The sequence below is a fragment of the Oculina patagonica genome, chromosome 9 (assembly GCF_052425735.1).
Source record: "Oculina patagonica isolate OP01 chromosome 9, crgOcupat, whole genome shotgun sequence".
Classification (NCBI taxonomy): Eukaryota; Metazoa; Cnidaria; class Anthozoa; order Scleractinia; family Oculinidae; genus Oculina; species Oculina patagonica.
In genome coordinates, this window is record NC_135766.1 from 28,604,014 (window position 1) to 28,724,163 (window position 120,150).

General features: G+C 37.8%; 3 protein-coding genes and 1 long non-coding RNA gene across 7 annotated transcripts; 3 read left to right on the top strand and 1 right to left on the bottom strand.

Annotated features, from left to right (window-relative positions):
- Nucleotides 1–5,571: 5,571 nt before the first annotated feature.
- LOC144664645 (uncharacterized) lies at nucleotides 5,572–28,008 on the top strand. The gene is made up of 17 exons (XM_078525811.1): nucleotides 5,572–5,631; nucleotides 14,892–15,034; nucleotides 15,500–15,751; nucleotides 15,832–15,996; nucleotides 16,929–17,042; nucleotides 17,829–17,954; nucleotides 18,413–18,509; nucleotides 18,796–19,014; nucleotides 19,749–20,125; nucleotides 20,232–20,399; nucleotides 20,979–21,089; nucleotides 21,483–21,602; nucleotides 23,384–23,474; nucleotides 24,053–24,427; nucleotides 24,727–24,855; nucleotides 25,413–25,649; nucleotides 26,767–28,008. The coding sequence occupies exons 1-17, from the start codon at nucleotides 5,574–5,576 to the stop codon at nucleotides 27,105–27,107; spliced, it is 3,123 nt and encodes a 1,040-aa protein (XP_078381937.1). The 5' UTR covers nucleotides 5,572–5,573; the 3' UTR covers nucleotides 27,108–28,008.
- Nucleotides 28,009–32,028: 4,020 nt separating this feature from the next.
- On the top strand, nucleotides 32,029–97,456 carry LOC144664796 (uncharacterized). 3 transcript variants are annotated; one of them, XR_013572849.1, is made up of 6 exons: nucleotides 32,029–32,142; nucleotides 40,463–40,594; nucleotides 43,874–44,083; nucleotides 44,567–44,815; nucleotides 48,044–49,141; nucleotides 97,433–97,456. XR_013572849.1 is itself a non-coding variant. In XM_078526014.1 (5 exons), exons 3-5 carry the CDS (start codon nucleotides 43,876–43,878, stop codon nucleotides 48,379–48,381), a joined length of 795 nt encoding a protein of 264 aa, XP_078382140.1. In that variant the 5' UTR covers nucleotides 32,029–32,142; nucleotides 40,463–40,594; nucleotides 43,874–43,875; the 3' UTR covers nucleotides 48,382–49,175. The 3 variants fall into 3 exon arrangements, 1 of the variants encoding a protein (XP_078382140.1); XR_013572850.1 differs by lacking the exon at nucleotides 97,433–97,456 and adding an exon at nucleotides 81,371–81,384; XM_078526014.1 differs by lacking the exon at nucleotides 97,433–97,456 and having other exon boundaries at nucleotides 48,044–49,175.
- On the top strand, nucleotides 52,700–96,126 carry LOC144664642 (uncharacterized). 2 transcript variants are annotated; one of them, XM_078525808.1, is made up of 17 exons: nucleotides 52,700–52,834; nucleotides 60,209–60,354; nucleotides 62,853–63,104; nucleotides 63,202–63,366; nucleotides 63,857–63,970; nucleotides 65,510–65,635; nucleotides 65,716–65,812; nucleotides 65,989–66,207; nucleotides 67,858–68,234; nucleotides 68,966–69,133; nucleotides 71,097–71,207; nucleotides 73,993–74,112; nucleotides 74,477–74,567; nucleotides 74,932–75,306; nucleotides 75,686–75,814; nucleotides 78,701–78,937; nucleotides 95,766–96,126. In XM_078525808.1, the coding sequence occupies exons 1-17, from the start codon at nucleotides 52,759–52,761 to the stop codon at nucleotides 96,104–96,106; spliced, it is 3,144 nt and encodes a 1,047-aa protein (XP_078381934.1). In that variant the 5' UTR covers nucleotides 52,700–52,758; the 3' UTR covers nucleotides 96,107–96,126. The 2 variants fall into 2 exon arrangements, with proteins under 2 accessions (XP_078381934.1, XP_078381933.1); XM_078525807.1 differs by lacking the exon at nucleotides 95,766–96,126 and adding an exon at nucleotides 80,417–81,391.
- A 7,497-nt stretch (nucleotides 97,457–104,953) lies between the features above and the next one.
- Nucleotides 104,954–107,918, bottom strand: LOC144664859 (uncharacterized). The gene is made up of 3 exons (XR_013572870.1): nucleotides 107,834–107,918; nucleotides 107,171–107,244; nucleotides 104,954–106,026 (listed from the first exon to the last, which is right to left on the bottom strand). It is a non-coding gene; the product is annotated as an uncharacterized LOC144664859 (long non-coding RNA).
- Between the last annotated feature and the right edge of the window lie 12,232 nt (nucleotides 107,919–120,150).

Sequence of the window (120,150 nt, forward strand, 5' to 3'; positions counted from 1 at the left end):
CGTAGAGTAAAAAGTAAAGTCTGTCCGAGCCTAAGTGGCCCATAGAGCCGGAGCTTATCCCGGTTTCCGTAGCATTAAACGACTGAGAGTATTGCTACTCCCCCCTGGATGGGATGCTAGTCCATCGCAGGGTTACCCCCCAGCAGTAAGTTCGCCGGTAAACCTGGGTGGAGAGAGGCACTGTGAAAGTAAAGTGTCTTGCCCAAGATCACAACGCAGCGCCCCGGCCAGGCCTCGAACACGGGCCGTTCGACTCGGAGTCGAGCACGCTAACCATTAGGCCACCGCGTCCCCACACATTTCACGTAGAGAATTAAGAATTATTAATTAATGAACCGAGGGAGCTCAGGCTCGTCCAGTGGGGAGTAGCAATTTCATTTGTAATTTTTTCGTTTAATTTTACTATTGTCAATTTTTGTTTGAAAGAAAACAATTCCCTGGTTATGTTCCAATACAAATTAAATAGAAAGGTTTCCTGTTCGTACATTTATTTTGCAATCGATACCTTGTCCTGTTCAACTGACATGTTGATTTAGTTCTGATTCGAAGTTGGAAACTATACTACAGAATCGTGTTATCGCCTTTAACTAACCATGTGACCTAAAGTTTTTCTTTTCTTGCATGGGCTTTAGTTAAGGGCTTTATCTTTAAAAAAATTACGTAATCGGACTGAGGTACGTGAAAAACTTATGTGATTTTCTTTGCCCTTCAAGGATTCTAACCGCTAATCTGATCAGGTTAAGTTAGCGAAATTCATTTAAGCCACCATTTTTATTTTTAAGCGTTAAAGATTGTTTTTTTATTCAAAGAAATGCTTAGAAAAACGAGCCACTTTATTCATCACTAATTCATAACTCAAGGACTAACTAGTCAAGTCACAATAAACGAACCATGTCACCTCAATAGGTTATGTAAACAGCTACCTGAAAAACAGCTGTGAAACTCATTCATAAAGGCTGGTTCTCATATGATTGCCCCGATCGTCTCTGTCGCTTCTGTCGTTTGCAAATTCTGAAGGCTGGTTGTTGTATGATTGCCCCGATCGTCTCTGTCGCCTAGCTTTAAAAAGTTTGCTTGCGATCGGGGCAATTATATGAGAACATTACTGAGACGTATGCGACGACGGAAGCGACAGAGACGATAGGGAGTAACGATAGGGCGACTGATCATATGAGAACCAGCCTAAAGAAAGCAAGTCATCTTTTAACTTCGCGCATTTTGGCTCGAGTGTGGAAAAAGAAGCAGTTCGACTTTTTGACAACTGAAGCTCTCTTACATCCCTTGGTGACTTAATGGCGCAGTGGTTCTTTCAGTTTACTGTGAGTTTCCTTTTCTTTTCTATTCATGACATCAAGTTCCTATGGTAAGCGGTATTCATCTTAGAAATACTTTAAAGGTTTCTACAAAGTTTATGCTCATAATATTTACTTTCCAATTGATGAAAATTCTGATCAGGGCTTCTCTCAGGAACCAATCTAATTGCGGGTTCTAATTAAGAAATATCGTCCTAATCACTGGCACAAAGGAAGATCTCCTTGCGCTTTGAGAAAGCTCGTCTGACTTTGTATATAGTGGAAAAAATATCAAAACCTAATCGAAAAGCTTTCATTGTGTGGCAGCGTCAGTGAGCCGATTTGCTAAGTAATCTAAAAACTAGCGATTAATGGGTAGTTTTGTTGCTTCACACGGAAGTTCAATAAGTACCGAGGTGGAAGCGTTATTAACTTTGTGTTAACGTTTTAGCTTTCAGTTTTTTCCAATGTTCAAGTTTTATTTTTTTTAGGTTAGTTCGCATAAAAGTAATGTTTTAAGCTTTTGCAGCATTGTAGCCGGTACGGGAAACTTAGTGTGTGGTTATCAATAAAAAAGTTATCCATTTTCATTTTTTCTTTTTTTTAAATATATCGAATGAGTTATGTTGCGAAATGTTTTAAGTAAGTTATCAGTGTACCTCAATTTTTTACTCCAAAATGGTTAAAACCGGTTTCTTTTATGAATTGTCAAAGTCGTGGAAAATCGATCCTGTGAAAACCATGACCGAGACGAAGAACTGGTCAAGTTTAATTGTGATAAAGTTCGCGGTGGTGTATACTGTTCATTCCAGTGAACAAGGTTTCACAGTCAGGTTTGATCGATCCGCGAGTCGTTTTTAGCCGATTGTACGAGTTTCAGAATTTTCGTAGCATTAAATTCTTGCCGATTCAAAATATTATATTTCCTGTGAGCGTTGTTGTTTTGATCTAGAGTATAAGATCATGTTTACAATAACTGAACTGTCCTCATTTCGCAATGCACTTCGCATTTGTCTCAGTTTGTTTACTGGCACTTACTGAACGGTTTGCTCCATGTAAATGAATCCAAGAGAGTCTTGGGGCGCTTTCCATTCAACCAAAAATTCTGAAAATTCCGGGTTGGGAAGCGAATAGTACACACATTTCCCGGAATAAAATTCCGGAATTTTAGGACAACCTTGCGAGGTTGTCCTGACGTTCCGGAAAATCGGAAAAACCGGAAAATTCCGTTCCATTTGTCAATTCCTGCCTGGGCCCTGCTTCTCCGAGCCGGAATCCTCATAGTCGAGATGGCTTCTCAGTGCTCGGCGTGTTTATTTCTTACCAAAAGCTTTCAGCCCTTACTGGAGCACGGATGATTGCTCGTTTAGATCCGTTAAGCTTAGTGGTATCCTTCCTGCGGGCACGACCTGGCAAGTAAACAGCTCGCATGTTTCTATCGTCCTTCGAACGTGGCTCTTGAACTCGTCAGGAAAAATTACTACGCTGGTATCGTATACTCAAAGTGCTCGTCGACTCGATTTAAATTCCTTCGCATGTAAGCTGCACTGAAAAAATATCATCGTCCTTGCTTAAATATCGTCCGTTTTAATTTTAGAGTCGTCGAACACCTCCAAAACAGCTAAAAGAGGCAACGGGTTCGCCATTTGTTTTGCTTTGTCAATGCAGCCAACCGGAAAATACTGTTCCATTCGCCACTCGGAATACCCGGAATTTCAATCCGGAATTTTTGGTCGAATGCAAAGCGCCCTTGGATTACGGATTCTGCACCATCTTTGTAATTTTGTTTTCCCCACCCACCCACCCGCGAGCCGCATCAAGGGGGTAGGCCTTTGGTTTCGTCCCCCCCCCCTTATCGCGGCTTGGCTTTTTCTGGAAAAAAATAAAGTCATTTATCTGCTTATAGTAACCGTTGTCCTTTGTATTAGTGTAAATCAATCATGAAGGATAACACAAAATATACAGAAAACGTTAACTCAAATTAGCTCAATCTTAACTCAAACTCGACTCAAACTCACCTCAACTCATAACTCAGTAAATATCCCATACCAAACATGGTAAACGAAGCTTGAGACCATTGAGGTGTTGAATTACAGTCGTCATTCCTGAGTGACTTTGAGTTTCATTCAAAACGTTTCCCCTTCATAGTCGAGGTTCGCGTATTTATTACCCTTTTGTGGCGAAGAAGTTCGTCCGCGGTTCGGCCGAGAACAACACGAGATGTCCCGAGAATGCGTTCTGTTGATAGCCGCAATGGCGTCCCTTAACTGTCTAGCGAGTGAGTATATACTTTTTAGTTTAATTGTCAAGCTCTCGTGGTGTTTGGCTTGTGAAATACAATTCAAAGGCGGTTTGAAATTTCTTTCAAAAGGACCCTCTTGATAGTTTTCTGAGCTCTTTATAATTAATTGTTTTAAAAGAGAAACGTCGAGTTTGTTGTTCTCTGTAACGAGACATCAGCAAAGGGCGAGAAGTTTTGAATGAGCACGTTTGCTCGTACGGATTCATTCTATGTCGATTCCTTCATATTATTTTATTCAGTCTTTCTGAAGAGCCAGTGCAAAACGTTTTAGAAACCGACGTCGCTAGCCACATAAGCGCTGAAGTCAGTGAATATCTATTGGAAAGGCCTGTTATCCCCTTGGATTTTCTTTAGTGGAATGCCATCTCAAATCTTCATTACCATAATGGGAAATATAACACGTGTTGTTTTCGGAGAGGTAAACATGTTGTTTTCGGTACGGGAACACACCAGCTATGATTTTCGGAAAGGTTTAACAACAGGTCGCATATTGTGAGATTTTGTTACCAAAAAGTTTCTGCCGCTTTAATATTCAGCTAGAGAACGGAAAAGATCTAACTGTGCTAGTTCATACAAATATTCCTTTAAAAGGGCCAAAATGGTACGGAAAACCGTTCAACAAAATTTCAAGACTTTTGGATAATTTTTTCGTTTGGCGATCGTGAGAAAGTGCGTTGTAGCGCCAAAGTTAAACTTTGTAAAGAAGGGTTACGTTACATTAAAACGCGTGCGAGCAAATGGCGTTTTTTCAATTTTGCTTCGAATTTGAACACCGCATATCCCCTCGTCGCCTAAAAATAACCCTTACTTATTTCTATGAAAGTCTCAACAACAAGTTTACAAATTTTTAAAAGGCTTCCCATTTTAAATAAGTTCTCTTCTTGTTTGCGTGTTTGCGTGTTAAAGTGTTTGCGAGTCCATTTAACATAAAAACATCCCGATCAAATATTTACTCGGAGGACTTTCTATTAATTAGAATAGTACTAAGTTTGGAAATAATCAGCGCTTTTGAACATGAAAAAGAGCAGTTCTAACTTCTTATCTATCACGGCCCTCTAAAAAATTCCTTATTTTGCCGTCATAAATTATTTACAACAGATAGGCTGTTCAAATCGTTTGTTGATTGTAACACTGTCACTGAGACCTTTGTAAATTGTGCAAGTTCGCACGACTCGCCTTTTTTAATTTAACGATCATGTAGCTTAAAGCGCGGTTTCACACCATTGGGCGAAGAGTTCCTTTTTATTCGCTACATCGAGAGACTGACTATCAAAGATAACTGTTTTAACATTGTCACCCGACAGTACGTTGTTTTCACAGTCGTTTCATGGTATCATAAACTTTTTAAAAAGCTTTTAGTTATAAAGATAATTGTGGGAGACTGCCAATCAAACATAACTGTTTTAACGTTCACTTTCGACCGTTGTTTTCACAGTTGCTTCGTGGTATCATAAACTTTTAAAAAGCTTTTAGGATAATGTGGATAGACTAACAATCAAATAAAATTGTCACGCGGTCGTTGTTTGTGTCTTCACGGCCTTCACGGTCGCGAGAGGATGTGAAAGTTTTATTTTTGATTGAAGCTATCCCCAGCATCAGTTTGAAAAACCTTCACACAAGAATGGGAATAAATATAGATAGCCACGATTCTAGCCGCCTTGCTGTTATTGAACATATATTTAATATAAAGTATACCGAAAAAGTTAACTAGGTCTACAGTAAACTCAATATTTACTCAGACAACTAACTCATCTCAACTCATAACTCGGTAAATATCCAATCCTAAATATCGTAAACAAAACTTGAGACCCTTGAGGCTTTAAATTACAGTCGTCATTTCTAAGTGACTTGAGACGACGCCTTTCCTTCATAGTTACTAGAATTAACCCAGTGACGCTTCAATCTTCGAGACTCGTGTATTCATTACACTTTTAGTTACGAAGAAAATCTTTTGCGTTTTCGCCCGAGAAGAACTAGAAATGTCCCGTGGTTGCGTTCTGTTGATAGCCGCAATGGCGTCCCTTTGCGGTCTAGCGAGTGAGTATTTCTTTTTAACTTTAAATAGCGAGGTCTCGTGATGTCCCACCTCAGTAATTCAAAACAAAAGCGGAATGAATTATCTTTGAATTAATTATCTTTAATTATTTTTTGAGCTCTCAAAATTGCTTTAAGGGAAAGACTTCACGCATTTTGTTCCGTAAAACGTGCACTTAGCAAAGGGCGGCAGTTTTTGGATTAGCACGTTTGCTCGTACGGATTTCTTCGAAGTGATTTGTCAAACAAATATTTTTTTTTTCGCTGCTCTTATTCTAGTGGGAGTATCCATTATATATAAAGTGTTATTATATATTCTTGCCGAGCAGCCGTTGTTTTGCGACCGTTACGGCGGCGTAACTTATACCGGGTGAGCACCTAACTTTTCACACGCATGGGGCATTCGCTACCAAGAATAGCCTTGAAAGAGGATGTTCCTTTGTTCCATTTTCCTTTCGGAAAAAAAGGATTTCACAGATTCTACTCTTAAGATGGGATAAAATCATTTATTTAAAGAAGAAACTCTCATCGAGTGCATTAGTAAACTGACGCTGTTAGCTACATATGGGCTGAAATGCGTTCGGTTAAGCGCCAACGCTTAAACTTTGTAAAGAAGTGTTACATTAAAACGCTTGCGAAAAAATTACGCTCGCCAGATCGTCACATTCTAAAAGGATATATTGTTCCGGCTACAAATAATTTACACCAAACTTCAACAATTCTTTGTTGCATCTGGCATGTTTAGAATTTAAAAATATGAATTTACAATTGCGATTGCATCCTGCTTCAGAGATGGATATTTAGCTTTAGTTTTTAAGGGCAAAAATAGATCATTTTTTGTGAATTTTTCTTATGTAAAAACGATTTGACTATATCGCTTACTGAAGGCAAAGTCAGTACGTTATTCACAGTTTTAAAAGTTATCTTCGGAACAAATTTTTCACCATTGAACCAAATCTCCAAACATATCGCACTTTCAAATAAAAAGTGTCATGCTTTTTCTACGGTGAACGTATAAGGTAGTCTTTCATTTTACTTCGCCGGAAATAAATCACATATCCCCTCGTCGCCTTAAAATAACCCTTACTTATTTCTAGGGAAAGTCTCAACAACAAGTTGACAATGTTTCAAAAGGCTTCCCATTTTAAATAAGGTTTCTTCTTATTTGCGTGTTTGAGTGTTTGCGAGTCAATTTAACATAAAACATCTCGATCAAATATTTGCACGGAGTGCTTTTAGCTTGGAGCAAACGTGATCAGACAAAAAAGTTTGTTTTTGTTTCCCGCAGAAACTCTTGTTAGGTCTTGCCTTGCTTAACTAATTAACATTAATAAGCTTTTCCTTCCGGAGACTTTTTGAAAAGAAGAGTACTAAGTTTGTAATTAAACAGCGATTCTCAGCATCATAAAGAGCAGTGCTAAGATCTCGTCTATTACCGTTAAAAACAGTTCTTAATTTTCCCTTCATAAATTATTCACAACAGATAAGCTTTTCTGATCGGTTGTGGATTTACAAAACAAAAAACGTTTGCAATAAGAATTATGCTGAAAATTGTTAAGTCAAACGACGTCATTATAACAGACCAATGAAGCTCTTCACTTTGTAAACTGTGCATGTTCGCACGATTCGCCGTTTTTAATTAAACGATTATTTAATGATTTCTATGCTACATCGAAAGTCTGACAAACAAAGAAAACTGTTTTGAAATGACGGTCTTCCAACCCTTATTTGCACAGTTGTTTCATGGTATCATAAAGTTTTTAAAAAGCTTTTAGTTATGAAGATTATTGTGGAGGACTGCCAATCAAACATAACTGTTTAAACATTGACATTCGACCGCTGTTTTCACAGTTGCTTAGTGGTATTATAAACTTTTAAAAAGCTTTTAGATTACGAGGATAATGGTGGGAGATTGAAAATCAAATTAAACATACTTGACACACGGTCGGTTTTTGCCCTCATAATATGCACGGACGCGTGAGAATGGGAACGTTTTTCGGTTCTGCTTGAAAAAACTGCACACAAGAATGGGAATATATAAAAGATAGTCACGATTTTAGCCGCCTTGCTGTTATTGGAAACGTTAACTCAGACTTCAGTAAACTCAATATTTACTTAGACAAATAAGCTCAACTCATAACTTGGTAAATATCCAACTCCAAACTTGGTAAACGAAACGTGAGACCACTGAGGCGTTAAATTACAGTCGTGTTTTCTAAGTAACTTTGCATTTCGAGACGACGCCTTCGCTTCGTAGTGTATTCATTAGACTTTTTTGCGAAGAAAATCGTCCACGCTTTGACCGAGAAGAACTAGAGATGTTCCGAGGTTTCGTTCTGTTGATAGCCGCAATGGCGGGGGGGAGTTCTGTTCTTATTCTAGTAAGAATAGCCAGTATATATTTTTGCTGAACGGCCGTTGTTTTGCGACTGTTACGGCAGAACTTACTCTGTGCTAAACAACGGACTTTCACCCCTACGGGACATTTGCTACTAAGAATAGCTTTGCGAGAGGAAGTTCCTTTGTATAGTGTTTTTTGAACGTAAAGGAATTTCATGGGTTCTTCAAAATATAATCATTTCCCTAAAGAGGAAACTTTCATCGAGTGCAATAAAAAACTGACGTTGGACTGAAATGCGTTGTAGCGCCAAAGCTTAAACTTTGTATCAAGAAGTGCCATCTTACATTAAAACGTGTGCGAGAAAATTACGTTGTTTCAAGTTGGTTTGAAATTTTTAGTTTCTGAATAATTTGGTGCGAACAAAATTTATGCGTAATAAAATTGAAATTCGCGTTAATAACATGTATCGTTTATTTCCTATAATAAGGTAGGATATTGTTCCGGCTTATATAAATTATAACACCAAACATCAACATATCTTTGCGAATTTAATTGCGATTACATACTGCTTCAAAGATGGATATTGAGTTTTCTAAGTGCAAAAATTGATCCTTTTTGAGCATTTCCCTTTCGAAAACACGTCTTGGCTCTGTCGCTGACTGGATCGAAGGCAAATTTAAAACGTTATTCACAGTATAAAAGTTATCTTCAGAACTAATTTTCACCTCCGAACTTGAAGCTCCAAGCACATCGCACTTTTAAATGAAAAATAACATGCCTTTTCTATTTTTTTATGTTTAACGTATATATCAGACAGCTTTCCATTAATATACTCTAAACCAAGGCATAGTTCCCATCTCACAACCACAAGTTTACTTTTTTTCAAAAGGCTTTCCATTTTAAAAAAGTTCTCTTTTTGTTTGCGTGTTTAGGTGTTTGCGTTCCATTAAACATAAAACAACACGATCAAATATTTGCTCGGAGTGCTTTTAGCTTGAGGCAAACGTGATCAGACAAAATAAGCTTGTTTTTGCTTCCCTGTTAGATCTTGCCTTGCTTTTAGTTATGAAGATTATTGTGGAGGACTGCCAATCAAACATAACTGTTTAAACATTGACATTCGACCGCTGTTTTCACAGTTGCTTAGTGGTATTATAAACTTTTAAAAAGCTTTTAGATTATGAGGATAATGGTGGGAGATTGAAAATCAAATTAAACATGCTTGTCACATGGTCGTTGTTTGCCCTCATAATATGCACAGTCGCGAGAGGATGGGAACGTTTTTTGGTTTTTAGTTATCCCCGACATCAGCTTGAAAAACTGCACACAAGAATGGAAATATATAAACGATAGTCACGATTTAAGCTCCTTGCTGTTATTGAAAACGTTAAATCAGACTTCAGTAAACTCTATATTTACTTAGACAATTAAGCTCAACTCATAACTGGGTAAATATCCAACTCCTAACTTGGTAAACGAAACGTAAGACCCTTGAGGCGTTAAATTACAGTCGTCATTTCTGAGTGACTTGAGACAACGCCTTACCTTCATACTAGAATCTTTGAAGCTCGTGTATTCATTTCACTTTTGTTGCGAAGACGATCGTTAACGCTTCGCCCGCAAAGAACTAGAGATGTCCCGAGGTTGCGCTCTGTTGGTTGCCACAATGGCGTCTCTTTGCGGTCTGGCGAGTGAGTACTTGTATATTCTTTTAAATTTGAATAGTGAGCTCTCGTGATGTTCCGCTTGTTTCTTTCAAACGTGGAGTGATTTGCTTTAAGGGAGAAACGTTGTGTAATATGTTCTGTATAACGAGGACTTTAGAAAGGGGCGGCAGTTTTTGGATTAACACGTTTTTTCGTAGTGATTCTTTCAATGTTGAATTGCGTTTTCCTTTATAAGCCTTCTTTTTTTTGCTTCAAAGAGGGATATTGAGTTTTCTTAGGGCAAAAATTGTCTTCTTGTATGCATTTTCTGGTTGAAAAAATGTATTGACTTGATTGGTAAAAGGCAAAGCCCCAAGGACAGTACTAACACTTTAAAAAGTTATTTTCGGATCCAAGTCTTCTCCTTTGAACCAAGATCCAAATTCCAGCGTAGACACTCAAATGAAAATAACACGCTTCTTTCGTGGTTAACAAATAAGTTGTCTCAAATTTTACTTTGTCTAAAAACAGACCCAATATTTCCAACTAAATTTACAAGTGTTGGATATTAGTTTTCTAGGAAATTCGCAACCACAAGTTCATATTTTTTAAAAGATTCCAAGTTCCCCTTCTTGATTGCTTGTTTGCATTCCATTTAAAATAAATAAAGTATCCTGATTAAATATTTCCTCGCCAAAGGCTTTTAACTTAGAGCAAACGTGACCAGACGAAAAGAGCTGGGTTTTGTTTCCTGCATTATAACTATACATGAAAAAATTCTCGAATCTGATTGGCTTAGAGAAATACAGTGTTAAATTAATTAGATACAGAATTAAGATAAGTCAGTGCAGTAGTAAGGAAATTCAGTACTAATAAGAAGAACAAATTTAAACAAAGCATTCTGATTGGTTAGTAAACCAACGCACCCAGAGAGAGCCAATCAAATGCTTCCACGCTATCAGAATGGCGCGAAGTTTTGATCTGTTTCGAGTTGCGAGTGACTCACTGGGAGTAAAAAACAATTGCTGACGTTTTGAGCACAGTAGCGAAGTAAAGAAAGCTCTAAATACCACTACACTGAAAAGCACTGGATTTTGTTTTTTTCTGATTGGAATAAGTGGATTCTCAAGAAGGGAATTGCCGACTGGGTTGACGCTTAAACATGTTAAAGCGAATTTTATTTTGGCGAAGATTATGAACCAGATCGGCACAAGGTAATGATTACATCGCTTGATAGACACTTTACTTAGTGAACAGAACATGTAGGCTTTCTATTATACGGGACAGGTAATCGTTTCATCCAAGGAAGTGTTCAAGGAAAATTGAAACAGCTTCACTTGTTTTCTGAGCTCTTAGCATTGTTTTTTTTAACATTTTGTTATGTGTAACGAGGATTTAGAAAAGGGGGGAGTTTTTAAAGTTTTCTTTTTTCTCCAGTTTTCTCTGTTCGTATTCTAGTGGGAGTAGCCAGTATATATTCTTGCCAAACAGCCGTTGTTTTGCGGCCTCTATGGCTGAACTTAATCTGTGCCGCACAGGGGCGTTTCACCACAACGGGGCATTTGCTATCAAGAATAGCCTTGTAAGGGGATGTTCCTTTATTCCATTTTCCTTTCTAACGTTGGGGATTTTAAAGATTCTACTATCAAAATAGGATAAACTTCTCTCTTCAAAAGGGAAACTCTCATCGTTTTGGAATTTGACGTCATTAGCTAACTACGTATAGGCTGAATTGTGTTGAAGCGCAAAAGCTTAAACTTTGTAAATAAATGCTATGTTACATTGGAACTTGGGTGAAAAAAAAGCCGGCGTTGTTTCAATTTCTTTCAAATTTGAAATGACCTTCGGACAAAATTTTTGAAACTCTTCGGAAATCTTCGGAAGATGGTCGAAAATCTTCGAAAAAACGTCAAACAACTCCTAATTAGTAGGTTTCAAGAAATGCGTTTCGACTTTAATAACAATAGGCTTTGTTTTACAAGCAAAAATGACCCTATATGGCCATTTTTGAACAATGGCGCAACAGCTTAAGAACACACGAGGGATTTGACGAAGTTTCCGATTAGCATACAAGCGGGAAATTGAAACGCTAGGAAATAAAGATACAAATTTTCCCCGGGAGGGTGATACTGGTAAGTTTTGTTTAGTGCAAATAGCGACGGCGCGGGGGACGGTGAAAAAAGTGGATATGAAAAGTTAGAAAGATTTCAAGTTCAAAGCGCATTTCACGTCTTCAAAGTGTGAATAAACGTTAAGCAAGAGTTCGAGTTCAAAACGTGGGTTCGCGTCTTCGCAAGTGTGACCACAGGCTTGCCATCCTATGTTTGTGAGGTCACAGCATGCCCATATGAATATTCAAATTTCTTCACTAATTGCTATTGTAAATATTTCGGACCGGGATCTCCGATGAAAACGTGTCAAGGAAATTTAATTTTTCGACTTCATTCCAGAGGCGGTACCGAATTCTTCGATGTGGAAGTTGCACGCCTTATGTAAATATTTGTATTCAATACACGAGTCAAAAACTTAAACTCCCAAAATAGCTCTCGCGCGCTACAAATCGCCAAGAAATCGGCATAAAAACAAACCTTAACAATGCGAAAATGTTTCTACTTCATTTTATTACAAATAAAAGTCGTAAAAGCCGCTATTAGAAAGTTTAAATATTTACAATAGCAATTAGTGAAGAAATTTGAATATTCATGTGGGCATGCTGTGACCTCACAAAAATAGGATGGTAAACCTGTGGTTTGACTAAAAGTTTCGAGCAAGGTTTCGAGTTTAAAGCGTCGGTTCGTTTTTTCGCAAGCGTGAATAAAATCTTTTTAAGTTCTAGGCGTCGGTTCGTTTCTTAGCAAGTGTGAACAAGAGTTTGAGTTCAAAGCGTGGGTTCGCGTCTTCGCAAGTGTGAATAAAATGTTTAGAAAGGTTTCGAGTTAAAAAAAGTGGGTTCGAGTCTTCGCAAGTTTGAATAAAAGTTAAGCAAGGTTTCGAGTTCTTGGCGTCGCTTCGTGTCTTCACAAGTTTAAACAACAAGTAAAGCGAGAGTTCATATTTAAAGCGTCGGTTCGTATCTTCATAAGTATGAATAAAAAGTTTAATAAGGTCTCATTATGAAGCGTTGGTTCGTGTCTTCATAAGAATGAATAATAAGTTATGCGAGGTTTAATTTCACGTTCATAGCGTTGGTTAGTTTCAGGAGCGGAAACCTGAGCTGACGAGTACAAATTTGACGCAACCTACTCCCCCAATGTAGCTAAATTGTCATACCGACAATGTTCCGATTAGTCACGAGCTTCGACCAAAGTCCCTCTGTGCAACCAAGAACAAAGGGACTATTGTTTAGTGCTTAATGGGAAAAGTTGGGACACAAAAATAGACCATTTCTTGATATAAAAAAAAAATATTGAACACTCGAAGAAAATTTCCATATTTACGCGCGCCCATCTATTATTTACCTACTAGAAGATGGTTTTCCATGTTCTATAAGAAAATAATGCACGCTTGAGGTCTATAAAAGCTGCTAGTGGATGCCCGAGCCGTCAGGCGAGGGCATTCAGCTGCTTTTCTAGACCTCAAAAGTGCATTATTTTTTTATAGGACATAGGAAAACCATCTTCTAGTGGGTTTAGAATATAGCATTAAAAAGAGCACAGAACTTACAAGACTCGCGGCCGCTCACGGCATTTTACAAATGCACGCAACATTGGTAAAAGTGAAAGTTTAGTTTATTCTTTTCTTTGGCGGCTTCTTTATAAATAAACCAAGATACCATTTCATTCATATTTCCTATTTATATAGTCCTTTCTCCAACTACCAAAAGATTCTCACAAAGCCGACAAATCTAGTTGAAATATTTACGCATTCAAGTTTGGTTAAGCCTACTTCAATTTCATTCAAATGAAAAATTTTCATGCGTTCGTTTCGCAGCAAGTTTTTCAAATTCGCCTCTTATTTCGATTTAAAAAGGACAAAAGTGGAGTGTTCTGTCTTCATATTGTGGCTAAAAAAGGTTTCTTACCTCAAAGCGTTTCTAGAGTCCGGCTTGTTTTGCTAAATAATTTCCAATCAATTTCGGCCAGTTCACGGCAAAATAGTGGCGTATACAACTCCAAAGAAAAACAACAAATTTCAACGATTCTTTCTTCATCTGTCGCTTTCTTTGGCACTGTCTTACTTCCATTTAAGCAGGTAAAACGTTTCTGATAAAAACTCGCTGCTTTAAAGCATCATTTAAACAACAAAACAAGAGAATAGAAGCGAAGTCGACGAAGTCGTTCAGCGAAATTCGACAAACAATTCGCACATCCGGGGTACCGGGCTTCTATAGTTTTCAGCTATGTTCTATTAAAAATAATGCCCGCTAGAACTTCCATCGCGCGTATACAGCGGCTATATTCTAATTTCTATTAGACACACTACAGCAATCAGACACAACTCCAGATTACTGGAAGTATCAGCCGTGTTTTAAATAGCAACTTTATTCGCTCTTTGATTCAAACCCCAATCAGTGATTGGTGTGACATGCATACGTTTCTCCCCACTAAGAAAGCCAAAGAGCCGCTGTAAGGCCTCAATGTCTAAGGGTTTCTATATACGTACCACAACTCTCTAAAAACCAACGGCAAATATAAATGCTTTAAAATTACCTATAAACTAAGAATGTCCATCAAGACACGATATAACAATGCTGGTGGAGATTGGATATACAATTAAAAAAATACGTGAACATAGACGTTGAAATGTCTGGAAGTGCCGAGAATCTAAATCGTCTATTCTCATGTAGTCAACGGTGACTCATTGCTCATTTCTAACTACTAAAACTACTCGTTAGTGAAAACAAAAGTGTCAATTTACCGTTCGCAACAAAAAATAAATATATCTCGCCTTTTACATTTGCCTGCAGCAAAAAAGAAAAATAAATAAATAAATTAATTAATTAAAAATAAATAAATAAATGCACTAACTGACTTTAGAACTCTTTTATCAAAATTTTTCTCATTCTTAACGTAAATTTTCATTAAATTGAAAAACGAGAACTGATTTCACGTTCAAGTTGCCACGAAATATCAGGTTCTTTCTTATTAAAGACTCGGTTAAAGAGCGAACCAGTTATTTATATTAACAGCCCCCTCCCCCCCCCCCCCAAAAAAAAAAAAAAAAAAAAAAAAAAACACTCCGTCCTACCACCAGAACACCAATACCCAAAGCCCTCCTCACCCAAGCACTTCGTACACAAATAATGTGATTTGTTGTTTAATTTTTGCTCCCAAAAGGTTCTTCCCCGCTGCAAACTGGCATCTTTAACATGTCACAGACCGCGCAGGACGGGGGCTGCAGCAGTGGCTGCTCTCAACATTGTCGCCTGCCACGTTGTGGAAACGTGGTATTTCCATTTCCATTCAGTGGATCAGGAACGGTACGCCTGTACCTAATAGTGTTGATAAACCCATCTGTATTTGCAGTAAATACCCAGGGAAAGGGGGTCCTCACCCGGGAGTAAATAGTGAAAGTCGTGCTGCTGAGCTATATCTTGCTTCATCTGCCTTATAAAATTTTGCGCTTGTCCTCTTTTACAAAATATTCTTAGTGCGATTCTGAGTGAGATCCATTCCTCCTTGGTGTTCTGATTACAATATATGTATTTGGATGGATATTGTGCGACCGTGTATGGTTTGATTCCTTGTTTTTCTTTGGTCGTCAAAAATACATCACAGGATGTTTTTTTGTCCTAGTCAAGCGTTCAACAAACTTTAGCAAACATTAAGGTCCCCAAGCTCCACCCCTGCCAATACCAAAACCAAATCAATACATCCGTTTTAAAAATTTAACCATGTCAGATGACAAAAAGCAGCAAGAGAATCTTAATTTCTTACTTTATTAGGTTCAAGTTCATGTAACATTGAGTCATGGTGAGCAGTTTTCACGTGTTCACTCGCCTGCTGCTTTGTGGGTCGAATCAATCAGTACACGTGGGTTCAAGGTGTGTGCACGTGAGTCAGGCATTGGAACAAATGGAACTGGAGTCATCAACTGGCTGGCTTTCCAAAATCAACCACAATTGACACATGGAAGAGTTAGTTTAAATGGCATTTGGACAACAGAAACTAAATGCGAGAAAGTTACATTCTCTCAGGTAAGATGATTTGTTACAGGTATTCATCACGAAAATGTCTCTTGAATGTGACGCATTTTATTTCTATGAACACATTGCAGAGCTTTGGTGAAAGACCTTCTGTGTTTGTCTCAGCTAAGTACACACGTGACACAAAGCCTGATGACGCTATGTACGTCTGGCTGGAAAATGTAAAACCCGGAAGTTTCGAAGTGTGCCTCCGAGAGTTCTTGGCGTTTGACGGCAAACATCAAGATACTATTGTGGTGGGTACACGACTTGTAAAATTTCCGATCACTCAAGTTAAAATGTATTAACCGTTTCAAAGATATTGGTGAATGCTTTCAGCAACTGTTTCAAGTTATACACGGAATAATACTTTCGAATAATTAACAAGTATTGCATGAGCGCGTGTTGGATATGAGGTGGTAAATAGCCTTTACTATGTCATATCCAACAAGCGCGAGTGGAATAATAGTTTTATTAAAAACGCTCAAGTAATTATATTATTTCAGCTCCCCATTTCGTTGACCCGTACACCTACCATATTTGCAGTCCATAGTATATGAGCTCATAACCATGGCCTGTGAACTAATCATGTCTCAGGAATTGCAATATACCATAGCTGACAGCTATGTTTATCAGGCACTATACGAGTTCATAATCCTTTGAAACAGTTTCCAAATCTCGTTATTCCGTGCCAACACTTTTAAAATAAACAATATTATTTTACATTGTACTCATCATCTGACTTCTCATTGGCTAAGAGCCTAAAGCCAATTCTAGGAATCCGCCCCTGCGCGCGACCTTCAGTTAATTCGCTAATCTGCTAGCAGATTATTGAATAATCTGTAGGGTTTGCACGCAATGCATGATTTCCGAGAACAAGGTCGAGTTCACTTGTGGTGAGTACATTAAGAGGAGAAGAAAATAACGAATAAGCACAACTTTTGAAATCTTTCGTTGTATTTTTTTTTAAATGTATGATAAAACAATTATTAGATTCGCTTTTTGTGATATCCGAAATAATCAAGGTCTCGGTAAGAATTATAACACTTACATCGACCTTGATTATTCCGAATATCACAAAAACCTCATTCAATAGTTGTTTAAAATTGCTTGTCAATAGAAATAATGGACCCTGGTCTGCCTGAAGTATATCTTTTTAATTTCATATTGCCTATTTTTTTCTTTCCAGGACTGGTTCGCATTCACCGGCAATGGGTCCGAGTTAAATTTTACGAGGTCAGGGGAAGTGTACTTCCCCAACAGCGGCAGCCCCACGGCAGACAATAATTATGGATTCTGTCAAGTAAGTGACTTAATTGATAAGCTTCAATCACATCATCCCAAAACTAAAATGAAGGCCTTTCTGTTCAAATTAAAATATATTCACCCAAATCATGTGTTTGTTTTACTAGACAGTAGAATTCTGAAAACAGATTAGCACTAGGGGTGGACTTGATCGTTATGCCTTTCATGTGTGCTTATATTCCGGAAGGCTTACATAACGAGAAGTTTTATTATAAAACTAAACCTTTTATCAATTTTTTGGTTTTCAATTCAAACGAAGAAATACTGTGACTGACTATTACTTAATGTAGCTCTCTAAACATATCGAATAAAAACCAAAAAAGCATTTCATTCTATAACAACGTGAACGTTGAAAACGTTTTACCTTTTTTTAAGGAGATATTTTTAAAATAAGGTAATTTGCTTATACATGTATCCGAGAGGGCCTATCACAGGTAGACAATCGTCTGTGTTTAAGGCCGCGTGTCGTAACGCTATTTGATCTCATAGGTTTAATGTAAGTTGTAACGATTGTCCTCGGCTTGAGTCATCTGGTCGCGAGAAATGCCTCTTAAAATACTGAATTTTGCATCTTTTGATCCAAAAATTTGGTCTACTGTAAGCCAGATAAATAAAGTTCACTTACCTTGGTGACGGCTAGTGAGGATTCAACGACCTCAAACCCCATAAAATCACAAAAGTTTACACAAACGATAATAGGTAATTGAACTTTATTTACTCAAACACAGAGGATTGTCTGCTTGTGGGCCTATTTAAAAAAAATATATATTTTTTTAATTTTCAGGAAGTTCAGTTTAACACAACTTTTTATGAATCCCCCGCTGTGCTAATCTCTGTCGGTCATCAATATGACCGAAAAGTCAAAAGCCATGTTCTTCCAAAGAATAACATAATAACAGCCTGGGTTGAGGTAAGGTTTCCGAATTTTTAAGTTCAACAGCTACATAACTCTTATTAGTAGAAACTCAGCTGTGTTCTAATGGAAATCCGCGAATCTGATTGGTTCTCCCACTGATTTCTATTCGCCGATAGAAAACAGTCGCGCACTCGCTTAGCTCTTTAAGCGGTAAATTTTCTTGATTTTTGTCTTCAAAGTGCACAATATTGTAGGTTTTGGACTGCAATCCTTTAGAGTTTCTACTAAAACAATTAGACTACTCGCCCTCGTTTTCTATGAGCGATAGTCAACTCGGCTGCGCCTCGTTGACTATTTGCTCATAGAAAACTTGGGCTCGTAGTCTAATTGTTAAATAGAAACGACTTTATTTAATTTTTTTTGCACCTTGGATCTGCCACAGTTTAAGCAGAAAGTTTCAGAATTTTTTTTACTTCACTTAAAAAAAAAAAAGGTTTTCATTTTCTTTACAGGAAGTTCGTCTGAAATCCATGCGAATATGTGTTAAAGATTTAACTGGAACAGGAAGTCTGCACGACCCCCTGACTGTCAGTTATGTTGTGATTGGAGGTTGGTAATAAACCTAATTGGAAATTTGGTCATGATGTTGTCTTTCAATTAAACTGTTTCCAGAGTCGAAAGAAAAAAAAACTATCAGAGAGCGATTGTGCTATCTATGAAGCGAAGGCGAAGTGATTTATTTTGGCTTAGTAGCCAAACCTTGAGATGCTAAATTCACCGTCTAGCGCGGTGAATATATGTGTCATAGTCCGAGCATAGTTCGACCAATCAGAATTGAATTCACCTCTGAAAATTATACTAACAAATGATAATTGCCCTAATTTTCCATTTACAGACTTAAATCCATGCCTTGGTGTAAAATGCCCATCATTTGGGGTGTGCAAGACTTTCAGTGCACATGAAGCTCGCTGTGTGTGTAACGAAGACTGCCCTTCCTATCAGGATCCAGTTTGTACCGCGAATGGTACAACATACGACAACAAATGTCTTTACGAGCTCAGCTTCTGCAGGGGACTTGACAATAATACCATTTATCACCCAGGAAGCTGTGAGGGTAAGTGAGCAGTTATCACGATATAGCTTATGGCATCTAAATTTCTTAAAATTTAACGTGAATGTGAATTGCATACAATGTCCTGTCAGTAAGCTTGTCCTTGTTGTGCTTGGCAACCTTTTTGGCGTTTGGAGCAACTTTTTGCGTTTCTAGCAACCTTGAGCAATGTTTAAGCAAAATGTAAGTTTATCACCCATGACAAAATTCAACGATTGGCATAGAAAATTTAAATTTCTGCGCATTTGTTGAATGTTTGTCAACATTTTGACAAAAAAACCCTGTGACTTGTCAACGTGTTTGTTTTCGTTTCGTTTGCCCATATTTGCGAGCAACTCTTTAGCCCAAGTTTTTAAAGCTTTTTTCTTCCCCAATGTTAGCAATTATTGTGAAGAACGAAAAATAAAGCTTTTAATTAACGTTCATATAAAAATATCAATGAATTTAAGTAGCCTCCATTTGGATTTTGGGCACTATTAGCAACATTTTTGTGTTCCAGAGAGCAAAGTTCCAACTTTTTACGAGCACAATCGGGACAAGCCTATTTGTCAGTGATAAAATTCTTAACGGCCTTGTTAATATGTGGTAAATCTGAATGATGATTGTAACAAATATGACCGTGTTATAGCCGCAGGGCCGCTAAATAGTGCTATGTGTAGCGGATTGGCTGAGATATTGTTAAAATATTTGATGTCGAAGGTATGTAGCTTTTTAACAACTTTTCCGTTCAATAACAGGCTTTCCAATCGCGCATGGCCGTGTAAAGCTTCTCCGAGTTCCCAAATGGTCTGACTCAAGCTGCAAGACAGTGTTATTCCCGCCATACCGGTTCTACCCGGATAAACAAGTTCATGTACAAATAACACTGAATCACATGAACTTGAATGACTCGGTAACAGTTCACCACGCTATCACCTCGTGGACGGAAAATGTGAATACGCGGAATTTTACAGTCTGCGCCATGCAATCTGGGAGGAATGAAAATAACTTTAATCCATTTGCAACTGTGGACTGGATGTCGTATCAAGGAGCAACACCTGAAGTAATGACGGGAATAATCAGCATTAAAAAATGGTGGTCTGGAACGAACTGCGAAGATGTGTCGTTTCCAAAAGTAAGGTTAAATCACGAAGTCGATCTTAAATCTACAGCTAACTGCATGTAGTGTGGTAACCTTAAAAGCAGTTGTGTCATGATTAATTTCTCTTTTTTGATTGCAGGACAAGTTTAAGGAGGCGCCTGTAGTTCTGGTGACGTCAGAGCACCTCAGAACTGGAAAGGAGTATGATGCCGCGCTGATCTGGACAGAGGATGTAACCAAGGACTCATTTAAAGTCTGTCTCCGTGAATTGCAAAACTTCGATGGAAAGCATGAAGATATTAATGTGGTATTTGATCAAATATTTCATTTATTTTTCAAAACGTTTTGGAACGAACAAAATGAATACATAGCCTCTGCTTAAAAATTAATGAAACACCTTTACTTTGCGTGCTAGCCTTATTATATTGCAGCTGCCTTGAGTAGTCATTTTGGTAGTCTGGGTAACCTGTGGTGAAATAAATTATATTCGGTCAGGAGAGGATTAGCGTTGTGAAGCTCTTTCCTCTTTGCATTTATCGTTGATAAATAAGTTTTTCTACGAATACTGAAGGTTAATTACGAGGTAATCAAATCATAAAGCCCTTTTGAACGTAGTGTCGTTAGACCAAAGTAATTACTCTAGCAAACCAAAAAGGGCACGGATAATCTCGGGAACCAATGAAAACTTGTGGCAAATACATGTACCCAACACGATGCGTGGGATGTAAGTAAGTTGTGATTGGTTTTGGTTTATTTCTGATTGGTTGAAAAAGTGCGCGAGATGTTTAAACCAATCCGAAAGCATGGCGATACTTAACCAAAGCAAAAAAGAATACAATCAAGTGATAACTGCTCTGTCATTGCCATTTCCATAATTTATTTGCAGAACTGGATGGCCTTTGCTAAACTACACAAGCCACTCTTCACTGAACATGGCTCTGTGAAGTTTCCAAACACAAACCCACCAACAGATGAAAACAACAACGCTTACTGTGAGGTAAAATTACAAATGTATCTGGGTAATATGACACTTCAAAATACAATACAATTTGTATTTGAATTATTCCTGTCAAAATCGATTAAATTGTACAATTAAAGATTTGAAATTAACGAGGAAAACGGTTCAGATGACTGAACTAAAACTGCTTTAAACAGTTCAATTATTGAGCTCCTCGCGGAGTTATAATCCTTTTCTGCGGAGTGTTGAAGCAATTTTTTTTCTTCTGTTGAATAGGCGGCCGTAGCCTACCGAATTGGAAGGAGGTCGGAGGGTTTAAATAGAAAAATGAGAGGCTATCAGAGAGGCGGCTGGGGGGGGGGGGGGGGGGGTGGCTAAAAAGAGGGCTTGTGGTGCAATAGAGTATTCATCGTATTTCGCTTTATTTTACAGTTTGTTCAGTTTACACGTAGTTATAACATAACACCATCAGTCCTGATATCAGCCAATCACAGCACAAAAGCCAGCGGAAACTTGGCACCAGTTCACAACGGTATTACCACGTGGATTGAGGTAAGTTACCTTATAAAGCAACATTGAAAACTGATTATTAAAAGTGATCACGGTCGACTAAAAAATTTAATATCAAGAAACTAAGTAAAACAACGAAAAGAGCACAATTGTCTTGTTTGTTTCTGATTACAAAACAAATGATTAATGTTAATTTTTCGATGCTGTACGGTTTTAGTTTGGTCCAGTATTATAAAAGCCAGTGCGAAGACATCCTCTATTTCCATTGTTGCAGGCAGGCTACATTATGAAATCGGCTTTGCTATAAGTCTGGCCTCAGCAAGGTTTTTATTTGAATACCAGTTATCAATTATCTTGCAGTTATGGCAGGCGCAGTAGACTTATGGTTAGCGCGCCGGACTCCGGAACGGACGTTCCGGGTTCGAGCCCTGGCCTGGGTCACTGTGTTGTGTTTTTGGGCAAGACACTTTATTCTCATAGTGCCTCCCTCTACCCAGGTGTATAAATGGGTACCGGCGAAATAATGCTGCGATTGGGTACGCGTATATACCATGCGATGCACTAGCATCCCATCCAGGGGGAAGTAGAAATATTCCTAGCTGCTTAATGCTATCGAAAACGGGATAAGCTCCGGCAGTTTGCGCCACTTGGCTCGAGACTTCCTATTTTTATCCATAAAAAAGTCAAGTGTACAGACAATTGAACTGAGAAATGCTGTTTGCATTTTTTGTTCCCTTCAAACAGTATCTGGATTTTGGACGCTAACAGTGATAAGGCTACTGACCTTTTTGGTCGTCTCTCACTTCCAACATTTCTAGTGGCCAAATTGCATAAATCGTGAATTTAATTGTTAAACATCGGACGAACGGGGGAATGGGGAGGTTGTTGTCACCCCCAATTTTCATTACTTTGAAAATAGGGTTTACGTACTATTTAATGGTAAAACTGTTCATTCATCCCTTGCGGCGATTTGGATATAACAACTGTGCAGCAATGTTTTTTTTTTGAGAGTGATAAATGATCGTCGCAGTGAATTTCCAATAAGCAATTGGAATAAAGAAGCCTGAAAAAAATTCAGGGCTTCAACGGGATTCGAACCCGTGACCTCCGCGATACCGGTGCGATGCTCTACCAACTGAGCTATTGAAGCCACACATTGGGAGCGAGGTCAATTGTGAGTTCATATTTTCCCGTGAGAGGAGTGAAATGATGTAATGTATATGAAATGATTCATATATATGAACTGCGGATGTATATGAGAGTGATAAATGATCGTCGCAGTGAATTTCCAATTCCAACATCCGCAGTTCATATATATGAATCATTTCATATACATTACATCATTTCACTCCTCTCACGGGAAAATATGAACTCACAATTGACCTCGCTCCCAATGTGTGGCTTCAATAGCTCAGTTGGTAGAGCATCGCACCGGTATCGCGGAGGTCACGGGTTCGAATCCCGTTGAAGCCCTGAATTTTTTTCAGGCTTCTTTATTCCAATTGCTTATTGGAAATTCACTGCGACGATCATTTATCACTCTCATATACATCCGCAGTTCATATATATGAATCATTTCATATACATTACATCAATGTTTTTTCTATGAAAAAAAAATGGCAGCTATATTGACGACATATGACGTCATATGAGATCTTATCTAGAAAGTTAAGGCCTTTCTATCCAGTGCAAACTAACTTATCTGTGTAGTAATAAAACGAAAATCTTAGGGGCCATCCACCTCTCCCTCACTTGTACCACGGTTAGGATATGAATTTGATTGTACGTCCAAACGTTTGGACGGTATGGCGTTTAATTTGCAGAATATGAACGCGTCTGGATTTAGAGCTTGTGTTAAAGAGTTGTATGAGACAAGATATGACCCTGTATCAGTGAGTTATGCGGTCCTTACAGGTAAGAAAACACTACATAACACGTAGTGATTTCAAAACAGTGTATCAAATATGAATTTATACTGTCGGTAACTTCTTTTTTGAAAACACAAAGCAAGTGAAATAAAAGTTAGTAGCTGAGATTTGTGGACTGTCCCTGGGTATCTGTAGTAGTCAAAATGTATTAAGATGAGTATGTTGTAAGCGAGATATAAACTGAAAATGCCAGAGGAATTAAAAAACATTACTTGCATGGGAGGCATATGGATATTTTCAGAGTATCCCCCCCCCCCGGTTAATACGGTGGACACCGGCTTCTAGCCTTGAGTTGTGTTTTTGGGCAAGACTCAAGACCACTACAACATACACTGGAATACCATAAGTTTGTTGTGCAGTTTGCTTGCGAACTGTTATGAGGAAATGAAACCGTTAACAAGTTTTGCCTTTTATTTTTAGGGATGCTTATAAATTTACTGATAGCCTGAGTGTACAAATATGAACATGTTAAAACACAAAGAAAGAAATAATTTAGGCAATCCTACTGGTACTCTTATCAGAAACAAAAGTACTTACATATGAATATATTTAATATTTGCGCAGATATTTGTGAACCTGGATGGAGTTATTTTAAAGGCTTCTGTTACTTCACGAGCGAAACATGCACAAACTGGACCAATGCGCTATCAAAATGTCGGCAAGCGAACTCCGTTCTTGTTGATGTAAACAGCAATGAGGAAAATGTTTACATCCAACACAGACATAATGGTGAGAAATCGTGGCTGGGATTGAACGACAGATCAACAGAAGGTGACTTTACTTGGGCGGATGTCGGACCGGTGAACTTTACAGCTTGGGCGAGGAACCAGCCTAATAATTTCAGAGGAGAAGATTGTGTTCACGCCCTTGGTTTGAAGATGAACTACGAGTGGAATGACGTGGAATGTAGCGACTGTCATCAGTATACTTGTAAGAAAGGTGGGTAATAAACAAATAAATAAACAAAAACCCTTAGTTAAAGGTGAATAAATAAAGTACCAATGCGGCTAAAGAGTGAAGGAATGATATAGTGAAAGATCAAGTGAGAAATTAAGAAAACAACGGAGTGACTGAGCGAACGCGTGAAAATGATCAAGCAAACAAGCGATCAGAAACTATAAGGTTCTTTCCGGATTAATTATCAGGATTAATTATCAGGAAAAAAAGAATGTGTGCACATACTCGAAGAACGTTGAACCGTGTTATATCTTTTTTTTATTATTTTGTTTAATCAACAGACCTAAATGAGTGCGACAGAAAAATGTGTCATCAGTTTGCCACATGTGTGAATTCGCGTGGTTCACTCTCGTGTACCTGTAACCAAGGATACATTGGAAATGGATTTGAGTGTAGCCTAAATTATGCAGGTCAGTAAGATTACGTGTTTAACCAATAGGAACTTTTAACAACTTTCTGTTCTATTTACCAATTATATTTGCTGTGTATATACAGTGCCTGTAATAAGCACAGTAGTTCTAAATATATTGCCATGTAAATATTAAGGATATTTTATTATTATTATTTCTTATTTCATTTTGAAAACTATCGAAGCGATTAACGGAATTTAAGTTAAAAGTCACTATTTCAGTTACTTACTAATAACATTTTAAAAAAATTATACAGGAGGATTGTCAGACTCAGTCATTGTAGGAAATAACAACAAATACCTGACCTTGTTAAGCGTGTTTAACCAATAGGAACTTTTAACAACTTTCTGTTCTATTTACCAATTATATTTGCTTTGAATATACAGTGTCTGCAATAAGCACAGTAGTTCTAAATATATTGCCATGTAAATATTAAGGATATTTTATTATTATTATTTTTTATTTCATTTTGAAAACTATCGAAGCGATTAACGGAATTTAAGTTAAAAGTCACTATTTCAGTTACTTACTAATAACATTTTAAAAAAATTATACAGGAGGATTGTCAGACTCAGCCATTGTAGGAAATAACAACAAATACCTGACCTTGTTAAGCGACTGGTTAATACCAGTCGCCCAAAGCATATCGTCTCAATGGAAGCGGTGTTGGAGAGCGTCGGTGGATGGCTGGGCTTCAACAACTTTTCATGGACTGTGTGACAGTAAGGGACCAACTGTGACAATTGTACGCGTTGGCCAGTATATCTTTGGCGGGTACACCAGCCTCTCATGGAGTAAGTGGCATGATTATATTGCTTTAATGCATGCGTATAATCAAAAGTTAAATACATCTGGCCACACAAAAAGGTCCAATGCTTTAGCATGCTTCATGAAATGGCGTTTTGGGCACGATTGGAGTAGAATAACGTCGCCCTTTAGAGATATTAATTTTTTTATTAGACACGATAAACTTTTGTTTTCATTTTTTTTTTTTAATTGTTCTCAAAGTTATATTTTCGTCAGTAACTAGGAGGGGTAGAGAGGGGAAAAATCAGAGGTGTGGGTAAAGGGGGACTCTAAATGGCACTAAACATAACTTAAGGGATGCGAACTTTATATCCGACAAGTGTCATCAAATCATTTATTAATAAAATAGTACGGTAAAAATGAACCTGAATTGGGCCAAGCCTCAAAAGTCGATTGTCGCCTTAGGATCAGGAGGGCAGGGAGGGGGTTGTTGTGGATCCCACACATGACGTCATGTGACATATGACGTCACATCCAACACAAATTTAATCATCTTGTAGAGTAACCTAAGAGCTTTCTACTCAGTGCAAAATAATTTCGCTGCGCATAAATAGAACGAAAATCTTAGGGGGTTCATGTTTATTGATTTTAGAAGAATTTTCCTAGCTGCTAAAGAAACTGTTGTGCTGTGTCGGCGTGCAAAAGAAACACTTACTTGATTATCATCTGGAAGTTGATAAAGGTAAATAAACCGCCGTAGGAAATTTAGAAAAGCTAAACTATCAAGCGTTAGGCCTTCTTCGAAGCAAAGTTCAAAAGGACCAACGCTCGAAACATCAGCTTTTCAAAATTTGCTACGGCGCTTTTTTTTTTTAAATTTATCAACTTCCAGCCGATAATCAGTTAAGCATTCCTGGGTAGCCGAGTTTATGAATCTGACACGTGTATCATTTTAGAGCTCTGAAAGAGGTATTGACTTTTTTAAAAAACCTAATCGGATGGTTAACCTTAATTGAAAACTTGAGACAAATTTTAGGGGAACAAGATATCGTACTAGCAGTCTACAGTAACCTTCTGTAATGCGTTCGATGCGAAGCGGTCCAAAGTGTTATTTATGATCATATAAATGTACGACATTTTTTTCCACTTTGTTTTTCTAATTAGGCTCCAGTTGTGGATATCGCTACGATTCAGCAGCTTTTCTTTTCTCTTTGGTTAACAAGCCTGGTTGGAAACCACTAAAAAAATACCAAACAGGAGAGTACAGTTCCCCTAAGGCTCATTCCATCTACAGTTGTTCTTCCTCTGGACCAACGTTTGGGGGAGGGCACGATTTTTACATTGCCAGCTACGCCTCAACTACAACAAACTCGTACGCAAACCTTGGATACACATATGGCCCGCCAGCTGGACACAGCTATGGATCATCCTTCGCCCGGTCATTCCTGGCGGGTAGCTTCAAGTTTCAACCTGATGAAGTGGAAGTCTTTTATGAGACAACCTGAATTTATCGCGTAAATCGGAGTCGTAGCTTTACACGCCCTGCACAATAAAAATAAACTGTGAAAACATATCAGTAGAATAATTATTGTAAACACTTTAAAAGTAAAGAAGCGGGATATTAGAAGACTTCATTTTCTCAATAAGTCAGTCCACATATTAGTATCATTTACACATGATATGCTAAAAACGAATTGAATTATTAAATACAATAATTGTAGTTGTTGGTTCTAAAGGATGATAGGAGCAAAGTGATTACCGGGAATTGAATTAAAATACTTGATTTTATCGTGACGACAGCGTTCTCGAACATTATGTTTACTTAGGTTATCAACAGAAATCGGCTCGGATAACTTTATGGTGTCAGCCTGAACGGCTTAGTATTCAAACTAAGAAAAATCAGGAACAGATCTATCCAGTAATAAAAACGACAAGAAATGAGACCTTAAGCTTGGAGTGGGTGGCATATGGTTTAAAGGGGCGTAACTGGATTTTCTTTTTAACTTAGAATTCTTTCTCGAAAAGTGTATGCCCTGAGTACACAGAGCGGCAAGAAAAATACTAAAAAGAAAACTCATTTTACACTAAACCAACTTTTTTTTAAAATTAAACATAACTTTCGACTGCCCGTTTGAAAGGGAGAGATCTCATTACGAAGTTTTAAATTGAATTTAATTTGATTCTAATTTATCATGCCAAGAATGTAATGTGTAGGTTTCAAGCTGATTTTGCTGGTTTAGATTTTTAAGAAAAAATAGGCCGGGCAGATTATGATAGTTCTTGTGTAGTTGGGTACTGATCAGCATTTGTCATTAAATTGTGCTGTCTCACAAAATAATTACTTGCAGTTGTGTGACACAACGTTGTAAAAGTGTGAAATAATAAAATAGAGCAGGGTGAAAATAACGTGTTTCTTGTGCTTGTTCTTATCCCGTTCTTATCTCTGCTATGTCCCTGATTTAGAGTTGCTGCACGGTATAACAGGGTTGCCACAGGCTAGAAAATGGCCAGGGAAAAAAATTCTTGAAGGTTAGGGGAAGTCAGGAAATTTCAACATTTCGAATTAAGAAAAGTCCGAAAAAAATTACAATTTTAGCAACTTTGATTTTATACCATTGTAGGCTGTAGGTTTGGGAACACTGCTATAACTGTCGGTTTGCTTTTATTTAGTCAGGGAAAACCATTTGCTTTTTCTGTGAAAAGTCAGGGAATTTTGAAAAATGATGTCTTTGGTAGCCAGGTATAAATGAGAACGATGCGGTGCAAGGGAACGTCCAAAACAAAAGCCAAGTAATTGTCCACTTTCAAGTTGCGTCATCTGTGACAAAGCGCCGGTCACGCAATGTCACGCAACATAACAGTTAGCAAACTGCAACCAGTCTTGAGTCGGAACGCATACAATAATGTTGACATTTCTTTGTGACTGCCATGTTCTATAGTAAATGCTGTTAATCCTGGTTAATTTTAAACCCATTTACCTCATATCGTATCAAACCAAAACGCCTCAAAAACCCACACCCTTTGGCGACACAAATACTTGTAGAGCGTATAAAAAGGAGTACTTGTTCAACCCCTGCTCCCCCCCCCGCCACCCCGACTTATGAAAACTGACTACAGAAGAAAAATGAGCTCATGTGGCGTTCTCGGGACGTTAAAAAAAATTAAGCAATATCTACAAAGCACATGTGGCGTTCGGTGCTCGAGCTTCAGCACTGCCTGTGAGATACGTATTCACTTTATGTGAATAGCGACTTAAATAAGGGAGAGACCATGTAATTTTATTTTTCAGCATTGGTATTTGCAAGATTTTTTTACCAACATTACTCCCGGCAAGATTGTTTTGCACCATCCATGTTTATCAGCTGGGGCTTCCTTGATTTTTTTTCTTCCGTGCTCGCTTGTGCACGATTTTTTCTCCTACTTTCATATGCAACCAGTTTTGTTTTTCGTAATTGCCCCCTTGAACAATTAAATGGTCTGTTCCCTAGGCGACATAAGTCACATTAGCCTCAAGCAAAAAAAAAAATATTGTCACAACCGAAATAATTTAAATATTTCGGTCACGCTTTTCCAATTCCTCGGTTCTTGTTTTGCTGAAGCGGATAAATTAAACAACACTAAAACTCCTACTACTTAGTTTCTTCGGGGTCATTTTTCTCTCTTTTTTTTTCAAGGATATGCGAGAAAGACTAGTGCTCTCAGTCTAGCACATTTGCCATTTTGGCTGTCGAGCCCTAGCGAGGCAACAGCCTATTCTTTACAATAGCGAGTAAGAGCCAAATTAAGTCACAAGGAGCCCTCACATCAGCTATAAGGATAAATAAAAATAAATTATACCTTACCAATCGTCGCGTTATGTGCTTAGCAGCCATTTTGAATTTTTAGTACTCGGTCTAGCAGGTGGGAGATCTGGAATCGAGAAAGATGTGGGGTCTGGGACGGTCGAAAACCGTTCGGAAATATTAATTCTCGGGGCGACGTCCGATCACTTTATGAGTGCTATATAGTGTCAAGTATAAATTAAGAGTTCTGAGGGTTTCCGAAGATTTCTCGGTTCAAATCTTCTCGCTCCGGCTGGCCGCCTATAAACTATTCCAGACAACCAACTTGCAGACCGCGTATAAAGAACAAAGTAGCGACAAAAGCAGGTAAACTTTTATTTTCATTTATCCTCTTATCAGATTTGAGAGCCCCTGTTTTTTGTGGGATGTAAGATCGAAGACATGCGCAGTCGATGCGTTTTTTTTATATCCGGGGTAATGTGTATGCCATCCGGGGTAACCACTCTTTTGTGTTTGTGATGACATATCTTAAAATGCAGGTTTAAATAGACATGTGATATATCGATCGATTTCGAGCAGGAATGGAGATCAAAGACACCATAAACCTTGGGAAGTATTCATCAAGGTCATGAACAGTTTAGGGATGAATCACGAGGAAGACAAGATATTTTTATGGGTTTGGCTGCTCTATTATGTGAGCATTTTATGCTGATTCACGAATAGAGGTTCCAAGATATCGATCAAGTCCTACTTAATGGAGATCATTTTTTTCTCAGTGCATTCATCAGCAGTGAAGTACCAGGCAAACATGTTTCCATTCGGAGTAAACTGCCGACTGCTGCTTGCTGGTCTCGGGAGAAACGAGAGGAAGGTCTGAAGCCAACCTGCTTTGTGTCTAAAGCGACTTCAGTACCACAAGCAAATCATTCAAGTTTTGTGGCTTCGGGCTCATGGACGCTGCCAAGATGGTGACCCTAGTAAAGGACTGGAAACCAGAACCTCCCGGGCTAAAAGGCGGCGATGAGAACAAGTAAGCGTTTGTATAGAAGAGGCAATCTTTAGTGAGTATATCTATATGTAGGGTCATCGATTTTAAAGGGACTGTGTCACGGATTTTAGCCACATTTCGGCATGGGAAGTGAGCATCTAGCTCGGCGAAATATAAAAATAACCTTTTAAAACAGTGAAGGAACATTTTAATAACACGGCAAATACAAAAGATGGTACGAATGGCCAAAAGTGACGAAGATTGAAATGGATTGCAATATGGGTTTTTGTCTTTTAACTTTATTGGTGTCAAAATTTAAAATACAATATAATATAAAATAAATAGTGGAATAAAAAAGGACAACATAGGAATTGCGCGAACGGGAAAAGTTACCCATGCGAGGCGCGACCCTAAAAGCTAGTGCAAATTGCGATAAAAATCTAAAATGTAATAAAAATTGCAAAAAAAAATAATTGATTACTTATGGTTAAAAACAAGATGCATATAATATTAGTAACATTAAGGGTGGTGGCTAGGGCAGTAACTGGATAGGAACTAGGTGCAGGGCATCTCATTTTCATAGGTAGTGCCCAGTAAAGTAAAATAAGTGGCGCTCAGAAAAAGTTTGAATAAACTAAGACTAGAAAATTTTTATTGAGGAGGCGAGATTACTGATAGTGTTCCACGGTTTTATAATTCTAATAAAATGTTGTTGGGCTGAACAGTTTTCAAAGTTAATCTTGTTTGCTTGTAACTTTTAATTGTAATGCCCAGGAGACAAATTTGGTTGCAATGAAGCTATGGTCTTACCTAGGGCTTTCCACAAGTTGCTCGAGATTTTCCAAAAAGTTGCCAGTAATTTCTCTAAAAGTTGCTCAAAAGTTGCTCCAAAAAATCCAAAACGCTGCTTCTAATCAACAGAATTTCTCTAAATATATGCTAATTTTTTTTGAGGGTTAGATTTCTAAGCAGTTTTATGCAATTTTACAGCAAAAGAAGTATCTAAGTAACATATTAAGGGGAACAGTTGTTAAATAACAAGGATTTCTTAAACTGAGAAAAATCGTTAAGATATCTATGACGTCATGTTTGCTGACGAGTTTTGTAATGTTGTAAAGCAGAATGAGCCAAAAGTTGAAACGTCTACGGATGTTTCTCGAAAATCTTCGGCAAACTTCGTAAATTTTCGGAAACGTTCATATTGCCTTTGAACAACACTCGGATAATCTTCGGAGATCTTCGGTCTGGAAATTTCTCAAAATGCAGCAAGTTGCTCGAGAGGAAAAATGTTGCCCGAAGGGGAAAAAGTTGCTCAAAACATGAAAAGTTGCTAAAAAATTGCCAAGCAACTTGTGGAAAGCCCTAGTCTTACCTATATTATATGTCATTTAGATCCAGAGAGATCGATTTATATGTCATTCTATACAGGATATAGAAAATCCTCGTTTTAGAAAAGGGAGGGATATTTTTTAAGTGATGCTGTGGGATCGGGACCTCTCCGGGTCCCACAGCGTAATTTGGAGTTAGTGACAATATCCTCATGCCTTCCCCACTAATGTATATTTTGTCTACCCAGCGCCATTTTGTGTGTTGTTTCACCTGTTACATGTAATAAGAAAAGCAAAAATTTGCTTTTTGAAGGATTTTTCTACGCTTCAGTACAGCACTCGGAACCAGAGAGACAACGATAGGAAAGAGAAATTACCGGAGGTTACGGTGGTGAAATTCCGCAGCGACTTTACCAATTTAACGGAAGATATTTCGCTTCGGGTAAGATGCAGTCGTTAATTAATGCTTTCCAGCCTTGGGAATATTTATTTAATAAAGAACACGTGTTCAAAAGCAATAACTCGTCGAATTACTTCAAATTGGCCTGAGAAGCTGGCAAACAAGAACGGACACGACATAGCAGCAGTGTAAGTCAATTTCATTTATAAAACGTTCGAGTTTATATATCGTAAGACAAAATTGTTTCATTCCCATACAAAACCTTATAAATTGAGTCTTAGAGTTATGTGGCTCTTATCGTTAACTTGAGCTCTATGTGGAAAGAACTCAGTTGCGTTGCATAGGTAATATTGATAGCGATAACCTTTTATTTTATGACTTGTAAATTTCGATACAAATTTACGTCTGTTGGGTAAAGTGTTTGGAAAGAAAATGTAATGGTAAACATCAAATTGCGCCATATCCCGTAAAACGAATGGTCTATTACAAGAAGTGTTTTCATGAAACGTCTTGTTAGTTTGACATTATTTAAAGAAGTGTTTACTCATTTGCTCTGTTGTAACAATGGTCGAGTTTTGTGTTTTTGAAACTTGAATGTCAACAAAAGCATTTCCAGTTTAAACAATTATTTTCCGTAAGGTAGCAATTGACAATTCTCTTCTTTATTCCGCTTTATTCCTTCTTCATTATTTATAGTGTTTGTCCTCTTTTATAATAAAATCGTAAAAATATGTATGCTCTATTTTCATACTCAACATAGCTTTGAACTTGAGTTCCGAATTGTAAGAATAATTGTTGCCGGATATTTACGTACGCGCCCTCTGGCTGTTGCACTTTTGTTGAAGCGGCCAGCTATCCCTTACTCTGCTAATGGCCACTGGCTCACAAAGATCATTCCCGTAAGCCGCGGCCAGTCCCGCTTACGGGCACGTTTTTGCTTTCTGTGGTTGTCCACTGTACTTTCGTGGAGCTTTGACAGTATTTCAGTAAAAAACAATGTCTCTAGACAGTGTCTAGTGACGAAACTTCAGTGTGGTTTCCATCATGCATGACCAATACTCAGTCACCGAGAAATACTTTCTTCAAAGAACCATTTTATTGCTTTAGCTAGAACAATTTTATGGAACATAAGCGAGTTTTTAGCGATTTTTTTTTCGCTTCGTGACTCGTATCGGCCAAAAAATTTGCATGCGTTATCTGAGAATCATTTCGATACACATTTACGATAGTTGTGTAAAGAATATGGAAAGTAAAGTAATGGTAAACATCTAATGGCGCCATATCAAAGCCATTCGATACAACGTTTCATCTTTTAGAGAAAGTGTTTTCTTGTGATGTCACTTAATTAATTTAACATTTTAAAAAGTGTTTACCCATTTGCACGTTGCACAATGTTGCACAAGGAAATGGTCAGTAAAAGCATTCTTAACTTAGCATTTATTTTCCTAGGTAACAACTGAAAAATCTGCTTTATTATCCTTCTTCGAATAGTCTTTGTGGTCTTATATTTTAAAACTGTAAAATTTGAGCGCTATTTTACTACTCAAAATTTTTTTAGCCCGCTGTTTTTCTCATTTGCTTGGTGCAAAAATGGTTGAGTTTAGTGTTCTTGAAAGTCGATTATCAATATGATAAGTCTTAACTTAAACAGTGTTCTTAATGCCTTCTTCGTATAGTGGTTGTCGTTTTTATGTAAAAATTATAAAGTTTGAGTGCAATTTCAATGCTCAATTTTTCCCTTGAAAACATTTGATTTCCAAATCGCGAGAATGATTGTTAACATTTACGCGCCATCTGGCTGTTGCTGTTTTGTTGAAGCGGCCACCTATCCCTCACACTGCTAATGGCCGCTTATAAAGATCATACTCGTAAGCGGCCAGCCGCCATTGACACTTTTTTACTTTGTGTGGGTGTCCGCATTCGGGAGCCTCGACAGTATTTTCGAGTATTTTCCTGAAAAAACAATTTCTCTAGTCAGAGTCCTGTTTTTGTCATTTGCTTGGTGCAAACAAAAAATGATTTGGTTGGGTTCTGTGTTCTGGAAATTTGGTTATCGATACAATAAGCCTGAACTTAAACAGTGTTCTTTATTCCGGCATTATTCGTATAGTGTTTGTCGTTTTTCATTTTTAAATTGTAAAGTTTAAATGAAATTTCAATGCTCAACATTTAACTTGAACTTGGGTTCCAAATTGCGAGTATGATTGTTAACATTTACGAGACTTCTTGCTGTTTCACTTTTGTTGAAGCGGCCACCTTTCCTTCATACTGCTAATGGCCGCTTACAAAGATCATTGTCGTAAGCTGCAAGCCCGCACGGACACTTTTGTGCTTCCTGTGGGTGTCCGCATTCGGGAGCTTTGACAGTTTTTTCGAGTATTTTCTAAAAAAACAATATCTCTAGTCAGCGTCTAGTGACGAGAATTCAGTGTGATTTCCATCCTGACCAGAGTATTTACAGTTACCCAAAAGTATTTATTTAAACAAGCAATTTATTGTTTAATGAAACTCAGTTGCGCTACAAAAGTAATATTGATCGCCTTTCTTTTCGTGACTAGTAAATTTCGATACAAATTTTCGTCTGTAAGAAAAGGTATTTGGGAAGTAAATGTAATGGTAAACTTCTAATGGCGCCATATTCAGTAAAACGAACCGTCTATTACAGAAAGTGTTTTCATGAAACGTCTTTTTAGCTTGACATTTTAAAGAATGCTTACTCATTTGCTTGTTGTAACAATGGTCGAGTTTTGTGTTCTTAAAACTTGAATGTCAACAAAAGCTTTCTGAGTTTAAACAATTATCTCCCCTAAGGTAACAATTGATAAACCAGCTTCCTTATTCCTTCTTCGTAATTTTAGTCTTTGTCGACATATATATTAAAATCGTAAAAATATGAACACTATTTTCATACTCAACATAGCTTTGAAATTGAGTTACAAATTGTAAGAATGATTGTTGATATTTACGCGCTTTCTGGCTGTTGCACTTTTGTTGAAGCGGCCAGCTATTCCTTATTCTACTAATGGCCACTCTGGCCACTCACAAAGATCATTCCCGTAAGCGGCCAGTCCCACTTACAGGCACTCTTTTGCTTTCTGTGGGTGTCCACTTTCGTGGAGCTTTGACAGTATTTCAGTAAAAACAATGTCTCTAGACAGTGCCTAGTGAGGAAACTTCAGTGTGGTTTCCATCATGCATGACCAATACTCGGTCACCGAAAAATACTTTCTTTAGACAACTATTTTATTGCTTTAGCTAGAAGACTTTTATGTCAGATTAACAAAAGCGATCGTTTTTTCGTTTTGTGACTCGTAATGCCAAAAAATTTTGCATGCGTTATATGAGAATCATTTCGATACACATTTACGATGGTTGTGTAAAGTATATAGAAAGTAATGGTAAACATTTAATTGCGCCATATCAAAGCCATTCGATACAACGTTTCATCTGTTAGAGAAAGTGTTTTCTTGTAATGTCACTTAATTTTACATTTTAAAAAGCGTTTACTCATTTGCATGTTGCAAAATGTCGCGTTTTGTGTTCTTGAAAAAAGGAAATTTTCAGCAAAAGCATTCTTAACTTAAATAATTATTTTCCTAGGTAACAACTGAAAAATCTGCTTTATTATCCTTCTTCGAATAGTCTTTGTCGTCTTATATTTTAAAACTGTAAATTTTGAGCGATGTTTAACTACTCAAAATTTTTTAGCCTGTTTTTCTCATTTGCTTTGTGCAAAAATGGTTGACTTTAGTGTTCTTGAAACTCGATTATCAATATGATAAGTCTTAACTAAAACAGTGTTCTTAATTCCTTCTTCATATAGTGTTTGACGTTTTTATATAAAAATTATAAAGTTTGAGTGCAATTTCAATGCTCAACATTTCCCTTGAACTTATTTGAGTTCCAAATTGCGAGAATTATTGTTAACATTTACGCGCCATCTGGCTGTTGCTCTTTTGTTGAAGCGGCCACCTCTCCCTCATACTGCTTCTGGCTGCTTACAAAGATCATTCTCGTAAGCGGGCAGCCCCCATGGACCCTTTTTTACTTCCTGTGGGTGTCTGCATTCGGGAGTTTAGACAGTATTTTCGAGTATTTTCCTAGAACAAAACAATATCTCTATTCAGCGTCTAGTGACGAAAATAGCCAGCGTAGCTTGGCGTTCTAGTCGCTTTGCTCGCACGCGCGATTTCTCGCTCTCCCCGACAGACTAGAACGCCAAGCTACGCTGGCTATTACGAGAATTCAGTGTGTTTTTCATCCTTACCAGTATATATTAACAGTTACCAAAAAGTATTTCTTTAAACAAGTAATTTATTGTTAGATATAACTCAGTTGCGTTGCATAACTAATATCAATCGCCATTCATTTCATGAGTAGTAATGGTCAAAATATTGCGTGCGGTATATGAGAATCATTTAGATACAAATGTACGACTGTAACTTAAAGTCTTTTGAAAGTTAATGTAATGGTGAACATCTAATGGCGCCACTCAAAGCCATTTATTAAAATGAATCGTACATAAGAGAGAGTCTTTTCTTTTAACGTCAGTTTTGTTTGACATTTTATAAAGTGTTTACTAATTTGCTTTTTGCACAAATGGTCGCGTTTTGTGCTCTCGAAAAACGGATGTTGTTAGCAAAAGCATTCTAAACTTAACAATTATCTTCCTAGGTAAAAACTGAGAAATGTGCTTCGTTATCCTTCTTCGTATAGTCTGTGTCGTCTTTAATTTTAAAACTGTAAATTTAAGCGCTTTTTTAATACTCAAAATGTTTGAGCCTGTTTTTGTCATTTGCTTGGTGCAAAAATGGTTGCGTTTTTTTTTTCTTGAAACTTGATTATCAATATAATAAGTCTTAAGGTTAGGGTTATTATACCTTCGCGGGTGTCCTTAGCCAAATAAAATTAAGCGCGCTGTTTTAGACCCAGCCACCGTAAGCTATATATCAATACAAAGCTAATAAAATGTACTATCAGATAAAATTTATTTCGCTTCAATTCTGTTTAACTGCACGAAAACAATGGCCCGGAAACCCGAAATGACCTGTTTCGCTTCTTGATCTAGCGAATTTATCGGGTATCGAATTCAAACTTTACAGATACTTGTAACGAGAAAGGCCATAGCGGGAGATCTATTTCGAATCCCTCACATGCTTTTTTTGCTAAATGTTTTGAAAATGTTTGGACCAAATTTTGTGCCAATCCGTAATTTTTTTTTACACCCTATCAATTCATTTAAAGAGGAGACACTCGCATAAACACAAAGTCGCTTTTTTCGCTTCTAAAGGTTTACGAACATTTCACAACTTTGCTGCGCCATGCGTCAACACTGTGGATACTGCAGTCGCCTACTGGGCATAAACCAGCCAGCAGAAAACCAGGAGATTCCAAATGAGTCACTAGAGGCGCTCCGAACAGGAAAACCTTCCGGGATTTGTAGTCGCTTGTTTGTGAGACATGGAAAGAAAATAAGTCTTGGAAGCAGAGCAAAACTGGATGAGAAACAGATTTCAAGCCAAATATCGACAACTTAATTCGCTATGAATTCTTGGGCAACCGCCTAGTGTGCCGCCAGGAGTGCAGGGACGAAACTCGCTTGCGAAATGCATTGTTCGCAGCCGATCGAATTCGTCACAAAGGCGTTTAAAGTCGGGTCGGTTGTCGCTGCTTTATAAATCCCTGACAAAAGGATCGAATATTTTTGTCAAATATTGTGTTGGGTGAATATTTTTGACCGACAAAAAATACGATTCTTGATAAATCGTTGTGATGAAATTGTAGAAAAAAAGAAAGAAAAGTGACATGAAATGCGAGATGAGATCGCTGCGAAAAGTTTCACGTAGAACTCTGCGGTTGACACGCTCTAATTGGCTTTAAACAATTTGCGGACTTTTGACTTGTATTGAAGAAGTACGTTTATGTGGAAAAATCGCTGCGTTTTAAGTTTTTTTTAAATTTTTTTTTTTTGTGGAAAATGGAGATAAATCAATGATTTGGCTTGAAAACAGGTTTTTTGAAAAAATCACCCGTTGAAGGTATACGCAGCAGTGTTCTTATTTCCTTCTTCGTACAGTATTTGACGTTTTTTATTTTACAAATGTAAAGTTGAGCGCTATTTTAATGCTCAACATTACCCTTGATTTTGAGTTCCAAATTGCTAAAATGATTGTTAAGGAAAGACGAAAGGGGATCAACTGCAACGCAAATGAGTTTTATCTAACAATAAATTGCTTGATGTAATGTATATGAAATGATTCATATATGAACTGCGGATGTATATGAAAGTGACAAATGATCGTCGCAGTGTATTTCCAATTTATTCAATTGTAATAAAAAAGCCTGAAAAAATTTTGGGGCCGGGGATAAATTGCTTGTTTAAAGAACTACTTTTGGGTAACTGTGAATACACTGGTCAGGATGGAAAGCACACTGAATTTTTTTGACACTAGATGCCTACTAGAGATATTGTTTTTTTAGGGGAATTCTCCAAAGTACAGTCGAAGCTCTCGAATGCTGACACCCAAGGTAGCACAAAAGGTTCCATACATGGGGGCTGGCGGCTTACGATAATGATCTTTGTAAGCGGCCATAAGCAGTATGAGGGATAGGTAGGCGCTTCAACAAAAGTGCAACAGCCAGAGGGCCGTAAATGTTAACAATCATTCTAGCAATTTGGAACTTAAGTTCAAGGGTAATGTTGAGCATTAAAATAGCGCTTAAACTTTACAATTTAAAAAAAAAAAACGACAAATACTGTACGAAGAAGAAATTAAAAACACTGTTTAAGCACAGACTTATTATATGTCTTATATTGATAATCGGTTTCAAGAGCACAAAACGCATCCAATTTTGCACCAAGCAAATGACAAAAACAGGCTAAAAACATCTTGAGTATTCAAAGAGCGCTCAAATTTTACAATTTTAAAATGAAAGACAACAAAGACTATTCGAAGAAGGATGATAAAGTAGATTTCTCAGATTTCAAAGAAGATTCTGGTGAGCGACCAGCCCCCACGGACACTTGTTTTACTACCTGCGGGTGTTCGCATTCGGGAGCTTCGACAGTATTTTCGAGTACGATATTTCCTTAGATAATTAATATCTCTTTTCAGCGTCTAGTGACGAGAATTCAGTGTAGTTTTCACCCTTACCAGTTTATTCACAGTTACCCAAAAGTATTTCTTAGATAAAACTCAGTTGTGTTGCACAAGTAATATTGATCGCATTTCATTTCGTGACTAGAAATGGGCAAAAAGTTGGCGTGCGTTAAATGAGAATCATTTCGATAAATGTAATGGCAAACATCTAATGGCGCCATATCAACGCCACTTAGTAGAACGATTCGTCTATTAGAGAAAGTGTTTTCTTGTAACGTCATTTTTATTTGACATTTTAAAAACTGTTTACTCAGTTGCTTTTTGCACAAATGGACCCGTTTTGTGTTCTTGAAAACGGATATTGTCAGCAAAAGCATTCTAAACTTAACAATTATCTTCCTAGGTAACAACTGAGAAATGTGCTTCGTCATCCTTGTTCGAATAGTCTGTGTCGTCTTTTATTTTAAAATCGTAAACTTTGAGCGCTATTTTTAATTCAGTATTAGCCTGAATCTTGAGTTTACTGATCTGTAAGAAGATTGTTGCTAGTATTTACGCTCTTTCTGGCTGTTTCACTTTTTTTGAGGTCCTATTCCCTAAGAAACTGCCTCTCGTTACGTCACTTTTAATGGGCGAAACATTGGTGCGTGCTTTATGAAAATCATCTCGATAAATAATTACGTCTCTTAGTTAAAGTATTTGTAAAGTAAATGTATCTTTACACACCTTATTGGCGCCATATAAAACGATAGATAGATAAAACGTTTTGTCAGTTAGAGAGTGTTTTCACGAAACGTCTATTTAGTTTGACACTTACTTTGTTCTCATTTGCTAATTGCTTTTAAATGGTCACGTTCTGTATTATTGAAACACGAAAGTGAAACCTGCTACGTCATCCCTTTTTCGTAGTCTTTGTCATCTTTTGTTGAAAATCGCAAACATTGAGCGCTATTCTTAATTCAGTATTAGCCTGAATCTCGAGTTCCGAGAAAGAAGATTGATGCTAGTATTCACATTATCTGAAAATGTCTTCACTTTTCTTGAAGTTTACAGAATAAGTGTGAATTTTCTTTTTCTTTAATTTTAACTCGGCAAAATTTTACGTTTGAGTAAATAAGAGGCCCACTCAAGGTGAATACAACTGGGCATGCTCTGTCTGCAAACTCTACTGGCGTCAGCAAGTCTCGATAGCTATAAGCAGCACTTAAACACATTTTTCCTACCTGTCAGATGTCAATTTTATATTTTATCGTTGCTAAAAGGGGCTTCATAAAAAGTTGAAAGCCACCGATCACATTCAGTTCTGCACAGAGAGCTAACCAAGACCAACCAACAACCAAGGCCTATCACAGAAGAACGAGGAAAGCTAATATAAACGAAGAACCCACATTGCGGTGAGTCCTTTAAAGCTAGTTTGCAGTATTAAGAGCTGAGTAATATACTTGCTCACTTTTTCGTGGATAAAGCCAAATGGGTACACGAGGAAATTCAACTGTTTATTTTCGTTCTGAAAATATAAATGATAAGGTTACAAAACATATTTCGCTCATAGACGAGCTGCGGGGAAACTAAATTTGATATTAAAATGGTTTATCTTCAAATTCAATGAAAAATGTTTCGTACTAGAATTTATTCCTCTTGGATTCTGTTAGTGAGGAAACCAGGGTATTTTTTTTACGCTTGATGATTTATTAGGTTAGATACGTCCAGAAAAGATGACCAGTTGTTGCCATTTTTAAATGCAATTTTCCCCCTTTTGGGTCCTCTTGAACTCTGTTCGTTAAATAAAACCCTAGTATTCAGAAAGAAGCTTTAACGAAAGTTAAATTCATTGCTGGTATTTCTATATTGTTTCTTTTTTATATGTACCTGAATGGTTAATTGATTCTTTTAGTTATAATTTTCCCTTCTCTCCTAATTAGCGTATGTTCAAATCTTTACTACTTGTTTATATCTTAAATTTTGTTTTTCCCGTTTTGTGTTTCAACCCAGTTAAAATAATTGATCCACTGCGTTAAAAGGCCCGTGTCGTGGTTCGGAAATCATACCACTGGGACCCTTATTCTACGAGAATACGGAAAAATCCGGAGGTGTCGTGCTTCACGACACGCGACGTGTCCACCGCGTGTCAAGAAACGCATTTTTTCCCCGATTCCCCGACTTTTTACGTGGCAAGGAAAATCCGATGTGCAGACACGTTATTAAAACGTGGCGTGTCAAGGCCCGAAAATTTGCTTATTCTTCCAGATTTGTCGAGAATAATGGCGTACCGCATACGAGCACAGTATCTCAAGTTGAATATTTACTTCTCTTTTTATAGAAAATTGCTATACATTATATAAACACCAATGAAATACCAGGATTTTTCCTTTTACTAAAAAATCATATGTTCATCGCGCACAGTGAAGATACTATTTTTCTCCTTCGCACGTGAATATATTGATGTCGTCATGGTAACTTAAATGATAAGCCAATAACAAGAAAGCTTTCCGTTCAAGTTTGCCATGTTTCAATGTTAAATAAGCCAAAGTTAATCGATATTAAGTCGAAAAATCTTCGGATCTCCCTGTACAATCTTCGGAAATTTTTGGAAAAGTTCGGAAGATGTTCGGAGACATTTGTACAACCTTCGGACAACATTTTAAAAATCTTCGGAAATCGTCGGAAATCTTTGGAAAATCGTCAAAATCTTCGTTGTTAGTAGGTTTATATAATATACTAAATAATACATGTTGCTTAACTTGGAGATATGAAAATTCTCTTCTCGTGTTCAAATCGATATCTCACTCGATTTGAACACTCGAAGCTAAATTTCATATCTCCGCGCAACCACGTATAATCCTTTATTTGCTTTTCATTGAAGTGTTCGTTTTCGAGCAAAACTCCACGGTACGAGACTTGTATTTCGAGACTCCGGAACCGGATATTCCACGGTACGGCAAATGTCAAATGTCATTCTGGATTCCGGTACCCGAGAATCCACGGTATGTTATTAGTGCCAAAGAATTTTAGTTGACTGAAATTCCACGGCACTTTGCGTACAAAGAAATTTTCTGTAAGTGAATTTTAATAGATCGTTATTAAAAGGCAATACATTGAAGTCTTCAGTAGAAACCTTTGTATCAAAATTTCCTTCCCAAACACCCGATATATAAACACAAGATTAAACTAATATCCACCTAAAAGAAAACTAAAATAATCAAGACATAGGCATGTAATCTGAAGAAATAATACTTTACTTAAGGTCGCGGGGGACACCTTAGGCTCATCATTATGCATTTATTTAAAGCGTATGCACGAAGTTCAACGACTGACATCGAGATATTTGCATAAAAAATATGAGCACGCGCGCATGATTTGATGTGTTTGCGTCTGGAATTGTTTGTCTCTTTGAAAACGCATTGTTCTCACCATAAAAGCGTGGAATATAATTACCATAATTACCATTTTGAGACCGTGTTTTGATCGGGACACCTTCGGAAATCTCAAAGTTTGGACTTTTCCGACAATTTTGTAGCAGAGAATTCAGCGCGGATATAGAACTTCATGAGCTGCCACTGCAGAGAGGTAAACTAGGAATACTGTAGTGTGTCATAACAGAGGCGGAATTTTAAAAGAGCGCTTTTAGCAAGAGGTAGAAGGCATTCAATTAAAATTTGCGCATTTAAACCGCCATAACTTGCTGGAAAACTTTAAATTAAAAAATCCGCTTCTGTTATGACACTCTAGAGATATTGACTGATTAGTTTTTGACAAGATCACAGTGTGCTGTCTCCTACTCGTTCTACAAATTCTGCCACGAAATCATGTTCTTCCCAATTTGGCAGTATCGTGGCTATAACATTGCCGTTAGGTACAATCTACCAAATAAAAGATAACATACATAATCTTTTATCATTTCTTTATGTCTCTGTAAAATTTGAGCTTAATCACATTCATAACAGCCGAGGAATAAGCGTTTTAAAAGATGCAGGTCAAGCAAAATTTCGCTTCATGAATTTATTCATGCTGTATATATCCCCCGCGACCTTAAACAAATACTAGTTAAAAAAAATTGTCGAAAACTGCCCGATTTTTCCATGTGCTATTAATATTATTATTATTACGATTTTTATTATTAGAATTATAATTATTATTAAAAGAAATAGACGTGAAATGCATGGGACATGAAAATATTCGACACTACAGAATTCGTTTTCTTTGCGTGTATTTTTTGGGACTGTGCGATCCTTTGCACATTTCTCAGCCGTGATCCGCAGTAACTGTAGTTTTGAAATTGTTTCTGTTTTGAATGGATTCACTGCCTTTGCATTTCCTTCAATTAAAAAAGGTTGTATAAACCATAAAGGACTATTCTATTTGACGAGAAAAAAATCTTGTTATTAAATATTACTTATACGGACATTAATTTAGCCTTACCGCAATTCGTTGTGGTCGTATTGTCAATGGTTTAAACTTCTTTTTTGCTGACAACTTATTTTCAGTGTATATCTACGGAAAATCTAACTTTTAAATTCAAAACGTACAATTAGATCGAGTGCCAGACCAACTAAAGTTGAAGTTGTTTTTGTCTTAAAGAAGTGTCACGTTATATTTTCTCGTGCAGTTTAAAACATCTTTTAGCTTGCGGGTTTACTTGTGAGTAATGTTTTTTTTCTTCTTTCTTTTCACAGAGATGGCCACTCATCTGCTGAAGATTGCTTTTGTGACATGTCTGTTGTCATCCATTCCGATACAAGAACTCAAACCTGTTCTGGCAAAGACAGGAGAACGGCTGCAACAAAGGACAACAATAAAAGAAACGATCTTGGAAGAACTAAACAAAATGGAAAAGAGCATGGTAGTACTGAAAGAAAAGATACAAACACTGGAAGAATGCAAAGGTAAATATACACACCCAGCTCGTGTTTAAAGACCCGTCCACACTGATCCGGATAAGTTCGAAGAAGACATCTTTTTGAAGTCATCGTCTTGCGCCTTAAACTGAGCCGCTCGATTTTGTCATGTGAATGCAGAACGAAGTTCATTCTTGAACGAATCTTGTTTCGGGATGAGAGTCATTCCGTTATCATGTAAACAGCCCCTTAGAAAAAATAGCAACAGGTTTTAATATCCTGTACAAATTTACTTCAGACTCTTGATTCAGTAGAAATTCTATTTTTTATATAAGATGTGGTTATTAGGAGCAATGGTTTAAGAGCTTTTATAAACCTCAAGTGTTACTTTATTTGGGGCATGACACACAACCGTACATCAAGCTTCCACTTTAATTTGGCAGAAGGACTTTACCTTTGTTCAAAACATCTAAAGTCTAACATCTAACGGTTCTTTAAAATGCGTTCAATGTGTCCACTTCTCTTTTTCAGCACCTGCAGCAGCCGGTTTAGAGGATTCAGAAATCTTGAAAACGAACGCCAGTTATCTAAAGGTTTTGAGTGAATACTTAAATCCTGTCGTGCAAAGCAACTCTCACTGGAAGCGTTGTTGGCGTGCGTCGCTGGATGGCTGGGCTGCAGCAACTTTTCATGCCAACTGTGACGATAAAGGCCCCACTGTTACGATCATACGTGTCGGAAAGTACATCTTCGGGGGGTACACCAGCGCCTCATGGACTAGTAAGTGACATGATTATGATATTGCTTTAATACATGCGCATACTAGAAGGTAAAACAAATATGTGTACAAAAAATGGCTTCAAACTTTAGCATGCTTTATGAAAGGGAATCTTTAAGGCAAGAGTAGCGTCGCCCTTTAGATAAATGGATAAATATATTTGAGCAGGATAAAAACTTTCTTCAGCCTTAATTTACAATGTTTTCTAAAATGATCTGGAAGTTATATTTTCGTCAGTGACTGTTCGACTCCATCCAGGGAAGACAGAGTTGGGGTAGGGGGGGGGGGGGTGGTGGGGTTGGGAGGAGGACTCTATATGGCACTTAGCGTGACTTAAGGGATGCAACCCTGATATCCGACCAATGTCACTTAATCATTCATTAATACAATAGTAGGGGTAAAAATGTACCTAAATTGAGCCAAGCCTCAAAAAAACGATTTTAACTCACATCCCGTCATTTTTTAAGTGTGAGTCCCCGAACATATTTCATTTGCCGATTTGAAATCAATTTGACTCTACAGTTATTAACAAGGCTGAACTAGACTGCGTGAAGTCGGTCTTTTCCCTCAGATTCTCCGCACGAGTGGAAATGTTAAAAATTTTTCAAATGAGCAATTAGCGTCACAAAGAAGAAAAGGAAAGAGACTGCCTTCAGTCTAAGGCTTAAGATCTAAAATATTCGTTGGCATCAGACTTTGACTATATCTGAAAAAATCCAGAGTTTTTTAATCCTGCTGCTCCAGTAGGAAAAATTGCGATAGCAAAAGGGCTCAAATTCAGTTGCTAAAAAAAGAGTAGCGTAACTGACACTGATGTATGGTACCTAAGAAAGGCATGCATGTAAGATGGTCCGAAATAGAATATGTTTTGTACTTTCTGGAATTGAGTAATAAAGCCGTTTTTTAAATTGCCGTTATTAAATAACTTGAAAATTGAAACTCGCTTCAAATGCTTACGCAAACAGAACTTGACATTCCTGGGTACTAGATAAATGTATTTATTTTAGAAGAAATTTCTTATTTCCTAAAAAACTGTTGTGCAGCGTCAACGATCAAGTGAAACAATAGACCATTTGCATTATGACGTAAATGCGCAAAGACTTCTGGTAGTTGTAGTTAAGTTCGCGGGAAATTTTGAATCGTCATCAAGCTCGCTTGCTCAAGAAAATCGCGATGGAGGTAAAGAAAATTACTCTCACCGAAGAAGACGTCCCTGTGGCTTCATTTAAAGGGCAAAAAGCAACCTCTCAGTATAAAAACAAGTCCGTTAACATGAAAAAAAAGTTATGCAAGAAATTGTATATTTGCTGGGTTGCGTTTTGCAGTGAAGTTTCAACGAGTGTTTCCTCCAGTCGAGTCTTATTTCGCGCGGTTATTTAATTAAATTCCTAAAACTTTTGCTTGCCAGGTATTTTCAAATAATATACGAAGACGCAATATTTTACCCTTACTAAACATGGGGGAGTATAGTACATGATGTCTACACTCGTAAAAATTTTTGAGGCTCACCTTTCGAGGCGCACAAGTAATCGTTCATCAACAAGATTATGGAAATAAAATTATATTTGCTCGCACGGCCCTCGCTCGGATTGAAACAACAACTGCTACTCGACGAGTTGACATTTCCAGTACAAAAACAAGAAAACTTCTTTGTTAAAGAATATTGCAATTACAGTTCTAATTTGACGAAAAAATACAATTTTAAGATAAAAACAAATACCGGTAATCTGTATTCACCTGCACGGGGAAGTTTGGTTGATCAGCTTGAAAATCCTTTATGATTGATCCTTCATGATTCATCGATGAAGCTCGTTTGAACGAGGAAAATTATTTGACTCGTTTCTCTGTCTCACTGTAAAAATAAATTAAACTGACCGTCCCGCCGAGCAATCATGATATATGGTAAAATTTCTAAGCTTTTCAGTGAAGAATTAATTCACCTGCGATCGATGGAAGCGATCGTTTGTTGAACGTCTGAAAATAGATGATAAACAAAGTCAATGGCTTGCCTCGCTTTCACTTGATTCCACACAAATTTAGTTATATCCATGTCTCGTCCTTTCAAGCAATCTGTTTCCAGTGCGCGATTTTTTGAAGCTGTGATATTAGGCTGAAATTATTTACCAAGAGAAGTTGTCGGCCGCAATGAATGAATTTCTACCAAGTCAACTCCTCCACACAACGTACATATTAAACTTACTTGAACACGAACAACATTTGTCTGTCTTGGTTAAAACACAGAACTCAGTCAATTTTCATTCCAAAGTTATCATCCTGTTTTCTTTATTTTTTGACAGGTAACTGAAAAAGTAAATGTATAAACAAATTTCGAAGCGACAAGAGCGTAAACTTTGCAGCTCAACTTCAGATCAAAATAAAAGTCCTGGATGTCCACCTTCACGCTTGGCTGCCCTGAGCCAATCATAAGCCAGAAATGGTGTTTTCCCGCGAACCTAACTACAACTACCAGAATTCCTTGCGCTTTTACGTCATAATGCAAATGGTCTATTAGATGATAATCAGCTGGATGTTGATAAAGTTAAAAAAACCGCCGTATCGAGTATTGAAAAGCTGACGTTTCGCGTGTTGCGTCGGAGCAAAGTTCCCAACGACTAACGCTCGCTAGGGCAGCTAGTTTACCTTTATCAACTTCCATTTGATAATACTGAAATTATGCTTTCTTGGATAGGCGAGCTTATGTACCAGACATTTTAAATAGTTTTAGAGGTCTGAATGAGGTATCGATTTTTTAAACAAATATGAATTCCCAAATTAGGTAAAAGTTGTAAATAGCAAGCCACGCGCACACCAAAATGTCTGGATTATCCCCAAGCCTCAGGCATGTTAATTGGACGGTTAACCTTAATTCAAACCTTGAGACAAATTTCAGGGAACAATGGCCGTACAAAGTCTAGGAATTATAGTGAAATGTTGACCAACAATCTAATAGGCCATTTCCGAGTTACCCTTTGCCTCTGTTTTAAAACGAGTCTACGTGCGAAACCATTCAAATGAAAATGAGTTTGATTTTCATGAAAATGGACCTGTAGGCGAAACATATTATCATATGAATGGTTTTGCACATACATACATACATGTTTTGAAACAAAGGCATAGGGTAACTCGGAAATGGTCTATTAACCTCATATAATGCGTTCGATGTGAAGCAATCCAAAGTGTAGTAAGCATCATAAACGTTTGACATTTTTCCATTGTTTGTTTCCTATTAGGCCGTTGTCAGTGGCCGTACGATTCAGCAGCCTTCCTATTCTCACTTGTTAACGAGCCTGGTTGGCAACCACTGAAACTAAATCAAACAGGAAAGTATAGTTCTTACAGATGTTGCTCCATCTACAGTTGCTCTTCCCATGGACCAACATTTGGAAATGGGTACGATATTTACATTGCTGACCACGCCTCATCGAACACGAATTCCGGCACAAACCTTGGAGTCACCTACGGCCCGCCATCTGGTTACAGCTATGGATCCTCCGACACCCGGCGATTCCTGGCGGGTAGTTTGTTCTTTCAACCTGACGAAGTGGAAGTCTTCTTTGAAACTACCTGAGGGAATCGAGGAGTTCGGATTGTTAGCTTTACACGCCCTGCACAATAAAAATAAACTTTGAAAATTTATTAGTGGAATACTGTAATACAAAACCTTTAAAACTATAAAGGCGGGATATTGGAAAACTTCATTTTCTCAATATATCAGTTCTCATATTCGTATCATTATAATGCAAAAACGAATCAAATTATTATATTAATTACAATAATTATAGTAATTGGTAGTTAGTTCTAAAGGATGATTGCAGCAAAGTAAATACCGGGAATTATACATTGAAATAATTGATTTTTGTCGTGACGACAGCGTTTTCGGAACATCATGTTAGGCAAGAAATGAAACCTTAAGCTCGGAATGGATGACGTGTAGTTTTAAGTGGCGTAACTGGATTTTCTTTTTTAATTTTGAATTCTTTCCCGAAAAGTGCATGCAAAGCGACAAGCAACATGTCAAAAGAAAACACGTTTCACGCTAAACCTACTTACAAAAAAATAACTTTCGACCTGCCCGTTTCAAGAAGGTAGATCTTATTACCAAGTTTTAAACTGAATTCCTGGAAAGCCAAATTATAATTTATCATGCCAAAAATGTAATCAGGTGAAGGTTTCAAGCTGATTTTGCTGTTTTATATTTTTAAGGAAAATAGGGCTAGACAGATTAATATAGTTCTTGTGTAGTTTGGTATTGATCAGCATTTTTTCATTATATTGTGCTATCCCACAGATTAAATATTTCCAGTTGTGAAACACAACGTTGTAAAAGTGTAAAATAATAAAATAGAGCAGGGTGACTGATAACGTGTAATTTTATCTTTACCGTTCTTATACCTGCTATGTCACTTAAGTAGAGTTACTTCACGGTACTACAGGGTTGGCACTGGTCAGAAAATGGCCAGGGAAAAATAAAATTCTTGAAGGTGAGGAAAAGACAGGAAATTTCAACATTTCAAATAAGAAAAGTCCGGAAAATTTACAATTTAAACTACTCTGAATTTATACCATTGAAGGCTGGAGGCTTGGGACTACATTATATCAATCAGTTTGTTTTTATTTAGTCAGAAAATCTTATTTTTTTCTGGGAAAAGTCAGGGAATTTTGAAAACTGATGTCTGTGGTAGCCATGTATAAATGAGAACGATGCAATGCAAGGGAACGTCCAAAATAAAAGCCAACTGAAGTGTACTTTCAAGTTGCACCATTCGTGACAAAGTGCCGGTCACGCAATGTCACGCAAGATAACAGTAATGTCATGGTGACTGCCATGATCTAAAGTAAATGCTGTTAATCGTGGTAAATTTTAAACCCATTCACCTCATACCCCTTTTCACACCAAAGCGCCTTGAAAAACCTTACCCCTTGGCGCCGCACATACCTGTAGGGTTTATATAAGGGAATACCCCTTCACCTTCTGCTCCCCATCCCTTACCATCAAAACGCTTTGCAATATTTTTTTTGCACCTTCCATGTTTACCAGGTGGGGCTAACCTGCAAACGCCTGATTGCAGGTTAAGGTTGGGCCTACTTGGTTTTTTCTACCTTGCTTACATATGCACAATTTGTTTTTCTCCTACTTTTCTTGTGCAACTGATATTTTTTTTCGTAATTGGCCAACTTCCTACATGTACCTCAAAAAAATAAATGGTGTGTTCCCTAGTCGACATTTGTTTACTACTACTCCGCAGTTATTTTTCTTTCTTTCTTTTAAAGATGCGAGAAAAACTAGTGCTCTCAGTCTAGCATTTTTGCCTTTTTAAGGGGTATTTCTTCAGAAAACGATTTACTGATCAGCAGCTACATTGCATATGGAAGTAATCATTCTTGTACGCGGCAGAGCCTGAGGCACAAAGAACAATAAATTGACTCTGAGGGACATTACATCCTTTATTACATATATAGCGAGAATTTTGGGCAATAAACCTTGCAAATAGATTTCTATATGCTATATTTTCACATGTGAGAAAAGCGATACGTCCAATCAGCTTTGCGTATACCTTTCTTCACATGTGAAAAATATAACCAATGAGCATCTAGAGTGGAACGACCCAACCAATCAGAGCGTGCGAACTCAAATGGTTTCCAAAAAGGTTGAACAGCGAGCGGCAAGTTTGCTTCCGGCGGCAGTTTATGCTTGGAAAACATGGCTACACGATTTGCTCCTTAATAAATTAAACCTTGGTCTTTGGAGAACTTTATGGAAAGGCAAGCAAACAGGAACTCGCTAAGCAAAACCGAAAGGATACAGTAATGAGATGATAACGATAAAGCGAAGTGTCGATAAATGAAAGCGAAGCCGGCGGACAAGAATTTCTTTCAAATTGCAACGCATCCGCAGACTTTCTAAGAATATTCAAGCACTCTTGGGAACACCATGGTTAAGTAGATTGTATTTCTGAATGTGGATTTACGTCGCTATTATTGCTTAATTAACCGACTCCTTGTGTTATCACAATTTTGTTCAAAATTCGCCTGCGTGTTTAGTCGATTCGCTTGTAGCGACGCTTATACTCGATGCGATACCAAAAGTTTTGCTTTCAAAAATTAACGCAATGTGTTTAATTAAATGAAGTTTTTTCAGGAGATTTTGTTGGCAGTAATTTTTCGAATTTTAAAAAGTGATTTCGCTTGAAAAGCGATGTGCATTTTGCTGCTCTGTTTTTCCTCCCTCTACGGTCAAACTGTAATATGTCAAAGGTTTATGAATTAACTTAGGAGAAAAATCGCGTCAAGTTTACAATGGTTGAATTCTCGTTATAATAAACAAATTACAGCATAGAAAGTGCTTTGTACGGATTTTTTATTCACTCGTTGCAAAACTTTGGAAAACTTACTCGTTCGCTTCGCTCACTCGTTCGTTTTTCCAAACAAAAGTTGTGCAACTCGTGAATAAAAATCCGTACGTCCCACTTTCTATGAAGTAATCTATATTTATCTAGATTTTAACAAAGAGAATTTAATTCTAACCAATAAAATCAACCGTAGTAAAATCCCCTACAACAAAGGGGTTTTAAAACCGGTTAATTTGATTTGATTTGCTTAATTTCAATTTCTTTGATGAAGTTCTATCTAATCAAATAATGTGCCCCTTGCAGAGACACATGTTTCTCGTGCCCCAGGCTCAACCGGCCAAAAGGGACAAGCGGCTCTGGGGACGAGAATGGTTGGGGCGAGGCGATATTTGCCTCGTCTCCAGTCTACTCTCTCATAAAGGATCCCTGGGAAGTCTCCGAAAAGGTGGAGTGTAGTCTCTAGCCAAGCTGACAGCCGGTGAGTAATATGTGGTTTCACAAAGACTATATTTTCTAAATCTTATTCTTTGAATGTTGTTCGTATATTCTTTTAAAAGTGTAGACCACAAGATTCCTAAAAAAAAAAACCTGAGTGCAAAATGCAAGTCTGATCTTCCTGTCTGATCTGGCTGGGAATTCATTGAAATAAACTTCCCTTTAATTCCTGACCCAATTATCACCGAGTAAACAGTCTAAACCTGCTTCATACCAGTGTAATTTTCGAAACTCGCTGAGCTAAATCTAATTTTTGGTAGGCATGACGTTAGTATGTTTTTAAATGTGTTACCAAGAAGGTTCTCAAAAAACAAAGTGTTGTGATCTGGTGCGAAATTCGTTGCGATAAACTTCCCTTTAATTCCGACCCCAAATAAATACTCTAATTACCATCCCGAAGTAAACAGCCGTAACCTGCTCCATGGTGACTTGTAATTTTCGGCTCTCGCACAGCGCTTTGCTAGCTTGGTGCAAAAAGCAATACTTTGATTTCTTACTACAAAATATGCAAAAGAAAGTCGATGACGAGGATAATCTTGGTTAATTTCTTTTTTAATGGGACGATGTAAAAACTTCCTTAGTCACCTCTGAACATTGTACCTAGAACCGCTGTAGCAGGCTTGGACATGTATTGCTTAAAATATCACATGTTGATTGTTCACGTGCACAGCGCTTAGCTAGCTTGCATGGTGAAAAGAGCCATACTATAATTCCTAACAAATAAAAAAAAAAAAGAAATTCAATGATAATTAATGATAAAGATAAAAAGAGAAGTTAAACTTGGTTTATTTCTTTTTTAATGGGACGATGCCCGAACTTCCTTAGTCATCTCCGATATCTTATTGTACTCTGAACCGCTGTAGCAGGCTTGAACATTCAGTTCTTAAAATATCACATGCTTATTGTTCACGTGCACAGGAAATTTACATTGTTTGTGAAATAATTTCAACAATTTCCTGGTTGTTCTCTTATAACATGATATATCGTTTACGTAGCTAATAGATTTAAATTAATCAGAACTTCGTTGAACTGATACAAGAACCTGGCATTCTCGGAGAACACATCACACAGCGATACAGTGGTCAAAGACGCGCTTCAAAATGAATCCTGCATTTTCTTCACTGTCAGCTTTGCTGATTTTGGTCGTCCTTGGAAATCTCTCTTTTGCAGTGAAAGGTAAGGCGTTGATTATTATCGTCATTGTGAAGAGTTATTTTGCATTTTCCATGTGTTTCTTTATTGAAAATTGAGATGCGTTTATGTTGACTGTATCTTAACAAAATTTGATCAAGATCTTGGAATTTTGCTGTTTGCAAATTTTCCTGCTTCTGAAATCGATTCGCTATCATTTCAAATTGTTTCCTTTTGTCCTTTCAGTTTTTTTCCTTTTGCGATTTATCACCGGGGCCTTTTTTTTACAAGGAAATTGACTAAAAAAATGTAATGGCAGAGATCTCGCTTTCGTAACGCACAACTTTGAAATCGGCATAGACTGGCAGAGTCCTTTCCAAGGAATGAGTTTCTTTCTAATTCTGCGGGTTACTGTGTTCATTTTTTCGGAGTTAAACCGTTATCATTGAGACAACGATTTAAGATTCTTTGAACTCGTCCTCTTATAAGATAACAGAAATCAATAAGTAACATTAGCTGTTGGGATTGAACTTTAAGGCTATTTGCATGTATCAATCTTTCTATTCTTTGTGCTTCATGCTATATGTGGTTCCTATTCATGCATTAACGTCTCCGTCATTATATAGCTCGGTGCAATTGTAAGAATTTCGGCTCTACAATCTCCTTAGCATAAACCAAGCAGAAAATTGTGTACATTGTTGCCGCATTTCGGAGAATGTCCTACGTTGCAAAATTTGTTTCAGTAGCTTAGTCTTGTATGAAAATGCAAACACGCTCCCTTTAAGGATCACATAACCGGAAAAATACACGTAAAAGCGTTAAAATTCTTGGTAATGCTTTACTTTCGGGATTCAAAGCTGCAGTTGCTGTTTGTCGTTTGCTTTTCAATCTCCCTGGGATACAAAAATTAATTTTGATCCATTTCTTTCAAAAGTTGTTACTTGACAATTAAGCTCACTCTTGAGTGCGCGGATTCGAGACAGATTTCCGGGTCCGGTTAAAACAACATTTCAAAAGAAAACTTAAGCGAAGATTTTTAAGTGCCGTTCAGCTTTTCTATTAAAATTCTGTTACCCATTCCTTACGCAAAATTCTTTGTAGTTCTTACCTCAAAGACATAAAGAAACTAACTAAACGCGAGAATATTCTTAACCAAAGGCATATTTCCACTGTCAGGATTCAAGGAGGGTACTGTGTATCTTTCTCTCTCTTCTTCATCCTTTGCATATCTGGTTTCCCGGACTCTCCAATTCAGTTAATAATTTGGCACCTCAGTGTATTCGCATTAGACTGTTTGCTTTGAAAATCCGTTGGCTAAAACCCTGCTAGATCACCTTTTTCTCATGCGCGTCAAAAAGCTTCGATTTATAACTGAACATAATGGTCCATAATGAACTAATACACAATTGTGTCGAGCAGATGTATAATCAATAGGCCTTGAGCATGTGCGGGGATTTTGATGCAAAATAGTTGAAATATTGACCCATAAGGAAGTTTTATTTAACATGTCTGTCACATCAGACAGACTATGCGGAAATTAGAGAAAGCAACATGGCAGCATTTGGTCACGAAGAGCCGTTATCTACGTCACACGACACAAACCGATACAAATTCTACCCAGGTGTCTGAAAAGACTGGAATAATAAATGTCTTCACGCCAGATCCGCACAAAATACCCCTGTTAGAAAATAAGATACATTGAGACGGAAATATTTCTAACTGAAGTTTGCATCTGCGTGACTATGAAGCAATAGCAAAATATAGACTTCACGTTCATGCCATGACACGTTTGTCATTCGATTTTTCATTTGGCTCAATAAGTGTTTATTTAAGATATAATCTTCTTTTTTCGTGATAAATGCTATTTTTGTATAGAAACATGCTTATACAGAGTTGACCTTTGGTTCTGGCTATCATTTGTTCGGATTGTCATCCTCTTGAAAGACCTGAAATAGCCATCTCTAACATATGGGGCTAAGATTACATTTACATACAGACACACAGTCACGGTCACAAATAAGTTTGCTGTGTTGAATTTGTATGCGCAACTATATGCATCGATTTTATATTTTCGGTGGTACGATTTACATCTGTAAATTATTACTTTATTTATTTATTCATGATGATAGGTATCTGCACTTCACTGTATTTACGTGGGACTTTAAAAGGAAACAGAAAAAAAAATAGATGGGTTAAGTGCACAACATGTCCAACCATAAAGTGATACTATAAACTCCACAATGCAAGAAATCGTTTGCACAAGAACTCTTATTCAGTCTCTAATCCACTTACATAACAATTTATTGATTTCAAAGGGTCCTCACCTGACCTGCAAATCTACGCCAAATGTTGTCTGCGTTCAAATCTCTTTTGACTGACATAAATGAAACGGAAACATACCCGGCGATCCAATCACATTAATTGTATCTCACAAAAACCTAATCGTTCGTGATGCTGGTCAATTTTATAAAATGGGATGTAAAATAACTCTTTGTTTAAATTACAGATACAGCCAAAAAAATATTCAATCCTTCGTTTAATTTTAGTATTCCAAGTAAAGCCCAAACAATATTATTCAACGTTCCGTTGAAATTCTTTTTATTTATCGTACCTAAATCTTGTCGACTACAAAAGATAACGCCTCTTATGCAGAATGGCTTCCACCAACTAAGAATTTTACTTCTGGGAACGTATCTTTGTTTACAAAATGCGATTTCGTCACGCCAGAAAAAAACCGTTGTTAATACCTTTTACAAATACTAGCTATGTCTTTAGATTTCTAAGAATAGCCGTAAACGAGTACACAAGCACGTATATGAAAACCTGAGTATTAAAACATTTTTGATGCAAAGAGTCGAAATCATGATTCTCAAAAGTAGCCTTTTTTTTTCGAAAGCGGAAAACGCGCTTTTTCCTGTCACATCTGAGCAAGGCGATGAGAAAATTAGAGAAAGCATCCGAGAGCATTCCGCCGTTAACTACAAAGATCTGTTTTACAACACATAAATTCCATCTAAAACGCGCACGTGACCATGGAGCAACAGCAAAAACAGACTACAATTGATGCCAAAACTCGTTTGTTATTCTGTTGTTAACAAAGACATAATCTTCTCGTTTCGTGATAAATATTGTTTATGGTAAGAAACCTGCTTTTACAAAGGTGACCCTGAGACAGATCTGACTAGCAAATCCCCTTGAAACCCCCTCTTGAAAAAACACAGACAACAAACAGTCACTAATACACCTATCGTTTTCATGATTTTTTTTTAGAAATCACTAAGGTTCTTGAACTGTATTGTTTTACAAATGAGTTTTAGTGTGATTTTTAAGGAACAAAGGAAAAACAGAACAAAAGGAAAAGAAAACAACGCATAAATTAAAGTGCGCATTAAGTCCAACTTCGCATGGCTGCTATGTTTTGTACCTGGAATAAAACTTGTCTGCGCAGGAATTTATAGTCATCCTTGATACACGTTCGAAGTGCACATCTGTCACTGTTTTCAAAGTGATTTCACCTGACCTGCAAATCCACTTGAACAAAAGCGTTAAAATTTAACAGACGTTAAAAACGTTAAGCCTATGTCGCCTGCTTACCACGACTTTAACTCTCTCGCTATGATTCTAAATATTTTTTTCCATTCAAGGAGAGTCTGAATGGGGGGTACCTCGATAACACTAAACACTTAGTTTTTCGGCTCTGTAACATGAAACAGTTAAATTTTAGGCATTTTAACACTTACAGTGAAAAATTCACTGAAACAGTAAATTTTATTCAGATAGAAACAAAAGCTCTCCAAAAAAGACAATATTATTTTGTTTAGTATCACTGAAAATGTTTTCGGCCATTTCCGTTTTCCGATCATTTGGGAAGAATTCCGAAGACTACCGAATATTCCCGAAGACTGCCGAAGATTTCCGAAGAGAAATCCGAAAATTTTCTTTAAGTTCATGAGTGATTTTATCCGATTTTTGAAGAGCAGATAATGATTTACAATGCTAAATTTTTCCCTTCAAACATTTAACAGTATTTTCTCTGGAAGCAGTAAACATTAAAAAAATTGGCCAATGTAACAGCAAACACTAAACATTATGGACAAATAACACTAAACACTTAACCCCATTCAGACCCTTTTGAAGATTTGGTGTAGGAATTGAATTTGCATTATATCTAAAAATTTATCCGGCATACCTTTTATTTCGCAAGTGATGTCGGTATTTAATGTGCGCGCTAGTTTCTGTTGATTGACGTAATTGATGAGGAAACTTATTCGATAGGTCATGAAAACACAGGACCACACGCCCCTTATCAGGGGGGGGGGGGGGAAATCACGTTCAACTTTAGACTGTTTAACATTTCCTGTTATGAAAAAGGACAAAGATTGTTAGGACAAGAAGAGACCGTGAGAGGGGAAGAGGGGGGAAGGGGTGTTTTTCAACGCTCTCATGTTACGCTACATGTCCTTCCAGCATAAAAAATATGTCAGGTAACCTCGTTTTTTTTTCCTTGTAACTCGATTGCAGAAATCCTTTCAGTGTTTCAGCTCAGTCGTAAATCATTTGAAGCTTCTTTGTGTTAGTGAAAATGCCTGGCCACAGATTTAGGAAAATTTCGTTAAAGTTCCTAAAGTATCCAACTTTTAACTTACGCTTGTTTTGTTGTTGTTGTTTTATTTGGCCGGATAAGCATTTTATGCGTGCTTTTTACGTTCACGCAAAAGTCACGATTTTTTAAAAGTTAAGTTGTAGAAAAAAGGTCATAAGTTAAAATTGTCACGTTAACGAAACACAATGTCATGACTCAAGTTTGCCTGTGCTGGAATCTTAGATTACTCTTTGTGGGCTCATCACTCATCATTCGATTGCAAATAAAATGTACTTGTCGTCACGCTGCATTTCGTCTCATTTTCAAAATGTCAGTTTTTACCGCCAATTCTACAACGTTTCTGCTGTCAGTGTATGCCTTTTTCAGGATCAAAGTTTCCAAAAGCAGATAAAATTCTTACCAGCTAAGAGATTTAAGTTAAAACATATTCAATTTACTCTTGTTATTATTCACTATTGAGAATTTGGATGCTGCAGGCATGTCTATCAGAAACGATGACATCAGTCACTTTCATGACCTTGACTACTTGAATTTGTTAATATAATCCGTTCAGTGATTCTAGCGGCCTCGGTGGAAAACCCGCGGTCCACGATAACAATAACAATAACACTTGACTCATCGTAAGAGTCGACTAGATTCGTAATTTTCATCGGCTTAAACCATAACTTGAATACGTGTGATATCACAGTGATATCGTCCTAACACGCGACTCTGAAAGCCCCCGTAGTCTGCAGAACTCTCGATATAGATTGACCATGTGTCCAACAGTCACGAGTTAAGTCGTAGAAAAAAGCTCATAAGTTGAAATCGTCACGTTAAACGAAACAAAATGACGTGACTCTAGTTTGCCTGCGCTGCAATCTAAGACCACTCTTTGTTTATTTTATGGGGGCTAGTCACTCATCACTCGATTTAATTCGATTGCAAATAAAATGTACTTGTCATCACGCCCATTTTCAAAATGGCGGTTTACCGCCAATTTTAGCACGTTTTTGTCCATGAAAGCCTTTTATTTAAGAACAAGAATACCAAAGGCAGTGAAAACTCTCACCATTGAAGCGATTTAAAAAAAAAAAAAAAAAAAACGTCTTGCATTTACTATAATCATTTGCAAACTGGCATACTGTATGCATGTTTTTGACATAAACAATGGGATCAGTCACTTTTAGGACCTTGACTACTTTATATAATCCGTTCAGTGATTCTAGCGATTTCGATGGAAAACCCGCAGTTCACAATAACAAAAGCACTTGACTTACATCAAGCATCGGCTTACCACAACGTAAATAAAGCGATGTTTCTGTGATGTTGTCCTTTACCCTCGAAAATCCTCTGAAAAGACTTCGTATTCTGCAGAACCCTCGAAAACGAGCAAATCGAGGCAAAAATTTGCCGAGGACTGGCCTTGTGTTTATCAGTATATGCTTTGTAGGCCTTTGTTTTGACTGTTTATTTATCGGAGTTTTGTACAAGTTCGATTTGCGTTCAGCAGTTGACGGCTTACAGTTCGAGTGTTCGTCAAATCACTGCAAACCAGTGATAAATAATTCTAGTATTAGTTCCTGAAGGTACAGCAAAACGAAACAAAACAAGACTGAGACACTTACCCCTAATTCCGGATAAATCAACGACGGACGTAAAAAGAGTTCGTTTAACTATACGAAACTATGCGAAACTAGACTGTGCAAAACACTTAACTACAGCTCTTCAAATATAAATAAACAAATGTCGAGGCGTGCCCCTTGGGACTGCACAGGGGCACGCCACATTACGTATTAAAGTTCAGTTCTCGCAGTTTTTTTTGTTAACAGCGTTTCCAGCCTTCGCAAAAATAAAAAAAATTACCTCGCTAAAAAAAAATAAAACCTAGCCCAAACAACCAATGAAAGGCACTTTATAAAATGTAAATAACACCGAGTAGCATACATGAACAGCAAATTTAGAAGAGAAGTTTTTTTTTTAAGGAAAGTCTAGTTTTGACAATAATTTGCCATCCATGACTTCAATTGAATCGGGAATAAGTAATTAAAAACTTCTGAATCAAGTAACACTGCGCATGCATGGTTTCAATTTGGCACTGGCGGCAGAGCAGGCAAAGTGGCAGGGGGGGGGGGGGGGAGCCCCCCAAATCATTTCAGTGCCGAAAATATCGCAAGCGCAGTATTAACGTGGTTTTTAAGACACACATCGTGTTACCAGGATCGTACGCGGGATAAAATGATAAAGAACTCTCAAAGAAAATCATTTCTCCAAAACGCTACTCTGGCCCGCAATCTGTTTAGATTTTATTTGACATTAGCTGTGTCAACGGCGTTTCAAGAGCATACAATTTTTGTCCTACAACATCTAAAGGACAACTCGAAAGAAACACAAAGCAGGTTCGTCTGAGATGCCTAGTTATGCACAAATTGATAACGGAACCACCGGACTCTGTTGGGGAGAATTTGGTAAATTTGAGTTGGGGGATGCACCTCCCGAGGGAAGAGGGGTATGCGCTTGGCTTAAAACGACGATTCCCCCCCCCCCCCCCCCCCCCACGATGACTCCCACGCCACCTTAGTGGCACTTTTCCTACGACCAGGCCACCAGTCCCAACCCAATTTGCTCCAAAAGCCCTTTTTGCAATACATTAACAACACCTATTGTTTTTATACTTTATTTTAATAACTGTCGTGCGCTTTTTACATTAAGCCTCTGGCTCGGCCGATAGGGTGCTCGGAGGGCAATCTCATTTTGTGCCATGACACTAATAAATTGATTGATTGATTGATTGATTGAACACAAACTTTGTTGTTGTTTTTTTTTGCTTCTAAAAGGAATTCCATTGCAAACTGGACACTTAAACATATCTGAAACACTTCAAGAATGGGGCTGCAGCGGTAGCTGCCTTTCTTCACAACATTGTCGATTACCACGTTGTGGGAACGTTGTATTTCCATTTACATTCAGTGGATCAGGAACGGTACGTATATATATCGTTATGAATATAAACGGAGGGGCTGAATGGGGGTACCTCGATATCATTAAACACTTCATTTTTTGGCCCTGTAACATGAAACAGTTAAATTTTGGCATTTAACTTGAACAGTTAAAAGTTCACTATAACAGTAAATTTTATCCAAAAAGAAACAAAAACGGCTCCATAAAGGTCAATATCATTTTGTTTAGTATACCGACGATTTTTTTCTGATCATTTTGGAAGATTTTTTAAGAATACTGAAAATTACCGAATGCGACCGAAGATGTTCGAAGACTACCGAAAATTTCCAAAAAGTAAACCGAAGATGTCCGAAGACTACCGAAAATTCCCAAAGAGAAAACCAACCAACAGACTGGTTGGTGAATTTTGCGTGGCCTCTCTGGTGGAAATTTTAGCTCTCAGGTCATTGTATTTTGTGAAAAAAAATGTAAGGGTTTTATTTCTCCCAAAGACTGGTGCTTTGTTTATGTACTCAAACGACTGCGTTTGGTTTAACTGCCCGGTCTTCAGTTTTTTTAGGTTAGGAAAATGAAACACATTATTAGATGTTTGCTTGCAGGGGCGGATCCAGGGGGGGGGGATGGATTGGGTGGCTTGCCACCCCCTTGATCCACAAGAAAAAATAAAATAAACACATTTAAATGATAAAATCAAGGACAAGGCACTGGGTAAGGTGAAAAAATTGTGTATGATTTTTTTTTTCTCAATACATTCCTTTAGCGTTCAAGAGTTGTTTTAACCTTGGTGGCATGATTTCTTCTCCATTTGCATCTTTTTAGTAAGTTTTCTTATCGTTTTCTTTGCATGAATAAAAATTGAACGAAGCGATTTCACAAGCAAAGCAGCTCAAAGCATTGAATCACCAAGTCGTTACCAGGCCACATTTTTTGCCAGGGGCTAAAAATTCTCCACGCTCGTGGCGGAGTGGCTGATACCTTGGGTGCCAGAGGTTTTTCTTGCGCGGTTTCCGGTGTCGCCAAACAAAGCATATCTGTTATTTCGTGTATGTTCTTGCATGCGGATTGTCGACTTCAAATTTCAATCGCTGTTCATAAAAAAACTAGAGTATCTGTCCCAAATACAATTCAATGTTAAACAAGGTAAGTAGAAGAAAGAATACTGTTTTGTCAAACTATGAAAACAGGGGTTTAATAGCTCAATTAAAAGACGTTTAAAGCTGCTCGGACTCGCAGAAATCACGTCTACGAGGCTCAACTTTTTCAGAATTTTCTGGGGGGCATACCCTCAGATCCCACTAGGGGCATGGTGCTTGCAGCCCCATAAACTATGGACTCAAAATAATTTGGAATCCCACTTTAAAAATCCTGTCTAAAAGCCTGATACCCCTCATAAAAAACTGGAAAATATAGACGGCAAACTGATCCTGACGGCTAAAGCGGTAAAAAATAAACAAAGTGGATAAAAAGAAAAAAACTAGAATATATAGAAAAAACTTTGCCCTATATTTCGGTTGGCAAAACTAACCTTCCTCAGGGACTGGGCGGAGAAAAAAAATGAGAAAAATAAAAGGATCGTTACACTTTCTTCAACACCAACGAGACACGCAAAATAACTGACAACATATTTTGCCGCTCTAAAAACCTTATCTATCTAATCGATTGCAAAAAATGCCACCATCAATACATTGGGGAGACCAAACGTCAACTTAACGAACGCTTCGGACAACACCGCATATCCATTCTCAACCACCATAAACTTGATGACCCTACACCAGTATCTATTCATTTCAACCAACCCAGCCATTCCATAAACGACGTTCACCTCATCCCGCTTGAACTTATACGCAGCAAACGAGACTCAGTCAGGAAGGCTCGTGAAGGCCATTTAATTAACAAGGCAAACACTTTACATCCTCTGGGAATTAACAGACGTGACGAAACACGTCATTGACACTTGTTAGAACCAATCATTGTTTAGTATTTTATTTTAAATTTTTCTATTTGTAACGATCCTTTTATTTTTCTCATTTTTTTTCTCCGCCCAGCCCCTGAGGAAGGTTTGTTTTCCAAACCGAAATATAGGGCAAAGTTTTTTCTATATATTCTAGTTTTTTTCTTTTTATCCACTTTGTTTATTTTTGACCGCTTTAGCCGTCAGGATCAGTTTGCCGTCTATATTTTCCGTTTTAACTTAGTTACTGATCCAGGTCTTCAATAGATCCGGCACCACTCATCGGTTTGTTGCTGTGATATTGCAGTATTTTATTATATTTATAAAAAACTGGGGCTTAAACAAGATAGTAAACAGCCAACCCCCTTTGAAAAATCCTGGATCCGCCCCTGGCTTGCCCTTGTAAAGCTTTCATCTAATTCGTGAGAAACATCCAGAAGATCCCTTCAGCTCCTCCACTCCCAAATGCAGAAACCAAATCAACAAAAACGGGTTAAAAACTCCAAGATGTCAAATGAGAGAGAGAGATAGAGAACTCAGACATTTTTGTATCTTATTTGGATTTTTAGGTTCAAGTACATGTAACATTAAGCCATGGTGAGAAGTTTTCACGTGTTCACTCGCCTGTTGCTGTGTGGGTTGAATCAGTCAGTACACGTGGGTTCAAGGTGTGTGCACGTGAGTCAGGCATTGGAACAAATGGAACTGGAGTCCTTAACTGGCTTGCTTTCCAAGATCAACCACAATTGTCACATGGAAGTGTTAGTTTTAATGGCATTTGGACAACAGAAACTAAATGCGAGAAAGTCACATTCTCTCAGGTAAGATGGCATAATTTGTTATAGATATTAATCTCGAAAATGTCTTTTAATAATGTTTTCTAATTGGCACACATTTATTTCTATGAACACAATGCAGAGCTTTGGTGGAAGACCTTCTATATTTGTGTCAGCTAAGTACACACGTGACACAAAGCCTGATGACGCAATGTACGTCTGGCTGGAGAATGTAAAACCTGGAAGTTTCGAAGTGTGCATCCGGGAGTTCTTGGTGTTTGACGGCAAACACCAAGATACTATTGTGGTAGGTACATGACTTGTAAAAATTGTAATCACGCAAGTTTAAATTTTTATTTAACCGTTTGAAAGATATTGGTTGAATGCGTTATATACGGAATTATAGTTTCGAATAAATAACAACTATTGCATGAGCGCATGTTGGATATGATGTGGTAGTTAGCTGTAACTATGTCATATCCAACATGCGCTAGTGAAAAAATTGATTTATTAGAAACGCTAAAATAATGGCAGTATTTGAGCACCCCAGCTATTTCCGTTGACGCGTAGACTCCTACCATATTTGCAGTTCATAGTATATGAGCTCATATTTCTTGGCCTGTGAACCAATCAAGACACAGGAATTTCAATATACCACAGCGTACAGCTACGTTTATCAGGCACTACATGAATTAATATTCCTCACAACAGTTTCTCAATCTCGTCATTTCTTGCGAACACTTAATGCTTGAAGTGTATACTTTTTAATTTCATCTTGAGTGATTCTTTTTTCCCAGGACTGGTTCGCATTCACCGGAAAAGCGTCCGAGCTAAATTTTACGATAACAGGGGAAGTGTACTTCCCCAACAGCGGCAGTCCTACGGCGGACAATAACTATGGATTCTGTCAAGTAAGTGACATTGATAACCTTCAATGACACCATCCCAAAACTGAAATGGAGGCAGGTTATTACCCACTAAATTAAAAATACATTTTTCCAAATCACGTGGTTTCTTACTACATGAAAATCGTGGAAATAAGCACTAGGTTTAGATTTGCTAAACGCCCTTTTCAGAAGCGCTTATATTCCGGAGGGCGTACATACAAAGAGCTTTATTGTGCAAGTTTACCTTTAACCCTTAAACTACCAACAACGCATATTTGCGTAGAAAATACCAGCAGTGATTAAAAAATCTGCAGCCTTCGCATATCTGGACACATGATAGTAATGATCCCTTGTTATGGCAAAGTGATAATTTTCATAGCTTTAAAAGCCAACTAACTGACTACAGTTCTAGATTTCCGTTGTATATTGCTTTTTTTTTCTGAAGCAAATCCGAAAATGCCCGTTTTTTACTCCAAAGAACAACAGCAAAAACATACATCTTTGCCTCCAGTGTTTTTAATGAAAAAGTAATTCTGAATCAAAAGTGTACATTTGCAGCAAACTTTGAGCCTATTCCTTTCCGTTCACCAAGAAAAATTCTCATCAATCTTTGAGCAGACTGAGCAATCACCATTCGATTACAGCAATGCTTGCAAACCTGCAATTTCCTTATTGGCGACCGAAAGGAATGCCTGGGTAAAACTGCCTTGTCGGCGAAATGCAAGTTCACCTACCTCTATTTCATACGTTTTTTATAAGTTTCGAGCCACCAAATCCTACCGGCAAAACATTGCACCGACTGCATTCTTTAGAAGTCAAAAGTTGTCCAAATTGCCTTGGCAGGTCTCGGAATCCATCCACAGAACGGCCAGAGGGACAATTTCATTCATGAACCGCCATGTTCAAATACAAATAGTTTTGGCGTTCCAATCATCGTCAAATCATCTCTCACCTCTGGTTTCTTTCAGAAGTTTGCCTCTACCCACCATACTAGCTTAATGATGCCAGCCTGGGAGCTTCTGCAATGGAAAATGACTAGGAAAAACACTTATAAACGAAACTTTTGCCAGATTCGATCCCGTGTGCTCGCTTATCAAAGAAGCAACGGATGAATACTGACGTCACAATACAAGTTTGAGCCCTCAGTGTTTTGAAACAGCACATATTAATTACTTAAGCTTCTTATATGCAATCACGAAATTCAAAAGATTGCCTGAGCCCAGAAAACTGCTGAAAAAATCCCAGAAGCGTGGTAATTTAAGGGTTAAAAATGTTCTAGGTTTCAGTTTTAACGGGATACTACGAATGTCTATTATACATTAATGTATCTCTCTAATTAAATCGGATAAAATCCAAAAATGCCTCTCAGTCTTTTCAAACATTCTCTAACAACGTGGGAGGAGAACAAGTTTAATAAGAAAGTAAGCTTATCTGCTTATATTCAGAAGGGCTTATTTCAGAAATGATTTTGAGGGATGGGATTTGGACGATTGGGGGAGGGCATTTCGGGAAGTGTTTTTTTTTTTTTCAAGAATTAACGGTGTTTCTTTTCTTATTTTTCAGGAAGTTCAGTATAACACGACTTTTTATAAGTCCCCGGCTGTGCTAGTCTCTGTCGGTCATCAATATGACCGACAAGTGAAAAGTCATGTTCCGCCGGAGAATAACCTGATAACAGCTTGGGTTGAGGTAGGGTTAAATGACGATTGTTAGAAAAGAGTTATTGAGTCCAAATCAATTGACTAAAAATGTTGACATTTTCTTTGTAGGAAGTTCGTCTGACATCCATGAGAATTTGCGTTAAGGACTTATCTGGAACAGGAAGTCAACACGACCCCCTGACAGTCAGTTATGTTGTGATTGGAGGTTGGTAATAAATTGAATTATGATATCTTTCATTTGAAAAGTTTCCCATGTCCAAAATTAAAAACAGTTAAGAGAAATTGAGTTTCCGTGCTATGGCGAAGGTGACTATTTTAATTTCCTTTCATTAATTTTAAAAGAAAGCTCAAAATGAATATCCCTTTATTTTCCCTCTACAGACTTGAATCCATGTTTGGGCGTAGTGTGTGAGTCGTTTGGTGTCTGTAAGACCTACAGTGCACATGAAGCTCGCTGCGTGTGTAACGAAGACTGCCCTTCCTATCAGGATCCAGTGTGTACCGCCAATGGTACAACATACGACGACAAATGTCTTTATGAGCTTAGTTTCTGTAAGGGATATGACAATAATACCATTTATCACCCAGGAAGCTGTGAGGGTAGGTAATCAGTTATCGTGATATAGCTTACGGGTTCTAAACTCTAAACCCTATCCAGACGGGGGGAGGGGGGGGGGGGAGGGGAGGGCGAAAAGTACCCGCGTCGACTTTGAACGCCTATTCTTGGTTTTCACGTGACGTCATCAAAATTCTAAAATCCAGAATCGTAACACCTTTGATTTTTTTATCCTTCACTGGCTATTAGACGTCCTTAATACATATCTTGTTGAAGGTTTTTAACTCGATAGCATTCGCCGTCTTTAAGGTAGAGCGATTTGAATTTCGGAGTTTCTCGCCACACGAGATCAAATATGGCCGCCAAAAGGCTGTCACGTATGCTTAAAAAAATGCTCCATTTTGTGATTTTAACGATCTGAACATTTGAGATTTTGCAAGAAGTGTTTATCTGAATGTTTACTTGTTCATGATGGTGATCTGACCGCATTTTCTAGCAGAAGTGAATGCCAGATGTTTTTGTTGATTTCCGTCCGCCATGTTGGAGCCCAAGCAGTTGGGCACCAACATGGCGATTCCATACTGTGCTCTCTAAATTTGCGTGAAACACTTTGACGGATAACTCGAGTACGGAATAACGTACAGACCTGAGACTTGGACAAATAGTTTATATAGTAGTTTTCTACAGCTTGAAATATTCTTGATTTTTATGGACTCAATAGTTTTGGATTTATTTGTTGGCGGCGTGACAGTGAAAACCACCTATAACTTTTTCAATATTTAACCAAACGCTGCCAAACTTTGTGACTTTATCTAAAAGCTATATAGGAATGATTTGGTAGGATAGGTTGTTGTGTCAGGAACTTGACGTCACCATGGCAACGGCAATTTGACAGGCATGTTTTCCCAAATTTGAAATTTTCGTCTTTCTTTTCATGAAAAATAGCTTTGATACAATTATTTCACCTATTTAGGGATTTTAAGCACAGTTTTTTTTTATTTTCAGTACTTTGCAGTAATTTTGGGCGGTTTTCTAGAAAAATTTTGAAATCCAAGATGGCGGATCCCAGACCGCGGTTCTTATGACATTATGATGTCATTGTCACGTGTTGTGATGTCATCATCCCTCGCGACGTATACCAAAAGATAGATTTTTGTACATACTATGTATCATCTAAGTTTCGTTGTGATTGCTAAAATATTCTGAAAGTTACTTCGTATGAAACAATCCAAAAAAAGCCCGGTTTGAATAGGGTTAAAGAAGAATACTTAAACTTATATAAAGGGTAAAATGTTCACGTGAGTGTCAATTGCATTAACAGTCTTGTCGGTGATCAAATTCTCTTATCTTCTTATTTATGACTTTAGTAAATTTTTTAAGCCAACTTGGATTATTTGTGTGTGTTGTGAAGTTGTTATCCCAATCTTTAGTACACCTGACCCTTTTATAAATTTTTGTAATAAACACTAAGTATCGCTGCCCAATCTTGTTAGCCAATGGTGGTTATTTTGGGCAGCCATGCACTTTACTTTATTATTTTTATTCTTATTTATATTGTAAATTTAATTTAATTAATGGGTTGTTTTTTAGTAGGACCGAGAAATAAATGTAATACAATTCAGCTGCTAAAATGGTGTGGTGGGCGGATGTGATAAGGTTTGCAGATTAATAAAAACTTTACCATTCAACAATAGGCTTTCCAATTGCGCATGGCCGTGTAAAGCTTCTCCGAGTTCCCAATTGGTGTGATTCAAGCTGCAAGACAGTGGAATTCCCACCATACCGGTTCTACCCGGATAAACAGGTTCATGTTCAAATAACACTGAATCACATGAACTTGAATGACTCAGTAACAGTTCACCACGCTATCACCTCGTGGACGGAAAATTTGAATACACAAAATTTTACAGTCTGTGCCATGCAATCTGGGAGGAATGGAAACAACTTTAATCCAATCGCGACTGTGGAGTGGATGGCGTATCAAGGAGCAACGCCCGAAGTAATGACGGGAATAATTAGCATTAAAAAATGGTGGTCTGGAACGAACTGCGAAGATATGACATTTCCAAAGGTAAGCTTGAATTCAGGGGGGGGGGGGGGGGGAAGAAACTTCCTTTGTTACACGATTCAAAAAGTGATCATAGCGGTGCCGGGCAACCGAGACTGCGCAGTAGCTATCGAATGGTTACTAAGGGTGTAGTGAATAGCTTGACAAAATTCATTGTTTAATTCGCATGATTTGGTCTTAATCGTGCACAAAACACAATAGCTATTTGCATTTTGATTGCTCCTTTGAAGTCAACCGTGAACAGTAATAACGGTGACCAGTCTGGCAAAAGAAGGCTAGTGAATTATACTAATTAAAAATAACTCCAATGGTTCCGAAATTATTTCCCATTTTTTGGTTGTTAAATTTCAACCGTGAGAAATTTTTCGGTTATTACTCCACGCCGCCAAAACATTCTCAGTGACGTGAGACATTAGGCGTAAAACATCAAACGCAAACACCGCGACTATTCGCATTTCACACGCACGCAGTCATTGATATTTAAATCTTTCCGAGAAAACAAAACCTTGGTTTGACGTCTTTCTTAGCAACGGCTTGATTGACATAGACTCGCACCGTTTCCAGGCACTGCTATGTATTCAAAGAAAAGTGCCGACTTTCTTCCCCCCCCCCCCCCTGCTTGAATTACATCTTTATTAGAATTTCAACACACTTTACAGCTAACTGCATGCAACGTGGCGTAATTATCTTATCAGAAGTCATCTTATGATTATTTTCTCTGTTTTTCATCGCAGGACAAGTTTAAGGAGGCGCCTGTAGTTTTGGTGACGTCAGAGCACCTTAGGACTGGTAAGGAGCATGATGCCGCACTGATCTGGACAGAGGATGTAACCAAGGACTCATTTAAAGTCTGTCTCCGTGAATTGCAAAACTTTGATGGAAAACATGAATATATTAATGTGGTATGTGATCAAATGATTTATTTTTCGAAACGTTTTGGAATGAACGAAATGAACAAATATCCTCTCCTTAAAAATTAATGAAACACTTGCTTTGATCTGACGTGTTAGGCTTATTGTATTCCAGTTGAGTAGTCCTTTTGGTAGTCTGGTACCCCGCGGGAGTACTCCATATAATGTCCTATACGGGGAGGTTCCGCCCGAAAAGTAGCCTCCCACGCAGTCGTTCTTAGGGGCGATCGTGTTTCACTCCTCCCCACGAACGCCTTCTTAACCGAGGCCAACATTCCTTTCCGCCGCTCATCAGAGCTGTTAGCACCGTGTGGTTCCAAGTTTAGGATGTTTCGCCTAAATTCATTCAGATGAAAGCAATTTCTTAATTTGCTGGATACGGTTAATCGCTCGCTTAATTTGGTGCGTGGTTAATTTATCGTTTTAAATGCGTTTCCTCGAAGGAAAAATATTTGTCGCAACCCTACTGATCGAAGGACCGACAAACTATCGACGGGAAAAATACAAAGCTAGCTTTTTAACACAACATTCAAAGTTGAGAATCGTCCAAGGGCAAGTATTTATACCGAATGGAAAAATACTTCACTGGCCGCGCGGTGAATTATATATATATATATATTGTGGTCACTATTTCTAAGCTCCAGGCGTTCGTCAACTTGGTCGTTTCATTGTTGTTTTACCCTTCGATTTATTGACTTGGAAATACTAGAGATCTCTTCTTTGAAGCAGTGCGGATCCACTGTGTTGATATTTTGTTGATGTTCTCACAGATAGTCGATTGGACCAGGCGAGTCAACTGCACTTTTCCCATAACTTCTAACCCTTCCAGCAGATGACTTAATCAAAGCGTTGCACAAAAAGCACTTGAATTATTCCAATCAATGATTTTTCTGGTGTTTTAGCCATCGTAACATGCATAACTAAAGTGAAATATTCAAGCCCGCATGCCGTATCTCAACGACGGAATTCGCAGGAAATTTTATAACAATCATTTTGACTGTTCACCGACAGACAATACCTCAATGGTGATTGGTAGGTTGTCTGGCGAGTAAAACAATGGGAAAGGAATGTTGGCCTCGGTTAAGCAGGCGTTCGTGGGGAGGAGTGAAACACGATCGCCCCAAAGAACGACTGCGTGAGAGGCTACCCGAAAAGGGGACTTTTTTCAGGCTTCAGGTATATAAAAGGGTAGAGATTTCACAAGTTTAGGTATATGAAAGGGTATGTAAATCCGTGTTTTAGGGTTTTAAAAGGGCCTTGAATTAAAATATTTCGAACAGACGCACTTCATGACTGTATTATTTTAATTTATAAAGCGCAACATAAAAATGATAAGAAAACGTCCTGTTTTAAGTCTATGCCATGTCTTTTAGGTATATGAAAGGGGTACATTTTTTTGGTAAAAGGTATACGAAAGGGGTACCATTTTTGTAAAAATGGTATATAAAAGGGTAAGGGGTAAGACCTTGGGGCGGAGCCTCCCCGTGCAAAACTTTTTTGTGTCCCCCCCCCCCCGGGTCTGGTACCGTGTAGTGACATAAATTATATTCGGTCACGAAAGGATAAACGTTAATTTGTGAAGCTCTTTGCTCTTTGTACTTATCGTTAATTTATTGATCAGTTTATCTACAGTTGAAGGTTACGAGGTAACAAAAACATAAAGTTCTTTTTTTGGCTTATAACCAAGGTAATAACTCTAGACAATCACAAGGGCAAGGTGATTCAGTGAACCGATGAACTCGAAGCAACTATTTGTAGCCAGCACGAAGCGCGGGAAAAGTGTGTTAGGAAGCCATGATTGGGTTTGGTTTACTTCTGATTGCTTGAAAAAGTGCCGCGAGATTTTTAAACCAATCAGAAAGCGTAGCAATGCTAAATCAAAGCAAAAGCGAAAACGTTTCAACAATCAAGTGATAACTACTCTATCATTGTCATTTCCACATTTTACTTGCAGAACTGGATGGCGTTTTCTAAACTACACAAACCGCTCTTCACTGAACATGGCTCTGTGAAGTTTCCAAACACAAACCCACCAACAGATGAAAACAACAACGCTTACTGTGAGGTAATATTACAAATGTGCTTTGGGTAACAAGAGACTTCAAGATACAGAAACATTTCTTTATATTTGAATTATTCCCGCCATAATAAGCAGAAATGAGGAAATTCGGTGCAAAAAAGAGAAACAAACAGAGCATTCTGATTGGTTAATAAACAAAGACATCCACAGAGGGCCAATAAAACGGCGCGAAGTTTGGATATGCTTCGAGAGGCGAGTAAAAAAATAAATGGCTGGCGTTTTGAGCACAGTAGAGGACCAGAAGACAACTCTAAACACCAAAGCACTGAAAAGCACGGTTTTTGGTTCTCTCGCAGGCGGTGTTGGACACGACTCGCAAAGCATGGCGGTAGAAATTTTCAATTCTACTCATTATCGTCTGATCGCCGATCTGTAAACATCTCCTCGATGCAAGAAGGAATTCCTTTGCTGAAAGAAATATCGGACGAAATCTTTCGCGAGCCAAGTAGCACCTATAGATGATCATAGATACATATTGCTGGATTCATAAAGGCACCATTTTACGACGGAACAGCTCATATTTGCAGTGGAAACATCGCGGTTCGTCGACTATTGGAAATTATATTCGATTCTGATCGAAGTAAACGGGCTAAAATCGAACTTATCTTTGGCGCTTTCTTTTTCAGAAATGTCGAGTTATGTATGAAGTACGTCGATGTATTACAGGCCAACGCAGTTCGCCCTTTCATGGGTTTTGATGGATTTTCGCTGGGTTATAATTGTACATTTATTGGAGTGTTTTCACTCGCATTGTTGAACATGTTGCGCGAAGGATAAGTGGAATACATGTACATTTCTCGTTCTTAAAGCGTGTTGCGCGAAGGATAAGTGTTAATACATGTGTATTTCTCGTTCATAAAGTATGTTGGGTGAAGGATAATTATTCCTCGACTGCGGGAGCAATAGTTCAACTGCCTGTGGCCGGGATTCTTGTCAATCAATCCGATAATCGGACATGCCGAATATCGCCCCAAAAAGAATAATATTTAAAACACTACAAAAACAAAAATAGAGAGTAAACATTAAAATATAAACACAACCAACAGGAGTACCAATTCAGGCCATTTTCCTGTTAAAACATCGACAGAGATCACAACATCAACTCCCGCGAAGTGCGGCGAAATGGAAGAGAGCGGAGAGACATATCACGAAAAAACCCCAACTTTAAGTCCAAATTTGACCGGTAAAACGGCGGGGTTTTGCAATGCACAAATAATCTACAGTACTGATACTTGTTTGTCAAGGAATGAGCAAATGTTCATGGATGTCGAACGCGTGAGCTAACCAAACCTTTACAATATACCATGATTTCAATCGACTAGTTTTGAGAGCAAAATCGCTTCCCTTAATTCAAAACTTGACAGATGACTGGCCTAGGTATTATTCTTCCAGCTCCAAGAAAACGTTCCGTATAGACGTTTAAGTTTCGCCAGAATTGCACGAAGAAGATTAGACTTTCTTAAAATCCCGCCATTGCTTCTACCAAGGTGATATATGATCGGTCGAAAAATGTCACGTGAAGCTTGTGCAACACCGCCTGGTCCTCTCTTTGGAATAACTGATTTCTTAAGAAGGAAATTGCCGACGAAAACGAAACTACAAGCCGACTAAGCTTCACGCTTTGCTTGAGCGAATTTATGTACGCCGAATTCGCCGATTTAAAAAACAACACATTGGTGACGATTCTGACCAGAAAGCCTCAAAGTAATGACTACTTCGCTTGATACACTGTACTTTGAGAACACAACTTATAGGCTTTCTACTGTACGGGACAGAGAATTGTTTCGTCCAAGGAAGTGTTGTAATGAAAAGCGAAACAGATTCACTTGGCTGGCCGTCTAATCGAAAGCGCCCAATCAAAGCTCGACAAGTATTAGAAGCACAAGAAAATCTCTGGAAGAGATTAAACCCAAAATCTTTTATTTAGACAATACGTTGGACTGTTTAGCCGAAATTTTTCGGCTAAAAACTTTTAAAACATTGAGAAATCAATACGCTTTTTGGGCTTTCACCTCGTTTTGAATGGACGCGTGATTATATTTGCCGAGTTGAATAAATTGTTTATGTACGAGATTTGCGCATGTAAATTTTCGCATTTTTTTATGAAAATTATTTTAATAATAATTAAAATAAGTAAACACATGATTTTTCTAGTGCAATTTGGGATAAACAAGCACTCGCAATTTTTTCAAAGACTACAAATTGCACTCACCGTACTGACTCATGCAATTTTGTTAGCCTTTGAAAAATTTAGTGGTGCTTATTTATGCCAAATTGCACTGGGAATCATGTAATTACCTATGATTACCTATAATTTAAGCGATTTGAAATGAGGATAACTAGTTCAGACGACTTAATTATAACTGCATGCAGAAAACAAATAAAGAAACAGAAAGGCTGACCGTACGGTAGGCGAATTGAACTAGTATAACATATTTTCCTTCCAATATTTCGTCAAGTACGGCCTGACCTCATCAGGGAAACTGCAGAAAACAATTCAATTCTCAACCTCCTCCGGAATTATTTCTGCATACACTAATTTACCTGGGTCTTATAAACAATTCTTTTTCTGTTGAATGGGCTATTGTATCTTACCTTTTGAGGGGGAGGTCTGAGGGTTTAAATAGAATAGAGAGGGGGTTATAAGAGAAGGTGGTGCATGGCGGGCTTGGGGCTAAAGAGAGGTTGGGTGGGGGATGGGGGGGGGGGGGGTTAAAGATGTGGGTGAAGGTTTATTAGAGTATTAATGATATTTTGTTGTCTTCTACAGTTTGTGCCGTTTACGCGAAGTTATAACATTACACCATCAGTCTTGGTATCAGCCAATCACAGCACAACGGCCAGCGGAAACTTAGCACCAGTTCACAACGGTATTACCACGTGGATCGAGGTAAGTTTGTCACATTAAAGAAAATTACTTCAATATCTCCTACTGAGAGACATAATATAACTTGACTGTTATATACCAGTAGCTAAGGCAAACGGCCAGTTAATAACGACAATATAAATTGTCAACACAATAACATTGTCTTGAAGTTATCCATGAAAAGTCATGTTTCAGTGAAATATATTGAAAAATAAACGATTGAGTTTTAGAGTATTTAAATATATGAACAGCTGTTCCAAACATCTGAATAAGGCTGTAGATTTTGGAAACTACGCTTTGCAGGCTTAGAACAAATTGATTGTTGTTATTTCCGTAACTGCGGAACTCATTTTCAATTTGTTATTATAGTATGGTATTTGATTTACAGAACATGAACGCCTCTGGATTTAGAGTTTGCATTAAAGAGTTGTACGAGACCAGATATGACCCTGTGTCAGTGAGTTATGCGGTCCTTACAGGTTAGTATATACTACATAACATGTGGTGATTTAAAACGGACTGTCCCTGGGAATCTGTAGAAGTCAAGATGTATTAAGATGAGTATGTTGTAAGCGAGATATACAAACACAAAATGTCAAAACCACTACAACATATACTGGATTACCAAACGTTTGTTGTGCAGTTTGCCTGCAAACTGTTATGAGGAAATGAAACCGTTAAAAAGTTTAGCCTTTTATTTTTTAGGCTACTTATAAATTTACAGATAGCCTGAGTGTACAAGTATAAACATTTGAAAATAAAACGAAAGAATGTAGGCAACTCTACTAGTACTCTCTTTAGAAACAAGGTACTAACATATGAATATATTTAATATTTGCGCAGATATTTGTGAACCTGGATGGAGTTATTTTAACGGCTTCTGTTACTTCACGAGCGAAACCTACACAAACTGGACCAATGCGCTATCAAAATGTCAACAAGCAAACTCGGTTCTTGTTGATGTGAACAGCAATGAGGAAAATGTTTACATCCAACACAGACATAATGGCGAGAAATCGTGGCTGGGATTGAACGACAGATCAACAGAAGGTGACTTTACTTGGGCGGATGTTGGACGGGCGAACTTTACAGCTTGGGCTAAAAACCAGCCTAATAATAACAGAGAAGAAGATTGTGTTCACGCCCTTGGTTTGAAGTTGAACTACAAGTGGAATGACGTGAAGTGTAGCGACTGTCATCAGTATACTTGTAAGAAAGGTATGTAATAAGTAAGTTAGTAATAAATAAATAACAAATTGAAAACTAAAAGGAAAGATAAATACATCAATAAATAAATAAATAAAGTAAGAAGGTGGAAAACGAGTGAAGGGATGGTCAAGCGATAGATGGAGAGGTAGTGACTGAGCATACGCGCGAAAACAATCAAGCAAACAAGCGATCAGTAACTATTAGATAGATAATATTATTTGTTCTAAGGCAGGTACCCAACTCGGGCACAACACAGGCAGAAAACAGTCGTTAACTGCATAACAGCGCATTTTGTTCAATGACGAGAACCATAACGTCAAGATATCCATTTCTTTTCATTGGAAACTGAGTTCCAAACTCATGCTAGTTTACTTTTTCTGTTCACTAGATCTTAATGAATGTGAAAGAAATACATATTACTGTGATCAGCTCGCCACCTGTGTAAATAAACGCGGTTCGTATTCGTGCAGGTGTAGCCATGGTGACGCTGTAGATGGCTTTTCATGTTATTATGCAGGTATGATAACTTCTACACGATATATCTGTGTACATCCAAAGAATTTGTGTTTCAGAAATGTATTCGGTCTTCAGTTTAATCAACATCCCCCAGGAGCGATGAAGGTGACAGGAAGCCAGGTTATTAGTGTTTCTTATTCATGAGAAATGGTTAGGAGTGAAACGCCCTTAGTTGTATTAAAGACTATTTTTTAATCTTAAAAGGGAGAGGGGCAGGTATAACTTTAGGGGATGGAAGGTGATTGAATTTACCAGATGCAGTACATGTGAACACAATGAAAACTTTTGCCAAAGCGTGCAATGCTTCTCCGAACGTAGGTTTTATATTTTTACAAATTATTAAAAACGCGATGTTTTATCAGGTATGTATGCATCAGGCGATACTCTTATCTTATCTTAACATGCGTTAAAGTTAAATCCTTTTTAACTCGGAAAAGAGTTGTAGTGGGCGAAATGAATTCACTCGTTTCGTGTTAAATATAGGCACGCAATACGTGCAAGTGTTTTATGGCCTCAAGAGAATAAGACCTGCTCTTTGATAACCTGCATTTCTAGAAAAGTTGAATAATATAGCCGTTATTATTATTATATTATTATTATTATTATTATTATTATTAATATTAACATGCTTATTAGCAGGCGAAATATTGTATTAATGTCAGTTTTCTTGAAATACCGTATTTATTCGGCTATAAGCTGATTTCTGAATCCAGCCGATTTCTGTCAGATCGTGTTACAATGTTTACCCAGACCGTGGGAACGACCGCTTCTAATTGGCCAATTTCTGGTGTCGCAACAGCAAGTCAAAACAATGGTCGATTCCTTCTCTTGAAGAGTTACGTTAGCAGTGATACAGCAATTTAACTGAACTTTGAAAGGCGAAGGAACAGAAACAGTCTCAGGTAGAAAGTGTAGTGGGAATTGACATGCGGGATTTCGAATGCTCTCGACAGTTCAAAAGACTATCACGTACGCCGACAGAAAATATTCCAAAGCGAGCCGAAGGATGACGAATTCCAACCTAAATATTCATTCCTAACGTTGTTTCTTTAAACTAAATGGCTTTTTAAGGAGTCGTCACTTAAATAAAAGGGGATGGCAAAGAATAAATTGCAAACGCTTGTTATTTTTCGTTTGTCAATGATCGCTCGGCTTATAGATGTATAATTGAACATTCAAATTCAAGACTCTTTTCTAGTACATGGAATTTTTTTCGGCGGAAATACTCGGCTATAAGCTGAACCCCAATTTCGTTGAGTTTTGACCAGTTCTGAGTAAGATTTGGTGAAAAAATCGCTCGGCTTATAGCCAATGATATTATTATTTTCCCTAACCTTCAAAAACAAAAAATGGAATAATATGCGAGAGAAATCATTTTGAAACTGATGGGAACACTATCTCTTGGCCTTTCGGCCTGCTTTCGATTACCAGCTAGATGACAATCAAACTAAGTGAATTGAACTGAAGTGTGGAAAGTTTAACATCATTTGTTTTAGCAAAGCTTTATTTGTCGGCTGAGTTGAAAACACTGACCCCTGATCCACGGACTACCCACTGACTCCGACTCCATGGACTACCCTACTGACTACTCCGCGGACTACCCTACGGACTACCTTAAATAATCAACCAAATTTACTTATACAGTGAGACAAAGTAACTTCTGAGTTAGAATTTCGAGTTGGATTCTCAAGTTGGATTTTGAGTAGGACCAACAAATAATTTAGATTTACAATTCAAACATTTTATTAAAACAAAAATAAGTAAATGTTCTCAGAATAACTAAAAAGCAAATTGAGATAATTAAGAATTTTTAGTAGGATTTTAGTAGGATTTTCGCGAATAAATCGAATTTTTAATGTGGAAGAAAGAAGAGGAAAGAAAAAAAAAAGAAAAGCCTACAACGAGGGGTATTTCCAACTGGTCACCCATTTAAATACTAACCCTGCCCAACAAGGCTTAACTTCGACAATTGTACAATGAGAACTTGTACTTTCCTTGTGATAATCAATTGTGATAATCGCAAATCACTTTATAAAGGTTAGTCCAGTTGAGCAAAAACGTGACAAATTGTTCAAAAGATCCATTTAAACCAGGAATATTATTTCTCTAGTTTCATGAGTCCTAACTCTCAGCATGATTTGGGACTGATACTACAAGGAAAGGACTGTAAACCCTGTCGACAGGGTAAGTAATTGGACGGGTGACAGACTGGAAATACCCCTGGGTTGTGGAATTTTCTATTATCTTCTCACTTGCCATGAATATAAGATAATTCAGTGAAATTTCAGTCCATTAGTTTTACACTCTGTCTGTTTCTTTTTGGCTTTGGCTAATTTAAGACCGATACAGGTATAATTTATATGCTGTAATCATAAATAAATGTTATAGTGTCGCCCTAGGTAACAAATGCAAGCTAACTGCAGGCAAACAGGAGTGAAGCTAACCGCAAGCAAACCGAAGTGGAGCTAAATAACTGCAAGAAAACTGGAGTGGAAATAACTGCTACCAAACCAGGAAATCCCGGCAAAAAAATTCCAACTGCAAAATCCAGCTCAAAAAGTCTAACTTGAAAATCAAACTCGAAATCCTAACTCAGAAGTCATTCTGTCTTACCCTAAAAGTAAATTCGGTTGATTATTTAGGGTAGTCCGTAGGGGTAGTCCGTAGGATAGTCCGCGGAGTAGTCCGTTGGGTAGTCCGTGGATCGGGGATCAGTGTTTTCAACTCACACTTATTTGTCAGTTTGTTGTTGCCGATGCTTGTTTCATAATAGCTTTTCGCCGAGATTAGTGGCTTATAGCCACATTGATTATATTGTTTTGCATTGGGCACTATTTATTATAATTTATTATTTTAATTTATAATGTGTATTTTTTTTTTTATTAAGGACTAAGAAATTCTGACATTGTTGGGCGTAACGAAAACTACTTGCTAACTTTAACCAACTGGTTAAAACCAGTCGCCCAAAGTAAATCGTCTGACTGGAAGCGGTGTTGGCGAGCGTCGGTGGATGGCTGGGCTTCATCAACTTTTCATGGACTGTGTGATAGTAAGGGACCAACTGTCACAATTATCCGTGTCGGTGGCCGGTATATCTTTGGCGGGTACACCAGCATCTCATGGAGTAAGTGGCATGATTATATTGCTTTAATACATGCGTGTACTCAAAAGTTAAATACATATGGCTGCACAAAATGGTCCAATGCTTTAGCATGCTTCATGAAATGGCGTTTTGGGCACGATTGGTGTAGAATAAAGTCGCCCTTGAGAGATATTAATTATTTTATTTAAACACCATAAACATTTTTCAATTTTTAAAATTGTTCTCAAAGTTATATTCTCGTCAGTAACTATTCGACTCCATCCAGCGAAGAGAGGTAGAGAGGGGAAGGGTCAGAGGGGAGGGTGGACACTAAATGGCACTAAGTATAATTAGGGGAGTGCGAACTTCTTTTATCCGACCACTGTCTCTTAATCATTTATTACCTCAATAATACAGTAAAAATAAACCTGAATTGGGCCAAGCCTCAAAAATCGATTGTCACCCACCAAGGACCAAGAGGGCAGTGAAGGGGGGGGGGGGGGGGGGGGGGGGATTTGTTGTGGATCCCACCCTCTCTTGAGTTTTTTTTCACATTTTGAAAATGGATTTACTCTATAACGCTGAAACTTTTAGTAGCTGTTTTCTCATCCTTTGCGCAAATTTTGATATGACAACCATGTATCCCTGCATTTTTCATAATTACAAGCAGGTCTGGTCAAAAATTATCATTTTTAGAAATTTTTCTTTATTTTTCCATTTTTTTTTCTTCAAAACAAAATTGTACAATTTATTATGTAACAGGTATTTCCGTTATTTTCTTACTTTCAAAAAATGGTGAAATGCAAGATAGCGGTTCGAAGATGACGGCTCAAATGACGTCATGTGACATATGACGTCACAGCCAACACAAATTTTATCATCTTGTAGAGTAAGCTAAGAGCATTCTACTCAGTGCAATAGAATTTCGCTGCGCATTAATAGAACGAAAATCTTAGGGGGTTCATGTTTATTAATTTTAGATTAATTTTCTTAGCTGCTAAATAAACTTTTGTGCTGCGTCGGCGGGCAAGCTAGAAAAAACACCTTTTTGATTATCAACTGGAAGTTGATAAACGTAAATAAGCCGCCGTAGCGAATTTTGAAAAGCTAAACTATCAAGCGCTAACTCTTCGTCGAGGCAAAGTTCCAAAGGGTTATCGCTCGAAACATCAGCTTTTAAAAAAATTGCTAGGGCGGTTTATTTCCCTTTATCGTCTTCCAGCTGATAATCAGTTTTGCATTTCTGGGTAGCCGAGTAAATGAATCTGACACGTGTATTCATTTTAGAACTCTGAAAGAGGTATCGATTTCTTAAAAAACCTAATCGGATGGTTAACCTTAATTGAAAACTTGAGACAAATTTTAGATAAAGATATCGTACCAAGATGAGAAATTATAGTGAAATGTTTTCCAGCAGTCTACAGTAACCTTATGTAATGCGTTCGATGTGAAGCGGTCCAAAGTGTTATTTATGATCATATAAATGTATGACATTTTTTTCTACTTTGTTTTTCTAATTAGGCTCAAGTTGCGGATATCGGTACAATTCAGCAGCCTTCCTGTTCTCTTTGGTTAACCAGCCTGGTTGGAAACCACTAAAAATATACCAAACAGGAAAGTACAGTTCTTTTAAGGCTAATTCCATGTACAGTTGTTCTTCCCGTGGACCAACTTTTGGGGGAGGGCACGATTTTTGCATTGCCACCTACGCCTCAGCTACAACAAACTCGTTCTCAAACCTTGGATACACCTACGGCCCGCCAACTGGACACAGCTATGGATCCTCCTTCGCCAAGACATTCCTGGCGGGTAGCTACAACTTTCAACCTGATGAAGTGGAAGTCTTTTATGAGACAACCTGAATTTATCGCGTAAATCGGAGTCGTAGCTTTGCACGCCCTGCACAATAAAAATAAACTGTGAAAACATATAAGTAGAATAATTATTGTAAACACTTTAAAAGTAAAGAAGCGGGATATTAGAAGACTTCATTTTCTCAATAAATCAGTCCACATATTAGTATCATTTACACATGATATGTCAAAAAGGAATTGAATTATTAAATACAATAATTGTAGTTGTTGGTTCTAAAGGATGATAGCAGCAAAGTGATTACCGGGAATTGAATTGAAATAATTGATTTTGTCGTGACGACAGCGTTCTCGGAACATCATGTTAAGTTATCAACAAAAACTGGCTCGGATAATTTTATGGTGCCAGCTAGTGTCAGCCTGACTTATTAAAACTAAGAAAAATCGGGAACAGATCTAGCCAGTAATAAAACGACAAGAAATGAGACCTTAAACTTGGAGTGGGTGGCATATGGTTTAAAGGCGCGTAACTGGATTTTCTTTTTTAACTTAGAATTCTTTCTCGAAAAGTGCATGCGCTAAATAGTCTTGTGTAGTTGGGTACTGATCAGCATTTTTCCCACGGCTTAAATATTTGCAGTTGTGTGACACAACGTTGTAAAAGTGTGAAATAATAAACTAGAGCAGGGTGAAAATAACGTGTTTCTTGTGCTTGTTTTTATCCCGTTCTTATCTCTGCCATGTCCCTGATTTAGAGTTACTGCACGGTATAACAGGGCTGCCACAGGCTAGAAAATGGCCAGGAAAAAATAAAGGTCTTAAAGGTTAGGGATAGTCATGGAATTTCAACATTTCGAATTAAGTAAATTCCGGAAAATTACAATTTTAACAAATCTGATTTTATACCATTGTAGGCTGTAGGCTTGGGACCACTGCTACATCTGTCGGTTTGTTTTTATTTAGTCAGGGAAAACTTTTTTTTTTCTGGGAAAAGTCAGGGAATTTTGAAAACTGATGTCTTTGGTAACCATGTATAAATGAGAACGATGCAACGTAAGTGAACGTCCAAAATAAAAGCCAATTAAAGCCCACTTTCAAGTTGCGTCATCTGTGACAAAGCGCCGGTCACGCATTATCACGCAATATAACAGTAGCAAAATGCAATTCTTGAGAACTCATAAATAATGTAAGCAAAACTTGGTGACTGCCATGATCTATAGAAAACGCTGTTAATGGTGGCTTATTTTAAACCTATCACCTAAAACCCCTTCTCACACCAAAACGCCTCGAAAAACCATACCCTTTGGCGCCACACAAACCTGTAGAGCTTATTTAGGGGAGACCCCAACTACCCCACCTAACCCCCCCCCCCCACCCCCCGTCCCCGCCTGATATGATAACTGACAACAGAAACAGAATAAGCTTACGTAGCGTTGTCGGGGCGTAATCAAAGCATAAACAGATCTAGAGATTATCTGCAAAAGACTTCCATAGCGCATGCTGTGATTGGTCCCCTAGCTTTGGCACTGCCAGATCTGTTGATTAAGAGAGATACGCATTGACTCCATTACATGCCCCAGTTGTTTAAAGGTTGGGTTACACTATCCATCGGAAAAATAACTATCCAATGGATAGCGCAGCGTGTTTTGTTAAGACCTATCCATTGATAGCTGATAACGTTATTTGAACAACTGGGGCCAGGTGATCAGCGTCTAAAATTTTGAGATTTATTAGTCAACATCGGTCATCGGTCTCCAGCAGAAAAATAATATTTTTGTCGCAACTGAAATAATTAAAGTATTATTATTTTAGGAATTCCCCGTGATTTGAGCAGAATTTAAAGCAGAATAGATCATACATGATCTGAGCAGAATTTACAGCAGAATAGATCATACATGATCTGAGCAGAATTTTCGGCAGAAAAAGATCATACATGATCTCAGGAGAATTTACAGGAGAATCAGTGAACATACATGATCTGATCAGAATTTACAGCAGTATAGGTCATACCGAAAGATCTAAGCAGAATTCACAGAAAAATACAGATTATACATGATCTAAGCAGAATTTACAGCAGAATAGATCATAAATGATCTCAGGAGAATTGACAGGAAAATCAGTGATCATACATGATCTAACCAGAATTTACAGCAGAGTAGATCATACATGATCTAAGCAGAATTTACAACAGAATAAATCATACATAATCTGAGCAGAATTTACAGCAGAATAGATCATACATGATGCAAGGAGAATTTACAGCAGAATACTGAAGCAGTCATACATGATCTGAGCAGAATTTACAGCAGAAAAGATCATACAGCATTTTCTTTGAGTCAAACACTTAACAATCGAACATTTTACATCAAATATGCCAAGTAAAGACCTTGTTTTCGTAAAGTTTCCAAAGGTAACTGATTTATAGCTTTGAGACGTTGCGTGACTCGAGGTTTGGCCGAGCGGGGGCATCAGTCTACTCACCGACAAAAAAACGCTGTGCAGAGCAAGAACTGCGCAGCGCAGTTAATAAATACGTACACGAGTCAGAGCCGCCCCCAACTGAAATGCCCCTAAAAACACGAATTGTGCCAGGCCATTGAAGCTCACTGACGTGGTCCAACCTAAGAAAACTTTCAAGGATAATCGATAGTAATAGATTAGTTGAGAAGCCTCAGGGCGTATTGAAAGTAAATCGCATGAACTCTGTAGCAGCTCGACGTTGTTCTCTTTGAAACCTGCAAATTTGAAGTTCGTAGTACCCGGACTTATCTTGCTGCTTTGCTAAATAAATGTTTTGTTTCACATTAGGTTACGTTATGATTCATACAGAAATTTAGAAATGTATTGTTCCATTTTTACTCGACTTCTCAATGCTATAATTATATTTGATTAAAATGTACACTGTGTGAATAGAAAAACAGTTAACCCAGTTATTTTTTTCCGTATTTCCGGTCATTTGTTCTCACCTTCCGATAACTCGAACTCCTGAAAACTCGAGCCTTTTTCAATTTCCCTCGATTAGGTTCGAATTATCGGGAGTCGACTGTGTATGGTCTGAGGAGAATTTACAGCACAATAGATCATACATGATCTGAGCAGAATTGACAGCAGAATAGATCGTACATGATCTCAGCAGAATTTACAACAGAGTAGATCATACATGATCTGAGCAGAAATTACAACAGGAAATTAAGATCATACATGATCTGAGCAGAATTTTCAGCGGAAAAGATCATACATGATCTGCGCAGAATTTTCAGCGGAAAAGATCATACACTAGTATGCTTAAAAGGTAGAAATGCTGTCGAGAGGAGGTATGCTGTAGAAGTAGGCTCAATCAATTTACTCGGTTAACTCGAACTTGAACAACTGAAATTCCCCGCTGTCTCGAACTAAATTTCGCTTCCCCTTATCAAAATTTACCCCCAGAGAAACTAAAAGGGTGATCCTTCTTCTTTGCTCCTTGACACTCGTAAACCCAGCCGTTACCTCCCCTTTTCCTCTCTCCCTTCCCTTTCGACACCTGCCACGCAAGCTAACACAGCCGCGGATGTTGGTTGCTTCATAGAGCTGTATTACCGATTTTACACGGCGGTTAGCGCTTGGCTTTTGAATGGATTCTCGATTGAATGACACGAGAAGGATAACCCTTTTAGTGTTTCTGGTGTTTGATTTGGGAGCCTGGCGATTCCAATTTCTGGGTCAATTTAATCGGACTGGCACTAGACCAGCTGAAAATGAATTTTCCACCCTTGCTCTCCTGTTATAATATGTAGCAACAGTCAACAAAAATTCGCCATTTTGAGCCCAGAGACGACAAAATAAACAAGTAAAGTAGATTTGCGTTTATTTTGAGCTAAAATGTATGCATTACTCGCATTTTTTTACAACAGTCCCTTTCGATATTATCATACATTTCTCAATATTTTCAACACACAAACAGTCACACCGCTTGTGTGGGCCCACTGTGAATTTATTTGTCCAAGAGCGGGAACGAACATTTCTACAAGATTGTCCCGATCCGCCATCTTAAAACACGATTTGCCAGACACAAACTACTAAACCGGATAAAAGAAAGCACCAGTCAACCACTGGTAAAAATTTGCTTGATGACATGTGGAATTTGAGATAGATAAAATGAAATTTGTAACTGAGTCTTCTTAAAAATAAAAATAAAATTCAAACGAGTTCTTGTGCTGATTAAAACTCACGGCAGGCAAACTCAATTTGCATTGACAGAGGTGAGAAAATCTTTCGACCTCCTTTTATACAGCTCAACTAGCTTTCAATTTGGTCATTCGTGTTTGGGTTCCCAGCCCAAATATCTTGAAAAAATTTAGTTCAAGTGGTAGTTTTAAAGCATTTAGCCTCACTGAGATCACCCATTTCAGCAAAACACGGCAAAAGGATGTCGAGATCTCGCGGTCGGTTTCTTTGTAATTAAATTCACGTGGTTATTAATATTTTCGAATTTTTGGCATAATTTCCCGGCCGCCAGCGATTGTTTTCTTTACTTACAGACTAAAAAACTCACCTCACAAGAACAGTGTGAGAAAAAAAAGCACATCGAAGAAAGGTGATTGCAAGCCTATAATGTAATCTTCTGCTTCGCTCGTACGCTTCAGGCTCGAATTTACAGAATTTACAGCACTGAATAGATAATACATGATCTGAGCAGAATTTACAGCAGAAAAGATCATACATGATCTGAGCAGAACTTACAGCAGAATACATCATTAATGATCTGAGCATAATTTTAACAGAGACGATCATACATGATCTGAGAAGAATTTACAGCAGAATAGATTATACTGATGATCTGAACAGAATTTACAGCGGAAAAGATCATATATGATCTGAACAGAATTTACAGTTGAATAGATCATACATGTTTCCAGCAGAATTTGCAGAAGTAAAGATCATACATGGGTGAACAGAATTTACAGTATAGAATAAATCATACATGATTTGAACAAAATTCACAGAAGAATATCATTATCATACATGACCTGAACAGAATTTACAACAGTATAAATCATACATGATTTGAACAAAATTTACAGAAGAATATATCATACATGATCAACCATGATCTGAACAGAATTTACAGCAGAATAAATCATACATGATCTGAGCAGAATTTACAGCAGAATAGATCATACATGGTCTGAACAGAATTTACGGCAGAATAAATCATAAATGCATTGAGCAAAATTTACAGCAGAAAAGATCATACATGATCTGAGAAGAATTAATTTACGAAAAAAAAAAGATCATACATGATTTGAGCAGAATTTGCAGCAGAATAGAACATACATGATCTGAGCAGAATTTACAATAGACAGGGCCGTACCTTGGATTTTTTGTCTTCGGAGGCAAGTTTACCTGGCAGGGGGCAAATGCGCTTTTTTAGTTAAGTTTTTTTTTAGTTTTCCTGGCGGGGAGAACTGCCCCACCTTCCCTCCTGCACCCCCTCCACCCCCCCCCCCCCCCCACGCACACCCTCGCTAGGCACGGCCCTGATAGAAGGAAAGATCATACATTTTCTTAGCAGAATTTACAGCAGCAAAATTCATACATGATCGGAGCAGAATTTACAATAGAAAAGATCATACATGATCTGAGCAGACTGTACAGCAGAAAGATCATACATGATCTGAGCAGAATTTACAGCAGAATAATTCATACATGATCTGAGCAGAATTTACAATAGAAAAGATCATACATGATCTGAACAGAATTTACAATAGAAAAGATCATACATGATCTGAGCAGAATTTACGGCAGAATAATTCATACATGATCTGAGCAGAATTTACAGCAGAATAGATCATACATGATCTGAACATAATTTACAATAGAAAATATCATACATGTTCTGAGCAGAATTTACAGCAGAATAATTCATACATGATCTGAGCAGAATTTACAATAGAAAAGATCATACATGATCTGAGCAGACTTTACTGCAGAATAAATCATAAATCGAACTGAGCAGAATTTACAATAGAAAAGATCATACATGTTCTGAGCAGAATTTACAGCAGAATAGATCATACATGATCTGAACAGAATTTACAATAGAAAAGATAATACATGATCTGAGCAGAATTTACAATAGAAAAGATCATACATGATCTGAGCAGAATTTACAGCAGAATAATTCATACATCATCTGGGCAGAATTTACAATAGAAAAGATCATACATGATCTGAGCAGACTTTACTGCAGAATAAATCATAAATCGAACTGAGCAGAATTTACAGTAGAAAAGATCATACATGATCTGAGCAGAATTTACAGCAGGATAATTCATACATGATCTGAGCAGAATTTACAATAGAAAAGATCATACATGATCTGAGCAGACTTTACTGCAGAATAAATCATAAATCGAACTGAGCAGAATTTACAGTAGAAAAGATGATACATGATCGGAGCAGAATTTACAATAGAAAAGATCATACATGATCTGAGCAGACTTTACAGCAGAAAGATCATACATGATCTGAGCAGAATTTACAGCAGAAACGCTCATACATGATCTGAGCAGAATTTTCAGCAGAAAAGATCATGCATAATCTAAGCAGAACTCGTGTCAAGCAAAACAGGTTTCCCCAAGCAGAATTTCTGCACAGAGTTAAGACAGTTAACGCTAAAAGCAGATTTAATGGGCCAATTTAAGCCGAATGGCAAGCAGAATAATTAAAGGAGTATTGCCAGCGGAACAACTATTACTGAGCAGAATTTTGAGCGGAATTCATAGTCTGAGCAGAGAGCATAACAGAGTATATCTGAGCATCACGGCTTTTGAAAACGTGCACCAGCGTTTTAAGTAAAAAATAATGCTCGGTAACCACCATGCTCAATTACACATTACCCCTTTATAGCTGCATGCAATAATACAAATATATAGCGATATCCACGTATAACGTTCCACTATTCTCCTCGTTTTACTTCAGTTCTAAACTAATTGTCAGCGTTTACTTTCGAAAGTCTCTGTGTAAGACATTATTGACCTGTCAAGTCAATTCCTTGGAGATGATTCTCATCTGTTCGATTAGCTCCATTCATAACTCAACATTTCAGGACAACTAATAGACAACACATGAGGTCATCAGTAACCAATAGAAAAAACTTCCTGCCACCTTTTCCCTTGTCCTTATTATTTAATTGCCAGTACTCATTGCCAGAAGAGCACTTTGTGTTTGGGAACCAGGGACGAGGTATGTTCTCTTGCATTTTTTGTTTTTTATTCCGTGTTATGTTTACTGCAATATGTGCCTGTTTTTTATCTAATCGTTCGTATATTCATTCTTCGTAGGTTTGGGACGTTTTAAAACTGAAGCAGCCACTTTGAAAAAATAACATCCTTTATTTTAAAGATCAAGGCAACATCCAGGGTGAGTATGAAGCAGTAATGTTGTTTCAAGATGTCATCTTGTCACTACTGCCCTTTAAAACTGATGCTACCTTGAATTGTCTTATATTCTGCCGGTAATCTTTAAGTGGCCTTACTTAATGAGTTCATAAGTCATTTTTGATAATTTTGTTCGTAAAATATAGTTTTGCATGTTAGGGCCGAATCGCACTAGCGGACAAATTTTGTAACAATTGGTAGATTTCATCATTAACGTGTCACTTGTTACAGAAAACAAGTGCGAATGCGTTTTTTGAGACCTAGAACTTGTCCAACATTTCAGGAAAACAAATAAGCAGTTGTCTTATGATTGGTCCGCGTTGCACCCGCGATAGATTTTGTCAAACAATTGCAAAAACAAGTCCGAACGACTTGTTGGACAAGGGCAAATTTTGTCAAAACGGACAAATCATCTAAGGGGCCGTTGTCCTGCCTCAAGACAGGACAATTCATGACAAGTTGCATTCCCATGCCCCTTGTAATGCCAGATAACAATACGTTGTTGATTGTCTATTGTGTTTGAGCCAAATTGCACCGAAAAACAACACGCACTCAAAAATTGTTGGGATAGTATGCACCGTGATGTGGCTCTCACTATCATAATCCAGCCGCAAAAATCTTTTCGCGAGAGGCAAAGCATATTTATAAGTGACATATTTATAAGTGAAGTGTTTCGGCCAAATGTAAGAATGAGAAAAGCGAAAAAGTTATCTTGAGACGACTCATTATTCTACTGCATGAAAACACGCGTACCTTAAATGCGAATTGCTTTAGAATTTTTTACCGCGTTGCACTGCATATTTAATGTTTGCCCAAGACGGCCGTGCTGAGAAATGTACAGGGATGCCAGAAGCACGTGCAGAGCTATTGTACTAATAATTACACCTTTTGTTTTCTTCAAGATGTCTCTGACTTGTCGCGACAATTTTGTTTTTGTCAAAAATGTTATGACATTTAAAACTTGTCCGCTAGTGCGATTCGGCCCTTATTTTCTATTTGAGCTGTTTGTTCTGTCGATGTTTAAGTAAAATTGAAAATCGATACAAGTTTGCGACTTTAATCGCTTTAGCACAAGGAAGCAAAGGCCTGTAAAAACAGCTCTTAATTCGACTATTCAATAAGCTAATGAATTTTCCGTACTCTAATTTGTAGGAGGAAAGTCAAAATACAGTTTGTCAGGTAGCGAAAACATTGTAGTCATTGTACTCATTTTTTTTTAATCGTCTCCTAAAAAACGAAAACGAAAGCGCATGACTGAAATGCATACGACATGAAAATATTCGACGACCCAGAAATCTTATTCTGGGCGTTTACTTTTGCGCCTGTATTGTCCTTTGTACAATTCTTAGCCGTGCTCCGCATTTACAAACTACTCTTCATTGTTTACAATGACCATTAAAAGCCAGGGAAAAAAATTGATATAAAATATTAATTATGCGCACACTCATTTTGTCTTTTCGTAACTCTATATGATCGTGTCGTTTATGGTTTATACTTTTTTACTTTGACATTACTTTTTTCAGTATATATAATTAACTAGAGGATAGAACACCTTGATCACATGGCAGACCAAAATTCAAGCTATTGCTACCCTAAAGGCGCGTCATGTGATACATTCTCGTTAAGTAGAAATCGCCATTTAACTTTTTTATTTCTTTATTAATATTTCACAGAAATGGCCAGTCATCTCAAGATTGTTTTTGTGACTTGTCTGTTGTTGTTCGTTCTGATGGAAGAATTCAAACCCGTCCTGGCTAAGGGAGGGCAGCTGAAACAAAAGGTAAAGCAATTGGAAAAGAGCATGGCGGATCTGAACACAAAGATGAAAGAACAGGAAACAAAGATGAAAGATCAGGAAGTAAAGATAAAAGAACAGGAAGCAAAGATAAAAGCACTGGAAGAGTGCAGTGGTAAATATACACACACCCATCTCAGTCGTAACTCAGTCCTGACATGCGTACGCCATTAAGAAATGACATGGTGTATATCTTTCCATATTCGCCTGTGCAAAAAGATGCATGGTTTGTATTAACTTGGCTGTTCTTGTACAGGGGGTCCTCATATCAGATGCGAGGATGAATTAAAGATAAAGCTTTCCTGTTATTGTCGGGTATTTTGTTTTGAAGTAATACGACGATATGCAGAACAAGATGGAAGATTGTAGCTTGAAAGTTCGTATGTCGTCGTCGTATCTTTTTGCTGGTCTCAAGGAAAACGCTTTGGACGTAATAAGCATCCTTCAAGTTTCGTTCATGTAACTTTAGTACGGGGGAGAGGGAATGGGGGGGGGGGGGGAGGTAATCCTAAACCACTCTTTCCGTGGGAGAGCAAAATAGGCCCGGCTGAGTATGGTAAAATGACAATAAAGATTAAAAAAAAAAAATAACAGTCTTAATCTCCTGTAACATCCTTTTACTTGTTATATTTGTTCAAAATATTTCGAAAACAATAAAAATGCATATTTAGGACTAGACAGCATGGCTGTGGAATTTATTTTACGGTTTATTTAGTTATCCATAATTAAAACCTTTTGTTATAACAAGCTTTAAAACTCTTGAAATTGGTTTAATTTTATTCCAGCCTGCTTGAAGATAAAAGAACTGAATGACACGATTAATGAGTTGCGAGGAAAGGTCGACTCCATAACAAGTAAGTTGATACAGCGTGTTTTGATACTTTATGTTCGCAATGGCTCACCACAACTTTTTTTTTTAGAAAAAAAAAAACAAAACAAAACAAAACAAAAAACAGAAAGTGTTGTAAAAACAAACAACGAGAGTTTTAACTTTTATTTTACATAACAACTCTAACATTCTTTGCCATTAATTGCTGCTTAGCGCAAACGTGAGTAAACTTGCCATGCGCAATTTTAGATACAAACCTCGTTAGCTCTCCATTATTTTATAATAGCTTTTAAATAATAATTATATATTATTGTGGTTTGTCTAACGATGAAGTCATTCGACGTTTCATTTGCATACTGCTAGTCTTCAACAGAGAGTTAGGACCACTGGTTATACGCGCACCGCTGTGATTGGTTGGTTTTCAACAGCGGTGATTAGTGCTTTTCGATCCTCGCTGTTCCAGTCGTTCCTTTGGCGGTTCACTGTCATTCAGTTTTGCTGTGGTTGTTTCTTGATCGTGGCCATCCATGCTGCTGAAAATTTGTATTTCACTACCCTTGTTGATGTTGTTAGCCACATTTATTGTCAATCACGTGAAAAGCCATGTGCGTTTCTACTAATTATTTTGGAATCTGTGTCCCCGTTTGACGAAAAATTAATCACACGGAGAAGAAGTCTTTTTTCCAAATCATTGTTTAAAGATCAGACAGACTAGGCTTTATTATCAGCCGCTGTTCGGAAAATGAGTTCCTTCAACCATACCATTTTGCCGTTTTTTTTTGTTTTTTTTTGTAATTTTCTGAATCCTTTGTTTGTTTCAGAGCTTGCTGATTGTGGAGACCCTGGTGTTCCTGTGCACGGTTCTAAAACTGGAAATAATTACAAGGCGGGGGGGAAGGTCACTTTGGTATGTGACACAGGATACCACTTGGAAGGGCCTACAACTCTGCTGTGCTTAGAGAATGGGAACTGGGACAACATCCTACCAAAATGTAGGAAAAAGGACATCACATTTTATGTATTGAACTGTGAATAGATCTTTAATTTCTTTTCGTGCGTACCGTAAATGATCGATTAAGCGCCGGGGCGCTTATTTTGTTTCTTTGTGACAGTATTGCTCTTCAAATAGAAAGGGTAAATGAACGAGGTTTCAGTCTCTTAAGAAATACCCAAATTAGCGCCGCAGCGCTTATTCGAGAGCGGCGCTTATTAAATTATTTTCCGTAAAGTTGCGGCGCTTATTCGAGTAGCGGCACTTAATCGAACATTTACGGTAATTTGTGTTCTTTTTTCCAGGCCATATTCTGTGTGACGAACGTGCTTCTCTTGAAAACGGTAGCTGGAGAGGAAGTGAGTTTTGGGAAGGTAAAAATGTCACTTATCAGTGCAACGAAGGCTATAAGCTTCAAGGACCGAGTGTCAAAGTTTGTAATGAAACAGGAGAATGGACAGGAGAAGAACCAACATGTGAACCTGAAGCTCGTAAGTTGAACATTTTTTAACTAAGTACCCGAAGAAGTTCTAGCTATCTTTATTTTCAGAATCCATAGTAATAAAAATTTACTTCTGACTATTGATTCAGTTGAAATTCTATTTTTAAGCGATGACGTCATCGCTTATTGCCATCGCACGACGGGTTCTTTTATTTTGTTGTCTGTCGCAATAGAACAGAAATCAAGTTTAATTTAACTTAACAAGAAATCGCCGCGTAGAGCACAAAAGCAAAATACTCCCGTGCAGTTAGAATGGAACACCACAGTGTATAAACGAAAGAGATTAATTATAAATGATGGGATCTATTAGATTTAGTAGACAGAAATTTCTAATTCTTATAATATAAAGAGCCGCTGTGAGCAAGAGATCGTTTGACTTTTCTTTAAAAGCTTGCTCGTGCGTATCGTATGTCGTTCATCAGATGTCACACTATAATATAACGCAACCTCTGTTGAGACAACACAGGGAAATCTAAAAAAATATGAATATAAAATAAAACATAACTGTTGTTCAATTGAGCAAATCTACAAAGAAAATGTATTCATTGCATCCATGGCCTGTGAATTTATAAGTACTGTATTTATTGAAATTCAATGAGATCCAAATATGCTATTTATACAATTACTAACATTGTTTGAAAAATGTAAGCTGCAGATGGATAACAGTCTTTTTCACGCACAAGGTGTCAGCTACTTTTATTTACGATAAGTTTTTGACAAATTTCCTCAAAATTATGTAAGACCCCTTGTGAAACGTCATCGCTTCTGCATGTATTGCGTGCCATCTATTTATATAAGATGTGGGTATTTGGAGCAATGGATTAGAAGCTTTTATAAACCTCAAGTGTTACTTTATTTGGGCATGACACACAGCCGTACATCAATCTTCCACTTTGGCAGAAAAATCTTCCTTTGTTAAAAAAACATCTAACGTCTAAAATCTAACGGTTCCTTAAGGAGGCTCGATGTAGTTTTTTTTTTTAGCCCTAGGGTGGTCGTTTTAAAAAAGGAAAATTATCTACGAAGCCAATGTTGCCAAAATACACCATAATGATCAAATATGACCAATGTTTAATGCTTTACTGGTCACTTAGTCACAAAGGTTACCATAGCAACGATTGTCGTTTTCTTTTGTTTTCAAAAGAGCGTTTTGGAGTAAATAAAGAATGAAGTTTTTTGTAACTTCTTGTAGTTTCCTACAATCGGCAGTCGATATATTCTAACAAATTAAATAGAATTTTTAATTATATACACACTTTCACGTTTCAGGATTCGCACTAAAGTTCGCACATTTAGTAGAACAGAAACGATTAATAGCAGGAATATTGTTACAATGGAATGCTGCAAGCAACTGGACTTCACGCTGAGATAGAGGAGTAAAAAACCTAGGCGGGATTCAGAGGTCTGTTTTCGGTTGCTAAGAACTTGAGGCTCGTTATGAAACAGGATTTTTCTCAAAACTTTATTCTTGATTTACTTGAAAACGCTCTTACAGATTTTTCTAACATTTCGTCAACAGTTAGTCAATCTTCTAAACTTTAACATATCAAAAAATGAATACCAAGAGTCAATCTAGATTTCGAGAAAATTAGGCTTCTTTCAAAACAAAAGAAAACAACAATCGTTGCTATGGTAACCTTAATGACTAAGTGACCAGTAAAAAATTAAGCTTTGGTCATATTTGATCATTATGGTATATCTTGGCAAAAATCGAAGATTGGCTCCCTTGATACTTTTCATTTTCAAAACAACCACCCTAGGGCTAAATAAAACTACATCGAGCCTCCTTAAAATGCGTTCATTAATGTGTCTACTTCTTCTTTTCAGCATCTGCAGCAACTGGTTTAGAGGATTCAGAAATCTTGAACGGGGACGATGGTTATCTAAAGGTTTTAGGTAAATTTTTAGAGCCTGTCGTGCAAAGCAACTCTCAGTGGAAGCTCTGTTGGCGTGCGTCGGTGGATGGCTGGGCTGGAACAGCTTTTCATACGAACTGTGACGATAAAGGCCCCACTGTGACGATCATACGTGTCGGCAAGTACATCTTTGGGGGGTACACCGGCACCTCATGGACTGGTAGTAAGTGACATGATTATATTGCTATAATACATGCTCATACTTAAAAGTAAAATAAATATGGCTACACAAATTGGCCCCAAATCTTAAGATGAAAAGGTATTTTTAAGGCAAGATTGGTGTAGAGTAACATCGCCTTTTAGAGAGATAGATAATTTTATTTAAGCACGCAATGCAATGTTTTCTAAAATGTTCTGAAAGTTATATTCTCGTCAGTCACTTTTCGACTCAATCCAGGGAAGGCAGAGTTGGGTGGGGAGGGGGGGAGAGAGGGGGGTGATGCGACCCTTTACCAGTGTCCCTTAATCGTTTATTAATACGAAAAAAGGAGTAAAAATGAGCCTGAATTGAGTCACGCCTCAAATATCGATTCAAACTTACATCACGTCATTTGCCGATTTGACACCAACGTGACTCTACACGCATCATCGAGGCTGAACTAGACTGCGTAGAGTCGGTCTTTTTTCATCAGGTTCTCCGCAAAAGGAAACGAAAGAGACTGATTTCTAAGGCTGTACATCTAATTTCTTTGGCATCGGACTTTGACGGTATCTGAGAAAATCCAAGAATCCCGCTGCTTTAAGTAAAATATTTTATTCACGATGGAGCAAAAGAGGTCAAATTTGCTATTACATGTAAATATTTTATAAAGAGTAGCGTAACTAACACTGATGTAAGCTCACACACGTAAGCATTAAAGTAAAATGGTTTGAAATAGAATATGTTTTAATTTGTACTTTCTAGAATTGAGTAAAGCCGTTTTTCACTAGAAACTATTTATTTGCCGTTAATAAAGTGGAAATTGAAACTCTCTTCGAATGTTTACGCAAACAGAACTTGCCGTTCCTAGGTATCAGACACGTGTATTTATTTTAGAAGAAAGTTCTTAGTTCCTAAACAAATTGTCGTGCAGCGTCCGCGGGCAAGAAAAACAATTAGATGATTGTCAGCTGGAAGTTGATAAAGGTAAATACACCGCCGTAGCGAGTAATGAAAAGCTGACGTTTCGAGCGTTAGCTCTTCGTCGGAGCAAAGTTCCCAAGGACTGATATTCGAAACGCGAGTTTTTTTTTTTTTAAGAATTCGCTAGGGCAGTTTGTTTACCTTTATCAACTTCCACCTGATAATAAATTAAGCTTTCTTGGATAGCCGAGCTTATGCATCAGACATTTTTAATAGTTTTAGAGGTCTGAATGAGGTATCGATTTTTTATAACATGTTTTAGTCCTAAATAAGGTAAAAATGTTTTGAGAAGTAGGCCGCACGCCACCATAAAAAAATTCGGGATTATCCCTCGGCCCAGATAATTCAAACCTTGAGACAAATTTCAGGGGAACAAGATACCGTACGAAGTTTAGGAATTATAGTGAAATTTTGGCCACCAATCTAATTTATTAAGCATCATAAATGTATGACATTTTTTTCCACTGTGTTTTTCTAATTAGGCTCTAGTTGCAGATCACAGTACGATTCAGCAGCATTTCTGTTCACTTTGGTTAACAAGCCTGGTTGGCAACCACTAAAACTGGATCAAACAGGAAAGTATAGTTATCTGAAACTTCATTCCATCTACAGTTGCTCTAACTATGGACCAACATTTGGAGGAGGACACGATATTTACATTGCAGACTACGCCTCATCGAATACAAATTCGTACTCAGACCTTGGAGGCAACTATGCCCCACCAACTGGTTACAGCTATAGATCCTCCTTCGCGCAGTCATTCCTGGCGGGTAGTTACAACTTTCAACCTGACGAAGTGGAAGTCTTCTATGAAACTACCTGAAGGAATCGCGGAGATCGGAGTCTTTTAGCTTTACAAGCCTGCACAATATATACAAAAATAATTTTTAAAAACTTATTAGTTGAATATAAAACCCTGAAACTAAAGAATTACAACATCAGAAAAAATTCAATTTCTCAATATTTCAATCCAATATTAAGAAATCTAGTTATTTTGTCCAGTAGTTGGTTTGTCGGTTGACAGTTTTTTGGGTTTTTTTAAAAATATAGTTGCATGCCACTAGTTAAGCGACTCGGCAACCCAAGGTATACACTTGGAAAATAATTGCAAGAAAGTAAATTGACATTATTTGGTTTGTCGTGACGACAGCGTGATATTTTCGTGACGTTCTCGAGGCATAAAGTTTGTCTTGAAGCTTTCGTCGAAAGCAGAACTTTTTAGATCGGAAGTGACATTGCGTGACAAGCTGAGCTTTCTAGATAAGCCATTTTGTATTGTTTTGTAGACCGGATGTGACGTTACACAAATTGTTGTATCCCCTCTAGGAGTTGAAAAAGCATGTGCTCGGAGAAATAAAATGGTGTCAAAACAGCTTTGATGATTTAAAAGGGATCAGCATGACATTGTGCTCGAGCTAAGGAAAATAGTAAAGAGATCTATCTATAAATTGACAAAAACGACGGAAAAAGAACCTAATTCCTCTTTTTGTTTGATCTTGTAATGGGTAACCTATGGTTTTAATGAGCCATAACGATTTTCGTTAATTCAGAATTCGTTCTTGAAGAGTACCTTTTCCTGGATACACACAGCAACAAGCAAAGTGTGAAAAAAATATTTTACGGTAAAAACTGCTTTAATTTTTTTATTTTTATTTTGCTCAGTGCAAAGGTAATCATTGACTCGATGGCTGGCATTAGAGTGATAGCTAAGGAATGTATATCAGCTGTGTAGTTGAAGTATCACTAACTGAACAATTTGAAAAAGTTATAAAGACGTATATGTCAACAAGGGTGAAAAGAAGCCTTTCCCTAGCCACAAGGGAAAGGAAAAGTAGTGTGTTTTCTTGGCTCAAGTGATCATCTAGATAACAAAATAATTAATTAGTTAATTTGGGCTTACTCCAAATACATTATCGGGTTTTCACTGATTAAATTCCTGGATAGACACTTAAATGTTGATTAAGGCTTCAAGCTGGTTTTGTTGTTTCTTTCAAGTTAAAGATTGAGAACAAGAGATCGAGTGTGATTAATTAGTTTTTTTTGCGCAGTTGCGAACTGAACAGTAAGTTTATTTCGGTAATGCTGTATTGATTGTGCCATAACACTAAATAATTTATACTTGCAGTTGTGAAACACAACGCTATCAAAGTGTGAAATAATAAAATAGAGCAGGGTGAAAATAACGTGTTATTTTATCTTTGTGTCCGTTCTTGTCTCTGTTACTGTCCCTCACCCAGTTTAGAAAAAGAGTTTCTTATATGGTTACCTTTACTGTGTAATTCAACACAACATTTAGTTAAAGATTTGGCTATATGGAGAGGAAAAACCAAATTATGTAAATAACTAGCAACAAAAGCCAGTTCAATCTATGATTTATGAACACAGAAATGAAAAAATCATCACAGAAAGTACTAATTAACAGTCATTCCTCTTCAGCACTGCCAGTAAAATATTTCTATACAGCTCACGTAATGTCACGCGAGATAACGCAATATCGACTGTGAACAAAGAAGTTGACATGTCCTCGTGACTTAGCTCTGATCTCTAGCGATTGTTATTTGACGTCTAATAATGGTTGATTTCAAAAATATTTTTGCACATTCATGAAAACTTTTTCTTAAAAAAAAAAATAACATTCTTAATAGGCCCGTGGCCACATAAACAAGGGGTGGTAAGCCTTTGCTAATTCCAGCCAGTAGTACATGTACACTAAAGAAAATCAGAATACAAGCTATATCACTGCAGGATCTGTTGGCTATATACGTAACATTTTAAAAGAGACCATTAAATTAGCCCGTGGGATAAAGATATTCCGAGCACAACATTCAAGTCACATTCTTCCTAATTCCTCGGTTCAGGTTTTTGTTGAAGCCAAGACATTATTATTCAGTTTTCGCGTGGCCTTTGATCTTTTTCGTCTTCAAGCTCCTCCTTCGTCCATACTCAAAGGTTATTTGAGAAACTGCTTCAAATGACAAGTGCAAAGTATAGGCAGGCCATTATAATTAAATAAACAAGGTTTTGAATGAAGCTTCGAGAGAGGAATCAGTCTTCGCTTCGTTTGATACATGGAAAAAAACCCAAAAAATTTACTAAAGGAGTATACCAATGTCATCGGAACAGAGAAATATATTGCTTTTGTAAAACAAATATCAGCTCATTTTGGCACTACTTGCTATATCTGTTATTTTCAATACAAGTAAAGTTTTAAGTCGCTATTTTCAAAGTGTCGTTTCTTCCGGGATTTGCTTGTCTCCAACGCTGAGTCGTTCCGCAACGCTAGTCCCCACTTAGCCAAACAACGACCGCGAAGGAAGAACTTTTACACCCTAGTCAGTTTCCTTCGTGACACTATCTATGACCGCGCCCTTAAAAATAAACGTCTTTATTTCAGGGGATATCTCATCAATGAAATCTACGAGTAATCCGCGAGTAATCAATGGGTAATCAGTTGATTAGTCATTTATTATTGTCGATGACCAATAAGCAATCGATGACTATTCGATAGGCCATAAAATTAAAAAAAAAATTATGCCTGGTTTTTCGAGAGAGAAGGATACGACTGAAATCTAAAGATATGCAGTGACCTAGCGTCATACAATAAACGGTTTCCAATCGGCCAGAAAATTACTCCAGAACGTGTCACGGAAAGTATTACCTCGCATCCACAGACAGCTTATCATGGGTGTTTACCATTTACAAGAAATTTCGGAAAATTTCCGTTGGGAATTTCCGATCGGGAAGAGCGCGTTCCATTTAGATGGGTCTCATTCGTTCACAGGCTCCTCTCTGTTCAGTTTCTGTTGCTCCCTAGAATCGTCCGCGAAAGATGTTTATGCTCATGTTGATGATGCATGAAATCATAAAGTTCTTAGTTGACGAGGAACGTCTGATAAATTCAGAAGATGATGGGGAAATTAATATCCTTGCAGCGGCTACAACTTTCATGAGACGCTACCTGTGCCACACTAGTAATACTATTTTGAATGTTCTTTGCCAGCATATTGATCCATATTCGATCGATGAATTTAATATACTTGCTCTACCCAAAGAAAGCTTGGCTTCAGGCACAAATTCCACCTACCATTTATTGTGATACAGTAAATTTTTGTAGATCTGCTGCAAATGCTTGAGTAGAGCACTTGATAAAACTTTAAAAACTCACCGGTGAAGAACTTACATAAGACTGACCCGCCATTTTAGTTGAGGAGCCGTGAGACCAGGCTGTGAAAAAGGCTTGGGACTAGTGAGAAAGGCGAGAAATCTGTAAATGGAACACGAATTTCCATTGGGAAGTTTCCACCGGGAAAACGGGACTTCCTTTTCAGGTTGTCCGTTTATTTCGGGAATTTTCCAGTGGAACGAACCGAAAAGTCGTGTTCCATTTACATCCCACCCGGAATTTTAATTTCCGAAATTTTTGTAAATGGTAAACACCTCATGTCCCTTACTTCAAAGGGTCTCTTTTCTCAAACATCCTTGTTAGTTACTGTTCATCACACGAGGCTGCGGGAAACCACCAGGAGATATGCTCCAATAATTCAGTTTCAGCAACCTTTAATTTGGTTCTTTCCAAACACGATCTTCACAGCGTCACTCCAGCTCAAACGCCGTGTACTGGGCGCAAGAAAAACGATTGTTTAAAAGTTCTAGAACGTCATTATAACCAAGTTGCTATGAGCATCAGAAACGGGTGTAAAATGCAATGGAAGGATTTTGAGACTGTTAAAAATACTTGCGAATGAGGTTGACATCACCTGTAGAAGTGAAATAATGTCACAAAGGGCACTAATTAGGGCAACGTTGAGTGAATGATCATGCATTGAACAGCTACACAGGCCTTAGATGTTAAAAGGGTAGATAACACTATCTACCCAGGGGAGGGGCAGAATACTCTGCGACGCCTGGCACTTTTTTTGTATCTGAATCATCCAACAACAAATGACGTCACATCCGGTCAAAAAATCGGCGCGGCGCCCGTTTCTGCAATGTTGAAAAGTGATGAAAAGTGAAGTTTCGGTCGAGTGTGATTTCTCCGTATTTGTGAACCAAAACTTTCATGGTATTTTATTGTGTGGATATCAGCAAGCTGCAGAGACATTGTTTCGACTTCCTGAGGAAAGATTTTGCCAAGAGAGGAACGTTTAGTATCATTTTGTATGGGAAAAACAGAGAGCGAAGTGCCTTATCATGGCGGATATTCCACACCTTGAAAACGAGTGGTGTTCCAACTTTTTCCCCTAGTAGTTCCTGATGTATCGATAACATCATACTATATAGCCTATCATCTCTACGACATCATGGATGAAATACTGGTGGTCATAGTTTGCAGTGTTTAGTAGTAGAAGTCATTAACCCTCGCCGTAAAGTTTTAGAAGTCGCTGTCACTAGAGTGTTATTGTTAATTTATCCACGTGTGTTCAGTCGAAGAGAGAAGCTGAATCGCATGCTGAGGGTTCGTGTTTTATTTTTCTGTCTTTCTTGCTTAGTTTCGTTGTTTCCACTAAGAACCACTTTTATGTCCACTAGGATTTGGGGATATCAGCCGCATTTTTGGGCCGTGATCATTAATTCATCTACTATTTTGATCAACATTTCAGTATTTTGTATCATCGGCCTCCCCTTGAAGGGTATGAAATTAAAAAAGCACGAAGCAATCCTGATCTTGCAGGACATGCTTATTTGCATACGTTGGGGGAAAGCAAAAGAAACAGGAAAACGCGGGGGGCCGAACACAAGCCCGGAACAAACGGAAATATCAACTCCGCGATTAAACATCATGCAGAAATCGGCCATGACATACATCCAAGTTACGCGAAATTCTTGAAACAGGTGTAAGCAGCAAGAAAAAAGACTGTTTCTGGAATCCTTTTATTCTTTCCTGGACAGAAACACTATAAACGAAAGAGCGCCCTTCCCAAGGGTTTACGCATCGCTAGTTGCTCCCCAGGGGGGCAACGAACAATAACGTCGATGTAGCTTATTAGAATTCTGCGAACCTTGCAAAACTCCATCATTTTCTGAAGAAGACCACAGAAGGCGATCGAAATTTTAGAGTGTCGTTTTATATTTTTTTAGATCTGTTTTAAACACTTTTATATTTTAAGCTATGATCACAGATCGCTCCAGCAGTTTTATTTTATTATGTTGGTGGGTATTTTTTTCCAAAACCTTTGTTCGCCACGATCAGTCTTCTGCGGAAACCCTAAGAGTTCATTCAGGACAAAGAAAAGATTTTAAGGTATTGTTGCATTTAGATTATTACTGATTTAAGCGTTTTCTTTTATTACGGACCACGGAGAATTAACGAAAACAGAGCATGCCGGTAACTTCAATTAGATCGACGAGTAAAACATTTTGTCGAGACTTAAAACTTGGCGAGGATCAATGAGAGCGTTTGAGAGTTAAAAGCTAAACGATGACCTACCAATTGAGCAACAAGGACGTCTTTCGACGATTAAAAGGCTAAAGCTGGCTTACCCGCGATAACAAGGACATCAAGGACCAATATTTGAAACTAGAAATTAAGGTCATTTTGTCAACTTTTTGGGTTGAATTATAATTAGCTGGGTTGCCAACGTAGTCTTAAACAACACGCAAAATTACAACTATTGTAGCTAGTCTTCTAACCTGCCAGTTTTTAGATCGCCAGCTTCGACGGTTTAAGCCTGTTCCAGGCTCTCGATCGGTAGCTGGGAGAGAGCAAAAATCGCGGGCAAGCGATGAAAGGAACTCGAAGACAGGGCAGAGTGTATTAAGGAGATGTCACCACAGAAGACTCAGCGAGCATCAAATTTGGCCGCGGGAAAAGATCAGCGGCGTGCCTTACAGTGCTTCCTCTCCAGGGTTTGGGCTTTAATCTATATCAGCATTCTTTGATGGTAGGGTCTGTCACCCAAATGCTGAATCGTAGAAGAACCTAGAGCCGCAACAAATCCATCGTATGCACGAGAACGAGAAAAAGCGTCTGTACTCAATGATAGTTCCTGACATTGAGCATGGAACATTTACACCTTTGGTCTTCACCACAACTGGCGGAATGGGAAAGGAATGCTTCAGCTACCATAGTCGATAAGCGGAGCTGATTGCCATCAAAATAGGGGAGCAATATGCGAAAAACATGTCATGGATCAGAAGCCGACTTTCATTTGTACTATTAAGACCTGCACTGATATGTCTAAGAGCTCTAGAGCAAGACAAAAAGCCCAACGTAATATTAAGAGCACTGTCATTGACGCTGAAACTGCAGAAGGTGCCATTTAAGAGTTGCGAGGTTTTATTTATGCATTTTTTTTGTTTTAGACCAACCTCAGTTACTGTTTTTGTGAAAACTTAGAGGAGGGGCTATCTGGAGGAAAAATCGTTGTGCTCCATATTCCAGTCATTTTTACATATTAGAAGTGATTTTAAGACGGCATTCTCGCTAACACAAAGATGTTTTATTTACTTTTTTTAAATATGACGATACCAGCTGTTTTTTTGTGTTCTTAAATAATCTTTAAATAATTTATAATCTTTAAATAATTTATAAATAATTTATTTATTTTTTATCTCCAGACGTAAAAGTGCGTGGCGCAGTTCGCTCGGGACAATTTCAAACAATTTCCTCTACGGCATCAACCGGAGTTTTGGTAGTACCATTTGGAAAATAAATACACGTAAGCCCAGTAAAGGAAGACATTCTAAACTGCACAACGTACCAGATATAGCGAGGATGATGAATAGAGCGTTAGCTAGCGTTGACGTTTCGATTTAAAAATTTGAGTAGTTCCACATGCTGTACAAATGAATGTCATTTGTCATGCAAGTTTGCAAGAATCGATTTCAATTTCTGTGAAAGCAGTGACGCGACGGCCGTTTGTTCAGTTGGACAAACTGTGTGGCGGAATTTGATTCTCGGAGAAAATAAAACTTTATCGCTGGCTGTTTTAGTGTTTTCTCGCAATTGTAACAATGCAGCAAACAGAACACATTCCAAACAGGAAAATCAGTGATGTTTTCATTACTAACTAGCAAGTGAAACTGTTCTATAAACTTCATCCATCTTTCGACGTGCTAAAGAGCAAGACGGATCGAAATCCGCCAATCACAGCCCACTAGCATGACCTTCTGAACTTGTGGGTCATTTGCATGTAACCAACAATGGTAGTCGGGACTTTTCTGGGAAAAATCGAAGCTTCTCTGCCGTACAAGTGAGCAAGCAATTTTAAACTGTTTTAAAAGTAAAGTTGAGGTGCTCGAGAGAACCGACCGGTGGCTAAGTTTGAAAATTTCAAATACGCCATGCACAACTCATCATCCAAGACCAACAACCCGACAAGCTTGTGAAGGAATTTTTTTCGAAAAGAAATAAATTCAGATAAAAATATATAAATAAAGTATGTTAGTGTTGAAAACATCACCGATTTTCCTGTTCGGAATTTGTCCTGTGTCTTGCATTCTTACAATTGCGAGAAAACACTGAAACAGCCGGCGATAACGTTTTATTTTCTCCGAGAATCAAATTCCGCCACACAGTTTGTCCAACTGAACAAACGGCCGTCGCGTCACTGCTTTCACAGAAATTGAAATCGATTCTCGCAAACTTGCATGACAAATGACATTCGTTTGTACAGCATGTGGAACTACTCAAATTTTTAAATCGAAACGTCAACGCTAGCTAACGCTCTATTCAACATATAAAGTAAATAGCTTCACGAGTGAACAAAATGAAATTTTATTTTTTTACTCGACTGACACTTTATTGTGTAAAGTGAAAAAATGTTGTCATCCTCGCTATATCTGGTACGTTGTGCAGTTTAGGCCCGGTTCAGACGCCGATCTTTTCATGAGCTGAACCTAATTCCTTGAATTAAGTACATGAAAAGATCGGCGTCTGAATCAAATAAGAACCGCTATTTGAATTTGGAACGGCTCACCCGTTCTTCCCGCCTGGCTTGGCCGAGAATTTCGCCTGTGGAACGCCTTTGGAACGGCCTTGTATCAGACGCCGTACTTTTCATGTGCCGATCCTAATTCATAAATTATTTTAATGTATTTTGACTGGTTTTATTGCAACTGTATTAAGAACGGCCTCGGAACGGCCAAAAAGTACGGGGTCTGAATCAAGAGGCGTACTTTCGTCAATTTTGGTCGGTCCAAATTCGAATTGAGTTCGGCTCATGAAAAGAACGGCGTCTGAACCGGGCCTTAGAATGTCTTCCTTTACTGGGCTTACGTGTATTTATTTTCCAAATGGTACTACCAAAACTCCGGTTAATGCCGTAGAGGAAATTGTTTGAAATTGTCCCAAGCGAACTGCGCCACGCACTTTTACGTCTGGAGACATATGGCACGGCCGTTGCTTTCCCTGTTTTTACACAGTTTCGAACTTCTCTTTCACTATCATCGCTGATATTTACTTTACAACTTGTGCTGTCACAACTACTCAAGCTCAAAAGGGATGCAATCGAAGTTAATTGAAAATCCAGCGCTATACAGCCAAATTTTAGCATTGATGTGTTTTCGTGGCGAACGAAACAAGTTGAAATTTCATTGTTCTGTACTCGACATTTCATTGGCTGAAGGAAAAAATGCTGAAATTTATTGTTTCCGTTCTGCTTTGTGATTGGTTAACTTTGTCTGGGTGACCCCGGTTGCAGTAGCCGCACTGTAATATTATTATCATTATTATTATTGTTATTATTATTATTATTATTATTATTATTATTATTATTATTATTATTATTATTATTACAAGTGAAACCGGTAAAAACAATATATAATTATATATCCCATAGAAAACAGGTAAATGTGAAAATAGATTAGTGTGTATCAATCAGATCAATCTGCAGCTTACTTTCATAAGCAAATGCCCACATTGTGCGGTTCCAGAAAATATCCATATCCACCCCAAGGATGGTCATTGGAAATTCTGAGGGGGATGAGGGTCTCAATAGTACAAACATTTTAAAGAAAGTATGAAGCAAAACTAGAAATCCCAGGGGGTGGGAGGGTCCAAACCAAAGAACCATCCTTGGGGGAGGTATGGATATTTTTTGGAACCACACCCTGTGGAACCAAGCCTGTGCTGCAAAAAAACTTGACACATTAACTTAACCTGGAGTAAAATTTGTGGTCTGCGATAAAAATTATGTAAATTCTCTGTTATTTCATTATTTTTACATGTTTTTATTGAAACAAAAATGTTTTGTCATGAACCTCAGAATGGTTTTAAAACTTACATGTAATTAAGTGTCAGTATTTACATGAAGCCTTATTGGGTTCTAGGAGAAGCCACGAGCCAAGCAGCCCACACTGCCGGAGCTTATCCCGGTATCCGCAGCATTAAGCGGCTAGGAATATTTCTACTCCCCCCTGAATGGGATGCTAGTCAACTGCAGGGTCCCCCCCCCAGCATTATGTCGCCGGTACCCATTGATACACCTGGGTGGAGAGAGGCACTATGAGAGTAAAGTGTCTTGCCCAAGAACATAACACAAGTGACCTCGGCCGGGGCTCGAACTCGAACTGCTCGATCCGGAGTCCGGTGCACTAACCATTAGGCCACCGCGCCTCCCATCTTATTGGGTTCTGGGATGTTCATATTATATAAAAAGCCATCAATGTTACTTAAGTATATTCAGGTTTAAACTGGCAACATGTGGGAATCAATCATGTGATAATTTTATTACATTGACACAGTGTGTATTTTTGAGTTCATTTTGACTAACAGGAATGCCCTTGCAAAGTCTTCCAAGTAACCTGTAAATAGAAACAAAACAAACAAAAAACTATTATTTTGCTGAAATTGCTATTTTCCAGCATGCAGACTGTATATTAAAATTAAATGGCCCTTTTCAGTGTGTGAAAACTGGCTGCTTTTATGTTAGGCCAGTGGATCCAATATTTTTTTCCACTTGCTACTGTAGATAGCCAAATGACATTTATGGATTTTTATTTTTTGTTGTAGTTGTTTCGAAAGAAACATGTGGCTTCGGGTAAGCTTATAATGGTTTCACCTTACCCAGTCTTCCTAGGTCAGGCAAGGAAGAAATCAATTTTCTTTGCACCCTTCCTTTCATTAATTATTGCAGAAAAATGTCATATTATTTTAATAATCTTTAAAAATGTTTTGGACCCTAAAACTGAATTTTGTAATCTGTTCATTTCAAAGCATTACATCACTGAAATCTATGTATGGTATTCTTGTAGAGCAAGTTGCCAACAAAAATTAAGCTGAAGTTTATTTAAATCGAATTTACAGCTACTGCTTGGCTAATTTTAATTTATGAGTTAAAAAAACTTGGGTCTTGACAAAGTGCGAGCCAACAAGTCATGAGAGCCATTCCACTATATACAAATAGCACATTGGTTGGCCTAAAAAGCTCCCTGGTTAGCCTAAGCAGTACTCCAGTTAGCCTGAGTATAGTTAGCTGAGGTTGCTTCAGGTTATGCTATTTATTGGAGTTAGGTATTTTGGCTTGTATGGCACTTATGTGTCGTGAAACATACGAGCCATGAAAGCCATTCCAGTTAGCCTACATAAGATTCCGGTTAGCCTATATAGTACTCTGGTTAGCCTTAAAAGCACTTTGGTTGCCAAAGGGTACATCATGTTGCTTGCAGTTAGCTTTATATTGGGTTTAGGGTTTTCTGGCTTGCTTAAGTTAAAGGCCTCGTGAATTTTTTACATTGCTACTTTAAAATGCTACTGTAGGTCATCCAACAACTAAACTAAAAAATACAGGCCTTAAAAACAAACAGATTTTGTGTAAAGTAGACAAATGTCTGGACAAAAAGCAGATCTTAAATGCCTCAGGCAATGAATGTGTGTAGAGAGAAGGAAGGGAATTGCCAGAATTGACTGTCACATAACTATGTGTAAAACTAAGAGATCAACAATTACCTGAACTCCATAGTTTAACTCACTGAACAGTAATCCAGAATTTGCTGTCAAAACATTAGGCATTCTATTAGTTCCTGACCTGTAAACCACAAAATGCAAAGGAAACGTAAATCTATGTTTACCAATACAATAAAACATCATGGGAAGAACAAATTTTGAGTTAAGAAATGGTCTCATTTATTAAACATACCCAAAAAGGCATTCCAAAACGTGAATAGCACTGTTTAATTAAAGTCTAGATTAGCTACCAGGTTGACTGCAAGTAGTCTCTAGTCTAACTTAAAAAAAGAGATCACACTGAGCTGAAATGTTTCTTCCAATTTCAAAGGTATCACATAAAATCTTCCTGACGTAATTTTTCTTTGCGGTCTAAAATGGACATTTGGTCAATATTTTGAGGAACATTTCCTCATGTATAAATAATGAAAAGATGCGAGTATTATTAATTTGGAAAACAGTAGCTTAAAATTCAGATAACAAACATAAATAACAGTTGTATGCCTCGACGAAATGACTGCCATTTAATACTATCGCCTTGTTCTCACCATCTATTTTTTTACGCCTAGCCAGGCTTTAGTTCCAGTAAGCTTAGTTGATAATCATGATAAACGTCGAAGACATAAGCTTTAACCAGTCTAAAAAAATCATTGTTCAATGAGAAACGCTCACCTCAGTCCTCAGGTCCCTGTTAGTTTCTTTTGCCCACGTTTTCGCACGTCAATACTCATTCCATATTCTTCTTTATCCGGAATACAAATAAAGGGGGTTTTCCCCGCGTTTGGGGACTCGTTTTGATCGCGTCAAGAAGGAAAAACATCGAAAAAACTGTCCTCTATAACTCAAAAATCATGTTTTGTCGCATAGTCGCCATTTTGAAAATGCTCTTCATGAGCCCACAATACGGACCACGGGGAATCCGCTGGGGTGACCACCAGCAGGGGGAGGGGGAGGGGCAGCTATTTAACTTCTCCCCAGGCCCACTCCCTTCGTCTGGAAGAAATTACATTCAACCTCACGAAAAGCAATTGAAATGAGAAAAAACTGACAACGCTATTATAAAGAGCATACACTCTTCCCTTTGGCAAAATTTTCTTTTATTCCTACCGCAAATTGTTGTTGAGAAGGAAGCCAACGAACTTTTCAGTTGTATTTTTTACTGCCGTCCTTTTTTAGGAAAAAGTAATAATGGCCATTTTTAAAAACACTATTTAAAAAGCTACAACTTGGCGTAAAAAAATCTTAAGAGAGAGATACAGGTAAAGTTTTCAAGCGAATTTAAAACTGCGATCCGTTCTGGTCACGTGACCAATGACGTCATAACAATAAAAGTGATAAAAATGTACTTAACATATAAATATCTACCAACATGTAATTTTTTGCTTCCTCACATTTAATGCAACGCCAGATACGCACTTGTACCCAGACTCCCACTTTTTGAAAGTTGTACATAGCCCCCTTAATTTTTTATATTTTTTTCGGTACCCGGGCAGTCTGAAATACCTCACACCAATGTGCTTCAAACTGCAATGACTGCTTTTTCAGTAACAAAATATCTTTGTCACAGTGAGCAAAAACGAACTTCAGGGCAATGTCACGTGACTAATGACGTCATCGTCCTACGACTTATACAAGAAGTAGTTTATGGTAAGAGTTGTTTCTATACGACGTACTACTCCTGCTGACTTCAAACTGACCAAGTTATTTGGCATTGACAATTTTTCAGTTGCAAAGGAGTTTGGGAAGGTTTTTATTATAATTATATATTGTTTTTATAATTATTATTATTATTATTATTATTATTATTATTATTATTATTATTATTATTATTATTATTATTATTATTATAGATTAAGCTCACAAGTTAGCAGCTCAGGTTTCACGAAGAAGTGATGAGGAGTGTTTTGACATTTTTTTCACAAAATATGTGTTAAATCACGACGCAAAAGTATATAATAAGTTGAGTTTACTTGAGCCAAACGACCCAAACACGACCCAAACGGCCCTCTTGCTTCGAAAGAAATCAAAATACAAAATATATTGAGAATAAAAATTAAAATATTAGTTCGGTTTTATATTTTCTTTTTATTCCACAGATATGGCTATTCATCTGAAAGTTGTTTATTGTCTTGGCTGCTATTGCTCGTTCTGATGGAAGGAGCTAAACAAGTGGTGGCGAAGGGGGTAAACGCACCCTCTCTCTTGAAAGAGTGAACACATTGGAAAAAAGTACGTAACGCAGAAATAAAAGAAACGATGAAAGAGCAGGGAGAAAAGATAAACGCTCCGGAAGGATGCAAAGGTAAACACACCCTCTGTCTTGAGTTAGTCCCGGCATACGTGAATAGTCATATGTTACAAGAGAAACGGTGAAACTCCCGCTCTTCACTTTGTTGTTTAACAATATTTTGCCACTTAGAACTAAAACTTGTCGAAACTGAAATATATATTGAGTAACAGCAAGACTATAACATGAATAAAATATACATTATGGAAGAAAACTAATAATTATGTTTTTCGTTGGTCGTTAAGACCATATGATTTTTGATTGAAAAGGTTAGGGTAAAATGAAAGTGTACATTGTTTTAAATGAGAAAATTGGCGCCATTAATTATTTCTAGTGACATCTTAACACTTGGCACATTAAGTATTGTGGAATATTTTTGTTTGTTTTTTTACAAGTGGCACTTTAGCCATATTTGCGCTTAGCCCTAAACATTCGACGTGCCATTCACTACAGTATTTTAGACAGCGACAATCCCTTTAAACAAGTTTCAAAGGCTTTTAAACTGATTTCAATTTAATTCCAGCTTGCTCAAAGATAAAGAACTCAGTGACACTATAAATGAGTTGCTCCAACCAGGTTAGTCGATATTTACATGTTTTGATACTTTATGCTCGCTCACAATGTGAAACAAATGGTAGAAAAGAAGCGACGAAATCCTTCATTTTGAGACAACATTTTCTACATTCTTGGCCATTGCTGCCCAGCGCAAACGTAAGCAAACTTACCCTGTATAAATAAAAAAAAAGAAACAGACTAGTTGTGTTTCCATTCTGACGCAGTAATTTTTCAAGATAGGCACTTGTTATATGAATCACGTCTGCCCACTGTTAGTCTTAATCAGACGATATAAGGTCGACTTGTTTCACGTAACCTTGTAAACGTGTTTTTTTTCTCGCATTTTCCTTAAGTTGCTCGACGATGTTTTGGTTTGACAAAGCAAACCGACTGTCCGCCATTTTTTTATTTTGCTGTTCAAATTTGGCGCTTCCCCTGTGTTTCTATAGCAACTTCTGTATTTTACTGTATAACCATAATTTTCACTGTATAACCTATTTATGCATTCATCATTGACCAATAAAAAACGCGATATTTTGTTGAGTACATGTATATAATAAGTTTTATTAAAACTAGCAATGGTATATTGCAATTCCTGGGTTTTGATTGGTTGACAGGCAATTGTATATGAGCTCATATACCATTGACCACAAATTGGGTAGCCGATACGCGTCAACGAAAACAGCAGAGGAACTAAAGTATTGCAATTATTTGGGCGTTTTTAATAAAACAATTATTCCACTCGCGCTTGTTGGATATGAGATCGTTATAGCAAACTCATATCCAACGCGCCCTCGTGGAATAATTGTTAAATAAATTATATAATGGATTTATTATTGCGTTTCCCAGTTAATTCTGGAGTCTATGTTCATGATTTATGTAAGAATATCACTTTTTGAACTATTTTAATAAAGTATCATTCCAGCTGAGTTCTCTGTTACGTAAGGTACATTAAAAAAATACTGTTCAAAGGCAAAAAGCGCCATAACACACAGCCGTACATCAAGCTTCCTCTTTGGCAGAATGACTTTTTCTTTGTTCAAGAACATCTAACGGTTCTTTAAAATGCTTTCAATGTGTCCACTTCTCTTTTTCAGCAGCTGCAGCAGCTGGTTTAGAGGATTCAGAAATCTTGAAAACGAACGTCAGTTATCTAGAGGTTTTAGGTAACTTTTAAGGGCCTGTCGTGCAAAGCAACTTTCAGTGGGAGCGTTGTTGGCGTGCGTCGCGGGATGGCTGGGCTGCAGCAACTTTTCATGAACAATGCGATAGTAAGGGTCCGACTGTCACAATCGTACGTGTCGGCCAGTAAATTTTTTGCGGGTACACCAACATCTCATGGACTAGTAGTGAATGACATATTTATATTGCTTTAATACATGCGCATACTAAAAGCTAAAACAAATATGGCTACACAGAATGGTCCAATCGTTTGCATGCTATATGAAAAGGTATCTTTAAGGCAAGATTGGTGTAGAGTAACGTCGCCCTTTAGATAAATGGATAATTTTCTTTGAGCACGATAAAAAATTTTTGCTTTTAGTCTAAGGCTAGAAATCTTAAATATTTGTTGTCATCAGACTTTGTCTGTATCTGAAAGAATCCAGAATTTCAGAATCCCGCTGCTTTGAGAAAAAAAAAAACAAAAAAAAAAAAACGATAGCAAAAGGACTCAAATTCAGTTTCTATTAAGAATTTAAGAAAGAATAGCGTAACTAACACTAATGTAAACTGGTAGCTAAGTACGTAGGCATGGAATTAAGATGGTCTGACATGTTCTGTGCATGCTTTCTGGAATTGAGGAAAGTCGTTTTTTTTATTAGAAACTGATAACGTGAAAATTGAATCAAACAACATGTTGAAACTCTCTTCAAATGCATTTTTACGGAAACAGAACTTGTCATTCCTGGGTATCAGACATGTGTATTTATTTTAGAAGAAATTTCTTAGTTCCTAATAAAGGTAATAATCCTAGTAAAGGTAAATATATCGCCGTAGCGAATTTTGAAAAGTGCAGTAAGCACCATAAATGTTTGACATTTTTCCATTGTTTATTTTCTATTAGGCGATTGTGATTATTGGTACGATTCAGCAGCCTTCCTGTTTTCACTGGTTAACACGCCTGGTTGGCAGCCAATAAAACTAAATCAAACTGGAAAATATAGTGATTACAGGCTTTCCATCTACAGTTGCGATCGCTTCGGACCAACATTTGGAGCAGGACACGATATTTACATTGCCAGCTACGCTTCATCCAACACCTGTTACGCGAACCTTGGAGCCACCTACAGCCCCCTAACTGGTTACAGCTATACAGTAGGAGGGCATTTTGCGGGCGCATGCGTGCAACCGCTGTACAAAGACCGCGTGATCTTGGGAATAAAAATGGCGCGGAAGATTCATACTTTGTTTTTTGGACTGTTTATCGTCACATAATTTAATATAGACGTAAATTTCGCTAAGAAAAAGTGTTTTGTGTGTGGCAAGGCTCTTATAAAGCAGATTTTCTGGCCTGCTTCGGGATCGTTGTTGCAAATAATGGGAAAATATGTGGGACAGGTAGGAAAGCCTTCACCGACAAAAATCAAACAGGCCGTAAAAAGAGGAAAACATTTATTCGTGTGCTGGAGTGTGATATATTAGGATCAAAACTTCACATCAAATCAATTGCTGTAATACAGGCAGAGTGCGAGCAATATTATAGCTTGTCGGGAGATTTTTTGCCTAAAGGGACGGCCCCCCAAAGAAAAGGGTTTTCCCTGAGGGGAAAGACATGTTGGGTGTTCTGCACATGATAATGCAGCTCACTGATGACTCTAAAGCAAAGCCAACTTGCCCTCGACTGGCAAACAGGGTTTCCTGGAACAAGAACTGCAGTTCTTTAAATCACATTTAGGCGACACAGAAGTAAAACAGTCGTTATAACAGAACGAACATCAATCTTAAAGAAACAAACGTTGAATGAAAATTTAAAAATAACATTGTTTATAGTTGAAAATTAGGATCAATTTAGGTTTCTGGGAAACTGCTCACCTACCCCTCCCCAAACCTAACATTTTGCCCAAAGCGATAAGTAAGGGTTAATGTTAGGTTTGGGGAGGGGTAGGTGAGCAGTTTCCCAGAAACCTAAATTGATCCAAAAATTATTTCTTAAGACATTTTATGTAGCAGTTATTAGAACGTTTCTGAAAAATATATATATCGCTTGTTCGTTTAATTCTATTTTTGGAGTGGTGATCAAGGCTAGATTTTGATAAAGGAGCCAAAAATGTACTAATTAACATAGTAAAATGTAAACAAATAGTCTACCAGCAAAGAATTACCATAACACTTTAAAATTAAGACCGATCTCAGTAATTCTTTTCTTGTTCAACGGAATAATTGTGGTACATCGAAATGTGAAGTTATTTTGACCAATGCTTAAGTTTAAGGAAATAATCACAAACAATAGTTTCTCTGTTAGAATTGACCAGCGAGAACGTACGTTAAAGAAAGCTTAAAATTACCACAATAGAGCATTTTTTAACGCTACCTTCACAGCATTAGACGATAGTTCAAGTACTTCAGGCTCCATATATCATCGGTAGACGCTGGAGATCAAGGTTAGATTTTGAGAATTTTGCATCGTGAGAACGATGAAATTGCAGTTTTATGAAAAATCTGAACAAAATCATGACCACTCGCTCAAACCCGGGATACTTGATTATAACATCGTATAGTTAAAACTGCTGTTTTATATTTTAGTACTAAGTAGCCGTAGCGCTTTGTCCGTTTAGATCTCCCAGCTATTAAAAACATGGGCAAGGTATTTAGGTTCTCGACATTCGGTCGCCATTTTGTCCACGCGCAATGTTTAATGCACATAGCCAAAGTCGATCAGATAAACGGCACGCCGACACCAAAGTATGCTTGTTGTTGTCAGAAGATAAAGCAAGGACTCTTAGTATCGTATACAGCAAATAAAACTTAAAACACTTTTTATTTCGAGCTGAAAATTAGGCCATAAATTGTGAAAAATATGTAAACAATCGATAGCAGAACTTCTCTGTCGTGCGCACTAGCCCATATCGACGCATGCGCACGCAAAATGCCCTCCTGCTCAGCTATTCTTCCTCCTTTACGCCTGAACTAACGCTCCAAACGTTTTCATTTCTCTTTGAAACGCATGCGAAATAACGATTTTCACTACACTCGGCCATATGCCATCTTCCTTCACTCGAGAGGGTAACGCAAGAAGATTCATTTATGGATTGTTTTGGTTCCCCTTCGGCCCATGTAAACACAGCTGTTTTTATTAGCCCTGCATTTATCTGGTCAGCACAAGGAATGTTCACACCACACAACAAGTACTTTTTAAAATCCATAATATTCCCTGTGTCCTTGATCCCGTTGTAAAGGGCCGTACACAGTGCTTTCACTATACACCCTAACACTTTCTTTGTTGTTACCGGCTGCGGAGCAATTCTCAAGTTGTGATGAGAACCCATTGACAGTGAAAGCTTTGCTCCAGAAATGTTCATGAAGATAACAGCCTGAATGACTGTGTTCTTCGATAAAAATAACAGTCTTTTTCATTTGACGCAATTGTCTAGTGGTGGGCCATCTATCTGAAAAAGTCATTTTTAAGTCATCAGGCGTTAAAACCTTGCCGCCAAAATATTCTTTAATAGCGTGGTTAATCGACCAATCTTGACTGTCACTTGTGTGATCATCGAAATGAATCTCAATTATTTCATTCCTGTTTTCAGATTTTCGAGTCCAATCCGAAATTTCCTTCATTTCTTCTGTGAATTCCCTATCCCAGGGCCAACACCCGAGCTTCATGTCAATGTTGCCGTGACTCATGCAAATCTTCCCAAAACACTCCCACAGATCAATCTCAAGATGCCATATCCCCATGTTCAGTTGATCTGTGAAACTAAACTCCTGATTGGCTAAACGAATGCACACGTCATCTTCCCTAAGCGGCCAATGGCAGTAGTCTAAATGTCCATAACCGCTTGCTCTGTTGTTGTAAGAATTGTGCGACCCGAGGAATTGAATGTGATCTACAGAGACGTCGTTTTGTAGCTCTCGCTGTGTTTTTAAGGCGAATTGAAGCCAGGGTGAAATTCTCGCAGCGCCTTAAACGCAGATGCCATAAAAACCACAGTCGGAACAGTTTGCCTCCCTGTTGAGTTGACCGCAAGAATTTTCTTCTTTTACCTTGCGAGGGAAGTAAATACAGAAAGAATAGAAAAATAAAAAAAGCCAATGTAGAAAATATGTCTCTCAAATTGTTCTGTACTTGATTTCCAACGAAAGCGTTTAACTCTCCGGACTCTCTCACGTGGCTAGCGAAGAAAGTTGATGCCATATTTGCTAGCGAAAGAACAACGATGAATAAAATTACGCAATAACCAGAGTATGGTGGACGCCACATGGCGACTTCACAGGGTCGTAATCAGGTATATTTTTTCATCGCTGATCCCAAATTTTAGCTATAAATTTTGATTCCTGATCCCCAAAATGTGGCAACATTTGATCCCTGATTCCAATTCTGATCCCATCTGATTGGCTGATCCGGATCCCATGACTTGTGACCCGGGATCCCGAGGCTGTGATCCCGATCCCGAGGCTGTGATCCCGATCCCGAGGCTGTGATCCCGATCCCAAGGCTGTGATCCCTGATCCCATATACCTGGTTACGAGCCTGACCTCAACATGTGAGCTGGCCGTCCTTGTTTGAAGATATAGCAGCTGTGTGGGTTTTATGTTGGTGAAAATGCTCTCTGACATCAGGCAAGAGGAGTCAAGTAGATCACAGGTACTCGCAGTGAATCTGTAAACTGTAATATAATCGTGGATCGCGATCTTTGACACGAACTTGCATGACCGACACGCCTGTAAGCTGTCCTGAATGAACTCTTTGTCCCGCATGCAAATTTCCCACTTTCAGTTCATCAGATACTGTTTCAATGTCAATACCGTGAATAATATCCCAGGGGGGGGTACTCCGGGATCAAAGTGACGGGGATGATCGAATGGAGGCAAAACTCAGGACCCAAAAAAATCCCTAAGTCTCCCGACATTACCCAAAAACATCCCTGGACCAAAAAAAACGCCCAAAAAAATCCCTAGTCAAATTACCACTTAATTGCCAAGGCCGCGCCAAGGCACTTTAGTTTGATTTTAATACCCAAAAAAATCCCCTATTTAAATCAAGTAACCCAAAAAAATACCTGCCAAATTCTCCTACCCAAAAAAATCCTGGAATCGAAAATTTCGACCCCAAAAAAATCCTTCGCACATCCCCGTCACTTGGATCCCGGAGTACCCCCCTTGGGAATAATATATGTCTAACTTGGAAGCTTAAGCGTAATCACAGTTACCATGATTACACGAGGCAGGCCATTTTTACGTAGTTGAATGCAATGATACCTGTAAACCCAAAACCCTTTGTGTATCGTAGGGTCGTTTAGCTCCCATAAGAAACCCAGCCGAATAAGAGAAGCCGAGTTTGCGTGACGGCTAGTTGATTCTTTGTGAATGGGGCGTGCGTGTATTACAAATGATATTGAATATGGCTTTTTTATTTTTATTTGATTTGATTGATTAAGATAAACAAAATGCGCGGGAAAGCTAAACGTCGCTGCAAATGTACATGTATCAAAACGAGTGAGTAAAGCAAGGGTTTAAAAAACATTACTAAAATGCAGTTAATGGAACGTGACGTCGCAGGGCTGCTTGCGTGCAAGTGTCGTTTTCCTGTAATAATGAATTGTGAATGCTTTCTAGTCATAGAACTCGGAACAGACGTCTTTCATATCTGGAATTTTATCTATACACTCTTTTTTATATAAGAATGCGCAAAATTTGGCTGAGCCTGAGGATGTTCTTATTTAAGCCCAAACATTTTCTTTAGTTTTGGGACAAATCTCATCCTCAACGTTCTCGTAAAAATGGTTCTTATAAAAAAAGAGTGTGTGTTGCAGATATAACCATAGTAGCAATGTAATCATTTCTGGGATTGGTTTAAAGTATTGAAGCTCTCATTCACGGTCTGCAGTTCAGCACGCAATGTCTGTATAGTTAGTGGTACAAGCTCACCTATTGGTCGTGTGTACAGACACTGTCTTGCCCTATAAGCAACAGATAACTATCCCAGATCATTACCCTGATAGTCTGCACGAACGCTCGATTTTTCTAGTGTTGTATTCGAATTTTTTCTCACCCTCCCTTTTGGAGAGAAGCTTTGAGCTTACTGATAAATCTGGGTCACACTTTGTGCTTTGGTCAGGGTCGACCAGGGGGTAGGCTGCGAACAGGTTCATAAGTAGGGCAGGGCGAAAAAGATCGGTGAGCGAAGCGAGCTGAGCTGAGAGCCTTTTTACAGGCTAGCCAGGGGGGTAAGTGGTATACCAAAACATGTACTCAGTATACCTAAAATTTGCCCTCGAAATCATGTAAAATACCAAAATTTGGAAAAACACAGTATTGACCTACAGAAGGCCCAATTTTAGCGTAAAATAACGTATATCCAGTTTAAAATCCCCCTGTATACCGTATACCAGAATCACCTGGCCGACCCTGTTCGGTTTTGTCTGTGTGGCGACTCCCCCCCCCCCCCCCCCCCAAGCTTTTAGTATTACCATGCATATGAGTGCGCATATTTCGTGACACTTAAATTTCGCGATTTTGTGAAACTTTGTATTTTGAATCACTTTAATTTCGTGTTTTTGAGTAAGACACAATTAACATTATTTTCTTTGGCAATGTTATTTAACAATTTTTTATTTGAATCAAATAAAACGCCTTTATAAAAAGACTTTACAATAAGGCCAAGTAAAAGAAAAAAAATGTTACTCGTCCGGATTTCTATAAAAAGGAAAGCGGGCGGGCGCTTTGTTTTGTTATTTGTTATTTCCTCTATCGTCAAATTCTCCAGAAGCGAACTTGCAAAGTAAATCCTGACCTCTCCAGTGAGGACCTAGCGTGCCGAGGTTTTACAATTTTGGCCTGATTTCGTATTAAAACGCAGACAAAAGCCATGTCTTACAAAATTTTCTTTGTACTTAATTGAGTATTTACGCCTGTTGGTTTTTGTTCGTTCCAACTTTCCTAATAACAAATATTAAAAAAGAGAAGCGGCCTCCAAAAAATGAAGTGGGCGGGATGAGAGACATTTTTTTACTTGGCCTAACGTCAAAATTAACAGAAACGGAATTTACTGCGTGACTAATGTCAATAGTAACAAATGAACAGTTCACGCAATGCCCATAAGCAGTTCATGCTTGTACGTGAATTATTGTTCTTGAGTCAATTGGCCACAACATCCCGGGTACAGACTCTGAAGTAAAAAAATGATGCCGCTTAGTAACAATGCAGTTTAGAAACATACATTCAAGTCTCACAAATTATTTGTGTAAATGTTTTGATAAGGGTCAACTGGCGGTAATACCTCTATTGAATAGCAACGCGACGCGGTTCGAGGAAATTAAATTATAGACAAATGTATGGTACAGTAAACACGTAACTGAATGCTTTCCAGTCCAGCTACATCCTTCAAGCTTGGTGAATTTAATTTTTGAAGAAAAAAAAAGTTGTCGTCGGACTCCCATACAAACACTGTAATTTCTAACTAAGTTGCCCAGCTACCCGTCAAAGATGGCGTCGAAAACCGTCACATGGTCTATCAATTTACGTATTATTATCAAGTCTTGAAAAACCGAGGGTTCGATATTGGTCGATTCAGAAAATATTAAGTTCGGTAAGATTTCGTTCGGTGACCGAATTTAATCGAACTCGAACGTTCGATTTGGTACGATTCGCTTTGATATTTCGCGAGTTTGATGTTGTTCGATAGCCGAACAAAATAGTATATTTATCGTTCGATTTAGTTCGATTGAGTTCGAAAACCGAACGTTCGATGTGATATGCTTGGTAATTTAAATGAAAAATTCTTCAAAAGAAACACATTCAGGTCATGCTTACATGAGGCAGGCCACCTTAACATGGTTATGAGCAGTGACATCTTTAAAACCCCTTGGCAAAATCTTTTGAGTATTGTTGGGTCGTTTCATAGTCCCCATACTCTGCAAAATATCTTTTACTTCAGAGCTATTCGACAATTCCGCGAAACTACTCGATTGAGAATTACTAAACAAATTTCCTTTCTCAGAATTTCGCCTTTGCCACTAAAAATCAAGCGTAAACAAACTTTTGCACACAACTGATGTCACAGGCTGGAAACTCGTCATAAATTCGGACCCAGTTCCCTGGACATTTTTGAAGGCAAAATAGCACAACTTTATGCGGTTGTAAATTGGACATTTTTATAGTAGAATTCTTTTAAAAACTTTGGAATTGTGTATTCCAAATAGTAAATGTTTCCATAATGATTTGAAGGTACTTCAAAAAAATTAAGTTGCCAGCTGGTTACAGCTGTTTCAGCTCTTAAAATAATAAATGTAAACCTGGTATGCTCTCAAATATGATACAAAACAACGTGGAAATGATACACAACAATGAGGAAGAGTTTAGGTTTTAGCGGGTTAAAGTTGTTTCAGGTCGTAAAACAATAAACATTAATGTAGGCATGATCTCGAATATATGATATTTTTAAGGACTGGAATTTGTTTCAGCTCCTAAAATAATAAACGCGAACATAGCTAATCTCTGAAATGACACAGAAAAATGATGAAATCAAACAGAACAGTCAGGAAATTTTTAGCTGTTTTTGTCTCGAATAGGGCAACATCGAAGTAAGATAAACATTTATTGTGCGCATGCCCAGAGCAAAAAATCTGAAAATGACAAATCAGAACAACATAGACTTCAACTTTTTGGAAAAAGGTCGAAAATTTCATTACATAGGCACGTTAAATATTGTTTCAGCATAACCCCAGGCAGGATCTTGAATATAAAACTTTCAAAGACTAAAATTTGTTTTAGCTCCTAAAATGATAAACACAAACCCTGCATGTCTCGAATGTGACACAGAAAATGAGGAAATTATTTAAAAGCTGTTAGAGGATTTAAGATGTTTCAGCTCTTAAAACAATAACCGTAAACGCAGGCACGATCTCGAAAGGGTTGAACTTTGTTTTAGCACTTAAAATAATAAACATGAATCTTGCATGATCTCGAAAATGACTCCAAA

What these genes read in the sequence shown, in the direction of transcription:
- LOC144664645 (XM_078525811.1), top strand. Translation starts at nt 5,574, where the DNA reads ATGTCCCGTGGTTGCGTTCTGTTGATAGCCGCAATGGCGTCCCTTTGC. An exon ending in ACAACAACGCTTACTGTGAG is followed by an intron (nt 21,090 to 21,482) that starts GTAAAATTACAA and finishes TTTATTTTACAG; the next exon opens with TTTGTTCAGTTTACACGTAG. An exon ending in GTATTACCACGTGGATTGAG is followed by an intron (nt 21,603 to 23,383) that starts GTAAGTTACCTT and finishes TTTAATTTGCAG; the next exon opens with AATATGAACGCGTCTGGATT.
- LOC144664642 (XM_078525808.1), top strand. Translation starts at nt 52,759, where the DNA reads ATGAATCCTGCATTTTCTTCACTGTCAGCTTTGCTGATTTTGGTCGTC. An exon ending in ACAACAACGCTTACTGTGAG is followed by an intron (nt 71,208 to 73,992) that starts GTAATATTACAA and finishes TGTCTTCTACAG; the next exon opens with TTTGTGCCGTTTACGCGAAG. An exon ending in GAGTTATGCGGTCCTTACAG is followed by an intron (nt 74,568 to 74,931) that starts GTTAGTATATAC and finishes ATATTTGCGCAG; the next exon opens with ATATTTGTGAACCTGGATGG.
- LOC144664796 (XM_078526014.1), top strand. Translation starts at nt 43,876, where the DNA reads ATGGCCACTCATCTGCTGAAGATTGCTTTTGTGACATGTCTGTTGTCA. An exon ending in AACACTGGAAGAATGCAAAG is followed by an intron (nt 44,084 to 44,566) that starts GTAAATATACAC and finishes TCTCTTTTTCAG; the next exon opens with CACCTGCAGCAGCCGGTTTA. An exon ending in CACCAGCGCCTCATGGACTA is followed by an intron (nt 44,816 to 48,043) that starts GTAAGTGACATG and finishes GTTTCCTATTAG; the next exon opens with GCCGTTGTCAGTGGCCGTAC.